General features: G+C 47.7%; 1 protein-coding gene across 3 annotated transcripts; it reads right to left on the reverse strand.

Moving 5' to 3' along the window:
• Positions 1 to 40625: 40625 nt before the first annotated feature.
• On the reverse strand, positions 40626 to 102231 carry LOC144145251 (uncharacterized). Of its 3 annotated transcripts, none has more exons than XM_077676790.1 (11): positions 102076 to 102231; positions 101417 to 101497; positions 100927 to 101051; positions 96528 to 96694; positions 95682 to 95735; positions 90114 to 90246; positions 84621 to 84736; positions 68116 to 68353; positions 62754 to 63226; positions 57996 to 58095; positions 40626 to 46947 (listed from the first exon to the last, which is right to left on the reverse strand). In XM_077676790.1, the coding sequence occupies exons 1-10, from the start codon at positions 102090 to 102092 to the stop codon at positions 58072 to 58074; spliced, it is 1428 nt and encodes a 475-aa protein (XP_077532916.1). In that variant the 5' UTR covers positions 102093 to 102231; the 3' UTR covers positions 40626 to 46947; positions 57996 to 58071. The 3 variants fall into 3 exon arrangements, with proteins under 3 accessions (XP_077532916.1, XP_077532914.1, XP_077532917.1); XM_077676788.1 differs by having other exon boundaries at positions 62754 to 63229; XM_077676791.1 differs by lacking the exons at positions 101417 to 101497; positions 102076 to 102231 and adding an exon at positions 100117 to 100197 and having other exon boundaries at positions 62754 to 63229; positions 100927 to 101053.
• Between the last annotated feature and the right edge of the window lie 41948 nt (positions 102232 to 144179).

Here is a 144179-nt window from a genome sequence, read left to right on the forward strand (position 1 = left end):
TCGGGCACTGTGCGTCGTCGTTGTCATCGTCTTCTCAGCGGACGTCTCGTCGTGTACGGGAGTCTCGTCAGGTCTGGGTCGGGTCGTCGGGATGAGGGCATGTTGTGAGTCACTGTCTTCCGCGAGTCGTTGCGTCGTTGGAGGGTTTTCATTTTTCCGCGATCGTGCAACTTTACCTCCAGAAGTTGCTGCTTTTAGTTTCCCCCGCGTGGGCTGGGGGACCTTCCACGTGAGAACTCAGCATTGCTACGGCGGTTCGGCGACTGGTATGGGTAGGGCGACGGCGAACGGTTGAAACGGGCTGGTCGACGGCTGGTGTTGGACAGGTACTCTTCGATCTCCGATGGGTGCTGACCAGTTCGGGGGCGGGGTGCGTCGACGGAGAACCCTAGCAAACCGAGCCTCCTGTAGGGGCAGCGACGGTAGACGTGGTCGGCCTCTCCGCAGTGGTAGCACAGCGGACGATTGTCGGACGTTCGCCACACGTCGGTCTTCCTTGGGGCAGGGGGTTGCGCCGCAGGTGGTCGGGCCGGCGAGAGGGGACGACGGTACGGAGCCTCGGGACGATAGGGTGCAGGTGGGCGAGGGCGATGTACAGCAGCCGCGTAGGTCATGGCTTGCGGCTCGCGAGGTGCTACTGGCGTCGTTGAAGTTCCCAGCGCTTGCTGCACTTCTTCTCTAATGACGTCGGTAAGAGAAGCGACTTGTGGTTGCGGCGTCGTCGGGAGCAGTTTCCGCAGCTCCTCCCTCACTATTTCGCGGATAGCCTCGCGTAGGCTATCAGCCGGAACCCGCATGTTGTCGATGTAGTTCGCACTGGCCGCGCCAACAAAGTTCCGGTCATACTGCTTAGCACGCATTTCGAGAGCCTTCTCAATCGTGCTGGCTTCGGTCACGAATTCAGCGATGGTTTTGGGCGGGTTGCGGACAAGTCCAGCAAACAGCTCCTCCTTCACACCGCGCATCAAGAAGCGTAACTTCTTTTCTTCCGTCATTTCAGGGTCCGCGCGGCGAAATAATTGCTTCATCTCCTCAACGAAGATCACGACCCCTTCGTTGGGGTGTTGTGTCCGAGTTTCAAACAAAAGCGCAGCTCGCTCTTTTCTCACAACAGTAGTGAATGTCTTCAGGAACTCCCTTTTGAAGTGAGTCCAGTCGGTCAAAGAACTCTCATGGTTCTCGAACCAAGTTCGAGCAGCATCTTCTAAGTAAAAGAAGACATGCCGGAAAGTTTCTTCGTCGTCCCACCTGTTGAAGATGCGGACGCGCTCCAGCTTCTCCAACCATTCTTCGGGGTCTTCAGCGGGGGCTCCCCGGAACGATGGCGGTTCCCGGGGCTGCTGCAGGACGATTGGCGATGTTGTTTCTTGCACCATGGTGTTGGTTGCAGCGTTCTTTTTCTTGGGCCCTTCTGGCATCAAACCGAACTCGGGTGGTAAATTTTGCAGGCGGGGGCTGGCTCTTGTTGGACTGGCTTGGCGGCTTCTCGAGGTTGTAGTGGGCACCCTTCATACCCAGCACCTCCACCAGATGTCACGAAGCCAAGGACGACGCAGTTGTCTTGCAGGAGAAACAAGTTTATTGGAGCGAACTTGTGCTCCCCTAACAACTTAAAAGAATACAGAGGCGGCGAAGCAGTGGTCAACAAAGTGACTTGCGTCAGCGAGCGTCGCAGAATCGAATGCCCCGGCGTCCGCACTGCAGGCTTTTTATCTTTAGGCGCGCGTGCTTCTCGAAACGTCGATTCGCATCGAGAACATAGTAGATCCAAGAAGATTATTCTGGGTTGTTCACGTTTAGATCTGAATGCACTCCCTATCACAACAGATAACACATGCAGTACAGAAAGAAAGAATGGAACACGCGCTTCCCTTGGCGCAGAGATAACACAGACCGGCGCAGCCGGGCGGTAAAAGCAAAACACAAATAAACAAACCCAATGTATGGTTCGCGGCAATATCATTTGGTCACCCAGCCAGCAGTCCTTCGAAGGGAATGAGGCGGCACACGCTGCTGCCCGTGCTATTACACACTGGGCCCGAGAAAACAACGACCGATCAACCTCAAAGCCGGCACCACTCCACACATAGACCGAAATCTTATCCCACTACAAACCCGACCACCGCCGCTTCCCACCACCTCATCCACAACTAATACACGACGAAGAAACTATTTTCCGGCGCCTACAAACCAATTCGAATCCCCATAGCACCTTAATAAACGTTTACTCTCTCTCTCTCTCTCTCTCTCTCTCTCTTACTAAACGCTGTGTACCCCACCCAATACACTGCCACCTGTAACTTCTGCCCTGTTGCTGGCACTCTGTACCACGTGGTATAGGAGGGCCAATGGACACCTGCTCTAACCCGAAATCCTAACCCTACCTATGACCAGTGGGTAAAGCAGCTGACCAGGTCCGAGCTCTCGGACCAGCGCCGACTGGTGGAACGGGCCCGGACGGCCAGCCAGCTCCAAGACATCTTGGAATGAGAATGCCTCTCACTGGGTGGAGGCCCTAAGAACTTTCTTCTGCTCAGCAGGATAGTAAATGTTTGTCTCTCAGAAGCACGGACGCCCTACTTTAGATGCTTTTGTATAGCGCCTTATCTTTTCGCCTTCCATTATCATAACCTCGTGCCAGTTCTCCGACAAACAAATGAACTTCCTGGATGCGTGTCCTTCTCAAAAATGTTTAAAATTCTACTTAACAAAAAAGAAACAATGGACGCGCAGCAGTAATTACTCCCATCAGGAGTAGCCACCTGTGCCGTTAGTGGGGCTGACCTCTTCAGCTTTCATGAAAGGTTTCCTCTCTCTCTCTCTCTCTCTCTCTCTCTCTCTCTCTCTCTCTCTCTCTCTCTCTCTCTCTCTCTCTCTCTCTCTCTCTCTCTCTCTCTCTCTCTCTCTCTCTCTCTCTTCTTACGAGCCACCACCCGAGACAGTGCCTCTAAGCAAGCACGGATAGTGCTCAGCAAACAGCGGAGAACCGAAAGCGACCGCCTTCTTTTTATAATAAAGAAAAATTAAACACCTTGCCTAACATAAACAATGTCCTGCAGAAACCATACTCGATTTTAACGATTAATTGCCGGCTTAGAAGGACCTTCCCAGAAGCGCCTAAAATAGCGTACAGGAGCTTAAAAAGTTATTTTAGTGCATGCCAAAGTTGGTTCCTCGCAACAGCCAACCTTATATAAGCATTTACCCCCCCCCCCCTTCGACCTCCCGGAAGACCAAACCATTTTTTTATTTATTTCCTATTCCTTACGTGCTCGTTGCAGAGCATTGAGTAAGGGAGTTACATTTCTATATGAAGATATAACCAGGGAGAAAAAGAAGAAATATACGAAAAAAAATATAACGGGTACTATAAGGCTACATAATGACCACGCAAATGTTAATAAAACTGTCTGTCTTACACGCTTCCATTGAACAATGGTTACCAACACACAGGGTTTATCACAGTTTAAAACAACAGAATAAAAACTCATTACAAAGAAAAAAAACATCGATAAACAATAAGAATATTAGCCCGTCAATGCATGATTATAAAATTCATAAGAAAAAAATATCATAGGTATAGATGCTATGCGGTCACAAAGATCGTTCCAGCACATGATTGCTCGAGGTAACACCGATGAATTGAAGGCTAACGTCTTGCTGATAATGCGCATGAAGCTTTAGTTATTATAAAGAAATTCCTATATAATAATGTAACAATAATGTCGTAATTACAATTGTAATTAATATATTACAACTATATATAATTCTTTGTAATTGGAAATAATTAAAACTATACACATATATTAAAGTTATGAAGGCGTCGTGACGTACGTACAGGAGCGTCAAGCGGCAGCTGGTATGGACTTATACTAAAGATGTATTTAAGGAAAAAACCTAACATCGCAACAGTGCGGAGGGCATCTAGTGGCTGAAGTGATAAATTCTAATTTGATTTGTGTAACGCTAAGATGACGGACATACTAGTCTATAGACGGTCTGTTTTGAATTGACTCCACGTGAGGACCATGCATAGTTTTGATGAGTGGACCAGATGGCTGTCGCGAATTCTAGCTGCGTACGAATGAAGGAATGATACGCATGTTTACGGACAAAACATATAAGGACGCATACAGACTAAGATGTCAACTGCACAGCCACTAATTGCGTCCTCAAGATTGTTTCAAGTCTGATGTGCACTTGCTCTGACATCGTATACGTATGCTAGACTGCCAATTTTGTCACACACAGTATAATGGAGAAACTGGGCAATTTATGAGCTCACGCCTTAATGGCACCAAAGTGAGTGAAAAAAGAGACACCAAAAAAGACACCAAAGTGAGTGAAAAAAAAAATTGTTTAATTTGCTCACCAGAATAAAGCTTGGGGTGCGTGCGCCGTTTTCTTAGTTTTTTTTTCCGACCGCGTTGCACGTAATTGTTTTACTTTTCGGCAGGAAAAGTGCGCTCGAACGTTCCACTTCACACGCGCTATCCCTCTCGTCGCTGACATTGGCTATTACGACGCTATAACGATAAAAAGAAATGCAAATTTAAATGCACAAATTTAGATCTCTTGCTTTTCGTGGGTTAAATAATGATTAAAGGACCTTTAGAAAGCGTGGTGGCGCTCTTTGGCCATGGGCACCCTTGCGCCAGTAAAATACAAATTCTACAAAGCGTGATGAGACACGACCTCTAAAACTGGACCATTTTTGCTCACCTCAGTCTGTCTGTCTGTCTGTCTGTCTGTCTGTCTGTCTGTCTGTCTGTCTGTCTCTCTGTCGATTCACCAATCCGGGCAGAAAACAGTTGAAAGAACGCTTCAGCACATAATATGCACAGGTAGAAACGCTCCAAACGACTAAAACTACTGCCTTAGCTCATACAGGTCCGCATAGATCAGGGCAAAGGAAACCTCAGCAAATTTGAGGCAAAATGTAAAGTACATAACTGAGAGTACCAGCGTTCTTTTAACTTAAAATACACGTTGGAAGTGGCTGTTACGATGGCCAATAAAAAAACGGCACGTAACAACGGTGTCGAAGAGAAGCGCGCTGTCCCAACTGGCGCGGGCAGTGCGAACGCGGGAAATTTGAATTAACTTGAACAAACCTTCATTGCATCAACCATGGGAGGTGCGAGAGGGGAGGGAAGAGCGTGGAGAGTGGGAGGTGAAGAGAGAAGAGCCGGGTGCGTGGCAGGGGTGGCAGAAGACTATACCGTCTTTCCACGACATTTGCAGCGAAACAAGCAGATGCGCGGACAATTGTTTTTGACGCACGCGCTATTGAAGGCGTCACAGTCAATGGCAATTGAGGAGCCGCTATCGACGCTTTGGACGCCGGCTTGTTCGCCCAATGGGACATTTATTGTTTTCGCATTAAAAGAGACTGTCTCGTGCCATTACGTAATTATGGCGCATACCCATGTGGATAACCCGTCAATAATCTTTTGGCCAATTGCATACACTGATACACCGATATAGAAGGTCGTCTTGCGTCAAGTGAGCAAAGCTTATACAGATCACTTGGTGTTTAAAATAGGATTACGACTGGTAAAGTTTGGACGAAAGCTTCGCGCACTATGCCAGCCATGCCGGCTTTATTATTAGCTTACATTCTCGCGACTTTGCTTTCAGGCTCTCCCTTGCTATCCAGCCAGGAGATTCATTCCAGCAATTCCTTTTTACGACTTTCTCCGTGAAAGGCAAACCATCTTTTTCGCCACTTTTACGTCAGCGACCACGATTCGAACCAGCTACCTCACGTGTAGCATCCCAATACATATGCCACTAGTATAGTACATATAACAGACTAGACTCATCTGTCCATGACGCAAGTCCCGGCAAGTCCCGGCCAAGCTCAGAACGCGCTGAACGCAAGCAGGCGCATCATTCTCGTTGCGGGGTTTCGGGTATACGGCCTTACCAGTGATGCGATATGAAATTACGCCCTGCAAGACGAAATTGCTTCAGAACGCGGGCCAAGTTAGCGTGACATTTACAGTGTTTCTTTGTACGAGCTACTGAAGGACAAACACGAGACTTACACAAGCCCAACCTGTCGCAATGCAGCCCTGGCGAGATACTCAGTTTCTCTGCGCTATGTGGCGCCGGCTTTGATGCACGTAACTGTGCCAGGGTTGCGCGTTATGGACGCGGCCCGGCTTCCCCTATATTGGCTCTCGGCGCGAAATCCATATGAGGCGACTTGAGGCGAGTACGCCGCGTCCGGGCGGCTTGGCGGCGAGGCTCAATTTCAGACTTGGTCGCCGGCCCGGATCCACTGACTGGACGCTCTCACTGCGCGTGCTCATCCCCTTACGTCCCGAGAGAAACGTCTGACTCCGCAATAAAGGAATGCTCGAGCGCGCGCTTGTTTTTCCAAGACAGAAACACTCGACACGGACTCGCGTGTTTTATGCGGCTCGCCTTCGGAACTCTCGTCTGGTCTCACTTCACATGTGTGTATAAGCATATATATATATATATATATATATATATATATATATATATATATATATATATATATATATATATAGTCTACAAACATAAAATTTCACACATAGTGCGCCAAAATAGGGTAAGTAAAGACAGAAACACACGAGCAAAACAATGAAAACATGAAACTTTATTGACGTTTCAGGAAGAGGACTTCCTTTCTTCAGAATACCAGTACTCTGAAGAAAGGAAGTTATCTTCCTGAAACGTCAGTAACGTTTTATGTTTTTATTGTTTTTCTTGTGTGTTTCTGTCTTTGCTTACCCTATATATATAGAAGGTGAGTCCCCCCTAAGGGGGTCTGACCTGTTAACATTCCAATGGGACTTACAACTTCATGACCCATGGCTTAAAAACCATCGTGCGCCAGTATGAAAAGTTTTACAAATAGATACGTGCACAACGGCCTAGTTTGCTTAATTTAGAAATGCATCACTTCTGTATTGAAATAAAGAAATAAAACGATCGCATGGTATACCGCTGGTGTCATCTAATGAAAAGTAGATAAACTAAAATGCCCTTCTTGTTTATTTTTTTATTTCATTAAAGATGTGATATATTTCTAAAAGAAACATACTAGGCCGTTAGGAACATTTTCATGTATTTGTAAAACTTTCCGGGTTAGTAGACGATAGTTTTTAAGCCCGTGGTTTATGAATTACTAAGCCCCGTAGGAATGTGAAAAGGTAAGTCCCCTTGGCCACGAGGTGCGCCGTAATGGAGGGCTCCTGATTAATTTTGACCACAGCTGGGGATCTTTAACGTGTGCCGAAATATCGAACACACGGGCGTTTTCGCTTTTCGCCTCCATCATAAAAGCGGTAGCCGCGGCCGGGAATCGAACCCGCGTCCTTGGGCTCAACACCACAACGTCATATATAGCCACTGGCGGCAATATAATAAAAAGAAGGGCCCATCTCCCCGCGAGGGGGACTCGAGTAAATGCGTCGCATATGGGGTGGGTGTATTGCGTTAACGTTTAGTGTTTGGGGAGTTGGTGGTAGTGAATGCGTTGTATCAGCAGCTTCTTGACGTAGTTTGAATGAGTCAATGATATAAGGCGCGTTCGTAGCCTTTCATTCTGTGTCGGTTTTGTGGCGCAGTGGGAAGAGCACCATGTACCTCGCGTTCCGCCCACAGGTAGTGAATGCGTTGTATCAGCAGCTTCTTGACGTAGTTTGAATGAGTCAAGGATATAAGGCGCGTTCGTAGCCTTCCATTCTGTGTCAGCTTTGTGGCGCAGTGGGTAGAGCACCATGTACCTTGCGTTCCGCCCGCAGGGTCGTGGAATCGAAACCAGGCGCCGGTAAGTATTATTTTTTTATATAGTGTAGGGAGAGGGGTGCGGACCTGTTGTTGAGAGCGAAGAGGGTAGCGTGATGCGGGAGAGGAGGAGTGGGGGAGAGGGCGCACCTGGAGCGGCTGTTGCGGACGCCGAGGCACGCCGACAACGCCGGGTGACATCGTGAGTTAAAGAAATGCTCTGCATTTAAAACAACATTATTAGGCCCTGCTGAGCGAGTATCACCGGGCAGCACTAGACCCTAACCGAAATAATTAGAGCCGTCGCAGAAAAAAGGACATATAAGAAGAAATGCACATGATGGACTCACAAGTGAAGTTTAATGACGTTTGTTCTGCCCCGCCAACAAAAAGTCAGCGCTTGCATAGCACCACAAACGTACGAGATGGGATTGACATTAAGTGCAAGCGCACAAATGTGCATTAGGTTGGGGCAGAGGCAGGTGCAAAGTGAAGTCTTCTAGGCGGGATGGCGGGGCAGGGTGCAGGATGATAGGGCTGATACGTGGAAGCATGTTCGACAGGAGAGGAAGGATAGCATATACTGTAGGCTTACTGGCAGCGCTTGAAGCACCTGGGGGAGGGCGATCACTTTTCCCCAACCCTGCATCCGCCGCTGGCTGTTGTGGTGGAAACTCTCCCACATGCCTTGACACCGACGATACACCGCGCGCACTTGCCATCTGCGGTTTGTCCTTTCTCTAACATTTTGCTCTTAATTCCAAGCAAGCGCCAACGTGGCTGACCTTTGCGTCTGCTTTTGTGGGCTCGGGGAGGCAATTTCAGAGCATGTGTGGTTACCGTACTTACCCGATTCTAACGCGCACGTTTTTTCCGGAAAGATAGGTCGAAAAATCGCATGCGCGTTAGAATCGGATACGAAACCGAAACTGCCGAAACAGCGGGAATTTTATCCCACCCATCGCCATCGCCACCTCAAGATGGCGCCAAAGCTTTTAGCAATGTTTTTCGGACGCAGGAAGCATAGGCGCCTAGGCTTTTCTACCGGCGTTCACACAAATCGTCAAATCGTTCCACTTGCGCGCTTGATAACAGCAGTGGCAGCAGCGGCTCTCACGCGTTCAAAACGAGCGGTCGGCTGAAGCGTGCGCCTATGGAGAAGCTCGCGGGATGGGCGTGCGAGGCGTGCCACGGGCCACGATCCCATCGACCATGGTTGAACGTTCGTTCAGAAGTGTGGCATCGCGAACGCGCTTGACGGCATCGAGAACGAGATGTTGTGGTCAGTGGAGAGCGACGAGGAGGGAGATGAGTGAGATTACTTAGGGAAATAAATCGCCCGTTTCTCTCGCATTCGTTTTTCTTGCTCACAAAGTTCCGTTCGCGTTACAATCGGAGGTGCAAGTTCTTTCGTTTTTTTTTTTGCCAGAAAAATGGGTGCGCGTTAGAATCCGGGGCGGGTTGGAATCGGGTAATTACAGTACATATAAAACTGGCTTAGCATTATTCGCAGATGGATGGATTGGTCCAGTCACCGACACATTTTTTTTTGGATGAGCAGCTGACATTCATTACGCACAATCTAAATTACCGGTTTAAAATAAATTGCCTGGACCGTTCCAAGAACACGCCTCGTTAAGCTGCTGTACCTGCGTCAATGTGGTATATAGCCCTTCACTTCAGTGCGTCTCATAGCCCGAATGGCCCTTTCCGACGTATATACATATCCAGCTTAAACTTTGAGAGTAGGCGTACATACATTCTTGATCACTGTGGCTATCCGCAGAAGAAGAAAGGTGTTTCGCTTCTTTTCTCTTACAAGACTTCAGTCGATCTGGGCTTTGTTCTTGCCTCCGGGAAAGCGATCGCGGAGAGTGGCATTTAAAAATAAAGAAAAAAACAAGTGTGACCGACCACATGAGAACGAGAGAAGAGGCCTACAAGAGAAAGCGGGAACGCGCGTGGCTTGAGAGAAGAGCACGAGCGTTCGCAGAAAGAGAGCGAGGGGGATTGGCGATCGGCGACTCTTCTGGGATGTGCCGTATGGCTGCCGGAAGATGTTTACAAGCAGTCGAGCAAAGAGAAAGGGGCGTCGGCTTCGCGAGGCCGGGGCGAAAAAGAAAAAGGGGAGGGGTTGCGCACTCCTCAGGTCTCGTTGAGCCGGGGCATTTCTCAATTAGGCCTGTTTAATTGGAGCTGGCGACGACGTTCCGAAGCGCAGATAGCGCGCGACTCGGCGGCGGGAGGGACGGGGCAGCGCTCTCTGCGTGGAACGAGTGGCCGCTCTAATTGAACGGCCCTCGTCCCTTGGGCCTGTCGGTGTCCGTCTTCATCAGCTGTTCTGCGGGACGCCTAATTAGCCCGCGATCAGCCCAGAGTGGCCAGCTGCGTTTTTCAAAGTGCGCCTCGCACATATATATCCCGATGTCCGTGGGGGCTCCCGGACCAACTATAGTGGCGCATGTTTTGTCCGCCGTTCGAAGTTTGAACTTTTTAAATGGGAAAACGGCATGCCGAACAAAACGCCCCTTCATCCATGCGTCGGTATAAGCAGCGGTGGGCTGTACGGAAACGTTTTTGTCATGTTCTGCGAAATATTTACTGGGCTGTGGTCATTACACATACGTACGTGCCATGTCGCCGAAAGCGCGACACACGATTCTAAAAAAACTGTGGTTGATTCCTCTGTCATAGGAATCGGTGAAACACGAAAGTGAAATGTGAAGCGAAATCTGCAGCTGAGCATGATTTGCGGGTCGGTGGCTGTCTTGTGGATGTGCTTGGCAAGTGACGTCCTGCTGGCGGGTCATTTCGGCAAAGGCGTACTGGCGTAATTTCCTTGACGGATACGACGTCAGTGAAATCTTCGTGGATCCCGGCATAAAACACTTTCGTGTTAAAAAAAAAAATTCGCCATCTCCACGAAGTGAATGATGATGAGAGGGGCGAAGCAAAAATGCTTATCGGTAAAACCGTGAAACATTCGCCCGCACATCATATAAAGACTCGACACGTCAAGCTTTCCACCGCTCCGTTGACAAGCCCGTCGACGACGTCGATGTTTGTGGTGGTTATGTAGGGGTTGTTTTGGACGATGAGATTTTCCATGGGTAAGTTGGCGAATTCGGTGTGTGACATTTTAGCCACCTTAGCCGTCGCCTTCTGCAGAGCGTCTTGTGTCGTGTACCCCCGGTACGTGTCTTGAGCTCGCAGGCGACGAACGACAACCTCTTCTTCTTCCTCTTCTCCTTGTTGGGTAGCAACGAACACGTTGAACGTTTTGTCCTCTTCGGCCAGTCTTTGGTTGGCCAATCCCTAGGGGGATCCTGCCACAATCATCATTAATGTGCCGTGCCGTATACAGCAGCAACGAGGGACGGGACAGGGCCCGAGCAAGAGGAGCTTCGCCCCTAATATAAAACCCGAAAACGAACAACCTGAAGTATAACTGCATTTTACTAGCGAAAAATAGACGCGGACGAAGAAGAATTTTTCGCTAGTAAAATGCAGTCAGATAACCAACTAGCCCAACTTTATGCCTTAACTGAAGTATAACGTACTCTTTGGTACTAAATGTTGCTTCCCTTCAAGAAGACCCTGTGTGCAGGGAAGCACCCTTTACAGGCCGCTTGCTTCGTTGTACTGGCGTCCCTTCCGTGACGGGTATGAGGTAAGTGAAATCTTCGTGAATCCCGGAATAAAACCCTTTCGTGTTAAAAATTGGGTGTTTTGACTTGTTTTCGGACTCCTCCTCTAGTAATTATCAACCTAACTCACGCGCAAAATTTTTACGCAGAAATTGTAATCGACTACATCCAAGCCTGCCACAAAAATATTCACCGATGTACAGATTGTTTGGAGGAAGGTGCGGAGAAAAGGGGTAGAATTTAATCGAGCAAACAGTGGACGTTGAGCTGTCACTCGTTGGGGTCGGTTCGCCTCAGTCCAGGTACCCTTGGGCTTTGGCTGCAGCCCTGGCACTGGTGACCAGAAAGATGTGGTCAGCGTGACAGGAGCTGGCCAGCAGGCCCTCCTATGGTCGGGGGAAGGGTTGGGATGGGGCGTGAGCGGTGGGGTGTTTTGACAGGCCCTCACTATGTGGTAGGTAGTACAAAGGGAGGGGCAGAAGGGATAGGTGAGGGGGTATTAGGTAAGAGAAACCGAGTGGAGGACGGGTGCGTTGTACTAGGTGTTCGCAAACGGCGCCCTATGATTGCTTCTTCCTAGGTTAGTTGACAGTGGGGTTGAGGCAAGGTAAGGCGAAGGTTGCGATAATGGTGGAAGGGGTCGTGGTAGCGTGATGGAACAGCGGGAAGTGGAGGAGCGGGGTCGTGGGTTCTGACCCTGAATGAAATGCCCGGTGTGGAAGGGCGTGGCTGAGGCGCGAACCGCCTTACTTTCCTCTAGAGGCGAGTTGCGAGGGGTTCAGGCGGAGAGTTTGAGGGGGTGCTGATTGATGTGAGCACCCGTAACGCTGATAGGGAGATACGTCCAGGTGGAATGTAACGGCAGCCTTGCTGGGCTAGTGGTAGCGGAGAGGGCAATGACAATTTCTAAGGCAGTGGTGGTTGATGTGGAGAGAGTCGTGGGGGAGGTGAGAAGTGTGCCGACCGAGTTAAAAACCGCCAGGGCATACGCATGGCGTGAGAGGTAAGGCGTGGCGTTGGTATAGCGAGAATTAGGGTGAAAGTGGAATTGGGATCGATGATGTTTGATCTTCTGCATCGGATGTCCACTTTCTCTCGTCCTGTGGGTTTCAAGACGATGTATGGGGTGGAATAGAAGATTCGACTGAATAAAAGTGCTGAATTAGTCGTATTGTATCATCTTCTTTAGGCCTTGCCGTTGATTTGTGATGCGCCTAATGATATGGTCAAGTTGAGTGACAGTGGCTTGTAGCCGGGGAAGGAACCAGAGCCATCTTGATAGAATTGGGCTCCGAATATACGAAGGGTGTGCACTCTAGGAATGTGCTTAGAATCGTTTGTTGGAGCAAGGTCGGGTTAAAGCTTCTCCATACTGCTCTCATCCGCCGCCCAGGTTAAGCATATAACGCCAACCGGCCTACCTTTCTCTTTTTCTCCGAGCTACAGAAGCGGATGTGCCGCCATGTTTTGTTGCAAGCATACCCTCCGCTGACTCAGCGACCGCGCTTTCGCGGCCCGCTGCTACACGCTATGGATAGAGCTGCGCTGTTATTTTGCTTCCCAAGCTACGTCTAAGCTTCTCCCATAGTGCTTTCGTCCGCCGCTCAGTGAACATGGTCCAGGGGCTACGTCCTTTCCTTGTTTTCTTCGAGCGGAAGCACCGTCATTACATTCTTGATGGTGAATGCTCAGCCGTCACCACTTGCTACGCAACCACGGCATCGTGGCGCGCCAGTACACGCATCGTTAATTGGCTGCGCGGAAAGTCGGCGTGGACCGCTAAAGAGCGTTTGAAAAGCGCGTGTACGTATTTACTGCCCGTGAGCGTTTTCACCGAAAGCCACAAAAAATGGAAGGTGAAGGCGGAAAGAACAGGTTTTCCGAATCCGGCGGAAACAGAACTAGGAGGCAGGTACCTATAGGTGGTATTCATTGAAAAGTTTAGCTGTCAATTTCTTCGCTTGGCAACACTGATATGGCCACGGACATGGCCGAAGCGCCACATACATGGAGCGGCTTGTGCTACTGCGGCCGCACGCCGAAGAAAAAAAAATAACACCGGCGTGCGTCGTCTGCTCCGTTTCAACCCGATTCTCAACGGTGGTGTCAACAGAGTTGTTCTTAATCGCACTCACATCGGAGTCGAGACATTACTTCGCGTTCGGCGGGCTAGAGCTTGGAATGTCCAACCCATATCTTGCGCTTAGCACGGACAAGTACCGCCATCCCGCGGAGCCCGACGTAACCAGTGACGGCGCACTCACATGGTTGCCGGCATGCGTGCCTCGCAATTGAATACGGGCTATAGTTTCCATATACCTATGCAGCATTGACACCTTCACTGCCCCAGAATTTACGCTACCGTCTTGACTATAGCCTTGACACTGTCACTGCCCCAATATTTCTACTGGTGTCTGGACTATATAGCCTTGGCACTTTAGCTTCCTTAAAATGACTTCCATCGGCTGGACTATATAGCCTTTGCATTTTGGATGGCCCGAAATTGTCGCCATTAGCTTGGCACGCTGGCACTTGGCACTCTGCTCCAAAACCTTGGCACTCTGCTCCGAAATCCCCACCATCAGCTGTACAATAGCCTTGGCACTCCGGCTGTCCCAAAATTTCCCCCATCGGCTGGACTATAGCCTTGGCACATTCACTGCCGCAATGTATAGCATTGGAACTTTTGATTTCCCAACATTTCCTCGGCCGACTGATTGCAGCCTCGGCACTTTCGCTGACGCAATATTTCTGTAATCGGTTGGAATATAGCGTTGGTGGTGTGGCTACCCAAAATTTCCACTATTATCTGAACTTGATTGATTGATTGATTGATTGATTGATTGATTGATTGATTGATTGATTGATTGATTGATTGATTGATTGATTGATTGTAGGGTTTAACGCACCGACGCAAGCAGGCGATAAGGCGCACCGTAGTAGAGGGCTCCGGATTAATTTAAACACGATTAAACACGAGGGCGTTTTTTTTTATTTTCGCCTCCATCAGAGAAGCGGCCGCCGCGGCCCGGAATCTAACCCGCGTCCTTAGTTCAACCCCGGTGAACTAAATTGTTCTGTGTCATAATTTCGAACAATTTGTACTTTGTGGATTATCCACATGAAGATAGATTCTTCATTAGCAAAGTGTAAGATCTTTATGCAGGCGCGATTCACCGCAAGATTCACCGCCACAGGTAATGTCCGAGTGGCCTACCGCGTCCTTCCATTTATCAGGGGAGCTGCAGTGAAAGCTTTTAGATGCGACTGCATCTCATTCACTCGCCTTGTCCCTGCATCCGGCGTCGGCGTTGTTGTCGGCGTCCGCCCCTCCCCCATTCTCCTCGCCACGCGAGCTGCGCTCTCCGCCGCTCACCCCTCTCCTCTCCGATGCCCCTCTCTCGCGAGGGGCATTGGATTGGATTCGAATGGATTGGCTTGGCTTGGCTTGGCTTGGATTGGATTGGATTTGGATTGGATTAAAGTGGATTGTGTTGGATTGTGTTGAGTCATAGCCGCGGCAGACGCACTGGCGCCGGCGCGTCCCCTCACCGTTATGCGCGCTATAAAACGCTGTGCCTGCGCCGCTCCGCTCCATCGTTCCAGCGCCGTTCCTCCGCTGTCCAACGCTGCAACGTGAACTCCCTATGCGTCGCATCTACACAGGGGTTCCCGCGAGGGGAGGTGGGAGTTTCTTTTTAATTCGAACTTTAATATTTTGAATTTTTGTATTATTCGAAATGTATGGTTTTGTCCGGCGGAGCCTCAATAGAATTCTGTGAATAAAAAAGCTCATTAATTCAAACCCGAGTAGGTTGCGCCGCACATAATTCGAACTACTCGGCGCCCTTCAGCGCTTTGACACCTGGCACGCGGTCGGAGAAACGCCACCTGTGCCTGCACACACCGCTGCGTTGAACGTAGAAAGCAAAATAGGGTAAAACCAATCTATATGGCGGACGTTCTGGAAGACGTATTCTTTGAGAACTACGTCGATGACAACTGAGCGGTGTGTTTGGTGCACTGACAATTGAGGGCGTCACATCTCAGGTCCGATGCGCAGAACCTATCGCTGCCAATGACGAGTCGGGAGACGAGGACGCAGGATAGCGCTGCCGTCCGCTCAAAAGACATGGCCGGATGGAATGCCGCCGGTCTCCCCTTCAGTTTCGAAAAGGTGAAGATGAGGCTTTTTGCTAAATTAGTTTGTTAGAGGAAAAAGTGATGCCTGCCGCTTTTACGGGCAAAAGGCAGGCCGCAGTCCCGGGCTTATTCAAGCTTCAAAGAGTTGGCATATGCCCTATAATGCTGCCCAAGTGCAGTGTACTGTTGTTATTGTTCCCTTTCATTAGTTCTAACTTCAATAAATCGAACTGAATAGCGACCTCTTGCGGTTCAAATTAACTAGCTTTTACTGCAGTAGAAGGGAATTGGTCTTCTGCCCAAGCTTCGCACATTTGGTGTTGGAGCCTGACCGTGGCCCTTTCACCGCAGCGCACAGGTAAGTAGTCGTTTGAGCACACTATCTTGGTTAAATTTGTTTGAGGATAGTTTCAATAAGACACGAGTTCCATCCGTTTCTCATAGGCACACGCCTCCGGTAGGGTAACATGTATTGACAGCAAGCGAGACTTCCTAATTGTGTATGTCTACACGGTTAACTGACTCATCATGACAAGTATAAAGTAACGCAACACGTGTTATATACCTATTAGTTTCATTTGTATAGGGGCTCACCCGAAGGCGAAAAACAAAAATGCCCGTGCGCATGAGATTTCGGCCCACGTTAAAGATCCCCAGGTGGTCAAAATTAATGCAGAGCCCTCCACTACGGCGCGCCTCATCGCCTGCGTTGCGTCGGCGCGTTGAACCCTTCAATCAATCAATCAATCAATCAGGGGCACACCCGAAAATCACCGGTCACTACCACTAGTTCGTGAAAATACTGAGTTGCAGATGTACACCAAGGGGAACTGACCAAAACTAAAAAACTGCTCAACAAAAAAATAAAATAAATCCATACACTGAAATTACGAATCCCCGTGAATGGGCAATGAACCAGGTAATCGATTGCAATCAAATAATAGCTGCAAACTTTACCTGCCATCTTAATCCAGAGTACTCTCATCTGCCGTCCCTCCAGCATATATCCACCGAGTTGCGCATGAGCAAACAGAGACATTGGTGAAGTATGGACAAAATGTCGAATCAAATACATAACTTTAGTGAAACCTTTACAATTAAACGTTAACCTGTCAATCAATTTATCAACGCACGAATCAAGCACTATGAAACAATTAATTATAATCCAACTGAATCGAAAGGTCGACCGACTACCACAATCAATAAATGAATTGATAAGTTTTAGTTACCCACTCATTAGTATTGAAACCTTCAACTCAGTCCGATATTCTGGTAAGGGTTGTTATCGTGCTTCAATTTCATTTACTGTCCTAGCTGCGGGCTTCCTTGACTTAGTTGCCCACTCCCCCTCTACAACAGGAGACTGACAACTCCATTTCCCCCCACCTTGCTCTGATAAAAATTTATTCCTTCTCCTCCGACGCGTCAGCTTAAACTTGCTACAAGGTCTGTGCCGCCACGCCGTGTTGTATTTACGAACTTCACCCTAGCTAGAAGGCTGGGGTTGGCCCGGGAGCTTTGAAATTCAGCTGGGCACGCAGCAGGATCGGTAAAACTCGCTGTCAGGTGTTCCGTCTCGCCAGTCAGCACTGAATAACTCATATCTCGGGCGTTTAGTCTGCCATGTGGTCGAGACATATCAGAGCAGCTTCTGTGGAAAGTCGTTTCGTCCCAGGCACTCAAAATTCTCAATCGAAGTTCACCCGACACCCCGGTAGAATTAATATGGACTCCTGCCCACATAGGTTTGGAAGCAAACGAGGCAGCAAACAGGGCAGCTCGAGAGCTTACCGTCTGAGCGGCACCTAGCCCCACCCCCTTCCACGAAGCCCTCTCGAGACAGTCTCCTGAGATACCAGAAGATCACGGCGCACGACCGCCTCTCGCGCCGCCAGCTACCACCAGCCAACCCGGCGCTATTGAGTGCTAAAGAAAGGATATGACTACTCGTGCAACAAACGCCCTGCCATGCAGATATATAATGCACGTGATCTACCCCACAGTTTTAACCCACCCCGAACCGCCCCGCATGCGGGAAAGCAGACACCTTAGAACACGCCATGTGGAAATGCCCCAACGAATCTTTCCCCAGACTGCGAGCACTGGGTTCATGCGCTAGGGAACTCGGACCTAACGACCCAACAGAGCGTCATGACGAGAGCAGCAAAGGTTACCGGCCAGCTAACGCTACACGTCACCACGGCACCCTAAGGAGAAATTTATTTGGATAATAAAGTTTATTCGCCTGTTTCTCTCTCGCTCGACTAAACACTTTATTCTCCCGGACGATGATCGTGCCGAGAAAGAGGCTTACGCCATCACTAGTTGTTATGAACAGGCGTACTTAAGGGGGGGGGGGTAGGGGGGGGGAGTTGTTGTTGTAAAATTTATTATGAATAGGACTGCACTAGGCCTGTTGCGGTGGGAGGGGGAAAAGGGAAGGGGGTTACGTGCGTCGCACTATGGAGGCTTCACACGCAAATGTCCACATTGAGAGTAGAATTCTCTTGTGGTCGTGTGTTGGCCGGATCCAGTCCTCGTATGTAGATGCGGATGACGGGCGATGTTTGTCACGTGCGTCCTTCAGTCCTTCACAGTCCCACACCAGGTGACGCATGTTGGCCGGCTGGGCGGCCAAGCACACACTACACTGGGGCGGCAAGAAAGGTGGCGGGTTCGGCTGCTTGGAGTACTTCTGTGCGTGGTTCCACCTTGCCACCACGTCCTCCGTGACGGCAAAGCCACTTCGTGCTTTCACCACGAACACTTCGGCGCCCCGGGGAAGACCATTAGGTAGAGGATCCTCAAGGGGTGGTACGTGGGTCAGGAGCTCTTTGGACCTTTCAAGCTTGTTCCTTCTTGGCTTCTTTTCAGGGCTATGACTCAGAGCTTTGAGAGGAGTGAGGGGGGGAGTAAATTGACTATGAGCGGTGCACTTCAATATGCGCCACACTAGCTTTCAAAAGCCGCATTCTACCTACCTATCAGGAGCAATTAGAAACCGGGAAATAACTTTGACCCTTTTATTCCATTGTAAAACCAGGCTTTCGCTAGTCTTTATTTTTCACGTTTTTATCACATTTTGAACCAAAAGTTTTGCGAACAGTTTACAGCAACTTTATATGCGCATGCCAACTTCATACCAAGAGCTAACTTTCAACATAATACAAACTAGTACATTACGGCAACGGAAGCTGCGCAAAAGACGTGAACCCAAGAAAAAATAGGGCATCCATAACTTTACAGGGCTAACACGGCAGACCTGAACCAAAGGCTACTGTAACCAATGTTCGTGCATCCGCAACCTCCCTCTGTGCGTCCGTAATCATCACGCCCCTTTACGCCAAGTCATAAGTTGCTAAGTTGGGTACATCAAGTACACTGCAAGTAGGTACCTTGAAAGTGACGTCGCCACAAGTGATTTCGTGCCTTCCGGCGACATTAACAGTGGTGAAGTCAGTGCTGTGCTGTGAAGGTGCACTGGGTGTGAAACTCGTGCATCCTGTGGCCGAAGGAAAATGGGGAGGAGCCGCGAAGGGATTCGTTACATTGATGATAGTTGGGTTTTATTGGCGCAAGGCCGACTATGGGCAAAGAGCGCCAAAAAGAAGTTACTGAATTGTGATGAGACCGTAAATACTAGAACATGTGACTAAAAGACAACAAAGTGATGCAAAACAAGACAATGGAGATGGCTGGTGTATAGGGCCAGGATGATTACACGTGATATGACAAGAGCTGCAGAAAGTTCACCTCAGCTAAAAACTTAAAAACACGCTGACTAGAAAACATTGGTTCGTCGGCTAAAAAATATGATGGGTGCAAAGGAATGTGTCGTCTGTATAATTCCGGGAAATGTTTGTGTCGTGTTGTGTCAAGTGCTCTGCATGTGATTAGTATGTGGACTACGGATAGGCCCTTTCCACACCTGCTACACGTGGGTCCCGAAGTTCCAGTGAGCAGGTGGGAGTGCGTCGCATGTGTGTGTCGCATTCGTTACATTGAATAAAAATTTATTAACTTGTGTTCGTCCGCAGCTTCCGCACAGAACTCGTGACAACGCTTGTCAGTGGCGAGAAACGTTTCATAAAGCGAGGAAAAGTTTTACTTTCAGTTTCGAGCAAACGTTGTGTAGAGGCGATGTTAAACTTGCCACCCGATTTCATAGAGGGGAAGGTGGGTTCTTTGTGTACATGCATGCGCACCGTTCTCAAGCCGGCGTAGCCAGCGAGCTCAGGCGCCATGGAAAAGGCAAGGGTATTCCATAAAAGTGCTTTAATCGCAGAAACTCAAGCAAAAGCATGAGTGAGGTCTGCTTGGGTGCGACGTCTTGCTGCGGCGGGAGGAAGGATTCCTGGAGTCTTCTTGTGCAGGAGGACAGTGCAGGATGAGACGCTGGCTGACTTGGTACGGGAAAAAGAAGCCCCGACTGCTCCAAAAAGTGCCCACGCACCGTTCTCCTCCGAAGGCAGCACCTGAAAAAGAAAGAAAAAAGTGAAAACCGGAATCTTATTTAAATTGGCCGCTAAAATGAGTATCATTAAGCCAAGTTTTATTTACTCGTAATTATTTAACAGTGAAGTTGTAAACGTTACGGAATTCCCGTCTGCAGTCAATTGATACATGGCCATTTACGGAGGAACTATGGCTACAGAAACGGCTGTAACTCTTGTTTTATAGGAGCGATCCAGAAACAAGTTACAATTAAGATTATCCGCTAAGACAGCTTCAACATTGCGCCGAGTTTCATCTACTCTTAGTTATTACGTTGGTCACAGCGAAGATGTAAATATTGTGGAATTTCCGTCTGCTATCAATACACATGCCGGGCTTCTGCGGGAGGGAAACTGGTATCCCCACATGAATCCCTAGAATAATACTGTAGCCATCCCAAATTTCATTCGGCTAATTAGACCATTTCATCAAATACAAATTGCAAAGGTGTTCTGTTTCGTCCACTCCTTGAACCGCTACATTCGAACTGCGCCCAGCTTTACCGGTCATGAGAGAGTTTTAGCTGGCGTTTCTGACGGTCCGCTCCGCTCCGATAGCAAGCGGGAGCGCCATTGCGCATGCGTGGCGCGCTAGCGCGCTGCCGGCGATACCGGAGCGGGGCCCCGCTCCGCTAACCGGGGCCTCTTTGCGGACCGTCGCGGCAGCGAACGCTACCGTGCGGAATTTTGACATTTTTAAAGTTGAAACACGAGCGACGAAGCCGCGAAAGCGCTTCCGAATAGGCAATGGTGCCACACACCTCAAAGATCTTTAGAACGGAAGCAAAAAATGTCGACCGAAGCGCGGGGCTGCTTCTACGCAGTGCCGAGAAAGATAGCCTTGGCTTGGCTCTTCCAAAGTTTATCGGCTTCTTTATTGTTATTTATAAAAATTATATAGCGACTACATTATACTCAAAAACGTTAAATGAGGCGAAGAAACACGGCATTTTGCTTTGTTTGGGCGACCAAATACAAATTCATATGTTCCCTTTAGGATGATGTTTCGGTTTACACGCGCACGCGAAACGACCAGTCACACGAATCATTCCCCGTCGAAGGAGATACGGTTATCGCTTAGCTAAAAGCCTTTCGGCTGCTGACGCTCCGGTTGTGCTGAGCGGGACGCCGTGAGCATAGCGGAGCGTCAAAAACGGTCAGCTAAAATTCTCTATTCTTTTACAGAGTGGGTGGTAACAATTTTTTTTTTTTTCGTACCCTTCAGCGTAGCAAGAGCTTGACAGCATATGTCTAATCTAACCACTGCGCAAAGCCACGCCCGAACGGCAGTCACGCCGATTGAAACTGGTGCCATTCCGCCGAAAAAGAGCTTTTCCAGCCACTACGGGAAAACAGCCTTGCATAAAGCGTTGGAAGAGTCCCTGACCAGCCGAGATGGTAGCAAAACACTGCTTGTTTTCTGCCGGGGATAAGGGGCGCAGCAGATAACGAGCCAGCCGGGTGAGCTGACGCCCACTCGCTCTGCTTCGTAATCAACAGTGCGCGCTGACGTGCACTTTTTACGTGCTTCGACGCCACTCGCATGCTCGGTCTTAATTTCGGGGCACCTGAACTCGCACCGCGTTTTGTGCCGAATACTTGTTTAGAGATGAAGCAAGGATGGGTGGAATACAAAGTTTTGGCGATACTTGAAATATGCTTCCTAGTGACAGCATACGTAACCTTCAGGCAACTACGATGGCATGGGCAGGCCTTACAGTAGGAATATGTACGCTGAAACGTCACTGCGCTCAAGCCGACGAAGTCGGCGAGCACAGGATTCAAGACAGCGACACCGAGTGTTGTGCAGTGAACAGTTTAATTACTGCGACAATGGGCGACACGAGTCCAGGTACAAAGATGTGAACACTGCAGGCAGCATCCGCTGGAGCCACAGACTTGGGTGCAGGGAACGGCCAAACGAGCTCCTACACGGGACCAGGTGAACAGGGAACGAAGCCCAGCAAGAGATGGTTCAATGCGCCGCACGGCCAGGTATACCTGCAAGATAAAAAAATATGTAAGAAACAACTCCCGCAGCAGCAAAGCAGTCAACTCACCGAGAACGGGTTCCTGGGACCACGCCAGGCGGGAACACAAGGGAAGCTGGAAGGCAACTCATTTGCACAGTAGACGAGAGAAAAACCGAAACTGCTTTATTTGGCTAGAAAACCTGTTACAAACAGCGGCCAGCTAAAGACAGGACAGATTTAAGACGTGTGCCTGCCTGACTAAACGCCCATAGTGAGTGTTTGCGTGAACGTGAACAGAAACGAGACAGTACGCAAAGGGAGGGGAACGCTCGGTAGGCTGCAGGCAGGCCAGCTGAAAAGAACCGAGGACAAAGAAAGCGAGCACTCGCCTTTGCCGCCGCTCTCGGGACAGCGTCGGAAGCGACGAACCGTTGAGCAGGGATCCGTGCTTCAGTGACGCTGGACGAGTTTGGCGAGAATTCCGAACGCCGTTAGCGTAGAGCACACGCCATGACATTGCCGTATAGTTTAATGCGAGAAAAAAGAAAGAAAACCTCTAGAATTTTACATGGCGCATGCCCAGTGCTCACGGCGTTCGGAAAGAGACATTGAGCGTCGCGGAAACCTAGCGAGGGCTTGCGAGCTATCCCTATCGAGGCCGCAACGCATAGGTCCCACATGGGCCACTACGTTGCCGTCCCGGAAACTAAAGGGCCTAGGGGCAGCAGCACAGAGTTCACGCGACCACTGCGCCGCTGCCGCGACAGCTGAAGCCTAACGCCCATCGCGAGGCTTTCACGACGACGATGTCCCACGAGTGGCGGACTAAGAAGCGGTGGGCTCACGAGCGAATGCCGCTCCGTTCGAGAGGAAGATGTCAAAACAGACCAATGTTATACCTAAGCCCGGCTCCTTAGTCCGCACACACTCGCCCCGCGGCTTTGCCACGGAACTCACCATTTTGACGAGTCGCCGAGGACGCGACGCCAGTGCTGCTCTGAATGGTTCCAAGCGCCACGAGATGGTTGTCAGGCTTCCCGAACCACGGCCGGGACCACAGTCCGGTATTCCGAAGTGACAGTCCGGTTTTCCCAAAGGCACAACACACGCACAGATACAACGCTGTACTCTGGTTGCGGAATCATGGAAGACGAGGAGGGCGACCGCCTACTATCATGGCCATCAGGGGCTAGAGGAGGAAGAAGGGAATAAACTCGGTCCGGCTCAGCCACGGCCTCGCGTCTGCGTGTCTGCGTCCCGTTCTATAACATTTCTGCTAAGAAACGCTCACCCTTTTCGGCAACCAACGCCTCCGCCCGTAGCAAGAAAGCATTACATCCGTCGCCACCCGGAGCAGACCCAGCAAGAAATGGCGCCGAGAGCGGAGATGTCGCGCGTTTTATCGGCACACGTGCTACCCTGGCACCACCAAACGTACGCAACTACGGGATGACCAGCACCCCCTCGTCATTCCTTTGCAGGTGTTCAATCCTTTGCAGCCCCCCTGGCCCCCCCTCGTCATTCCTTTGCAACAACAACAACAAAAAAAACGATGTGCCATGCCAACCATCTACGCATATCAGCAGGCAAAACAGGCTTGTTGCTAGAGAATGACTGAGAGTATTTAATGACGCAGCATCACGTATCTCTCGACTGCTGCACATTTCGGCGCGCAATTCGCGTTGCCCATCTTTTCAGTCTCCGACGGCGCTCCTCCCTCCTCTCTCTTTTACTATCCCCCTCCTCCCTTCCGTTCGGCCGGTTGAGGTGTCGGCGTAATGCCAGACAGTTATCGGCCTCTTTCTCCCCTTCCCCACACCCCCTACAATCACTTTCTTCTTCTTTCTTCTCAGGAATTGCGAAGACCGGCTGCCTGCTGAAAAAACGGAAAGAAACTGTCAAAACCAATTTTAGAGAACGAGTGCTTGGCGCACCTTACCGCAACGTGTTTGCTAATGTGATTACGGCAAGAATTTATTTTTTCTTTGCTCGGTGTTAAACGAAATGCGTGCTGCCACCACACGATTGAAGAACGTGCCTGAGCGGTTCTGGTGAACGGTTGAAGCGGAAAAGCACGGGATTTTGTTACGAACACGTTGCCGCACGGGAAAGAAGCCGCGTTTCGCTATCATCACTGCTCAAAAGCTCTTCTACTGCTTTATGCAAGGCTTCGTTTTCCCGCGTGGTCGGACAAGTTGATCTTCGGCGGAACGCCACCACTTTCAATCTGCCCGACAGCCGTAGTTCGCGCGTGGCTTTGCGCAGTGGTTAGATTTGACAATAACCCCCCCCCCCCCCCCCCCACACTGCTTTTCATGATAAGCACGTTTATTCGCTCTCTCCCTCTTTAAAATATGTTGTCAAGCTCTTGCTTCGGGGAAAGGAACGCAAGAAAAAAAATGGCAGCATCTCCACTCCGTGGATGATGGCGAGGGTGCAGAGTACGGGGACTCGAAATGGCATCTAAGTTGCGCCCCGAGTGACATCCGATTTGCGCCCCGACCGTCATTTGATTTGAGCCGTGAGTTGAACCTTGATTATTCCCTAAATAAAACTGCAACTCACGGCTCAAATCTATTTTCGCTTGAGATTTTCGCTTGATGGTGGTGTGGACGCGGACGGAAATTGGAGGTCCCAAGGTACTCCGCACCGTCACAGGCGAGGGAGTAAGCCGTCGATGGCTTTATTTATATCCTGCAAACTGATCAGCGCGTCCATGCTTGCTCTGTCATCATCACTTAACTTTGGCATTGACGGCAAGAAAGTTTCCTCGTAATCTTTACTACCTTGCTTTTTACTTCCCAGCAGTTCCTTATAATGCTCAAAAAATGCGCGCTCAATGACTCCCTAGAAACCAGAGTCCCTAGAAACCACATTATTGTATCGAATAGCTTTAATCTCATTCTTCTGCGCATAACCCTTTTCGTCACTCAGGGAACGTTTGGTTGGCGTTTCGCCCAACCAGAGTCGCTCTGCGCGTGCGCGCACTATGGCACCCCTGTACTTCTCGATGTCGATGACCTCCAGCTTATTTTTAACCTGTCTTATTTCTTTTGTTAAATTTTCAGGCTGTTGAGCCTCAACCCCTAGCAAGAAGTGCAACTGACCTTGTAATTGTTTTTCCTCCTGCTTTTCTTTATGACGCATCATGGACGGCCTTTCTATTGCGGAAAGTCGCCGGGGCCAGATAGAGTGGGAGCCGAGTTTTACAAGTTCTTCAAAGAAGACATAGCAGTAATTTTGTACGGGGTAATAATGGAAGCGTATGAATCCAAGAGAACACCGCCTTCGTTCCGGAAAAGCCATATTGTGTTAATTCCTAAAACTGATGATCCGGAAAAGCTGTTGGCGGTACAGTCGTATCGGCCAATCAGCTTAACGAATGTTGATTACAAAATTTTCATGAAGGTCTTGGCTAGCAGATTGCAAGGAGTCATAAAAACATTTGTTGGAACTCATCAAACATGTGGAATTCAGGGACGATCTATTTTTACCAATATTCATGTCGCAAGAAGTGTATTAGAGTGTTGCGACGCACTAGGGGGCCACGTGGCGATGATACAAATTGATTTGCAGAAGGCCTTTCACCGTGTTGCGCATAACATTCTTTTCTCAGTGTTAGAACACGTTAATGTAGGATCCGTCATCCTCGAAGGTGTAAAGATGTCGCACGCTCAGTGCTCAGCTAGTGTTATTGTAAACAAAAAAGTGGGAGAAAGTTTTAATATACTGTCGTCGGTGAGGCAAAGGTGCCCCTTGAGCCCCTTGTTGTTTGCGATTTATCTTGAGCCCTTTTGTTTAAAGATTCTTCAAAATGAGAATATATACGGATTCCGTTCGCACTGCAGTGAAGTTAAAATTTTGTCATATGCCGATGACATCGCTGTTTTATGTAGTGATAAGAAAAGTGTGAGTGAGGTGGTAAATGATCTAAAGCGATTTTGCGAGTGCAGTTAACTGGAACAAGTGCGTAGGATTTTGGCACGGTGACTGGCAAAGTAGGCCAGCGTTTTTCGAGAACATGCCTTGGACGACAACTCCGACCAGGTACCTGGGCATCCCGCTTGAAAACTATCAGGACGCTAGCGAGTACTGGGACAGAGAAACTGATAGAGTTAGAGAGAAATTAACACAATCGGGGGGAAGGGATCTGTCAATGTTTGCCCGTGCATCAGTATGTAATGTGTTTGCCGTTGCCAAGGTATGGTACGTCCTTCAGGCGATTTGTATGTCAAGAAGGAACATACAAAAGCTGCACAGAGTGTTCGCGGTGTTTTTGTGGGGCTCAAGTTGGGAGCGCATGAGTCGAACTAATTTGTTTCGCTCGGTTAAAAGTGGTGGATTGGGACTGGCACATTTGTTTATCCGACAAATAGTTTCCCGGTTTATGTTTCTGAGAGAGCAGAGAGATTGCTTTCTACGTACTGTGGTACAAGTCCGACTACGTGATGCTATTCCAGACTATGTAGTTTCAACTTTTGAAATCAGATGTGTACGCGTGCGTGGGTTCTTGCGCGAAGTCGTGGATGCTTTTAAGATTTTGAGGGTTAGGTTGTCCTCGGAGTATTTTAGTAGTGTACCACGGAAGAGTTTATACAAAGATATGATTGATGTGTGTCTAGCTGTACCGGTTTATCGTCAGTTGTATGGAGTAGGTTCAGGAAAAGATGTTCTAAAAAGAGTGAAACGAATGCCAGTACGTTCATCCGTTAAATCTTTTTTCTTCAAACTTCATAGCGGCACGCTACCGGTAAAACCCTGGCTGCAGGAAAAAGGACTATATGTGCACCCATGGACACTTAACTGTCGATTATGCCAAAAGCTGGAAACAATTGAGCACATCTTTCTGGACTGTTGGGACGCGGTGTTCCACTGGGACATCCTCCAACGAACCTTGAAAAAAGACTTACCATTAACGCCTTATGGCATTCGCTTTTTGCCCGTAAACAATGATGGAGGCGTGCCCTGTGATATGTTCATGGCACTTAGTATGAATTCTCTGTGGAAAACTCGAGTGAAAGTTCAAAATGCTGAAAAGGATGCTCGCACGGTGCGGGAGTACTTCATTGAAAGCGTTGTTTATATAAGAGAAGTGTATAGAGCCATGCCGGAAAAACCTGAGTGGCTACCCATTCTGGATGTTCTAGCGCAGTTTAAGATGTTTTAAACCACCCCCATCAGCCGACTGGTGGCTGGAGCTACTAATTTGTGTACTGTGCAGTGCGTTGTGTGTTGTCGCGAAGCAGGCAATAAAGAAAAAAATACGGTCATAGCCCAATGGGTAAGACGACTGAGAATAAGTCTGTCTGGTCTACCAGGCGCAGGCTCGAATCCTGCCGGTGCCTGTCCGATTTTTTGCGATTGTATGCTATGCGCACGGACACGGACGGACATTGTGCGGTCCTAAGGTACTCCGCACTTAATAATTCGGTGTCCTTCCAGTCTGTGAAGAAGGATGACCCGCGAAGTTGGGCGCAGTCCAAGAAATGGACGAAACAGAACACGTTTCTAATTTGCGATTGAGGATACTTTATAGTTAATTAGTTGAGTGAAACTTGCAAGACTCCAGTTTTATTCTACGGGAAAAACATAGGGCTGTCCGTTTTCCTCCCGTAGACACCCTTATTTTGACAGTAAACGGGAATTGGACAATATTTTTTCACTGTGAACTCAGAATTTAGAAAATGTAGATGAAACTCCGCGTAATGTTAGAGCCGCCGCAGTGGCTAATTGTCATTAACTTGCCTTGGGATAGTTTCGATTGAACAAAAGTTACAGCCGTTTTTTATAACCATGCTCCCTCCGTAGGCACCCGTGCACTGACAGCAGACGGGAGTTCTGTAACGTTTACAATATAACTATGGTAACTGTAAACTAGCTAATTAGAGAAGTACATGGACAGGACCTAGCGAAAGAGTCGTCTTAGCGGTGAATTTTGGAATGAATCTTGTTCCTTTTTCAGGTTCTACTTGCGGAAGAGTACAGTGCGTGGGGACATCCTGGAGCAGTCAGGGCTTTCTTTTTCCGTACCTGAGTCCACCAGCGTCCCAGGCTGCAGTGTTCTCCCGTACAAGACTCCAGCATCCCTTCCTCCCGCCACAGGAAGACGTCACATCAAAGCAGGCCTTACTCATAGCTTTGCCTCAATTTCCGGAATTAAATTTTTTTTTTTCTGGACACCTTCTGCCTCTTCTAGGACACCTGAGCTCACTGACTACGCCGGGTTGAGCACGGTGCACGACCGTGTAATGAAAGAACCTATCTTCCACACTGTGGAATTGGGATGTTAGTCGAACATCGTCTTACGCATTGCAACGTTTGTTCGAGACGGAGAGCGATACTTTTTCTCGCTTAATGAAGCCTTGCTCACCAGAGACAAACTATGTCATCTGCGTCATAAATATGGTGGGTAATTTGTGGATGAGCACCCGTTAATAAATTCTACGAATTTATTTTCGGTTCCTATTCGTTAGTTTTCGGCAAAAGGACCCACTGGCCTCGCACCGACTGCACCTTCACTGCACTACACTGGCTTCATTAGTGCTGATGTCGCCGGAAGTGACGTCATCACTTCCGGTTACGTCACATGAAAGGTATTTGCGGTAGACGTGACCTGCCCTACTTGGCAGCTCGCTGGAGTCACGTGGGGTGCAGGTGCATGACAATTACGGACGCTCGGACAGAGGTTGCGGATGCATCGACGTAGGTTCCACTAAAATTTGCAGGTCAGGGGATATTTGTGCCTTTGGTTTATGTCTGTTACCATATCTCTGTAATGTTACGGCTGTCTAATCTTCTTGTGTGCACGTCTTTTGCGCAGTTTTAGTTGTCGCAAGGTACCAACTAGCCAAGCTTTTATTATGTGGAAAGTCAGCTTTTGCTATGAAGTTTGTATACCCTTTATTGGTATGGTATAGTATATATAAAGTTGCTGTAAAGTGTTTTCAAGAATCTGTGTTGAAAACCTAATAAAAAGACGAAACGGAAAGACTAGCGGAAACCTGCACTTCCAGGTGAATGAAAAGGTGAAGTTATGTCAGTTTCTACTTGGTTAGTATGTATATGCAAGAAGAATGCTGCTACTGATAGCTAAAATGTGGGTGTGAATTCAACTTGGCCTCTCACATTTAGTTCATTCCGTGCCTCACGTACGCCAACTCATAACAAGCAGTGATCGCGTAATTCTCCGTCTCGGAAATCATTGTACGGGCGAGTAAAGTGTTATTCATCGGTTAAACGACTTTCGAATGAAGTGGCTCCGAGACACCCTGAACCCTCCGAGATACTGGACCAAACGCAAGAAACAAATCATTCGGTGCTAACTGGCAGGACAGTACACCTTCGAGGGAGCCTCCTCAAATCTGCTGCACGTTGAGCTGCTGCGTCCCCATTTGCCTTTCGAAGTTGCCGGGCCCCGCCTGCGCCGTCTGACACCGCTGTAGTGCGTAAATACAACACGACGTGGCGGCACCAAGGAGGTTGTAAGAAGTTTTATACAACCTCCTTGGGCGGCACAGACCTGGTAACAGTAGAATTCCTGTATATCGCGTAGCGCAAGAGTTGCGCGTCTGCTTGCCAGATGCCGCGGGTTCCAGTTCGACAGGAAAGCCCGCTTTTAGTGCTGCGCACAAGACCCCGTATTCAGTCAGTACTGCTCAACTGAGCATCGGCGGTTGCGGAAGCGGCGGCAGCGGCGGCGGCTCAGCTAAGCAGCCGACTATCGTGCGCCAGTTTTTGTACGCGCCGCCCCCTCATCGCCACTCCTCGCTCCTACGCGCGAGAAGGGCGGCTTTTCCGCACGACCTGGAACTCAAGATGGCGGATGGACGCGCAACTCTGCTCCCCTAGGAGAGTTATATACAGGAACTCTAGGTAACAGTAGGTGACAGCTTCGAGCAGAAGTAGGGGAGAGCGAGGAATAAATGTTAGTAGAGCAAATATGTCTATAAACGTTTGGTAGAGCAAGATACGAGGGTTGGTCCTTCACCTGCTGTGGAGAGAGGAGAGTAAACTTAGGAAAACGTAGTCAAGGTAGCCAGCAGATAGGGAAGTGAATGAAACTGGGGCACGATAACAACAATTACGCACGAATCCTGCGAAATTCAGCCTGCGTTGAAGCTCGCAGCACTAGTGAGCGGTTGATTGAAACTTATTGATTGGTCTATTGATTTTGTTAATCGGTTAAACACTTCACTCAATTAGATTAAAATATAGTTGATGGAGTGATCAATTCTTTGGTTGATCTGTTGATTGACTCGATAACGTCTGATTATAATTGTTTATTTGATTCGACATTTTGTGAACACTTAACCAATTCCTCTGTTTGCACAAGCGCTACTCTGTAAATATGTGTTTGAATGACGACAGGAGAGGATTGAGCGTCAGCTGGAGCTTGAGAGACTATTTGGTTGCAATGAATTGCGTGGTTTGTCGCTTAACTATTAATAAATTACCTCTTTAATGCCTGCGCTACATGGGAAGTTCCCATTGACAGTTGAACGCGTACTTACAAATGCCGCTAATAGAATGAGCCATTCGATAGACAATTGGTTCGAAAGGTTTGTGAAGGCCCCTAAAACGGACGTGTAGCGCAGGTACTATTCGACTGTTTATGTCAATTATGGATTGCAATATTTATTTGATAACCGAACCTTGGCCAGTTTTTCTGTGCGGGCCAAACTACTACTACTACTACTACTACTACTACTACTACTACTAGTCGGAGTACTACTACTACTACTACTACTACGAGAAAGGCAGGGTTAACTTAGTAGTCGTAAAGGCAGGATGGAAGGACCAGAGGGGAGGCGAATGGAGGAAGGAGAAGGGAATGGCTTATGTGGGAGGGGGCGTTACGTAGAAGAGGCGGTCGAAGCGCTATCGCCTTGCGGCTTAATTTCCAACAAAGTGAGGAGATATGCGACAACTTTTTTTCTCTCTCTCAGTGCTCATTTTGTTCAGTATCGCGTTTATAGTTTGCACAAGAGCTAGCTTATTTATATAGTGGCTCTAGTTTGCACTAGTAGCCCTAAATTTGGTACAGGCACCTGCTAGCATTTTCCCGCAGGCGGGCTTCGGCGCATCATCACTAAGTACGTGGAGCAGCCTGCTTTACAGTGCAGAGCATGCAAGCGCGAGAGAAAATTCCTGGAACCAAAGCAAACAACGAATGCGCGCGCAGAGAGGCCAGTGCATTGCGCTTAGTTGGGCATGGTTCAAGTCCCTCTTGCGCCCCTCTGGTCGAACGCTGCTTTGTAACCCGCGCAAGGACTTACGTCGAGGGCAAAATAACTGCACACAGCACCAGCGACAGCGCCACCACGAGCCTTCAGCCAGCTTCAACCTTTGGCTGGTATCCCTTTTCAGGTATCACTTGAAAAATGATCTGTTACCCCATTGCTTTTCAGCTAGCAGGCTGTCAGCTACATTGACCACAGCGCTCAGCCCAGGTGAAAATGTTTTTTCTAGCTGGATTATTGAACCAGAAATTTCTTCTAGCTAGAAATAGGCAGAATTTCTAGCTAGAAATTCAGTTTCTACGTCATTTCTAGCTAGATTGAGGTTTACTTCCAGCTAGCATTTGTCAGTTCAGTTAGAAGCAAAAAAACCCCACAAGCTGGAAATAATCGTCTCTAGCTAGACTAAAATTTTTCTAGTTAGAAGTTGTCGATTCCAGCTAGAACCTAATAATCTATTCCGAAATGAAGCTGGAACTTATTTCTTGCTAGAAATACTCTTTCCATTTTCACGGGGGAGTGTATGCCTACTGCCGCTATAAACTGAGCACACTGCATCAGTCGCTGCTGTCAGGGCACAATAGCTTGGCCAAAGCTAGGTACACATTCTGTACAACTTGCCACTGTAGTACAACTGCCAAGCCAAAGAATAGGTGCCAGCAGTGTGTCGGAAATACCAGAAACCTACTCAATGTAAACACAAGCACTTATCAAACCAAGGGTACCCGCCGCGGTGGCTCAGTGGCTAAGGCGTTGCGCTGCTGAGCACGAGGTCGCGGGCTCGATTCCCGACTGCGGCGGCCGCTCTTCTGATGGAGGCGAAAAGCAAAAACGCCCGTGTGTACGAGATTTCGGCGCACGATAAAGATCCCCAGGTGGTCAAAATTAATCCGGAGCCCTCCACTACGGCGCGCCTCATCGCCTGCGTTGCGTCGGCGCGTTAAAACCCACAATCAATCAAATCAATCAAACCAAGGGTCAAACAAATGCGAGAATAAAATGCTATCTTCAAGCAAAATTCAAGCACAAATGAGCCAGGAGATCTCCCCTTAGCAGTATACACATCCCAATCCTCGTTTTTTTTTTTTTTTTGTTCCTGCAAAACCCAAAACTGTTATCACTAAGGCACAAATAAAGTACCGGGAGAGGTGGTGTAGAATTTTGTTTTGTGCCTGCACGACCAAGACATTGCTTGGTGGAACATTATTAGGGTTGCCTAACATTAAGGCGAATAAATATGAGGGTGCACACTTACCTGCAAATGAGCATCGGCCAACACTTTTCCAGAAATTGTTCGTTTCAGAATGTTGCCAGCATGGAGAGCAGTTTCATTGTTAAAAGCATACACAGCCCTAATGCAGTTCACCCACCTTTCCAACGGGGATCGGCCCCAAAAGTTCCGAGAAAACCGCTTTTATCTTTATTTTTTTCATCCAGCCAGTGGTTCAACCATCCAGAGATATGTTTTTTTTTCTCCATTTGAGAGGACCGCCGATTCGTATGAGTCTTTTTCTTTTCTTTTGTAGAAGCTTGTACTTCTGCAAAGCCTTTAAAGTAAAAAAAACTAAGAACGAGATGCCAGGAGAACAATGTCTTTTTATTCATGTAGACAAAAAATATGGAGGTCAGTTATCGGACTTTCCCACATTCTTGCAACAGGGAACCAGCTGTTTACTTCAAAAAATACTTGCTTTATAAATATGCCTTCATATCAAAGTGCTAAGTGCATCACGTACAAGTGACTAGAACTGCAAACGGAATCAACTCTCGCACCACAACAAACACGGCACAAATGCAACGTCACACATTGTAGCAACAATCTTACGGCTGAAGTTCTTGGGCAGTGATATTCACCGGAGTGATATCCTGAGGGGACAGAGACTGCATGGAGAACAAACACAGACTGCACGTAGTACATGAAAAGGGAAACAGCTTTCATACATCGATAGGAAAACAATCCCAAAGGTGTACATATATATAGGTATACAATGTTCTAAAAGAATATTTTAATACTACAAGCAGGTTATCTTTCATTTCTGCAAGTTGCCAAAAATACAATCAACCTACTGGCTCTGTGCCAATTAAAAAACTCTCACAAATGCCATGCAATACCCACATAGCAATTTGTTTACCTTCTAGCAGACATTGTTTTACTCATCATTGAACATGTTTATTGCTAACCTAATGATTTCATCTGGTCTACAGCTAATCCGGACTCTCTTACGACTGCAGCTGCTTTACCTTGACTGTCTGAATCTACTGTACGCTGTATAGAACTCTCAGGCAAGTAACGTTCAGTATTAAAAATTGGTTTCAAAAACAAGACATCTAGAACACCCACTTCTATGTTCAGGCCCTGTCAATCAAGACACAGTTATGTGGATAGCCGTTAACAGGGCACTACAAACAGAAGAAGGATGCGAAAAAAAGTAACCAGGGGTTACTTTGATTGGACGTTTTAAGCAGATTATAAAATACGACCAGTATTTAGGCCACCCACGAAGACAACGTACAAGTTGCTTTATTCTAAACAGTAGGAAATTATAGCTTGCTACAGTTTAGTTTGACATAAAGTGGTGTTTCCATTACAGCAAAAACTGCATTTATAAAAGAAAGGACAAATTTGAAACTACACATTTTTTAACTCATGATGAACCAAATGAACTTGTGATGTACTAAGTTTGGGGGGAATGTGACAAGTAAAACTTAATGTTAAAAATTAATGTTACTTGCCACGCCCGCCGTGGATTAGACCAAGACAGGCAGTCCCTGCAATGACTACATGCAAATGAATGCAGTCTGGCAAGAAGCAGAAAATGGGCTATCACTGTTTAACCAACCACACCTAGTGAAGTGGTTCATATGAGCAGTAAATAGTGTGGCCTTAATTATGTGTATGTTATGAACAGCATCAGCCAATCTGTTCGACCAGCCAGTACTGCCAAAACTTGCCACGCCCGCTGTGGATTAGGCCAAGACAGGCAGTCCTTACAATGACTACATGCAAATGAATGCAGTCTGGCAGGAAGCAGAAAACGGGCTATCACTGTTTAACCAACCACACCTAGTGAAGTGGTTGATATGAGCAGTAAATAGTGTGGCCTTAATTATATGTATGTTATGAACAGCATCAGCCAATCTGTTCGACCAGCCAGTACTGCCAAAAATTAGTCTAGGGGCTTTCTCCCTATCTTCAACCTCCCTATTTGCCTGGCTTAACTTGACATATTTGTTACTTTGCCGTGGCTATCTTATGACCAAGGCAAAGTAGTGCACTGTCTTTATGGTCCTTTTAGTAAACGCATAACCTGCTTAATTTCGACATACTTATTATTCTGCCACAGCCATTTTATGATGGAAGCAAGGTGGTACGTTCTATTCACAGTTATTTGAATAAATGCATGAACCTGCTTAAAATTTTTATCTTACCATTGCAACAATGAGAAGTAAATCTGTTCCATGTCCAGTCCTTTTTAGCTTTTGGAAAAACATATTCAGCAGGACTTGACCCCAGTACAGACACTACCAATCTGTCACTCTAAACAAGAACCTTTCAAGATGCACAGGGGCATCTCCCGATTATGCTGATTCGACTAAGTTCACTTAAAAAAAGAAAGCACGAGCTCCTAGAAAGATTCCTGGCACTTGCACAGCCACAGTACTGTGCTCGAATTCCACAGCTTCAGAAACGGGGCATCTCCAAGCATCAAAAGCAACAAGGAATCGGGGAAGATCACCGAGGGAGACACTACAGTGAGTGGTGCTATCGGCAACTCTTAAGATCGTTGAACCCATGCAAGAAAGGTTACACACACACATTGCAAGCAAGGTTATACATACACAAGATAATTAAAACACTCATGAGTATCAATACAATTAGCTCCACCTAAGGGGATTTTCTTTCCTCCGCTAATGTTTCCTGGAACATTGAAATTCGAACCCAAGAAGCACTCAAGACAAAACTTTACTGTTTGCGGTCGGAATGGCTGATTAAGAAAAGAAGAAATGAAGAGAGAAACAGCGTCGATCACAGCCTACTCTTTTGGATGCTAAGACTTAAGTTGTACCTACGACCCTAGGTGCATTTCATTGCTTAGTAAACTCTTTAGTCGAGCAGACTACAAAAGAGCTACTATATTCTAGCACTGATACATGGGTAAGTTTTGTCAAAGCTGCAACTGTACAGCAGAAACTAATTTTACGAGGAAAATAAACTGCCAGTGCTCAGTGCCTCGAAGTAGGGAACGACAAATCATTTATGACAGCCCTTACCATAAGCAGCTTGTTACAGCGGAAACGACATTATTTGGTAATAATTTTGCACATACAGGTGACAAGGGCACTGCATGGACAAGGCTAGTACCTCCTCTAGGGCACTGGTTCTCTATATGGGGAGTACCCCAAGACAGGTTTCTTACAGCCTGCAGGCTCCTTACTTTCCAGCCAAGACAACCGCTTTCCCTGTTTTGTTTTTTTTTACTTCTATGAAGCCCCGGTCGCGAAGCAAGAAGTCGGCTTTGCTGTGTGTTCTGGCTTCTGTGCACAGCACGCACTGTTAAGTTTGTTTTTCCACAAGACGACTTATGTGCGAACTGTAATACGTGCGTGCGAGTTAACTTCCAGCCAAATGAAATTGGTTTCCCGTGACTGTTGCCAACATCCTATCACCCCATTTCCGCTGTCATCATTTTGCGCATTCACAGCAAATTCGCAGATTAAGAACCACTGCCCTAGAGGTAGCGTACGTTCTTACAGGACTGCACCACCGTGCTTGCGTCCAGTGCAACACCAGTGCACATTCTCTGTACCGCAATCCTAGCTCGTAAGTGCACCAGACGTTTGCACTGAATGTGACAATACACAGTTGTTACGAACTGTATGCTCTCGAACAATACTTTGCCTGGTAGCTAGCTACTCCGCCGACAACTTGAACACTTACTTAGGTCAACTTTTCTAGCATCATTCTAGTGATTACAATGTTCCGCTAAAATGACGGCACAGGAACAGAAATTTTCACCACGCAAGGGCACCATGCTGAGACTATAATCTTGAACGTGCAAACATTTACATTTTTGCTTACTATTATGAAACTAGATACTCTATCAGTAATCACCAAGTATGAAGGTGAACTTGCAATAATGCAGGAGCTATCAACGCGAGCATCCCCTAATTGAGAAAGAAATGCACAGGAATGCTAATGTAAATAACAGTAATTCACAAAATTTGAAAACTACTACCCGTAATGCTTGGCACTGACACAGATTTCTAACTTAAGAACAAATTTTCCCTTTGAATGCAACGTCTAGGTTAAAATGCTTCAGGAAATATACTACGATTTTGAGCTAGTCAAGCCACAGTACTGCTAGTACAACTGTGACTACAAGAGCATGGTTGGTTGCAGTTTTGTACTCTCCAGGACGCAAAACCAAAAGAAACTTCCACAAGTTTATGCAGAATCACCTTAAAGGGGCCATGCAGACAAATAAAAGTTTGTTTTATTCGAAAGATATCATGTTTTTGGTGCCCCCAGCGCTTGTCCAGAAGCAAACAATGCTTTATTCACTAAACAATTAATCAATTTAGGTTAAAATTTTGATCCTCCCACCAAATCGGATGTTTTCGCGACGTCCGTAATGATGTCATATGTGCTGGGAAGCCTTGTTTGACCGTATCTGTACCTGGCTTGTTTTTGTTAAGGTAGAAAATAATTGTTTCATGAAACATGGTGTTCGCTCGACAAATATGGTCACTTAAGACACCGTCGCTCACGCTAATCTGCCAGTGTCATCTGAGACAACCCCAAAGTGCCACAGTGCTGAGCAGCTAAAACAGCATTGTGTGCGCAGTACCAACAGTACGCATTGGTACTTCTAAGTTAACGTGTACTTTCGTAACTTCCACTGTTTACCCCACCATCCTTACTGCTATAAAAAGGATGTGCCCAAAATGTAAGCGCAAATAGCTTGTTTGGCAAGCTTATAAGCCCTGCTAATTTGCATTTGCTTTTGCTGGCCTCAGCCACAGAGCAAGAATACAATAGGAGTGGAAACTGAGCTTCCTGGGGCAGCCTGATAACGTCAGAAGCACTTGGCGAACGTCAAGTTTCCGGCATCTGGCGGCAAGCGAAGGAAGTGCGTGGTCATCGCCAGGGCCGGCGCGCGTTCTGTTCGCGCTTGCCCAGTCCAACCCGGCCACAGCATCGCGTCGGCATTTCGCCGGGCCGACGAAACATTCCGTGGCCGAAGCGAGAGTGTGTGCGCACTTCTGCGCTTCCGTTGGCTGAAGAGCCCGCCTTCACGATTTATTTTCTGTCAAATTTAAACTGGCCGGTACGAGCGAATAAAAGGGGCATTTTCTTTTAATGTGTAAGCGATTTTGCGCGAGCACCAAGCCCAAAATACAAACCTGTAAACGCAAAAAAATGTAAAACCTGTAAACGCACGGCCTTATCTCGCGTGCGATGCGCTCGAAGCGAGTTGAGTGCACCGGCCAATTTATGACGTGCGCACGCTGTGCGCGCGCGCTACGTCTGAGATAAACGTGCGTTCTGTCACTGCGTCACGCAGCAGCTCAAGCGCATAGCGATTCACGCCTTGAGGCGAATGCTGCAAACAACAGTATTGCTTTTAATACATTCAACCAGGTGCTGCTGTCAAATTGTTCGCCGCCGCAGCTGCGGAGCTCCGTAGGTCACCGTAGTTATCATTGTGACATTATCTGGTGCTCTATCGCACCGGCCGCAATGGGCGTTTCCTCTCCTATATATTCTTACTCCGTGGCCTCAGCCAATCACAGAGCTGTCACATATGACATCATAGGTTCTGTTTCGGAAAATGAGCTAGTGGGTCACATGGTCATTCCCTTTTTTCCTAATTATGTAGGTTCTTTGAACAAAGTTTGTGTTAAAAGTGGAGTTAGTATGATTCTAACGAGGCAATCTTTCGAATGACCAAACTTGTGTTTTGTCCACATGGCTCCTTTAATACATAACTGCAAAAACGCTCAACCTGCCAAGTCTTACAGTCTAAACATTATGCACTTTTGGTGACAGATGCATTAGTCGCATCTGCCCCTTAGCTGTAACAGGACGACATCGGCTGATGCCTGTTTAGGGCATTTGTCAACAACAGCAAGGCAGCGAAAAAACACTTGTGCACAAATCGACAGCCCGCTACAAAAGCATTTTTGCATCTGTTGCAAAGTTAGACACACTGTTTCAAATACCCCACATTCGATCTTATGGTTGTGGAAACTCCAAATCGTACGCTGCACAACACAGTTGCTGCTGCATGAGATATCAGTCAACAACTCAGCAAACTTCATGTTCAACCCATGCACTTTTCATTGCCAATATGGCATTGCCAAAATGGTTCAACAGCCCACCAGCCAGCTGGGCTGCATTTCCGACTGGGGGAATGTAAGGAAACACAGCACACAACTCTCTTGTCTGACAATAAATAGCAGTCACAACACGAATAAACCCTGCCTCTAGTCAAACAAACGTAAAGCTAGGACAACACCCGTAAAAGCTTCTTGCCGGGAATTCTTAGGCTCGAGGTATGCCCAGAAAGGCCTGGGTATGGGTCAACAGGTTACATTTTTTTCTTAAATGAACAGCACTCCCAAAGTGCTCCACACGGTGAGAAACAGAGCATTTCAAATCTGCAACGCCCCACATCACAACCAGGTTGCACCGGAACTCAACACTCCATGCTTCCATGGAATGCGGCGGAGACGGAGGTAATTGAAAATGCCAAAATGGGACGAGACATGCGGCAAGTGCAGTGAGAGGGGAGCAGCGCTGGGGAGGAAAGAGCGCTGGTGCAGGCACATGACAGCCATGACATGACCACAATTGAAACACGGCAAATGAGCTAGAGGAAACAGCAGAGTCTGTGGTTGGTGACACACCCCTCCCGCTGACTGCTGGCGGCACAAGCTGAAACAGGCGCAAAACTACAGAGGCGGCGCTCAGAATCAGGGTTGCAGAGAAGCTGCACGCACTTAGAAGCCATCTTGGCAAGTTGCTTGCAGCTTTTGCCAAGCGAGGCTAATAAGAAAGATGGCAAATCTGTGCACGTGGAACATTAGGGAGGAAATGGATGGCAAGGAGAAGCCAGCATTGGCCTCATTTCGTGTCTCTTAGGACAGCAAAATAAAAGTGAAGAAATTTTCCTGCTAGTAAGCACTCATTGTTTTCAATTCCCAAACCTTCTTGCCCTTGTGCTGCCACTATTTGAGACGCCCCCCCCCCCCCCCCACCTCCTCTCTCCCCCTCTCTCTCTCTGTTAAAGGTTTTGTGGGAAATTTCAACAATGACAAAAGGTGATAAAAGAATTTTTTTTTTACTATCCTCGACGTCCTATCTCCCACCATTCCACAATCTCCAACACACTCAAACCGCGAGGAAAAAAAAAACAGGAAAATTCAATTCCCCATGAAGAACAAATGCAGTTACTCCATGCAGTATTGTATGAATATCAAAGCAAATATTATGACATTCGATTTGGCTTCAAAACAAATAGCAACATACCTAACAAATATTTAAGAGACACTTAAACGAGAAATGCACAGCTTAGAACATATGCACAATGTATCTTTCACATGTATTGCACTTTGAGCTCTTGTATTCACAACCAAAATGTGCCGGCTTCATAGCGGTGACAGGCTTACCTGCAATACACAAGTGGTGAGCAGCTGGAGGGAATCAGGAAAAAAGCTTTTGAAGCTGCTGCCTTGGCTTTGGATAAACATTGCCCTCTCACTCTGATAAAGTGGTTGCACACATGTAGACCCCCAAAATATTCTCTAAATAAAAAAAAAAAACTACACAGTTTTCTTGACCAGACACAGCACTAAAGCCACAGTACTGTGGAAGCTTGTCTGTTGACTGAGCAACGTTCATCACCCACTTGTGCCTACCGAGATCTCAACGCTTTTTTGCAGGTTTACATTAGGCCTGCACACACCGATTTTGAACTTTGAAGCAAATAACAAACGAATAATGATTTTGTTCAAACAGCTTCAAATTGAAGTGGGTATTCTCGAATTTGAGTGAATACTTAGTTATCACCAATACGAAAACTGAAATTTACTATTTCTCACATGTGTATCACAAACTGGTAAACAAAAAATTTGGCAGATTTGAGAGCTCCGCAAAAACATTTCTATGGCATACAAAAGACTCAGCAACAGACATGAATAAATAGACTTTTCGCCTTTAGGTTAGCCCAGTGGTTCTCAAATGGGGGTCCGCGGACTCCGGGGGTCCGCGAGAGCATTTGAGGGGTCCGCGAAGCCTCGCTCAAAACTCCCCTCCTCCCCTCCCCTCCCCTCCCCTCCCCCCCCCCCCCCCCTTGCCCCCCTCTTGCCATTCTTTTCTCGATTTGGCTAACTAGCACTTTCTTGCAATGCAAAAAGGTGGCTTCGCCACATTACGCGTACGCTTAGTTTCTCCGCGTAGCACGTATTTTAACATCTGCTTTTTGCACAGCACGCCAGCTATGAGAAGAAAAGAAACAGACACATAAAAGGCAGACTTTTAGATTCAAGAGCAAATTATTCAGCATTATGACGTGCATTGTCATTAACGTCATGCAGAAAAGGCGGGAATCGGGTAAGTGTGTGGGCGACGTAAGCTGCAAGTACAAATTGTTTGACATCACGACACCGATCAACATATGCTCCATCGTGGGGTCCCCCGTAACTTTTGCAAGCCCCAAAGGGGCCCCCGGGGCAGTAACAGCTGAGAACCACTGGGTTAGCCGATAGCTAGGAGACAATTTTCATTTCTCAAGTACAACGATTGAGCAGAGGTATTACTAGGATTAGGATTCCTATAACAATTATATTCAATTGTATTATTTCTTTATTGCTACTCTTATCCCTACTCTATACATGTTATTATCATAATAACTATTCTGAACAAATATAATTATTACACTTTATTTGAGCCAGAAACAACAAACAAAAGAAGTCTTGCATCAGTATCATAAGCCTTCGTTTAATTTCTAGGAAAGCTGGGAACATAAGACATGCATGCGAGGCGCTAGGAATTGGATTAAGCTTTAAAGACCACAAGGAGCTCGCTGAAATCAGCAACCACCTAGAACCAGGCAGTACAACTCGCCTTTGTAACTTTTTACACATGGGCTCACAATGCATCAAGCCTAAATTTTGAATGTCTGCCTCAAAAACAGCCATACAAGAAAGCATGCTCTGCGAAAATTTAACGATGACATCTGCTAAGCGAGAGTTCATGCCTCATATTTCATTCCACCATTTCACACCTGACATTTCGGGCCCAGAAATTTCATGGAGGAGAAATATTGATGGCACTGTAGGCCTAAATTTGAAGACAAAATCCGATAAGGGCGTACAACGCCTCAGGACGTTTCATGCCTAACACAGTAAGAACACTGCATAATAAATGCCTGTCACCTTTGCTGTGCCATCAGTAATTCTGTGTCAGAAGAGAGCTTCTTCATAGCGTCACAATACAACCTCTAAGGAATTATTCCCCCTCCTAAATGACCTGAACACTAATATGGAAATGATGCAGTTTGTGTGTCTTCAGTGCAGAACCTCTCATATTATATAAGAGCTAGCAATTTTTTTTATGTCAAGTTTGTTCAAACAAGGTTTAACCGAGTGGCATCAAGTATCTACTTGTATTTTCGAACTTCGAAATACTCTGAAAATAACTAAAATTCCTTAACACTACTGTTAAATACCCCACTTGAATACCAACAGTTACCATCGTAGTGGACATACTAGCTGTGGCATTAAAGCAATCATCTCCGTACCAAGCAGCTATCACAGAGTCTGTCCAGTTTCCTTCGTTACATTTCTGGTACCGAAAACCACGAATGTTGGCTGACAACTGCAACACAGACCATCAACGATACTGCCAGCTTGAGGCTCACATGAACGTGATATTTTAACAACCAATCCCACCTTAGCTCCACTCTCAACCAGGTGCTACACTGCCTGCTACGACAGACTAACGAGACCAAACTGCCACAACCACATGCCACCTGACCATGCGACTTCATTTCCAGTGCACAACACTTGGAACCAGCCTCACTGTTCCCACCCAGCGAGCTTGCAAGCTGGACGCTCGGCGTACACTGCAGAAGCATGTCTGTTCTGAATTCAAGAGAAACCAAATATTGAAGTTACCACCTTGGCATGCTCCGAAAACTAGAAGCCTGTTTACAGTATCTGCTTCAAATGAGAAAGACACTCTTGGAAATGGACTCCGAAATTCCAGACCTAATTGAAGAGGTCGAGGAAGCAGGCTGCCACTCTAGCTGCTCTTCCTACACAAAGGCCTAGTGACCGGCCACACTCCATCAGGACCAAGCAACCTTCGGAAACCGGTTCCAGATCTTTTTCCGAACTGGCCGTAACTCTTGAAAAGCCGAGAAAGTTCCTATGCTCATTAATAACCAAAAGCACATCCATCGAAGCTGGAAAAACTGCCACATCATTGTTGACTACATTGACACTGCTGCCACAACAGAAGAGACTTAACACGAAACTACCCAAAGCACAAGAGCTCCTGCAGTGCCACTACCACCTTATTTGCGCCCACGTAAGCCTGCTAAAGGAGAGAGTGAAAACCTGCCACCAACCGTGGAGCTAGGGAAACACGAACGGCCCATGTCACATTAAAGGTAGCACAAGTTCTAAAAAAGCACGCATAGAGCTGCCACCCTATTGTTCTAGACTTCATGAAGAGTGAATCCTAGCCTGAAATTCTTGAAACCGTACCGCAAATGCATACGACTACCTGCCAGCATCCGGTGCATTCCCAGAAAGCCTACTTAGTAGCATAAGCCCAGAAACTGTAGCATGCTTAGAGCCCACCCATTGCTACTTCCGGACAGGAATTGTCCCGGAAAAGCCCCAATGGCCTGGAACACCCAGTGAATCCAATTTTGCAAACGCTATAATCGGAAATTTATCAAAAGAAACGCAGACCAGGAAACCAGAAACCCGCCGATACAGATGACACCCATCACTGCACACAACCCACTGCACAATAAGGTTTAGGACTTGGAGGAAATCTCGGACGACGATATTCTCATTTCCGAGAGCCGTGCACTATTGGCGCAGAACATGAAAACCTGCAGTCTAGCTATCTGGATGGCAGTAAAAATGCACTGTTCTTTGTGTCATTCTAATGACATTCGGGCTTACTAAAGATGCAGCACAGACAGAAGCAGCAATGTGAGCGGAAAATATGACAGCTTATTTTGAGTCCGTATGCAAAGATGTCCACTCCCCTTCCGCTACGCTATTACTCATTTCGAACCGAAACAGAATACGTACCACACTTGCTTTCATATTCAAAGCTTGAAATATTCGCACATCCCCACATATTGGGCATCAAATTCCCTTAACAGAGCCCACCTTTCAGAATTTTGTGGGCGCGGCGACATTCACACCGCAGATTTAAGGAAACAATTTATGCCTGAGAGTACTCGGTCACAAATTCTCCAAAAGGAGGGAGCTGCAAAAGAGCTGTAGAACTACCACCCCCGTGAAGGAATTGGTTCGAGTGCATGTAAGTGAGGGTTTATAAGTCAGGCTTCTTTTTCTCGCTTTGCATTGCCCCATGCTCCGGGTTTCCTTCCTAGAACCTACACAAACATTCATGAAAGTGCCACTTACATTTTTTGTTTTGCCGGAATAGATACCCGCTGATTACGGCGATACTACTGGGATGCTCGCAGTTGAATTCCCCAAATGAGAGAAAAGTTGGAGCCACATAAAATGTGATATACAGTGGAGACCATTTATAACGTAACCGCTTATAGTGCAGGACCGGATATAACGCGGGTTTTTGTGACTACCGGTTTGCCTCCCATAGAACTCAATGCATAAGCATACCGCTTAAGATGCGGTTGGCCGAAGCACAATACCGTTTATAGTGCGGTTTTTCGGCGGGTCTGCTGATCGACCGGTGCAGCTGGGGCATCATTTTAGGGTAGCAAAAGAAAAAAAAAAAAAAAAGATGAAATCGGCCATCTGATGCAGCGCGCACCCCTTGCTCTCCTCTAACTTCGACACAGAAGAAAAAAATAGACACCCTTTAGTTCGCGCGTACGTGATAACCACAGCTGTCCTTGCTTGATGCACCTCGGAAGATAGCGACCGACTCCCCGTCCGCGCGTGGCAAGTTGTTTCTATTAATCGTGAACCGCATGGCCCGTTTTCGCACATGTTGCGCGTACGTTTTTTTCATGCTCGCGTCTACGATTCCAAGCTCGCGGTGGCTTCTTCGCGTGGCAGTGGGAGGAGCCTGACGACTTGCACCAATGGAAAGACGCGCACCTAATGGCGAGAGATTCGAAGCGCTCCGAGCCGGCTAGCCGCGCCAGAGGTGTTTAGGCTAAAGTCCCTCAATCAGATGAAGGCTTACCACCACGGTATTTTTTGATGGGCACTTTCACATGTGCGGTCACATTATCAGCTCTTTTCTTGCATGGGCATCTTCGCTTGTGCCTCGTGCGGCATTTCAACGAGCGATTAGAAGTGGTCGCTGGAGCTGCCTGCACCGCTTCGCGGCCAGTGCTGACGCCATGTTGCCGCCTCTTACCGCGCCGCACACATAACGCCAGTTGTATCCGCGCCGACGTCGCCGCGCCTGCGGCGTGCACTGCATGTTTCCGCGAGAAATCGCTCCATGTGGTTCACGCTTTAGAACGTTGTGCAGATAAGCCACCGCTCTTTCCGAACAAGCAAGCCACGCGAAGATTTCCACCACCATTAGTTGCGCTGATAAGCAGCCGCCTTCGGCATCGTGAACACAAGGTGGGGTAAAAAAAAAAAAATCCCGCTGGTCTTTCTTATCATGTCCTGCGGCATCTTCATAGACGCAGAAAACGCAGCCATGGTCTTTCAAAACACAAACACAACGGAAGTTAAAGCCGCACTCGCCTTTTGTAAGACCGCGCTTTTGCAATGTGTGAGACCCTGCAGCAGCCACTGATGTTAAAAATAATACGAAATAAGGATCCTGCCTTCGTTTTTAGGTGCTGTGCGTTTGGGTGATAAAAAATTTAGGATGACTTGAGAGGTAGGTGACAATTTGGCGGAATTCGCGCACGTTTTGGTTATAGTGCGGTACCGCTTATAGTGCGGATTTTTGCGGCTCCCGCGACATACATTATAAGCGGTCTACACTGTATTAGAAGAATCAGAATGAGAAGGCCATCATAAGAACCGAGACGTTTGCTTTCCCAGCAACAAAATTGGAACTGCAGACAAAAAGCTTCTCACAGAGCAGCTTTAAGAAGGACTTGGGATCAATAAAGCTTAAAGCACCAGGTTAACTCCTTACTGTTTCCTTTATGCCATAAAAAATATTTTACAAAGATTATCCTTCACTTTCTTGTACTTAAAGGGACCATGAAGCCAAATACAAGTTTGGTTCATTAGAAAGCCTGCTTTGTCCTGATAACAATAATACCAATTTCATCGCAAACTTCGAAAAAATAGCGGAGATATTAAACGAAACGTGTGGAGCTGTGGCGACTCGCTAGCCAGTTTCCGGCAACTTTTCTATGACGTCACAGAATCTTGTTTGAGCGATTGACGGCGGCCGAACTAATCAATCGCCAGGACACATGACTGGACGATTGTAGTTGGCCGCTAGTTCCGTTTGATCGAATCAATTGAATGCTAAGTGCACTTAACACACTGAAAATTATGTTTTCAGTGCTGGCCCATATGACGTCACTCGCGCCGATAACATGTCACGGTGGTGCGAAATTTGAAAGTTCTCAAGTATTTCTTGCGTTTTTATCGGTTAAAAAACGTCTTTCGTGGCCAGAATGGAGCTGAGTGAGGTACTGAAGCCGGGCTCTTTAAAGTCATACAAAGTTGTATTTTGTCTTCATGGACCTTGCCTGAGAACTTGCAAGGTTTGTTTTCGTATTGGCGATCACAAAATATTTACTCTGCTTCAAAAATACTCGCTTCAATTCGTGACTACTTGAGCAAGACCATTATTTGCTTTGTATTCCCTTTGAAAGTAAAGATTGTATTCACATGCATCTGGTTTCTGCTTTTCGGACAGGTAAGACACTGGTCAACCGCAAGAGTTTCCTTTTTTTTGACCCCTGATCAGTGCAAAAGTGACTAGCCTGGGTGGCTGGCATTGTGCAGGAAGAACATACCTAGTTATCCGGAGTGAAAATGTCGCACATTCTACCTGACTAGTTACGTCAGAAAAAAAATGCAGGGCAGTATGCACACACCGAGCCGCTCACACGGACCACTTGGTTCCTTTTTGTTTTACCAAAAGAAGACAAAACAAAAATGCACAAATGTATTTTGGCCAGTGTCAATGGAACATTATTGGCCAGTGGCAATTTACGTCTCGAACATATGGCAGTGGAACAGCCTGTTATCCATTAGTTTACCTTTTTGCTTCTAACATAAAAAGCAGCATTGATGAGCTGTTTTAAATAACCAGTCGTACCAAGTTCGTACCAACTATTTCTCCCCGATTAATAAAAGCAAATATGATGGAGCTCCGCAACCTTGCTCGGAGTGGAACACTATATCCTGTTGGTTAGTTGGTTGGTTGGTTGGCAGGTGAGGTATTCACAGCAATGCTGCTCCTACAGACCACGCATGGGACAGGGCAGCACGGTAGGGTGGCAACGGGGAAGTCCGCCTGGAAGAAAGTTTACAAGGAGCTTTTTACTCATGCTTTTTACCTGTTGTGAGATTGGGATTAATATGATGAACTTCCATGATTGATTTATGTTCAGATTACATTTACATACATCTTTTCGCAGCACCATTCCTGGTTACGCTGTACATCACTGGTTTAAAAAAAGCTAGAGGCACCTCGATACAATGCAAAGCCAGCAGCATGCTATAATGTATGCAAATATGTAAGCTAGTGTAACACAAAGAAAGCCTTCATTTCCATGAAAAGAGAGCAATTTTGAATGCAGGAAGCAATAAAGAAAGGCAGCCTATTTTGAAACACTGAAAACTTGCCACCTAGATCTTAAAAGCAATATGCTCAAAAGTTGCCAAAAACGCACTTTTTTTTATTGTTCTTTTGAGAAACACATTCATACCAGCCCTGCAAATTCCCCATTCATGATGTCACATGCTTAAGTGTGGTGACCGGGGTTTTCCACTTCACCGCCCTGCTTTCTTTAGACCACCCACTGCAGCCGGAAGGGTGGCCCGCTCAACTTTAAAACTACTGTCTTTGCATCAACCCTGCCGGAAAGTCACCCTCGTTTGGACTCCTGGCCATGATGATGATGATGATGATGATTTTGGGTTTAATGGCGCAAGGCCGACAAAGGCAAAGAGCGCCATGACAATGATGAAAGAGATGAGAAAGATTTGTAAAGGAGGCACTAGTTTAAAAAACTTTACTCAGGGGGTTGGTGTATAGGGCCATAATTAAAGCATAGTGAGTATACTAAGATAAATGGTATATAGGGTCATATTAAAACAGTGAGTGCAAGCACCTAAGGTGTAAAGTCTCAGGTTCCACCACTGTTTTAAAACACATAATGAACACAGGCGAGGTTATGGTCTATATGATATGTATTTTAAAAAGTCTACATCTGCTAGGTAACTAAAAACTTTTTTGTATGGGAACATTGGATGGTCTGATAAAAATAGTGAAGGGTGCAAGGGAATGTTATATGTGTAAGCTTCATTAAAATGACGTTTCCTTTCAATGATGCACATGTCACACTCAATAAGCATATGAAGGACAGAAAGCTGACCCCCACATCGATGGCACTGTGGCTTGTTTGCGTCTGTTAAAAGGTATGAGATACTATAAGCCGAGTACAGAGCTCTTAGAACAGCATTAAAAGTTGGGTTTTTACTAGCCTTCAGAGATGAAAGCTTTGTAACAACACTCAGTGAGTCTAAGTATATAACTGAGCTCTTAATTTTGTTTTGGAGAATGTGGTTCAAAGCTAGCAGGATACCATATGCCTCTGCAGTAAATATACTAGTGTTCGTGTTCATTGTTTTGGACAAAGTGAATATGGGGCCAATTGCAGCACAAGACACCGCTGCAGAAGTCTTCGAGGCATCTGTGTAGAATTCAGCTGCCTTGTATTTGTCCCTGAGTGACAGAAAGTGCTGAGTAATAACAAAGTTTGGCACATTTTTCTTTTGCAGTTCTCTGAAAGACATGTCACACTGAATTGGGCAAATGTCCCACGGAGCAACCAACTCATGAATGGAGGTGCAGTAAACTTCAGCAAGAGGAACTTGTAGGTCCTTTGAGAGGCGTGACACTGCCAAAGGGAAGGGTGGTGCTATGGATGGTCGATTTTCAAAAAGTTTATTATTAGTGTTATTTTTCATAATTACGTTCAAAGGGTGTTCCTTCATAGAAGTAATCTTTGCAGCATACATCAGAGCTGTGTAAGTGCGCTGGTACTCCAAGCACCACTGATTAGATTCAACATGAAGGGATGGAATGGGGCTTGTTCGATATGCACCTGTTGCCAAGCGAAGCCCCAAGTTGTATACTGGGTCCAACATTTTCAGTGCTGTTGTGGTTGCAGACTGGTATACAATGCATCCATAGTCAATTCTTGACCTTACTAGGCTATTTAGAAGTGAAAGCAGACACTTTGTGTCCGTTCCCCATGACTGATGCGATAGTACCTTTAAAATGTTCATCGTTTTCAGGCATTTCATTTTTAGTAATTTAATATGCGGTATAAATGTGAGTTTGTGGTCAAGTAAAATACCCAGAAACTTGTGTTCATTTTTTACTGGTATGGTCTGACCTTGTAATGTAATACAAGGAGGGGGATGGACACCACGCCACCTGGAAAATACCACAACAGCACTTTTATCAGCATTAAACATAAACCCGTTCTTGTCAGCCCATGTAACCAGTCTGTTGACACTTAATTGGATTTGGCGTTCACATATAGATAAATTATAGGACTTAAAACTAACTTGAATGTCATCAACATAAGTGGAGTATGAGACAGTTCGTGGGAGAACATTTTTTAGTGAACTCATTTTAACAAGAAAAAGTGCGCAGCTCAGCACTCCCCCCTGGGGTACACCATTTTCTTGAACAAAGGTTCTAGACAGCACATTACCCACACGAACACGAAATGTGCGATCAGAGAGATAGTCCTTAATAATGTTGAGCATATTACCAGTAAGGCCAAATGACTGCAAATCTAGCAATATACCGTATCGCCATGTTCTATCATACGCCTTCTCCATGTCAAAGAACACAGAGAAGCAGTGTTGCTTATGGATGAAGGCATCTTTCACATATGATTCAAATGCAACCAGGCTATCTGTAGTTGACCTTCCAGACCTGAAGCCTGTCTGATTTTTGTCTAACAGACCATTAAACTCGAGAAAGTACAATAGTCGCCGATTTACCATTTTTTCGAGCAGCTTACATAAACAACTCGTCAAGGCGATGGGTCTGTAACTCGCAGCAAGACAGGATTCTTTTCCTTCTTTGAGAAGCGGTACAACGATAGCCTCTTTCCATGTTCTTGGAAAACGACCTGTTTGCCATATTTTGTTAAATAGAGAGAGTATTGCATGCAGGGTTTCACTGTGTAGGTGTCTGATCATGTCATAGCTGATTCGGTCAGCTCCAGGGGCTGACTTACCACATGTCGAGAGTGCACTCATCAATTCAAGCATGGTAAATGGAGCATTATATCCCTCATTCGAGCGTTGGTTCACACGAAGGGGCTGACGCTCTGCTGCCTTCTTATGCTGTAAAAATGTTTGTGTATAATGTGAAGAACTGAATACATGTTCAAAGTGTTTCCCAAGAGCATCTGCTTGATCTTTTACCGAGTTACCCACACTACTTACTAGGGGAATAGGATGACTCTTGTATCCTTTTAGCTTCTTTATTCTAGTCCAGACTTTCCTAGAATCCGTATAAGAATTTATAGATGATATAAACCTGGTCCAACTTTCGTTTTTTGCCATACGTCGCGTACGCTTCCCTTTAGCTTTTGCCTGCTTAAACTTGAGAAAGTTGTCGGCCGTGGGATAGCGGTGTAAAAGTGCCCACGCCTTGTTCTGTTCAGACCGTGCACGCGCGCAGTCCTGATTCCACCATGGTCTGGGTTTTGGGAGAGTTTTAAAAGTAGTCTCTGGAATGCTTTTCCGAGCAGAGTCAAGAATGTGGGCTGTAATCAGTGAACTTGCTGCTTCAACATCTAAATGGCATATTGTTGTAGGGGGTAGCCTGGAAAGTTCTTTGTATGTTTTCCAGTCAGCTGCTTGTAATTTAAATGTTCGAAGTGGTTCTGTGCCTTGAGAGTCATTGTTTACAGCAGTTAGTTTTGCAGGAAAATGATCACTGCCATACGGGTTGTTAAGGGGGGAGGTGGGGATCGGAGCAAACTTTTCTTTTTTTTGACATAGAGTAATGAAATTTGGTAGGTGCATTGAAAAACACTCCAAATGGTGAAATTTGAAATTTCAGGATGATACCTTCAGTAGTTTTTGTGTTACAGAGGTGTACATGTTGCCCGCTCGTGGAAAGCCTAGCAAGGTATTGACATATAGTAGGAAGTTCAGAATACTTTTCAATTGTAGTCAAAAGAACACTACAGGGTATGACATTCTTCGAATTTTTTTTACACCCATCATTTTTTTTTACAGAGAACATTATTTTCACCTGTACCCAGTAGTATACAGCTGACTCAGCCGTAAATGTCCCATAAAAAAATAGCTAGGCCCTAAAATGAAAATCCGAGAATGTCATACCCTGCAGAACTCTTCAAGGATCGAAATAAAACAGACAGTGTCAAAATCCGCCTAGTGGTTGCTATGTTATCCTTTCCACGAGCAACGAAGAACTCGTAGAACGCACTTTTGAGAAAACGGCTCTTAAAGTTTACGAAGACTTCACGATTTTTCAAACTGCACCAGCAGCATAGTCCTTGCTGTCCTTGCTTGGGGACAACCTCAAAGACCTTTGCCCTTTGATTTGGTGCATCTGGGAGGCCTTCCTGGCCAATTGAAAGTTTTCATGTGCAGGCCTTCAGATGGCAGAAGCACCAGTTTTACACCTAGTGTACCACAAAGTTCACTATGGGCTACTAGGGTACCTATACTTTACTTGATGTATGCCTAATGCATAGCTGTCTCCAGAATGAAGAGTAAAGCATGGTTTCGTTTTATATGAATGTGCCAGCAGACTTTCAACAGATTTCTGGGTGTCATAACCTTGCTGAAGCTACAGCTTAGTACATGAAGATGTTCAGTGTCAAAAAGTTATATCTGGGCATCACAAGCATAAGATAAGCTATTTGAAAGCAGAATATAGTTCTTTTACACAATTACAACATTGATTATTATTAGCATACCATGCTCTTCACCTTCAGGCAAATCAATCATTGCAAAATAGGCAACAGAATTGCAAACATTGCAAAAATAGAAAACCCAATCAAAATATCGAAGTGTAAAACTCTGCAGCCTTACGGCGTCTTTTCTAATTTATTTAACACTGAAAATATAATTTTGTAATCCCAGACTTCGTTGTACGAACTAGTTTAGAGCCACGGCAAAAGTTTCTCAAATAAGCTGGGTTCATTGCACCCCCCCCCCCCCCCCCCTCTTACAATCAATCCCCTACGCGCACGTTCCCCACAATCGTAATTTAGGTAACCTTGCTATGGTTGGCCACTTCACTTTTCCCATTAAATTTCACTTCGCGTACATCAATTGTTATTACTCGCGTGCAATAACAACCGATCCCGCTATCGGCCGCTGCCCGAACACGTCGTGCCAATGCAGCGCGCGCCGCAATTTCTGGCGTGTCGGTCATTCCATTCTCGAAGCTCGCGAGCTCGTTGTGAAACACAGCAATAACTCAGCGTTTTATAACATCGCAATGCGTGCAAAAGTTCGCTTCACGAACCGCAATTGTAGGCGCACGGACCGCGCTTCCCACTCAAGGACATACCACGGCGACGTCGCGGGCACGTTTTCGATGCATCTTTCGAGCCGCGCACTTCCCTATCTGGCGCACGATCTCAAGCATTATCGCCGCAATAACAGTAATGTCACTGTTCAGTACCGCAACAGATAAAACGAGTAAACTGCAACCGAGTCGACCGGGAAACTTTGAAAACATCGGCGGAGCGCAGTCAGCGTAAAATGCGCAGCAGCGCGGCGGCCATGTTTTTGCTGTCATGGCGACGCCCAATCAGGAGAGCCGTATCAAAAAAGGCGGCCGGACAGCCAATCGCGTGTTACAATCTACCGGTTTCTTCGTTTCACTACCTTTCTCTTTATGCCGTTTGTGCGTTTGAGTCAGCGATGACAGAAGGAGCGACCGGAAAACGAAAGTTAGAGTCGGCCGATCTAACGTGACCAAGATGGCGGCGCCCGGTGGCGTCGTTCGGAGATAAAATTGCCGTGTTTTCGTCATTTTGAGGAAATATTTTGCCACCTCAGCCGATATAAATATTTTTCTTTGGCACTTCGTGATCATTTGCGGCAGGCAAACTTTGTGAACGCATAGAATATAAAACGTGCAATCCGAAAATGTGACTTCCGAAAAAACGATTTTTGGTCACTTTTCACAATCTGATCCCCGCGTCCCCCCTTAAATACACTCCATTCAAGCATAGGCAGTAAGATTGCAGAGCCAATTGTAAGGTCTATTGCTGAGTATGTGTGGTGTGTGGAGTTGTAATATGTGGGGCGTTTCTTATTAAGGATGCAACATCCGGATGTCGTGACAAACCTTTCAATGAGCCGCCCTCGAGCATCGGCTCGCACAGATCCCCAGATGGGGTTGTGAGCATCAAAATCACCGGTTATGATGTAAGGTTCAGGTAGTTCATTGATTAGGTTTTCAAATTCGATGTTGGAAAGGCGATAGTCGGGTGAAATGTAGAGAGAGCAAACTGTCACTAGTTTGCCAAAAACTATGGCTCTGACAGCTACAGCTTCGAGTGACGTCTGTAGCTGGAGGTATTGACAAGCCACAGATTTTTGGAATACTATTGCCACACCACCAGACGGCTGGATGCAATTTTGTCTGTCCTTATGGTAAACAATGTACTGTGTTAGGAAGTTTGTCTGTGACGGGCGCAGGTGTGTTTCTTGGAGACACAGTATTTGTGGTTTGTGATTGGTGAGAATGTCATAAATATCGTCTAGATTTCTTAACAACCCCCTACAATTCCAGTACATAACACTTTCAGCAGCCATGAAAATGAGCAAAAGAGAAAAAAGGATCATGTTCTGGATCATGTTTTTTCCCCTCTTTTTAGCAGGCCGTGTTTCGGGGCCCTTCTGAGCAGGTTCACTTAGGTTTTGGGGTCATTTCCAGGGGCAGCGACTTTACTGGCCTTTGGTTTGGTCGGTTTGCCACGACCTGTGGCACCGCGGCGCTCCTGTGATGCCTCAGGAGCAGACGTACTTGGAGAGACATCCATGGCCTCAACCGCGGTTTCTGAAGTTGAAAGATTGTCAGAACCAGACTTTGTGCTAGAGGCCGTAGCCGCAGCTTGTAACACTTGTTGGGCACAGCTGGAACAGCAGTAGCCACAGGAGCAGTCTTCTGCTGTTGCACAGGTGCCCGAGACGAGGCCAGGTCAACATCGCTGACCTGGACAGGAGTCGTGCTGGCGGCCTTTCGCCCAGCACTAGGTCGGAGTACAGCAGCAGAAGCCACGGTAGCGACTTTCTGCTGCTGAGTGGGGGGCTGCGACGGGACCAGGTCAGCCTCGCTGTACTGGGTGCCCGCATCTACCAGACGACGCCCCACCCCCCGGCGAGCTGCGTCTGCGTAACTTTTGCCCGATAGCAAGGCATGCTTAAGGCGTGCTTGTGGGAACGTTAGGTTCTCAGTGACTTTCAGTTGGATTATTTCTTTTTCTTTTTTGAATGATGGACATGCACGTGAGAAGGCAGAGTGTGGTCCACTGCAGTTTGGGCATTTCACTTGTTGCTTGTTACAATCGTCACTGGTGTGGTCAGTGCTTGCGCAGTGAGCACAGATGGATCGGCCACGGCACGACAGAGTTCCATGGCCATACTTCTGGCACTTGAAACACCTTCGTGGATTAGGTATGTATGGACGCACTGGACAGGAAATAAATGCAGCGTGGACCGATTCAGGAAGTGTTGGACGGTTGAAAGTCAAAACAATGTGCTTAGTTCGGATTTTCTCACCTGCGCGACGTATAGTTATCCTCCGCACAGCTGTTACGCCTTGGTCTTTGAGCCCTTCGAGGAGATCGTCTTCATTCTCATGAAGTAGTTCTCGTTCAGAGATGACGCCTTGGGTTGTGTTTAGGCTACGATGTGGCGTGACCGTCACTTTTAGTTGAGCCAGGGTGTCCTGTTTCAGGAGGTTTTCACTTTGGTTTTTTCTTTGTACTTCTACCAAAAGGTCACCTGAGGCAAGTTTTTTTGCATGGTAGTCCTTCCCAACGATGTTCTCGAGGCATTTTGCAATGAGGAACACCGATTTTTTTGCTAGGGGTGCATTTTCTTCTTCAGAGTGTACCACAAGGTATTTGTTAAAGGTTTCGACAGGTGGAGCTGCTCTGATGCTAAGTACTACGGTGCGGCCCCTTTTCAGGGACCGATCAGTTTTTTTTGGGATGGAAAAAGAAGCCATAAATACATGGTGTACATTCGGTAGCAAGGCTGGCCGCCCACCACCGAGCCCAACAAGGGAAAGTGACTTAACACGCTAGCCGTACCTTGCCACTATAATCCTATGCTCGGGATCGAGGGTGACGTCTTTGCACAGGATTAACCCTCGCCACCTGGAAAAACTTAGAAATAAGGAAGAAATGAGATGACAGGACAGTGTTAGGAAAGGAAATAGGAAAGAGAAAGAGCTGAGAGGAGGACAGGAAAAGGCGACTGGCTGATTCCCCCCGGGCGGGTCAGACCGGGGGCACCGTCTGCGAGAAGCGGGGGCCGAAGTGGCGTGTTGCCGCTGCTGGGGGGCCGTAAAGGTCCAAAACAACCCCAACTTTGGCTCAGCCACCAGGTTCCCCTTTTCCCCGGACACGGCAAAGCCACGCACAGCCGGGACGTGGGTGGGTCCAACCCACACGTGCTCGGGTCCGTGGTGTTGCAAGACACCAAGTGCCTACAGCAGTAGGCACCCCTGCGGAGCTCGGGACCGTGGTGGCGCTACTCACCAAAACACCTTGAGTACACAAGGTGCCCCCTGCGGGGAGGACTCCTGGCCATTCCTCACTGACGGGCAATAACTTTGCTCACCAGCAAGCCTGCGCCCTGTCCCTCCAGGCTACTGAGGATACCGAACCGTCCGTCCCTCTACTGACTTTTCAAGACATCACTCAATATTACCGGTTCGAACGACAGCACTTCCCTCCTCCGCATCCTAAACTCTCAAAAGAAGACGAATCCCTACTTCGCCGACTGCAGAGCAATACCTTCCCTCAACCAGTCCGCCTCCATCGCATGTTTCCCACGCAATTCCCGGCCACATGCAAGTTCTGCTTACAACCCGGTACTCTTCCCCACATCATATTAGAGTGCAAGCACAACCCCAACCTCCCCCCTCTTCCATCCCCCCTTCCCACCCCTGAGCTGTGGGAGAACCTGGTGACCAGCAGCGATCTGGACGTCCAGACACGTTTGGCCTCCAGAGCGAAGGCTGCCGGCTCATCGCATGGCTTCCTGGAATAAGGAACCACTCCCACTTCACCGGCTCAATAAAATGTTTCTCTCACTCTCTCCGACTAAACCATTTTAACTCTTTCGGGACCGCCGGAAAAAGTGATGAAAAAGGGAGGTCGCGGTACAAATTTTTTATTACATAAAGCAAAGGCACCATCCTGCCTTAGCATATACCAAAATGCAGCTAATTATATGGTCTTTGACATACAATACCAAGTTTTACTTCAACGCTGACGATAGAACCATGAAAAAATCTGATAGTAAGAACTTTGTAAAAAAACTACAGAAAAAGATAGAAAAAAGCGTAAATATAAAAATATTAAAAATAATACAATTATTTCAGGATATACAAAATCTAACACAATGCTTTGTTTCTTCATCGCAAAAGTTTGATGCGGCTAGGAGTAACTGGTTTTTTGTTTTGTGTGTGATCTCTTTGGCACTAAGGCCATGGCTACGTCGTCGCCCAGGTACACGCCGGGCTCTCGTCTCAGCAAAAACTTCATCCGTTTCTGCACTGGTGGCAGGAGATCACCACCATAGGTAGTTAACACCCTAGCAAACAAATATAAACCAGCCAGAACATATTTCGAGCGCACATATTTACTCCAGAGCCAATTGAAACCGAAACCAACACCCACCTTTGAGCGCGATTTGATGTTCCAGGCTGATCGACACCCGAATCCTCACTCGAGCTGAAATCCAATCTCTAAAGCCACATTCCGACTCCTCACTGCCTCTCTCATCGTTAAAATCCACAGTAGAAGGCGAAGATATGCGAGACGAGACGAGGCGGATTTCTTATCGCGCTCGCGCGAGTATGACGCCATGTTTGTTTACATTCGAAACCACTGCCCGTCAGAATAAAATATCTGATACGTTGCCGCCTGGCGATAAAAAAAGAAACTTCACAAAAGAGAAAACTCCAGTTTTCAAACTATCTCCTAGATGTCGCTAGGTGTTCCATCGAGCGAAAATTTGTATTCTGCAGGCTCGCGAAACCATCGATCATATGTGATCGATGGCCTATGGAGCGGTCCCAAAAGAGTTAAACACAGCCACTGTGCGAGAGCAACGTCAGCTGGCCAAACTTCCTGCGAAAAGGAGTCTGAACAAGAGGCATTTAAATCTCAAAAATTGCCAGCTGCACGCGAGTATCGGAGTCAATGCTTGTGTTTATCACTTTCTTTTATTTTAAGAGCTTCCACTTTTCACCATGCCGCAGCACTGCAATACCCGGTATTCTACCAGAGGCGTTCAATTTGTGCAACAAAAACTTATAATTCTTCAATTCAACGTCTTATCCCCCGTCCCCCCTTTTCCTTGTTCTCCAAATGCCCACCCTCAAAACTTTCTGGGGGGTTCTCCCCAGAAATTTTTGAGGGTAGACATTTGGATGGCTCTGGTGTATTTTGAGGATGGATTTTGAGGTGGCCCTGGTGGCGAGCTATACAGGGCAGCGTACCTGTTTTTCTTGCTTTCACAATATTTTTCATTATTGAATAACTGCTGCTGCAGAATTTGTACTCTCCTCAATGTGATTTACCGGTAAAGGTAAACTTCTCTTCATAGTTCAGTGTCTCATTAATGACGAGAATCATAACACAAAAAATAGCAAAGATGGCAATGGGGTGGAGTGCATGTCCTTACAATTGGCCGTCAATTTTTCACTTCCAAGCCAACAATCAGCTATAACTATTTTTTCCTAAATGCCTACATAATGCCATCCACAAAGCGATGAGAAGCAAAACAAGAAAGATCTTAATTTGAGGTTGGATACCTATATTGTGCTTTCACCCTGACAATACCAATGGGGAGATATTGAAAAGGTTTCAATCTTGGGGTGTCTCGTAAAAAGTGCCTGCCCGTTGGTTAGCATCAATACAGGGCGCTATTGTTACACTTATCAAGACCCCACAACATGTTTCAACCAAGCCAGCTGGCTTGAAACTGTGGTCATCAAAACCCCATTTCTCGCCTAGGCCTTGCCTGCATTCAGGTCCTGTGTCTGCCCTACAGTGGTGAAAAAGAAGTCACGTATAGACCAACCATTGGAGCAGGGGCCAGGCATGCATGGGTGTTCGCCTGCAGCTCCTCTCTGGCGCCTGTGCTGAAGGGCGGGCTCTCAGAGCGCTGTCATTGGGGTGTCCTGCAGAAGGTCAATGAGGGCATACCAACTAGATGAGCGCAAGTCACAAACACACAAGAAGCACAAGAAGCAGTTTTTTAGACCAAACCAATTTCATCTGTTCACACCATTGTGCTACGTATTTGTCAATTCACTATTCAGGGCTAACACGAAATGTAATTTGTTGGCAAAAGACGCAGTTTTTTTTTTTTACCAAACCAAATTTCATCAGTACACATAAACGTGGTTCAGCATGACACAACTATGCCAAAAGCACTACGTCAAGAATTCGGCAATGTATTTGGTTAGGGACCAGAAAGCCAGAGTTACAGCAAGCAGGCAGCATTTCCTGCGCCTTCTCAAAAAAATTCAACTTAGCCACTTACACAAAACTGGGTTATAAGGCGCACCGATTACAGCCTACGCATTCAAACAGTGTCGGGTACTTCAAGGGTGCCATTTTGTTTTTTGCCTTCATGCGTCACACAGCTGTCATACCCAAGAATATGATGCCTGAGAGGGATGCCCAATACCTTAACCACCGTGCTATCAGAGAGGACAGCTGAGCTGTCAAGCTCCCCTGTGGCATATTTTGCACTGAGACCTGCCGTCCCCTCCTTTCAACCGTTACTACCATAAATCACTACCCCTTAGCCGACAATCTATAGCAGCAGTAACAGTTTAGCAAAGATTTAGCAGCATATGAAGCTTTGTGCTGTAAGAAAAGCACTGCCCAGAGTTCTGCACCTTAGACGATCCACTCAGAACATCCTCATCACTGCAGCCTTAAAGGGACACTGAAGTGACTTGTAAACATTGCACGATTACTAGCGCAAATTGTAGTCCGGAGTCCATAGGCCATGTTTCAACCACTCTGAGTGTGTTTACATGAATTTATTTAGTTGAAAAATCAATTTGAAAATGCTGTCCTCCCCTCTTCTGTGACATTTTCATGTGACGTCAGGAAAAAATGACTTGGCTTGACTGCACAGCTCGCCAACCTTCCGACAGAGTCAGTCGGCCCAGCGTTTAGTCTGCCGGCCGCCGACGGGTCGTCGCAATTCGCTCGCTCAGTTGAAACTAAGCCATGACACTGTGAATGGAAGAATGTGTGTTTTTTTAGTTTGTTAGTTTGTACGCTATATCAAGCTCCAAGTCCAGGTCGCTCCACACAAGCGCTGCACAAGCACACATACAATGCTTCGCTGACTGGTGTGCTAGTAGCAAAATCTAAGGCCACTTGAAGTCAATATAGGTACTAAGGAAATAAAATAAACTGAAACTTTTACCGTACAGCGTAAAACTAGGGAGCAGGAAGCACGTTTTTGCGCTTAGTGAACAAGCACAGCGGTCAGCAGCACGACTACGCATCTGCGAGCGCTTTTCCGCCTAAGAAATGCAATTGCTAGATGCGAGATAGTGTGGAAATTTGGGGGATGCTTACTGCATGAGCACCATACAACAAATAGTCACCTAAGCTGCTTGAAATGCTAAAACTAAATAAAAGTGTACACTGGCTATACATTATATACCTCATATTTCCAGTCCTACCAGCGCTGGCCTGTGGCCGAGTGGCCTGGAGTGCTAGGCGTGTTATTTTGCAAGTTGCAAGTTCGAATCCTCGAGGATACATTTTTTTTTTTTTGTAAACTGATTTTTTTCGTTTTCGGCCTATGTTTTCATACTGAGTTCATCATTTTTGGGCCATAACGTTCACTGCTCCACAAACGAGTTTGTTGAACGTGCGCAGACGGACACTAACGCGCTAGCGAGTTCTCATTGGAATGCTGTTGCCATAAGCACCGACTGCTTGCGGGCAGTGGGCACAGGCCAGAATCAGCAGGTCCTTGGCCTGGTGCGAACACGCTTTTTACGATACAGGCATGAGCAAGACAAGCTCCAAATAGGGGAGAAAAGCGCATGGTATTTGAGCATCTGCGGTGCCGCAGAGAGCGTTCATCCACTGCGTAGGCCTCAGCTAGTGATTGCTACGATTCCAAGCCGTCCTGGGATGCTTACCTTAGGCATTTTACAGCCGACAACATGGCAGAAGCGCGGTATGACGATTATTGAGAATGCCCATCCAACGATAACGTCGAATGTCAAGCATGTTTTACAGAAGCAAAACCAAAACTTGTTTGAATGCTAATCTTGGGCATCGTCCAATCATGGTGCACCTCCTCCCGACGTCACAGCGCTTAGTTGGTGCAGCCGCCGCAGACCGCGTATGGTAGTTTTTGTTCTTTCGGGCTTTATAAAATGATTACTGACTTATCAACCGGATAAATGATGAAAAGTGTGTTAATTTGAGCCAGTCTACACAGTGCAAGCAAAAACAAGAGCTTGAAAAATTCACTTCAGTGTCCCTTTAAAGGGACACTGAAGTGATATGTAAACATTGCGGGATTACTAGTGCAAATTGTAGTCCGGAGTCCCCAGGCCATGTTTCGACCACTCTGGGCGCGTTTACGCGATTTTATTTAGTAGAAAAATTAATTCGAAAATGCTGTCCTCCTCTCTTTACGCTCGCCCATTTTCTGTGGCGTTTTCGTGTGACGTCGGGAGGAGCCGAGCTCGCAATTGGCTGCGCTACTGCACGGCTCCCCGGCCTTCAGCCAGAGTCAGTCGGCCCAGCGTTTTGTCTGCCGGCCGCCGACGGGTCGTCGCAATTCGTTCGCTCAGTTGAAACGAAGCCAGGACACGTTTGTGAATGGAAGAATGTGTTTTTCTTTACTTGGTTAGTTTGTAAACTGTATCTAGCTTCAAGTCAAGGTCGCTTCACACAAGCGCTGCACAAGCGCACATGCGACGCTTCGCTGACTGGTATGCCAGTAGGAAAATATAAGGCCTCTTGAAGGCGGGAGAAGAGTCAGCGAAATCAATATAGGTACTAAGGAAATAAAATCAACTGATATTTTTACCGTACAGCGTAAAACTAGGGTGCGGGAAGCACTTTTTTGCGCTGGGCGAACAAGCACAGCGGCCAGCAGCATGACTACGCATCTGCGAACACTTTTCCGTCTAAGAAATGCAATTGCTAGACGTGAGATATTGTGGAAACTTGGGGGATGCTTACTGCACGAGCGCAAAACAACAAATAGTCACCTAAGATACTTGGAATGCTAAAACTAAATAAAAGTGTAAACTGGTTATACATTATATACCTCATATATTTCCAAGGTCAACAGCGCTCGCCTGTGGCCGAGTGCTTTGGAGCGCTAGGTATATCATCGTAAGTGTTTTGCAAATCAGAAGTTCGAATCCCCGCGTGTACGTGTTTTTTTTTTATATAAGTTAACTTTTTCGTTTTCCGCCGATGTTTTCTATACTGAGTTCAACTTTTTTTTTGGGCCGCAACGTTGATTGCTCCACGAACTAGTTCACAGAACGCGCGCAGGCCGGCACTGGCGCGCTAGCGAGTTCTCGTTGGCGTGCTGTTGCCATAAGCACCGACTGCTTGCGGGCAGTGGGCACAGGCCAGAATCAACAGACCCTTGGCCTGGTGCGAACACGCTTTTTATGATAGAGGCATGACTGAGGCAAGCTCCAAATATGGGGGAAAAGCGCATGGCATTTGAGCGTCTGCGGGGACGCGGAGGGCGTTCATGCACTGCGTAGGCCTCGGCTAGTGAATGCTACGATTCCAAGCCGCCCTGGGAGGCTTATCTTATGCATTTTACAGCCGACAACATGGCAGAAGCGCGGTACGATGATTACTGAGATATTGCGAATGGCCATCCAACAACGCCATCGGTTGTGTTTTACAGAACCGAAACCGAAACCGAAACTTGTTTGATTGCTAACCTTGGGTATCGTCCAAACACGGTGCCCCCTCCTCCCAACGTCACAGCCTTAGTTGGTGCGGCCGCCGCAAACCGCGCATGGTAGTTTTTCTTCTTTCGCGCTTTGTAAAATAATTACCGATTTGTCAACCAGACAAACGATGAAAAATGTGCTAATTTGAGCCAGTCTACGCAGTGAAAGCAAAAACGGGAGCTTGACAAATTCACTTCAGTGTCCCTTTAAGGGGCCACATGGGTCTTTGGGACCAAAAAATTGCACAAAAAAGCATTTTTTTAGGTATCCCTTTTCTCCTGATTTGCACAGTTTTTCTTCCAAAAATTCCGTACGTGGAACAGTACTAGGTACTAATAAAAGCTATAGAGACCCGATTTCAACAAGAAAATATTTATTTTTACATACTTCCCCACTTTTTCGTCAAGAGTGGTATCGCACGGATACAAAATTCTCGAGAGGTACATCCCAGCATGTAGTGCAGCTAGGAAGATCATTTCTTTTGCGCTGTGAAGCTGAATGTTTAAACAATGCGATGTGGGAAGCCGATTTTGCATTTTGTGTTCCAGTAGTTGTTCAATTAGCGTTATTTTGAACTGGTTAGCAGTAGTAGTTCAAACCTAGAAGTAAGAATTGATGTAAACGTGTATGTGATTGCAAAACAAAAAAAACTGCTTCTCATGTTTCATTCTCCGCAACTTCAGGTATCTATTCATGCCTTGCTGGTAATCTTTTGCTGAATAGTTTTTTCCTATTGTTCTCAAGAACAATCAAGGAAAATTTTTAATTAACTCGGAAACCAGTTACCTCACATCAACTGCACAGCAATGTCAGCACTTCCGATCCACTCTATACACCACTTCGGCGTAGTACTTGCCACCCACCTGGTCGGGTTTCTCCGAGATCCCCTGCCCCAGTGGCTCCACTTCCAGGGCCTCATCCAGGGTGCTCATCTCGAGGGTGGGCTGTCCCCCGGCCTCGGGAAACAGGAACACACTGGCCGACCGGCTGCTCAGCGAGCGGCTGGCAGCAGAGCTACCTAGCGAGCCGGCCGACCGGCAGCCAGATCCGTAGCCACTCTCGGGGCTGTCCCCGTGCTCCACTCCGCTGAAGCGCTCGGAATTGCTAAAAAGGACCACGTGGCTGGGGAGGCGGGGGACGGCTGAGCTGTTGTTGGCACGCCTCGAGACTGGAGGCACGCCGTCGTCGGCTCGCACTGGCGGCCGAGGTGGCTCTGGGGGTGGGGGCCCCCTCGGAGGCTCACGCAGAGTCAGTCGCTCGGGAGACTCGTCTGGGTGTGGAGAGAGGGCATCCAGAAGCAGACCCCAGGACAGGCTGGACGCAAAGGCTTCCAGGTCTGCTGTAAGCCCAAAGACAGAACGGCACTCAGCTGTGCTGAAAAAAAAAATTACTTTCCCATGATGCAACAGAGAACGAAGAACAACAATGGTAAGCTTGGCATGACGGAATGGCGACAAATTCAAGGACGGTGCAAAGAATGCAGAAAAAAAAAATTCAGGCAGACACTTAAGACTGCACGTGTGGGATGAAGAAAGCATTAGATTTTACTCCAACCTCTGCAATTCGTTAAGTCTGTGCGATTCATTATGTCCGCTATGATTTATGATGTAAGAACAGCACACGATAGACAAGGATGGAAGAAGAAAGGACAACGTCCTAGTGCACTGCAATTTTATCCCCCTTTGTACGCCTCCAGTGATGCAATTGTGCCCTTTCATTACCACCATCATGGTCCTTTTCCCTATGCATTCTTTTCATCTACTCTTCTGTTTTGGTCGTTGCTTCTCCCTCAGAGTATCGGCACGTTCTCACCGAGTGGGCTTGTCTCCTTCTTCTCATTTGTTCCAGTCTTCTTTGCCTTTCTTAGCCCTACATATTCACCAGTACTATTAGCATAAAACTTCTTTGCCACTTCTGTAGTTAGAGGGCTAAAATTACTGATGCAGGCCTCGCTGCCAGTCTCCAACACAAATTTTTAAGCCCACCTTTCGTAGAGGTCCACCTTTCGTTTGCTGATGCCAAGGCTTGGCTTTGATGCAAGGGACGTGTGTAGAATCATATTCTCTAGAACCCAAGTTGAAATCCCAGGGTTTCCCCATCCTAACGGTGTACAGTCAAATTAACTTGACAAAAAATTGCTCATAAACTTGCTAAAATTCTTCATTTTACAGCTAATTTTGTTGAAGCATGCCATACTTTTCCTGCCCTCATAAAGCCCGTTAAAGGGAAGGTGAAGCGGTTTTAGAATTAAAAGAAAAGTTGACTAGCAGCAAGTACACATTGAATAGTTCCCGTGTACGAAATATTTTCGCAATACATGCAATAGAAGCGGTGCAATGAGCAAACAAAAGTGGCCCGATGCCCCGCCCCCATCTCGCCGCGCGATGCCGGAACACCGAAGAGCGCGGGCGAAAACCGGCTCAAAAACGTCATACCTGGACTTCCGGCCGGATCGGCCTCCTCGGCCATGCTCTTTTCGCCGTGTTTCCTTGTGAATGATACTTGTTGTTGTGGTTGTTAGCACTCATTTGTACAATTTTCGTGTTCAAAAAGTATGCACGATACGCCAAACGAGGCGTATTCCTAAGCAAAATAATGCCACGCCGGGATGCTTGATAACATACGGAAGCGACAGCCGAGGTGGCTGTGCTTGATGATAGAGAATAGACTACACTACGTTAAATACTTTGTAAACCTCTCCAATGCGTTTTTTTTTTTTTTGATGCGATGGACATGAATGTTCACATTAGGTTCTAGATTTAGGAAGGATGGGGAATACTGCTGTACTTTGGCTGGGGATGTTTCGTCCCATTCCAGAAACCAAGTCACATTTGTTCAGGAAATACTTGTTTCGTTAAACGCGTCGGTTTTCTTTCCCTATGGGCTCAGGACAGTGTTCAAAAAAACAATTTTTTGGCGAAACTAAAACAAGGGGCCAATCCTGATATAAGTTCTCTCCCGGCTAAGAGGTAAACAGTATTCCTACAAAGTAAAAGAACCAAGACAACCAGATTACTTATTTTGCAAGTATACATGTCACGATAAGGTGATGTTTGTTTGGAATTAAAAAAAAAAAACACCGCTCCGAACCACCACCGTGCCATAATTTGTGTTGACTGCGGGGGCCTAATTTTTTGCCCAAGATTCTGTGTGGCTGCATATTATAACCTGGCAAGCACTTGTCACTGAACCTCAAGTGTGCTCCAGTGATAGTCGGTGATATATATAATGATGATACTAAAAAAATTAGGAGCGAAGAGTAAATATATGGCCTCTGTCCGACTAGCGCGGTAAATGCTTAAATCTAGAAATGCTGAAACTGGCCAACGATTCATTATCACAAACGTTTGGTGATTGTTACCTAAAGTAACGTAACTACAACGTAACTGCCTTGTCCGACTGGTCTGTTAATTATAACGAGGTGGCCGTAATATTGTAGCAGAATGCGCAACGCACAAGCGAAAATCAAGCCCTACTGCAGCCAATAATGCTGAGCAGGCACTAGTATGCTGCAGTGTTTTCAGAATAAATGCATGTGAAGCAGTAAGACGGCACTCATCGAAGTGCAGCTAGCAATCGCGGAAGCGCCGTAGTGCCGCTGCCGAAATGGCGCGCGCGTGTGGGTCTGTGTACGGGGATGAGTAACGGAGCTGGGCTGGGCGACAACAAATAAAGGAAATGCGGAAGCAGAGTCTGCTTGTTGGTTTATACGTGTACCGGCAAGATGTGTCTCGCATATATGTTTACAGCGCATGAACGCTATTTTTCCGCGCAGTGCACATACGTGCTTTTCGCTGGTAGATCGTTTATAAAACGCCCATTAATCTTCGGCATAAATGGTTTTGTGTATAATAAGAAACAGTTAAGGCAGTACCTAATATTAACATAAGGTATAAAATCCCCCTATGCTGGTTGCCTAATTCAAAAATATTTTGATGGAACCCACTAGTCGACGTCACAGTCACTGCTTTGGGGTTCTCTGTCGTGTAAAGCAAATTTAAGCTCCAAGATAATTGAACCAACAGCACGGGAAATTATAGAACAAACTTCCAGTCATGTGCGAAAATTAAACTGCAAGCTAAATTGCCGCAAAGGCAACCATGCGATCGTTCGCAATGCTTCCGACAACCCGCGCGGCCGAAGGGTGTCCTCCTTTGACGTCATGACGGGCGCAACCAATCAGGGGCGTCAAAAGACGAAAAGCGCGCGTCTTTCAAACGGGGCCGCGCTTTTTGCAAGATAAATGCCACTTGGACTCATGTACGATAAATTTCAATGTGATATTCGGAATCAGCGCGCAAGAAACTATATAACTGTTAATCTAACTCAAATTTTTTGGAAAGCGCTTCAGCTTCCCTTTAAGTCCAAAACAGCGCAGTCAGTCACCAGACTGTCACTGCTTCAACTTTTTGCCTTTTTTTGAAAACCTCTGTTGCCACACATACAGCACCTGCAATGGCAGAAGGGAAGGAGATAGAGAGAGAGTGTACCATATTTACTCGAATCTAGAGAGAGAGAGAGAGAGAAATCGACTTTATTGGATCAAAAATCCTACGGAGGCTGCAGGCGGACCCCGCAGGATCGCCCACAGCCCGACTATTCTAGGCCTGTCGTCAAGGCGCGGTGTCCCCCCGACCTCCACTCGGGCCGGTCGGACCGCAGGCGGTCCCGAGGGCTCGCATCCCTCGGTCCCGCGCGGCATCAGCCCGCCCTCGGGATTGCCAGGCGAGAGCCGCCTCGACCCGCTGGACTACCTGCAACTGCACTTCATAGTCTCTGATGCGCACCTTTTTTCGGGAAAAATAGGTCGCAAAATCACATGTGCGTTACAATTGAGTACGACTCGAAACTGCAGCGCCGTATCACCATCGACGTTTCAAGATGGCTGCTTTACTACTGAACGTGTAGCCAGAGCTTCGTAGTCGGCGCATGTTTGCCTTTGTTGTCTGCATAGTCTTTTTTTCGCGTGTCTCTGTTCTTTTTGCCATGGAATTTCCCACTGCGAAGACACAGCTGGTTCACCACGGTGCAGCGTTTAATTAAGAAGAAAGTAATTTTGTGCGCGGAAAGCGATGGAAATCGGGCCACATCACATGTGTTCAATGTTCCGGACACTTGCGTGTGGGACTGGTGCAAACAGAAAAAGAAAATTTTCGCAAGCAAGAGTGTGTGTGTGTTCATGGAGACTGCTTCCATTAAACTGCCAAGCATGAACAGAAACCTGGCAATGATGATGACTAAGCAATAAATGGCGATCAGGGCAAGAACAGAAATAATCAAGAAGTGTACCCGTTGGGGCCCACACTGTGTATGATAATGGTGACGTTGGGAAAGCGCACCTGCTAGTGCTCACACTTTTCCCCTTTCGCTGAAGGCCTGGTCACAGACAGTAACAGTTGGCGACAAGAGAAGTTTTTCAAGTGCCATATGCACACAATTTCTGTTCACAACATCAGCGGCTTGTTGAAATATCCACTGGTGATGCTAAGTTTGCTCAATGGCAAGGTAGCAGACGCATACTTGCATCCCTGCTGGCTTTGTGGCTGCTTGCTGGATTGTTACCTCTGCATCCTGACACCAGTTGAAGTACTCTCAAACAGCCACTTGCTCACTTTTTGACATCCTTGCTTGAAGGTTTGTTCAGTTAGGAGATTCACTTTCACATTTCTAGCACTCCACAACTATTGCAGTGAAATGTCACGTGCCACTTTTTTAGGGGCTCGGGCTGTTGGCTTCTCGCTTCTCGTGTCATCGTCGTAACCGTCGTCTCATGTAGTCACGGTACTAAAACATCGGGACACTCATTTATGCCTCGCGCTAGAACGTAACGCACACTAAAAAAAAACCAGGACACTCGTTTGCGCCTCGCGCTAGAACACTTCGTGCTTCAAAGACAAGAGACTTTTACAACGAAGCTGTGTACCTCTACCTCCAACGGTTTCATCTCCGTTGGCAAAAACGCCAAGGTGCCACGAATACACTTATACACTGCATGCTTCGCCCCTCCCCAGGTTTCAAGTTAGTGGAGATGGTCCCGGATTTTTTTTAATGTCAGTGACACTTTCCTCAACACAAGGAACTGCAAACTTACACACAGTCAATCGGCCAGAGGAAAGTCCATTCCACCGCTAGACAAAACAAACAATGTCACAATAGCTGCCCTGAGTAGTCATTCGGAGTGTGGGCAAACGAGTGAGCGGTGAACTTCTCCTCCCCTGGACTCACCCAGTCCCTGGAGGGGCGCCGTGGTGGTGGCAACATGGTGTGGGGGTGACGAGACAGTTTGGGTGGCCCGGGAAGCCCTGGTGATGGGGGACGTCTCGACGCCGATGGTGACCGGATGGCGGGAGCAGACCCCTGACGAAGAGGAGGAGGATCCCGAATCTCGCTGCTGCCGCCGCTGACGTCGCCCCTGCTCCTTTTCCGTCTTTTTCAGCTTCTCCTTCAGGTAGGCCACCTCGTGCTGCAGTGTGGAGGAAACACAACGGGTGAGAAACAGCCACGCAAGTCGGGTGCAGAGCCGTTCGTTAAGATCTTCCACTAGAAGTTCATCCCTCCCTATCTAAACTCCATATCAGACATACCGGCTATGCTGAACGATTGAATCGAATTGAATAAACTTCATTATGTTTGTTCGTTTCTCGTGGCGGGCTTGTTTGGCGCTGTTTCTGGTGGTGGGGCCCTTAGTTCAGGGTGCTGCTGGCTTGTTGATCGATTGATTATGGGGTTTCACGCGCCGATACAAAGCAGGCGATGAGGCGTGCAATAGTGGAGGGCTCCGGATTAATTTTGATGACCTGGGGATATTTAACATGTGCCAAAATCACAAACACATGGGTGTTTTTGCTTTTCGCCTCCATCAGAAATGTGGCCGCCACAGCCGGGAATCGAACCCGCGTCCTTGTGCTCAGCAGCATGTCTTAGCCACTGAGCCACCGCAGCGGGTTGCTGCTGTCTTGTATTGCCTGCTTGACATAACGTATCAGAGCACATTGTTCCTACTAATCCTTGCTGGTCAGCACCTACTCCCACCATGCTGCACTGGGATGTTGTAGTATCTGTAACGTTAGCGGTGATTTGGTTCATTCGCACATGACATGATCTGGTGTAGGCGTGTTTCCACACCATAAACATACAGTCTACGCCTATTACAACGGACCCTCTTAATCCAGAAAACAATGTCCGCTGTAGCCAAAGTGCGCAGTACCAAACCAGCGGGAAGGGGAAAGGGGGCATATATGAGTGCAAAGTGGGTAGTTTGACCGGCACTTGGAAAAGGCCTAGCATATGCAGTCAAGTGTGTAGAGACACATGATAAGCTCAGAAAATAAAGCAAGAATATAGCTAGGAGCAATTATTAACCAGCTTTGGCCATTATTAACCAATTATTGGCCATCAGAATTAGCTAAGGTTTTTTAAATCCCTTCGTGACGAGGCAGGTTTACCCGAAATTGTTTGCCAAGCAAATCGGATCACTGCCTGACGTTACCCCAAGGCGGCTTCCACATTTTTCAAGAGTTTAGTCTGGTCATTGAAACAGCTGATACGAAATCATCTGATGGAAAGCTGTGAAGTCGAAAGTTTGCCCAGACTGTGCACGGCCACTGGCAGATTGCATTCAATAGATAGGAACCAACCCCACTACTTCAGGCATTTCTTAACGTTTTCACCAAACGGAATGGGAAAAAGACCGAACTTTACTGAACCCGAGTTCTTTATTACATACAAAAACTGTGACGAGGGAAGACTCGAATCCGGGTACACCACTTCACATATTCAATAACGCTGTTGTTTAATCTCACCAAAGTCGCGTTTATCGGCAGTGGCCTTGTTCTTGACGGCCAAGCAGATCGTCTGCTTAGATAGGCCTGTACTTCTGGCAATGTCGGCCTGTTTTACGCAATGTTCGACAGCATTAATTAATATATAATAATTATGCTTAGTTTATCCGACAGTGAAATCATGAAATCAGCTACCCTGCCGCTCACGTCGCTAGTCGCACACACACACACAAAAAAAAGCCACTGGCACTGGTTTGGCTGCGCCAACCATAGAGTTTCATACTAATATACACTAGAGGGAAACCTGGCGCCACTTTCTAGGGGAGCCGCGCTTCAGCGAGCGTGCCGTCATGTACCGGGCAGGCACGTTCCACTTGTCCTTGGCATGGCTCCTGAACAGGCTGAAAATTTGCCTCTGGCTGCAAAAAAGCGACAATATTACCCTAAAAGATTATTGAAATTTGTTTCGTTATTACAAAATTGAACTTCCAGAAAGATTTACCTGTCAGTAATTATTTAGACGCCTTATGCACGATGCAGAAGAAAAAAATGTTACCTTCCTGGCTTCGAGACAAAAGAGAAGCCGTACGGCTAGCTAAGCCAAGTAGGCGAGGAACGTCGCTACCTGCAAAGGCGCCACCCACGGCGGCCCGCGATCGCTGCGCCAGATTTCCCTATAGTATATATTAGTATGAAACTCTATGGCGCCAACGACCCGGCTGCTAACAATGTTGCCAGACATAACAGTTTTCTTGCCAAACTAAACAAAGAAAAGGCATATTGGGTGCCGGCCCCGCAGTAGTCCGCTTTAAACATTCAGTCGAAATAATTTTCGCCTAAAATTTAGTCTGTTGTAGCCAATAGTCTGCTCTAGCCGGGTCCGTAATGAGCGGAGTGGACTCCATTTAAACAGCATGGGAACAAACAAAACCAACAGAAATGGTCTGTTGTAACCAGAAGTCCGCTGTTGCCGGATACCACTGTATTGAGTGCAAACTGTATGTGCTTATACCTGGTTGGGTACATTTTACTGGGGAAATACAAATTGGAGTATACATTCCATAAAGCCCTGAAGGTTGACGAGGGGTTATTCTGCTGCGTAAGTTTCTTGTGAGTCCCATCTATGCCGCTAGCATACACAATCTCAAGAGGGCACTTATTTTAGAATATGATGTGTGACTGCTTCCGAGAAATTTCAACGAGGCCTGCCTTGTTACCCGGAGAATGACCAACACCGCACACACATAAAGGAGCGAAATCACCAGTGGGATCAAGGTTGTGCTCAAGAAAGACCGACGTAGAGAAAGAGTGAGGGGCGGATGTACAATCCGCCTCCTCACTAAGAAGAGCTGAGATGTGGGCGAGTCTGTAAACTGCAAACATAGTTTCTGCACTGCAACAAAAACATGGTTTATGTTTCGATGCAGACATGGTTTATGTACCGCTTGTCCTGTCCCATTCTTCAGTAATGTGTTTGTCGTCACACTACATAAACCACGTCTCCCCTTCCACAAGCCTCCCACAAATGGTGATCTCACGATTCACGCCTTGTGGCTCAGTCAGCCGCACACTCCATGGCGGATTGGAATCCCACAGTTTCATCTCGCCACTTCAGAGGATGGCCAGAGGCCCTGAAGGACTGTAATGGCCAGCACCAGCCGCTGTTTTCCCTCTAGTCTTCTACCATAACCCATGCTCCCTTCCTCATTCTTTATGTTGTCACCCCCACAAGACGAGCCCAGCACAGGGCTCAGTGGCCATCGTGCAGGCCCCGAGTTGCACGGCCTCCTGTACAACATCTGGTTCACTGAGCTAAAGGGTCAGTTTCCCCTTGACAATGTGTCAAACCAGTGCAGCGCTACCCCCTCGCAAAGATGAGGCCCCGATGAACTATTTCCCGATCTCCGCTTTCGTACACACGGCGTGATGATGACGCAACTCGTTCACGGTCACTACCCCGGAGTAAGATAAAGAGGAGCGCCGACTGTGGCCCAGAAAAAATCATTTGCGAGGGACGATAATGTCTCCGTGCCACCGAGCGCCCAGCTTTCGCTTTGCTCTCCCTCTTTCGTGCCCCTCTCATTCTTGTGCCTTTGTACGTTGCTCTCCCCTTGCTCGCTTTCTGCAGCCGCTTGTTTCCCTTCGCCGCGACACCTGTCTTCTAACGTGTCAAACTGTGCGTGCATCTGAGACGCGCGAGGAATCTAAATCACGGTGCGCGGCCGCAATGAGCGGCAGGGTAATCACACACCGCCACATATGTGACAACTGCTTATTTTCTAACAGGGAACGCTAGTCTGGAATAATCAAGGCGGACTGAAGAATATCGATATAACCCAGGATATCTAAGATGAAATTGTACGATGACAATTTCAGAATAACCACACAAGAAATGAGCCAGAGTAATGTCGCACACTGCAACACGCAGATAACATTCGAAATTCTTTGCTCGCGTAATGACACTGACAGCACCTTTCCATATTCATGGCTATCCTGATTCGGCGTACGGTAAAGCGGTAAAGTGCAAAAATCGCTCTTTCTTGGTTGCCCGCTACCCAGCCGCGCGCTTAACTATTTATGCTTCTTCTGCACACACGCAGCGTTTACGTCCGCAGTCGACATGGGCATGCGGCAATGATGCATACAGTTCTACACAAGAGATTTACGGCTGCCGCCTGGCCATGAATATGGAAAGGTGCTGTCAGCGTCATTACGCGAGCAAAGAATTTCGAAAGTTATCTGTGCTTCAACCCGCGTCATAACTTACGGCGCGATGTTCACTGTGTCATGTAATCTTGTCGATGCCGCCAGCGCATACCGCCAAATGCATTGCTGAGCAACGTGCTCTGATGATCTGGTTTGTGAAAATAAATTTGTTCTAGAATAAAGAGCGAAGCCGGATAATGACCTATACTGCGTCATAAGAAGTGCTTGCGTGTTTCTAAAATTATATTTAATTTAAAATAATTTAAATTAATAAAATTAAAGTTGTACCATGTGCTGAATCTGCACCTGTCTTATTATCTTATCTTATAATGGCGCCATCGATGGAAGTGTGCCCCCTGCATGTCGTACTTGTCATAATTAACAGCTGCACAACCAGTTGTGGGGTCGCAAGTACTCAGAAATTAGAGAGGGAGGGGGAGAAGGCAAGTGGTGTGTCGAAAAAGTGTGGAACATATTGGTACTAAGCAAAGTTGTGATACAGAAACATTTCTCGAAGCGTCCCCCACGTGCCCCTGGCGTGGTTGTTTTGGCACTACTCACAACTATCCTGAATTAATGAAAGAAGCAGCTGTTCATGCAATTCAAATCGTTAAGTTGATTTGAAACTCAGTGTTGTCTTCAAAAGCACCTAGCCCCAATCATAATTTTTCAAGGAACACTCCGCGTTTTACGTGCGCTCTGCACCAAGGAGCAAGCTGCTTTTGACTGTGTGAATGTAGTTCTCTAAAGCGCCGTGCGCTATACAGTAGTGTAGTATGCAGTACTAGCAGTACGCATAATGCAATGCGTGCTGTCGTATGCAGTCCCAAAGGAGAAGAAAAAATGCTCGGGGCTACACCCCCGCGTGATACGAGCAGAGATACTGAAAAAATTCGGCATGTGAGCTCACTGTTTAGCATTCATTCCAATTTTTAGCCAGCAAGTTTCGTTTACAAGTGGCGAGAAGGTGGAGGGCACTTTTAGATTCGCTATTCGTTAGAACTAGTTGGCTTCTGTAATACATGTAGCACACAACAGAATTCCCATTCACATATTTACGGAACGCAGTGTTATTCGTGGCCCGAAGTGCGAAAAAGGAAGCGTTTCTCTGGCGGCCAGATGTCTGAAAATGGTCGCTAGATTTCGTATTCCCGTTCTGCAAATAAATCCTAAACGTATCTTCGCCGTACGACAGCTTAATTCCGTCGGGTACCGGTTACCCAGGAGGTGCAGTCGAACCAGTTAATCAGGCCCGCAAGGGACGTGAAGCTGCGCTAAACGAACCGCCTCCGAAGCAGACGACAAATTCAGCCAGATGCGCCTCGCCGTCGCGCCCCGTGAACTGAGCAGCTCCGGAGCACGTGGATCGCTGCGCCGTTCGTAGCGCCATCTACATTGTGCTCCACGAGTGAGGGACATTAAAGGGGCCCTGAAAGGCATTTTGAGCACACTAAATGAACTAGCGCAATCGCTAGATTGGGTCGCCAACGTCACCTGTGCCAAGTATTACTCTTTTACGCGCAGCGGAAAGCTCACACGTTTGTTGCAAAGTTTGTCGCTTTTTTCTCACCCTTTCCTTCGTGTTTTTGGACGCCGCCATCTTCACATGTCTACATCATCGATTCCCAGATGTTCGTCATGAGCTAGACATCCTGCTATTGGGCGGCTTTTTCACGCACTTCCGGCAAAGAGATGAGTCGTCTGCTCAGCGTCGGCTCGCCGGCTGATCTGCCAGCGGAGTGCCGGAGTGCTTTGACATTTTACGACAAACGAAACAAGTGTAAACAAACGCTTAACCGTTTGTATTGAATGCAACACGGCCATAACACGACGTGGATTTTATCTTACGTGAGTACGTACCATAAAGAAAGTCCCGTGGCACTTCTTTGGTGCAATCGCAGAGAACGCCCTGAGCCGAATGCCCGGGTTTGACGCGTACATTTTATTCAACTTCAAAACAATCCAGAGATGCGTTTCGAACGAACGCAACGTCACAACATGCGTTGCAAGTCTGAACCGCGATTGACAGACGATGAGTTGCCTCCTCCTGCCCGTCATAAATTCGGCACTCACCTCACACCCGGTTTGCGGGGACGAGCAGCAAGTCACAACTCTGGCGCGCAAGCGAGAAGGCTTTTAGCCAGGCACACTGCACATACCCCATGCGAGGTTGAGTGGTACGTCGTTCGAGAAAGATAATCCAGACCATGGGAAGCACTATCCACCCGCAGAAGTACAATGTCGCATTTCATCGCGAAACGAACGCGTCCACAACACACAGGAGGCGATGCACACACACACACACACAGCTTCGGTCGCTGCATTGGCTTAGCTGCAAGCTTCGTTCGGACAATCAGCGATGCTACGACGATACAGAGCTGCGTGAGGACGACGTGCTAACCACTTCACGTATTTAAAAACACAGAGGCAAAGAACTAGGTTCATCGGAAGCAAAAAATCTTTCTTCCATTATAGTGCCTGAAATATACTGGCTAGTGTGCCGAGGGCGGGCTCCAGGCGGGCGCCGGGAGCGATGTACGCGGCCGTCTGCCGCTTGGGGCGCTGCCGTGCGGGAGTGTGCGCGTTCATCCGGCCCGAGCAGATCGCGCGGTTACCTCCGAGCTGCGTAGCAGACGGCAGCGGCAGAACTTTCCATTCTCGCTTGCGACGAAAGCGAGCGAAAGCGACGGGAATTCTGTCGCGCAACCAAAATTTGTCCCGACCATTCGACAAAAACGATCGTCGCGCGACAAAGCGACGGAATTCCTGCCGCTCTCACTCGCTTTCGTCGCAAGTGCGAACGGGCCTTTATGCGCAATCTCCGCCCCACATAAAACACGCTCTTGCTTGTCGCCTGAGCATATATACGGTTGATATCTGACTACGTTACACTGTGCTTGCCAGTGTATTTAAACGATGTCACTAGGTTTGAAACGTACGCGCTCGGCGTGCAGCTTTGTAAACGCAAGCGGTTTCACATACGCACGCTATTTTGCTGCTAATAGAGTTTTAGTACAGCGTTTGTGGCCTTTGCATACGCTAAACGCTAAATTTTTGCGTCCCGCTACGTGACACCGCGATGGGAGTTTTAGTAGAGCGTCTCATCAGTTTTGCGTAGCGACACACTACTGCATACGGCGCCATCTGTCAAATGTTTTCCGAAATGTCTCGCCGGCTGATCTGCTAGCGGAGTGCCGGAGTGTTTGGACATTTTACGTCTATCCAAACAAGTGCAAACAAACGCTTTCCCGTCAGTGTTGAATGCAACACATGGGTGCAGCTTGTCAGAACACGGGTTCTCGCTGATCGAGTGCAGCGTTGGTTTGCTCTTCGCCTTCACGTTCATCGCCGCTGATAAAGCGATCCGATCCGGCGCGTTTTGTGCACGGGTTCTGTGTCGGTTGAAAATGTCTTTTTTCACATGCCGCCGGTAGTAGGAATTACAACCACCGCAAAATAACACCCAGCACCAGCGGGGCCACATCTGAGACCGCGCTTTTTGGATAAACAGTGCGCGGTGCACCAAAGGGAACGAGCGCACGATTCTCCCCACGCGGCTGCGAGTTCGCCGCCGATACCAACTGCAGCTACGTACACCGCGAAAGGGCAAGGCCAGGCCGCACACATGCGGCCAGGTCATTCGTTCGCTTTTCCAACCTGTGTCCATGGTGTCTACAGAGATGAAAAAGCCGAAAGAGCTGGCCCGTAGCAGACGGCAGTCTGTGGGAGCGCAATAGCGGAAGTACGTCACCGCTGAGGAGCGGAGCATCATGGGAGGGGAGGCCAACAGCGAAGAAACAGTTGAAAGGAGGAGGAAATACGGCGCGACGATAATTCGCGGTTTTTGATTTACGATTTCTCAGCTAATACTCATCGCTTTAACAAAATTCTTGCAGGAGGAGATTGCTAATACATTGCTTTGTTTGGTTACATGTACATCCATGCATCGGCGGAAGGCATTTCAGGACCCCTTTAAGGGCCCATCGGAGACAGCGAAGTCGGCACACCTGTTTATCTTGCTCCGTGGTCACTACCATACAAGTACGGTAGTGGCGGCATATTCATTAATTAAGCAGTCGCTGTCATACCAAGCGCAGCTACATGTTGAAAAATTTGCAGCTCACTGTGAAAATACAGCATTTGTGGGAACGTACTGCTGTCTACTTGGCAGAACCTCCACTCCTTAAGGTATTTCCTGTCACTTTGCTAGTTTTAACAAGTCGCAGCCCACGTGAAACACCAGTCAGAGCTCTGACAAGCTTGCTTTGCACGAGTGAAGCGACTTTCCAAGAGTGAAGTCTTGTATCTAGCGACTGGAATGATAATTACTTGGCTGTAATGCTCCAATTAATGCGCACTAATGTTCTGATTCTTCTGATTTGAGACAAAAATATAATAATGCATGCTATAATAAAAGCATGGACAATAAATCCCTGGGCTCATAGGCAAGTCATTACTCCTCGCTAGATAGCAGCACATATAGAAAACAGAACAAGTGTATCGTAATTTTTACTGTAATTTTTTTCCTAATCACAATCTTTATCATAATATTATAACAGTTTACTGCAACGGACAGTGCACCTCCTCAAAGGTACGTAGGGGGAAAAAAACAAACCACGTTCAAACAAATCTTTATGGAAAAAGTACAACTATGGCAGAGTTAATTTTGTGGACAGGGATATGCAATGCTTCAAATAGCTACATTTAACTAGACTTCAGACAAATAAAAAATAAACGTTCGTGATATTACAACACCATCAAGTCATGAGAAACAACCCAGAGAAGGCCAGAGACAGCCTTAATGGTCCCTTTTACACCTTAGCTGTTAAAAGTTTAACTTTGTGCTACACCAAACTGGACTCTGGATGAATTACAAAACTATTAAGAGAAACTGAGAGATAAAGAAATCAAGAGAAGAAAAACGAAGATGAAGCAAAAGATTATTTGATTCCTTGCATGACTGAACCAAAGAGAAACTGAGAGATAAAGAAATCAAGAGAAGAAAAACGAAGAGGAAGGAAAAGATTATTTGATTCCTCGCATGACTGAACCAAAGAGAAACTGAGAGATAAAGAAATCAAGAGAAGAAAAACAAAGAGGAAGCAAAAGATTATTTGATGCATTGCATGACTGAACCCGACTAGACTACAGAGAGATTAAAGGTAAATGTTGACGGTCACAGAACACAAGAAAAAAATACCCTAGCCCATTCTATTAAACAAGTAATGCACAGTTTCTTTCTATCCAGTGATGATCCGTGCGAGGAATTTTCCCTTTTTCAGGGAATTTTCGGCTGTAATTATCGCCAAAAGGGAATCTTAAATGGAATCAGTGAATTTTAAGAGTTGCAGAGTAAAAAGGAAACGTACTGCCAGTAAACCAGACCTCGCATCGTTTATTGCTTTGTTTTCTTTTAAGAAGTTTTCTTAACGCTTCGTCGGATTCATGTTCACATATCTTCAGTCATGTTCCCACAGCCACAAGCATACAAGGCTGCTTCCAATTCAGTTCAGAAAATAGGAGGGAGCATAGAGTAAAGAATAATCCAGGAGAAAGCGCTAGTAAATAGTGAAGCGGCAACGGCTAAAGGGCTATGCCTGTTCGCATGTATTCCTGAGCAATATACAAAAGAAGTATTTTGGGTGCGCCCTTGTTCACGTGCTCCCTACAAGAGAAGGCAGCAGCAGTCCCGGCGCTGAGCTTAAATTATCTCAATTACCCAACAATGTCTCGTTATTTTCGATACCGGCAGTTGTAGCTTAGAGCTTTGGCATGCGAAGTAAGCACGCTGGTTGGTACAAAACGAGAAATGCATAGTCAAATACTGCTGAGGCTACGTGAAAAACACATAGGTGGCACTGGCTAATCTCCAAAACGGAACACACATCTACGTAAACATCTATGAATACCAAAAAGAGAATGCAGGAAAATTTGCAGGGAATTCTTCAAAAACCGGTGGGGAAAAAATGCTAGAAATATGTAATTTCTAAACCTAGAAATGGGAATTTTTCTCGCCAATACGGGACATCACTGTTTGTATCTACGAAAAAAATACCCTGCAACTACTTCGTGTTGATCCAAATATCCCCCCCCCCCCCACTCTGCAAATAAAATAAAGCAGTGCTGCACGACAAGACACACCTACTGAGACTTGCAGACAGCAAACATAATCTCCCTTGCCACTAGTGCCAGCGATACGCCTGTTATCTACTCCCATTTGACATGACACGCCCGGGGCATCTAACCTTTGGAATGGCAAGCGCACTCGCAATAAGATAAAATGACAAAGGTCCACCTGAACAGTTAAACTTTCGTTTTTGCTCCTGACAAAAAGCAGGAAGACTGCAATGACTGCTGTTGATGGCGCATGCATCCCAGCGCAGCGTGCAGTGTGGTGAAGCTGCATTTAGGGTCAAAGTTTGTGCGCACTGCATGCTCCCCCCCAAGTTCACTAGTACCAAGTCCCGTGAAACCACACCGCCACTTGAGCACCAGGAAATTGTGACGAGTGACTCGGAGTGTCAGTCCTTCAGGAAGTCTGCTGGAGCGCACCACGTTGTAAATGACAGCTCAATGAATGAGTCTCTACTGCTCCCCGCGCAATACGAGACTAGCATTGCACGTCATCTCACAGCTGCCTCACATTTTGCAGCACCACTTAGGAGCAGTTTCAGCCCAATACATACTGCCTTTTGGAGCAGGATGGTGCACGAAAATAGGATTGGTGCAGTGCGGCGCAAACGGCACAGCGCTTCCACCCGCCACTGACGAACTATGCTTCAGATGTTCGCATCAAGTGTTCAGCTGAAAGTGTTCTCACTCCCACACCATGGTGCTGTACTCAGATTATGACGTAGCGTATCCCAAAATTTATTCAGGTAGTACTTTCAGTGGCATTCATTCACCACCAGCACCCTCTCCATCAAATGCTGCTATGCCAAGAAAGGTATGCTACTCAGAACACACTTATTTTTAAGAAAAACAAACGAACGATGGGGACAGCACGAGGGCAAACTAACAACTGATTTATTAGAAGTGAAAAAATTTTTGCTTGGGCATCAAAACATTTATAAATGGTTACAAAGTTCAACTGGAAAGGTGGGGAGGGGGAAATGAAAGTGCATTTTTTGATAAAAACGGGTGCTAAACAACGTAATCTGTTCAATGGCTCTTTATCCTTGCTTATATAACTGAGCTACAGCGTAATCTGCGCTTGATGCGTTAGTTTACCACACCTTCGTGCTATGAACTGGTCTTTATGAAATCTATTTCAGGCGGGGCAAGCACGACTGAGCACGAGCTCCCGCATTCGGTCTGCTGTATTGATATGTGGCCCCGCCTGAAGTACTAGATGTATAACCAGATTACAAGTTTATTTCGTTTCAGCATTTCAAGCAGCTTAGATGACTATTTGTTGTATAGCGCTCCTGCAGTAAGCGTCCCCCAAATTTCCACAATATCTCACGTCTAGCTATTGCATTTCTTAGACGGAAAAGCATTCGCAGATGTGAGGTAGTGCTGCTGACCGCTGTGCTTGTTCACCCAGCGCAAAAAAAGCGCTTCTTGCATCTGTTGCGACCGGGCGGGGGCACCCGATCCGAGCTCCGTGGCCTCCGACATACGAGTGGTAGCGTGTATGATGCGAGCAGCCAGCCGCTGTTGCAGCCGTGAAGAAGTCCAGAAGCTGTAGGCTAACGTAACTGTTTACTTCATAGTGAGAGGTGAGCCGAAGCCAAAGAACAATGCCCCGACGGGCGAGGTTACAATACAGGACTCGAGCAGAGCGACAACATCGATTCGCTGCTCTAACAGGAATGGTTTACAACGCTTGGGAGCTCTATTTATACCCAAAAGCAACAACGGTCAAACGCAACAGGCTGGAACACGCACAAACGTCACAGACACACGCAACACTCTTTCCAGAGTTCGTAAGCCGTTCATAGCCTCGGGCACGTTGAGTCGGAGAGAGGGGAGAGAGGAGGACTCCGTTGCGATCGACGGGGCCTCGGTGTCCTTGAAGAGCGTGGAGACGAGCCACGCCGCCAGCCGCCGAAGTTTTGCCGAGAGCAAAGCGTCTGACGCGGCTTTGTCGCAACTTGCCACCGACATGATTGCGCCTGTTTGCGAAGGCGCACGAGTGGCTTCGCCGCACAGCCGAGGAGTGATGCGGGGAAGTACTGCGGCGCTGGCCCATTCGTAACAGCTTCTCCGCCGGGGGTCCGAGATCCCGATGGATAAGGGTCTGCAACCGTTGTCCGGAGGGATGCTGTCGAAGTGAAGTGTTCGGCAGACGCTCGACTCCAGGCCTTGGCTGTACGACACCGTGCTGGAGCTTCACCGGGGCGGGTCACTGGACGAGTAGTGGCTCCCCAAGAACATCTCTGGCTTGGTCAGGCAAGCAACAGAACAACACAGGAAGACACAACCGCATCGCCGGCAAGTGCGAAGACAAATCAACACTGAAGATCTACCAGGCTTTTAGTTGCGATAAAATACGCTAATAACTAACTACTCTAGTTATATTTTTGCCCAGCAGTACTTTAGACAAGTGAACAAACCTGAAAGGTGACATTTCGCGTGATTGGAAATGTCACACACCAAAGAAACGTAATCGTAAAGGGCGAAACCTGTTCCAGGAAAAACAATGAAATTGAGAAAGTCAGGCGTCTACAAGCTACTTCTCGCGCTGAGAGCTGCGATTCGAGCTCTCATCATTGCTCCGAGTTTTCCCCTTCTTGTATCGCACTTTAGGTGCACCCGTTCTCTGAACGCTGCTGCGACCGCGTGAAAGGACACCGGTCGTCTTGTTCGACAAAGGTCGAGCGCGCGGAGGAGCGAACGAGATTTTCCAGCGCTCGAACGTAAGGCGCGCACTCCTTCCTGGAGGCGGCGTTCCCTTGGCGCGATGCGAGCTCATGGCCTTGCCCCTCGGCGTGCTCGCATTAAAACATGCGCCACAAGTACGCGCGGAAGTTTTCCCTCTATCCTTCTTGCTCGCCTTTTCGCAAACGCGTTCGGCAAGCAAACGCCGGAACGCGTTTGCGTTCTCTTCTCTAGGCTGGTCGGTTCCCGACTTCGGCTCAGCCACAGGCGCCACCGAAATCTCAACTAGCTTAGCCCATATTGGCCTATCGTCGGGAACATCAGCTGGGAGTAACAAGGGCACGACGTGCTCTTTAGACACCTCGTAACGTCCAACAGATCCTATCTCGGCGTCCCTCGCCTTTTCCGCAACACCCTCAGTAAGCGAACACCGAAGGGTGTTTTCGTTCTGTTCTGCGGCTGTCAAGGCTACACTAGATCCAAGCTGCCCTGTCTCAAAAGACGGCTCAGCCGCCCGCGACACCTGAATCTCTACGAGCTCGGCTGGCTGTTGCTCGAGGTCAGCTACCTGAGCTGGTGGCAGGACGGAATCGGCTTGCTCAGTGGCGAGATCGTCATGACTCCCAGCTGAGCTGTGCAAACCGCTCACTGCTTCGACTGCAGGCTTTGCCACCACGTCGCTCGTTTCTGCACTACCGTACGAAAGAACAACCTCCGTTTCGGCGGACTCGTGTTGCCTTTCGGTAGCCTCATCGTTTACGCATTCCTGCGAAACGTCGCTATCTCGCGAAATGTTCACGTTCACGTCGGCAGCCGTTCCCAAGGCCTGCCGCAAATTTGGACCGTCCGAACACTCCGCCGAGATCTCCAAAACAAGCGTCGCCGACACATTATCGTACTCAGTGGACACGCACTGCCCTCTGCCGCCTCTGCTGACAGTCTGACTCTGAGCTAATGCGCCTTCGTTATCTCTCTCAGCAACCTTGTCGCGCTGCTCGGCTGCAACCGTCACCTCTGACTCGCGCTCCCGAGCGTCTGCTACTGGCAGCGCTGACATGGTGGTGCTTTCCTCAACAACGAGGTCTTTTTCGAGCAACAATTCTAACTCTGGGTTTCTCAACTTCGCTTCTTCCCGCAAGAGTTGAATCGTGTGCTCTAGTTCCTTACTCTCCCGTTGGAGTCTCTCTCGCTCGAGCCTCCTCCTTTCCCATCGGATTTGCTTGAGCTCGAGGTCGTACCATCGCATCTTTTCCTCGTGCTGTCGCTCTTTTTCCTCGCGTTCCTGCTGTCGTATCTGCCTCTCGAGCTCCTCTACTCGCTCTCTTTCCTCGCGTTCCTGCTCTCCTTTCTGCCTCTCGAGCGCCTGTTCTCGCTTTTTCTCCTCGCGTTCCTCACGCTGGCGCTCAGCCTCTGCAGCCTGACGTTTAGCCTCTGCCTCGGTGGCCTGACGTTTCGCGGTCTCCCTGCCATTGATCAGCTCAATGCATTCCGACAGCTCCTCGTCATCAGCCCCGACAGCGAGTATAGCCTGTATCAGCTCTGGCTTTCTCAGCGCGTCCGTAACATCCAAGCGCAACTCTTTTGCAAGCTCCAACAACTGCGGTTTTTTCAACGCTTTCAAATTCATGGCCGGTCCAGAGTACTGCTTTCCCACTGCTCCAAAAATGTTTTGCGCGAATAACCCACGCGACAAAAACACACGCCCTACCAGCTATCCTCAGAAGCCTGGTAAAACTCAGTGAAGAAAAGTCCCGCACTCACCCTTGAGCGCCGTGAATTCTGCGAAGTCCGAAGCCGCCTTGACGTCCGTGGTGTTGGGTCTCGCACCGCTGGCTTCAGGTGTTACGAAGTTGCCATCCCACCGCTGCCAACCAGTTGTTGCGACCGTGAAGGCCCACTGCAGCCGGGAAGATGTCCAGAGCTGATAGGCGAACGTAACTGTTTACTTCATAGCGAGAGGTGAGCCGAAGCCAAAGAACAATGCCCCGACGGGCGAGGTTACAATACAGGACTCGAGCAGAGCGACAACATCGATTCGCTGCTCTAACAGGAATGGTTTACAACGCTTGGGCAGCTCTATTTATACCCAAAAGCGACAACGGTCAAACGCAACAGGCTGGAACACGCACAAACGTCACAGACACACGCAACACTCTTTCCAGAGTTCGTAAGCCGTTCATAGCCTCGGGCACGTTGAGTCCGAGAGAGGGGAGAGAGGAGGACTCCGTTGCGATCGACGGGGCCTCGGTGTCCTTGAAGAGCGTGGAGACGAGCCACGCCGCCAGCCGCCGAAGTTTTGCCGAGAGCAAAGCGTCTGACGCGGCTTTGTCGCAACTTGCCACCGACATGATTGCGCCTGTTTGCGAAGGCGCACGAGTGGCTTCGCCGCACAGCCGAGGAGTGATGCGGGGAAGTACTGCGGCGTTGGCCCATTCGTAACACATCCTAGTTTTGTGCTTTACGGTAAAAGTTTCAGTTGATTTTATTTCCTTAGTACCTGTATTAACTTGGCTGACTCTTTTCCCGCCTTCAATTGGCCTTAGGTCTTCCTACTAGCGTACCAGTCAGTGAAGCGCCGCATTTGCGCTTGTGCAGCGCTTGTGTGGAGCGACCTGGACCTTGAGCTTGATACAGTGTACAAACTAACAAAGGAACGACAGGCATATTTTTCCATTCACAAACCTGTCATGGCTTAGTTTCAACTGAGCGAACGAATTGCGATGACCCATCGGTGGCTGGCAGACTAAACGCTGGGCCGACTGACTCTGTCGGAAGGTCGCCGAGCCGTGCAGTAGCGCAGTCAAGCCAAGTAATTTTTTCCTGACGTCACACGAAAATGCCACAGAAGAGAGGAGGACAGCCTTTTCAAATTGATTTTTCAACTAAATAAATTCGCGTAAACGCACCCAGAGTGGTCAAAACATGGCCTAGAGACTCCGGACTACAATTTGGACTAGTAATCCCACAATGTTTACAAATCCCTTCAGTGTCCCTTTAAGAAGAAAAAAAAAAGTGCGAATAACGAGGACACAGCACTCATGTTTTGTTTCTTCTACTCGTCCCCATTATTTGCACTGTGTTCTTTCCTACAATTCCTTATCAGCTTTTTTTCTTTCTGTTGTAGTAACACTCCTCCCTGCCTTATCGCTAGTTTAAGTGACAGTTAAAACCTGCCCCAGCAGTATGCAGTACATTTTGGGCCCTTCCAGTAACTCAAACTTCAGATGGGATAAGTGGATTTTCACGGCCTCCAATTATTAGCTCAACCTCGCAAGTCCGGGGGGGCAACTGCAACAGTTCAACATTTTCTGGCCTCAGCAACCATACGGTAGGGACAAGGTCAAGGCTCAAGGTTGTCTACTGCTCCCACCAACCAACACGGCGGCAGGGGCAGGGCAGAGGGGGCGAGGAGAGGCCTACCTCAAGGTCTTCCACCCTGAGGATGAGCAGCTCGCCCTTGTTTTGGGCCAGCGTGCGCTCCCGCTCCTGCTCCCCGAGCACCTGGTTCAGACGGTTGCGTTCCACGTCCACCAGGCCTGCACGCAGCAGCCAATGAGGGGACGCACTGATCAGGGAACGCACACCATGCGGCGCACATACTGCACTCGATCCATCATCAAATGGGATCACCGCAGAACGCTCCTTACTCGGGCAAGTGTTTGCCTTTGTGTGCAAGATTCCAGGCTTCAACAGACCCTTCCAGGGATGGCCTAACTCAACTGCACCGGGTCCGTTTTATTTTCTTTCTCTTTTTAGCATACCACATTGAAAGATCTTTAGTGACCACAAGGTCAGACATAGCTCGAAGACTCTACATCACACACACACACGCACACAAAAAGGTCCATTATGTTGAAGAACAAGATCAGAAAACATGGTGCTGCAGGAGAATGAAAAGTGTACAATGTGTCATCTTCACGCACATATCCATACCTACAAGTCCAATTTCTAGCACTGACGGAACCTTCCTAAAACTGCCTCCTAAGTATTAGAACTTGCTAGATTTGCTGGGCAGCAGTATAGCACTATAGTGCCTATCCAATGTGCAGAAAGAGTTGATGCTGGCTTTTCTAGTTCACTGGCTCTGTATTTTTTTAAGCATTGCCAGACAACCACTAAGCTTTTGTCAGCAGTCATCAGGCACCAAACAAGGCTTTCATTTTGTGAAGTGTGTGTATGTTTTTCAAGCCCCCTTACCCCTTGCCCTGCAATACCTTCCTGTCTCCTTTGGCATGCTACATTCTGGAGGCAGGTAATTTGTTAGCCCACCAAGCCATTTTTTAAAGTGCAGAGCACTTTGGAAGCTCGCCTTGTTGTCGTAGCTCGCTGTAATGCTCGATGACAAGCAACTGCCGGAATCAGGCAGTGCAGTGAGATAACTAACCCAAGTAGAGCCCGGCGTGCCATCGTAGGGCGTCCTGGAGAGGCTTCGAAAACCAAGCGGTTTAAAAATAGTCATAACCGTTCGAAACTTGCAAACCGCTGGCATTGACATACATCTCCCTGTTGTTTAACGTAAATAAAACTGCAGGTACATATGAGGCAAAATATACGTGATTAACCACCCATGCTCGTGTTCATTTAGTTCGGAACGCTCTTTGGGTTGGTTTTTACGATAGTAAGCGAAAAAAAAGTGGCAGTGTGATGCTGGCACGTGCGAGAGGAAAAGCAAGCACAAGGAGAACAAAACAACCGCTGGCGCTGTTTCAGGCAGAGGGTGCGCAGGCACTGCGAAGGCAGGAAATTAGAATTTCATTGGGTGGCAGCAGTGAGTGGATAACAGTGCTACAGCCCATTATGGCGAACGAGTGTTCTGCACTTCTGACAGCCTTCACGTTGAGTGGAACGGCTTTTCTTTTGGGGGGGGGGGGGAAGCATGCGAACATCCCGTTACTACCCACAGAAGTTGCACACCACTTCCATGGCCAGCATATACCTATAGAAGCAAAAGCTTTGCCAGTTTGCTAGCCGCAAGGTTCGAGTGCACTGTCCACATGCTGTTGCCTGTCTTGCTCAGTGGTCTGAACAAAGATGCTGGGTGACATATCACACACAGAGAGCAGCTCAGGGCATCTACACCACTATCCTCTATAGATACATGTACATCTGCAGCAATTTTCGCCCTTTCACTCTCCCTGCCTACCCCTGCTCCCCACAAGCAGAAACTAACCCACTGAAATTGTAAACAGGAAGGGAAGTATGCACACAATATGGGGGCTTTAGCACTAACGTGAGCAAGTGTATGCCCTGATATCAGGCGATGGCTTCTTTAAGGCTGAAGACCTACGTAAGTAGCAAATTGATGAACTCAAGTGATGCAGGAGTGAAGATGTCAGCGATTTTGGCATCTTTGAGTGGTAAAACGCTCACCACTGAAAGGCCTTTTCTCGTTTGCACTGGCGGGGCAGCGCATCAGCACAGTAGAGGGCAGTTTTTGTTTAAACTGGCCCAACTTTTTTCACACTCAGCTCAAAGCTCAGTTGGTGCTTCACTGTAATAAAAATATGCATCCGGACGACCTACAAAACGGCGGAAACAATATGCTTGTTTTTCCTGCAAAAACCAAATAGTTGTTTAAAAAGTAAGCTCACTACTTCCCAAAAATAACTGCAATTGTAATGCAATTATTTTAAAGGCCAGTAATCTGTAATGCAATGTAATTACTTTTTAATAATTATGAGGAACTCAATTACAAGTGTAACTTATTCCCTTTTCGAATGTAATTACATCACCCATGCCGAAATCTCCTATCTGTTGGCATTCTGTTTCTCATATTTTGCCTTTGTATCGGCAGTAGTTTAGTCTTGATGTCTGGGAATCAAACCCACAAGCCGGCATGTCGCAGCATAGAGGCCTCCACAGGCTGCTGTTTTATTGCTCAGGGGTTGCGCCTGACGCTGGCAGCAGGCGGGCAGCCCGGCGTGATACAGGGCTACGACAGGCTGTTAGAGCTCAGCCCACTACGACAGGCTAACAGCCTAACCTGGCCCAGATCGCATTTTCACGCTGTTTATAGTGACCCACTAAAAGTTCCACCCTTAATTTTTTTGTGCCACTCATTGACCTTTGAATTTCCTTCATTTATGTTCTGCTGGAAAAATGTACTGTACTTTTGATCATAACCCCACTGTATCCCCCCCTATGTAATGCCCATTCGGGCCTTTAGTTTATGTAAATAAATAAATAAAAATAAAAAAAAGTAGTCATACCTTTACAATGAAAAAATGCTTCCACTAGAAAAGTTGCCCTCGTAAGACAGACGCACACATACAACAAGCTCACCATCTGTTGCCCTAGTTTTGCACCATCTGTTTTGCAGTGCTTTGCTTGAATCGCTGCACTCTTACAATGCCATGTGACAGCAGCATCCCACCTGGCCGTCATCAAGGCTGAAACTTCCTTTGTGGTAGAATTTACAAGACGGCTCTGAACATCCTGCTGCAAAAACCACCCGAAAAAAAAAAAAAAAAGAAGATTGTTTGGACACCAACCCACTCAACCCTCCAGGGCAACATGATCGCCCACGACATCGTTTGACATCTATTCCGCCAGGCGACACGAGGGCCTTGGTTAGAGACTGCGCATCCTTTGGTTATGTATCAAGAGATAATGGAGTAAGTACCAAAGAATGATCTATCCTCCCACTCATGAATCTCTAACCAAAGGGCAGGAGCACTGCCTTCGGCTCCTCCAAACAAATACCTTTCCTCATCTGACCCAACTCTACTTGCTTCATCCAACGCAGTACTTCCCGCTGAGCAAATTTTGTGCTGCCCTGGACACCCTGTACCACATGGTACGGGAGTGTTAAACCCCAAAATTCAAAGAATCGTGCACTCTTCCCGTGAGCAGTGGGAGAAGGAGCTGTCCAGCTCCGGTCTCGATTCCGAGCTTAGGCTGGTAGAAAGGGCCGTGGCGGCAGGGATCTCCCATGGGGTCCTGGACTTAGGACCCCACACCACATTACAATGCTCTTAATAAGGTTTATTCTCTATCTCCCTCAAGGGCAGATACCACAAACCAAGCACCTCATTTCTTTCTTGGAGCCCTGTGCTGTGCGCTGCAAGAATCTTGGGCTCAAGTTGGGCTCGGCCAACCCGAGAAAATAGACCTGCCAACCCAAACCTGACCGAAGATCTGCCAGGCTGCCCGAGCCCAAGCCTTTGGCTACACCCCCTTAAAGGGACACTGAAGTGAATTTGTCAAGCTCCCGTTTTTGCTTGCACTGCGTAGACTGGCTCAAATTAGCACACTTTTCATCGTTTATCCGGTTGACAAATCGGTAATTATTTTACAAAGCGCGAAAGAAGAAAAACTACCATGCGCGGTTTGCGGCGGCCGCACCAACTGAGGCTGTGACGTTGAGAGGAGGGGCGCCGTGATTGGACGATGCCCAAGGTTAGCAATCACACAAGTTTCGGTTTCGGTTTCGGTTCTGTAAAACATAACCAATGGCGTTTTTGGATGGGCATTCTCAATATCTCAGTAATCATCGTACCGCGCTTCTGCCACATTGTCGGCTGTAAAATGCACAAGATAAGCCTCCCAGGACGGCTTGTAGTCGCAGCATTCACTAGCCGAGACCTACGCAGTGTATGAACGCCCTCCGCGTACCCGCAGACGCCCAAATGTCATGCGCTTTTCCCCCATATTTCAAGCTTGCCTCCCTCATGCCTGTATCGTAAAAAGCGTGTTCGCACCAGGCCAAGGGTCTGTTCATTCTGGCCTGTGCCCACTGCCTGCATGCAGTCGGTGCTTATGGCAACAGCATGCCAACGAGAACTCACTAGCGCGCCAGTGCCAGCCTGCGCGCGTTTTGTGAACTAGTTCGTGTAGCCATGAACGTTGCGGCCCAAAAAAAGGTGAACTCAATATAGAAAACATCGGCGGAAAACAAAAAAGTTAACTTACAAAAAAAAAAAAGCTCGTACCCGCGGGGATTCGAACTCGTGACTTGCAAAACATTTGCGGTGACATACCTGGCGCCCCAGACCCCTGAGCCACGAAGCGGGACGCGAAAGCCTTGCTAATATAGGGTATATATTGTACAACTGGTTTATACTTTTATTTAGTTTTGGCATTTCAAGCAGCTTAGGTGACTATTTGTTGTACTGCGATCGTGCAGTAAGCGTCGCCCGAGTTTCCACAGTAGCTCACGTCTAGCAATTGCATTTCGTAGACGGAAAAGCGTTCGCAGATGCGTAGTCGTGCTGCTGACCGCTGTGCTTGTTCGCCCAGCGCAAAAAAGTGCTTTCCGCGCCCTAGTTTTACGCTGTACGGTAAAAATATCAGTTGATTTTATTTCCTTAGTACCTATATTGACTTCGCTGACTCTTCTCCCGCCTTCAAGAGGCCTTATATTATCCTACTGGCGTACCAGTCAGCGAAGCGTCGCATGTGCGCTTGTGCAGCGCTTGTGTGAAGCGACCTTGACTTGGAGCTAGATACAGTGTACAAACAAACCAAGTAAAGAAAGGCACATTCTTCCATTCACAAACGTGTCCTGGCTTCGTTTCAACGAAGTGAACGAATTGCGACCAAGCAATTTTTTTTTAACCTCCTTGATTGCGACGACCCGCCGGCGGCCGGCGGACGAAACGCTGGGCCGACTGACTCTGTCGGCCGGGGAGCCGTGCAGTAGCGCAGCCGTGGCGCAGCCAATTGCCAGCTCATCCCTCCTGACGTCACACGCAAACGCCACAGAAAATGGGCGAGCGTAAAGAGAGGAGGACAGCATTTTCGAATTAATTAGTTTTTCTACTAAATAAAATCGCGTAAATGCGCCTAGAGTGCTCGAAACACGGCCTGGGGACTCCGGACTACAATTTGCGCTAGTAATCCCGCAATGTTTACTAATCACTTCAGTGTCTCTTTAATCCTATGCATGGCCGACGATGGTGACGGCACACTCACTGTCAAGCACGCGCTGTATCCTCCAGGCTCGTAGCAAAATGACCAGAGCCCCTGCCTGCCGGCCCTTGTCAGGCGACACCTCCGAGGCTACGTCCAGACCGAAGGCGGTGGCCACTATCACTGCATCCAGCACCTGCATGCATACAATGGGTCAGGGCCTGTCGTCCCACTTGGTGCACAGGCACCAGTGACTTGCAGCTCCACGGTGCAATATGAGGTTGTTTTTCTCCTTCCTAATAAGAACTACTACTTTCGTCTCGTGCAATGAAGAAGTTGGGAGCAGTCAAACCGCCGCGGCTGCTGACATTGTGGGCACTGCAACAGATAGGGTTAATTGAAGTGCAGGCCCCTGGAAGCGCCTTAGACAGCTTACAGCATGGAAGCCAGGATATCTGACAAACAAAGCCATCTATCACTACACCACACCCATGCCTATTGCTTGTCTGGGCCCCTGCCTCTCACACCCCGGCTTTTATACACACCAGTACACATCGGAGAAGGACAGTGTGAGTTTCCGAGCAACCTCTGTGATTTTCTCTTCTTGGGAACGGGGTTTATGTATGAATGCCAAACTCATAAAGCACTATACCTTGCACCCCAAGCTTCCGAGGTTTACCGATCAAAAGAAAAATTATTCATAAAATATACTCAAATGATGTTCTTGATTTTATATCTGGTTGCATAGTTATGGGCCCTGCCATTTGCCCACAATAAAGCAGTCTACTCACCTCATTTCTATCGATAACGACTCAGAGACAGCTGTACAGATCGGAGATTGCAATGTCATTCCCTTATAGACTATGATGCATGTATTTAATGACATCCCACAGCGAATCGCAAGGGCTTCCACTAATACTTATAGAACACTGCACTAAATTGACATTGATGAAGATGAAGGACAGTGGAACATAAGATGCATACATACAAAAGCGCAAGACAGATGTACACATGCAAGATGCACACATGCTTTCGTATGTGTGCATCTTATGTTTTGCCGTCGTTCGTCTTCGTCAATGTCATATTAGCGCAGTGTTCTATAAGTGTAATGTACCAACAAGCCCAGAAGCAAGCTCTCATTGGCTTCCACTACCTGCATCTAGTCACAGGGGTTGCTTAGGCTATGTTAATATGATAACTACCTTGGACATGTTTTCAGTGCTGATTCAAACCACAAGAAAGAAATCAAATGTAGAATTATTATGAGCTGGGACGCATTCAGTGACCACACTCCAGTAGTCAACAGTAGGGCAACTTCTGTCACTAAACAGGATGGTACTATTATGTAGAAAGCCGCTCCTTCAGCCTAGATAAAGAAATATAGACATTAGGACCTCGATAAACTGACACACAAGTGGAATACAGCTGGGTTTGTAATAAGGCAATGAAGAAAAAATACCGTATTTGCACATATATAACGCAAATTTTTTTCCCGCAATTTGTGCCTCCAAAACGGACCTCACATTATATTCGGGCTCGAACATAGCGCGAGTTTTTTTTCTTGCCTTTCTTCAAATACCTTAGTCCTTGGCACGTGCCTCATACTATTATATGCCTGGAATGTGAGCCGCGAACCCGATGCTCTACCCTCGAATTTTTGTTTCTGAGAGCTCGCTGACCTCGGCGTAAACTTTGGTGCTGGCTTCTCCCGAGAATGCCATTGGCTACTTTGGTAGTGGTCACATGACCAGGCGGTCTGGTCCAGAGGCGAGAGGTAACGCACACGTGGCGCAGCACTGGCTCCTCATTGTGCTTTGTTTTGTTTGTACTTGCTTCTGCCTTCTGAGCTGCTGCAATGAACAGGCGAAATCAGTACACCGCCGCATTTAATTAAGAAACGGGCAATCCTGCTGACCAAAGAGCAGGAAAATTCAAGTGCAGCGCAGCATCTCGGATTAAGCAAGGCAACCATTCGAGGCTGGAGGAAGTGTCGTGATCACATCTTTTAAGCCGCACTGACCTGGAAAGCGTTCCATGAACCCAAGAATGGCTGCTACCATAAACTTGAGAATGACCTGGCAGAATTCACCCTCGAACGTCGAGACCAGCTTTTGCCAGTAAACTCTGAGCTAGTGCAACTCAAAGCCAGAGAGCTTGCACGTGAGACCGGTGAACCTCGTGACAACTTTGCATTACTTCGCGTTGTAATCGCAATACAGTAAAACCTCGTTACAAGAGATACTGCTACAAGAGACACTTGGTTATAAGAGACATTTGAATGAAAGCGGTTCGGTTGGTTTTTCTATGTTCGCCATGTTAGCAACATCGCATACAAGAGACCTTGGTTACAAGAGACACGTTTTTTGGTTCCCTTGAGTGTCTCTTATAATGAGGTTTTACTGTATATATTTTTTTCATTTTCAGAAAGACCAAAAGTGCCTCTCACGCATTATATTTGAGGTCGTGTTTGTTATGTGCAAATACGGTACTCTTAATTCGAACTCAAAATTTCCGACAACGCAGTGCAGACAAAACCGAGAAAAGACTTGAAAACACAACTAGTTTGTCAAGTGCAGCGCCATTGCCCTATGTATCACTCTCCACTTTCCAATGCTGGTGGTTTCCAGTTTTCTTGCACACTCTGCACACTGCACCCACATGTTGGCTTGCAGTCGCGGTGTTTGTGCTCAGGTAGGCTTGAACCTTGAAGCCTTGTTTAAGTGTTGAATGCAACATTTTGTGAACGCTTTCACATATAAGGCTTTGAATGGTTTCTGCAGAGCTTGTCGAGTATGGTTGGCATGATTAAAAAAAAAAATATTGCAACAGCTAAAACATGCAAACATAAAGTAGTTTTCACTAACCAATAAATTGGCATTTTAAATGTATTATACTACATGGAAAATAAGTAAAGGACTAACAGTGTTTTTTTTTTAATTTCAGTAGCATTTGGAGGAAAAAAACAGCCAATGCTTACTTTTGCGCATACGGTTCGTGCCCATAATGTACTGTTCTCCTTTTCACCCAGGTTTGGAATCGCGCAATGCTGAACCGATTCTCTCTCTACACTTGTACTCTAAACTCCCAACAAACAAAACACATTTTCCCGGTGCCTTGAGGTTCCAGTTTAATGAGAAAAGGTGGATGAATTACTTGAGATGGCTCATGATCCCTAAAGGTTTCAGCTTGAATGTATAAAATGCTCAGTTGTCAGTGCTAGTCCAAACCATGAGAAAGAAATCTGGTGTAGAATCGGTACGGGCTAAGGTGCATTCAGCAGCCACTCTCAATTAAGTAACAACCAGTATGCTACCTCCGTCACTAAAAAGAATGGCACATGGAAACTTACTAAATATGTCGGAAGGAAACCTAGGCCAGCCCAATGAGCCACAGAAATAGGAATGATTGCAGTACAACTAATGGAGAGGGAAACGGGCGTCTTGGATTAGGGCACGAACTTGTGTGGGAGGCATCATAGCTCAAAGAAGTGCAGTTTGGCTGGCAAACCATCAGGGTTGCGGAATGGCTACCAAGAGACTGAACTAGAAGTAGGGGAAGGCAGATAACTCGATGGAGGGATGAGACACGGAAATGCTGGGGAAAAGGACGTATTTGGACAGGGCAGAACGTGAGCAGATGAAAGTCTGTCTTGCTGTGGACATAAAAAGGCTGATGATGAAGACTTAAGTCTCACACAAGGTCTATTTGCCTTCTGAGCAAGAACCCTGCCACAAAGAACCCTGCCACAAAGTTTATTTTGACGTCAAGCTGGCAGGCTATCCTCCGGGGTGGCCTTAGCCGAGGCCCACTTTGCTCACCCACCCCTCAGTGTCACTGATTTCAGCTAATAAGTGCAGAGGTGTTCTTCCCGAATGTTCCCTGTTTTGTCCAATGTGCATGTTGTGACTGCCACAGAACACCACGTATATCACAGAGGAAACTGAAGCGGTCATGAACTGCAAGGCAGCATTAAAGTGGTGCCACCTATGTTACAGTATCTGAATTCCATGCCGTAAACCACCTATAGAAACTGCGAAAGAGCCACTGTGCCTGTAATACCCCTGTCACACGGCAAATCTAATGTCATTCAAATTGAATGACATTAGCTGTAAATGACATTCGGCTTGGCCGTGCGGGTCTACACCGCGGAACAAATGTCATTTGATTGTGATAGCGGTGACGATTAGCGAGCTCGCAAAACCGCAAAATTACATTTCAAGCTCATCTAGAATGTTTTCACACGTAATATTTTTTTTTTTTTTAGACGTAACAGAGGAATATTTTTAAAATAAAAACAAGAAAACCACCGATTTAGGTGACATCAGTAGACATCACAAGCTGAAACAAGTCTACGAAAAATCTGGATTAGGGTAGCGCGCGCACTGGGGACGAGATTTTCTTTTTTGTTAGTACCATATTTACCCGATTCTAACGTGCCCCCGATTCTAACGCGCACCCGATTTTCCTGGAAAAAAAAACGGAAAACTTGCACCGCCGATTCTAACACGCACGGGACTTTGTGACCCAGACAAACGAATGCGAGAGAAACGGGCGATTTATTTCCCGAAGTAATCTCATTCATCTCACTCCTCGTCGCTGTCCGTTGACCACAACATCTCGTCCTCGGTGCCTTCAAGCGCATTTGGGATGCCACACCTCTGAACGAACGTTCAACCATGGTCGATGGGATCGTGGCCCACGCCTCGCACGCCCGTTCCGAGAGCTTCTCCAGAGGTGCACGCTTCAGCCAACCGCTCGTTTTGAACATGTGGGAGCCGCTGCTGCCATTGCTGTTATCAAGCGCGCAAGTCAAACGATTTGACGATTTTTGTGAACGCCGATAGAAAAGCCTAGACGCCTAGGCTTGCTGCGTCTGGAATATCGTTGCTAAAAGCTTTGGCGCCATCTTGAGATGGCGATGGCAATGGGTGGGACGAAATTTCCGATGTTTCGGCAGTTTCGGTTTTGTATCCGATTCTAACGCGCATGTAATTTTTCAGCCTATTTTATCGGAAAAAAAGTGCGCGTTAGAATCGGGTAAATACGGTACTTGCTGGTCTTTCTTTACTAGAACAACAATACAAAAAAGAAAATACAAGTTTACTGACAGTTTTAGAAACAGTATTCTTTGGTTTGTTACTGAATTTTCCTGTCTAGGGACGCGCTACTGCTGTCGAGGCTACTCATTTGGCCACTAACTGAGGTCCGGGACCTCAGTTAGCCGCTAAATTTCATTCGCCTCAAATGTCATTCGGTATTCTCGTGTAGCGCCGAACTAATGACATTTAGAGTGAATGACATTTGCTGTAAATGTCATTAGATCTGCCGTGTGATACGGGTATAAACCTGCGTTGCTCCACCACGCACCCCAATTCCCCCACTGTGATCCTAAGGTCTTACATAAAGTTCCTAGTGTCACGACTCCAGCTCTTCATCTACAAAGAGCACTGGAATTTCTGATGCCCTTCAAAATAAGGGTGCGTTATGAGGAGCACCATAATGTAAATGTACAGGCCGGGCGGGCCCATGCGGGGTCTGAACAAAATGGAGATACCATAACTGATAGTGAAAAGGGTAAGGCTGCAACCACTGCACAGTTCTCAGTTTCCAGGCACAACACAAGATGCTCACCTCAGACCCATGAGTGAAGAACCTAGACCTCCCAGAAGCTGCTCTCAGAAAAACCTGCAGTGCAAAATAAACACATTACAAACAGCCATTAGCACTTTTCAAGTGGTATGAAAACCACAGATACAGCTGCATTTCACAGAAACAATGAGGACATTAATAACACACCATTGTCAAATAATCAAGAAGGGTCCCTGCACACAGCTCAATTACCAGGCCCAAGACTTATCACTTGCTGTCGGGCAGAAGTTTAGCATGCTCATCACATTTAGATAGTTTGCCATTGTAAGATTGGATACAATAGTTGCATACTTTTTTTCCCCTAAATGATCATGAGTCACTCACAATTCACTAGGTATTATTGCTTCCCTCAATGTTGTTACTGCATACAATCGTAATTTTTAGTTCACTCCAAACACAAGGTCTGAGTATGTATGAGCAAAACAGCAAAGAAGTGGTTTAGTCAGAAAAATTTTGCAATGCGACACATAATGCAGAGCTGCTAGAATCTGGCAGCACAGACGCAAAGTCCTCACGCCTTCTCAATTTATCTTGAATGCTGCCATTAATGATGCCATCCCTAAGCCCGTGGACAGTAAGCTATGAAGTTTAGCCCACTTATAACAGCAGCAGTTATAATGTACACTTGATTACTATGAAGGCCACACCACGAGTAAAACTGTACCAGGATATTAATAGCAAGGGAAGTCCACTTACACCAAACTTCACCTACGACAAGCAAATGCTGTGTGACCTTTAAACTTTGCCGTATGTGGGCTTGCCTGTCAAAAACCGCTGCATTTAGCATCTACGAAAGTTTTCTCTCGAGCTTAGAGGCCTTGTGCTTACCTCGAGCATGAAGAGGCTCAGTGTTGCTAAGGTCAACGACCCAAGCAGAGCCACAAAGGCCTTCAGCTTGGCAACAGTCAGGTAGGCACCATGGGGCGCACTGCCGCCGTCACCAACAGCGCTCAGGTTGAGCGAGCAATTGTGCAGCATCAACTGCAGCTCCGTGTCTGGAAAGCAAAAAGAAGGGACACACAAAAAAAGCCCAAAACCTCTTTCTAGACAGTTTAAATGGCAGTGCAGCAGTCTTATTTCATGAGCTTGGTTGCTCAAATGCGTAAAAGAAGCCCAGATCAGAAGACGAATTCATGAGTTAATTAACTGAATGTGAACAGCATGGGAGTTCGCTTCTAACAAGAGATAGGTGGGCTTGACAAGACATGATGGCAAGCACATTGACAATTCTAATTAAAAATCTAAATAAATGGTAGCACAGACAGCTCACACAATAAACTAAATGACTGAAGTGCTCTGGCTGCAACGTAACGCGCTTCTTTGTATTTCAGACAAATGCCGACACTTACAGTTGAAGCTGTGCAAGGTTGAAAAATAAGGTTCACAAAAAGCTGGCAATTTTCATTTCATTTTTCATTTATTTGTTCCTTAAGGGCCCGAAGGCATTACATAAGGGCCAATAAAAGCAATAAAAGTAATTGAAGGGCCAATAAAAGCAAATTTTTCAGCTCTAGCTCGAAACTTATATTGAGCAGTATATATTACGCAACATCAATGACTGCGTGAAATACTAGCATAGTTTGTCAAGTCAGTAAGCTTTTTGCTTTTAATTTACATGACAAACCAAGTGATGGCCAGACACCACAGGCATGTGCAACATCCCCCCTTTCTGATCCTGTCTTTGTTGCTAACTTGTAGCAGGTGATAGCTTTGCTGTCTGAGCAATTACTTTTGCGCATAGGTAAGATTATGAAAACAGCAGTCCATTCTGCATCCCTTCTGGCAGTTCAACTTGGCAGTCATGGCCTGTGGAAAGTCGCTTCTCCCAAAAATTCTACTCATGATAGCAAGGTAAACTGAGTTCAGAAGCTCTCAATACTGAGCATGGACACTTTTGTTAGCCTAACAATACATTTAAGAGCATTATTTAGGTTGACAAGCCCTTTCAAATCAACCAGCTCCTTTCGATTGTCCCTCTACACCAGAAGTCAGCAACTTATGGCTTGCGGGGCACTTTATGCGGCCCTCAGCATGACGTCAGAACTCCCTCCCTTTGTCACTTCCTAACTGAAGGCCAACATGGCAGTTTTGACCTTAAATGAGGTTAAACAGGGACAGAGAACGATTGCTTCCAGTTTGCATTGTCCCCCATCTTCACACTCAGCCAGCTAACGTCACCAATTCCTTTCTTTGCACAGGCCCAAAAAGAAAGATCAAACAAAAAAGAAAAAACTTCAAAATAAACATGATAGTTATGCCATGTTTGTACCGTTTTTGCCAATTTACTGGATTTTTTCTCTTTGCAAAGCCTCCCTCCACCCACCGAATTTGCTGTGTGAACCCCGCTGTGTCGGCTGCTTGGACTCGGTCCTTCGCCTCAAACGGTAGCCGACCTCAGCACTACACGGTTTGGTCCATCCACAATCCTACAAGCTGCGAAAATGCTACATTGTCATGGAGCAAAACCCTCCAGGATGTGCCTCAGTGTCACAGCAGGAGTCAAGCGGAAAGTAAATGTTATGTTATATAAAGATAGCACCCAACGCCATCTCCCTGGCTCTTGGACACTCGCCGCTAGCCAAAGATTTAAAGTCTGCCTTGACTTCACTAACCAAAAATTTGCTGGCTTCACAGATTTATAACAAGTATCGTTTGGTTTTCATGACCTACTTCCAAGCTTTTACTAACTGCGCATGATTATTTGGCTAAACAGTATCAATGCATTTTCAACCTGAGCCATTTTTTCCCTAACCCCCTAGCGGAGTTACTTTGAGCAGAAGACATCGCAAGTAGGGCCGGTGAGCAGTGCAATTTTGACCCTGCTCTTCATCGACTTTATCAGGAGAGGCGACTAAATGACCCAACTTTAACGTTAGCGACAACCAAGATTGTGCATACCTTCAGTTATGGTTGTGAAAAAATGCTCGCATTATGACCATGATGAATGAGTGATTTTTCCTCGGATCACAGTGAAAGGTCATTAATTCACAACTCATGAATTCGAAATTTTGAACGATTCAAAGTGGTCCACGTAGTTCAGTCCACCCACTGCACATGGGAGACTATGCGAAAACAATTCGTTATTTGTGTAAAAAGTTGGCTAATCCTAACGTAACTCAAACCACATGCTTCGAAGCGCCATAGTAGAAAAGCCGTACTGGGAACTTCGACAGCTGCACGACACATGGCATGATCGCTGCTTGCTTTGAGCTTGTGTTTGCAAGCTGAGTGAAGTGTTCATGAGGAATATACACGAATACGAGTCAGTAAAGGAGAAAATTGCAGCAATTTTGTGTGAAATGGACAAAGGAAAGGCCAGCAAATTTAAATCACAGAGACGTACGGTATCCTACGGAGAACATTGTCAATGTACACCTGCAACAGGTAGACTATCCAGGGTGCACGCGAAGCTGAAGATTTTTACCAGTGATTAAAAAGGACTACGATCAGCTAGGCACCCTGAACTTGAGACCAACCACTCTGGTAATGTGGAGTATGGATTAAAAATACGACAAATGAAAACGTCCCACAGAGTGGACTCACTACTATGGCAAAGGCGACAAATTTCGCCAAGCACTTGTACGTCCAAGGATTCGTTGCCTCCAAGGGCTGGCTTCAGCAAGAAACATAGCCTTGCCTTCCAGGAGCTGTCCATCAATGTGACGGAAGTTAGTTGTATGCATTTTAGTGGCGCCAGGGTGTCTGCAGCCAAAGAATGCCAGGCAGGCAAAGTAAGCAGACAGGGAAATGTGCGTTGTGAAGTGGTGCTCTGCAGCAGTGCTTACACTCTTAGCAATTGGAAACACACATAAGGCTTCAATGCCTGTGTGCCTTATAGCCTGCAATATAGCCATGGAACAAGAATGTATATAGGGGGCAAAAGACCCACAGCAGCGAGGGCAGGCGAGCACCCAAACAATGTCACAATGAAAACCAAAACCAATGCAGATTACAAAGCTTCACAGCTGCGACGGCGAACCAAATGATAGCGGCCAATTCATTTTGTTGTTGCGCAGCAAAATGCCAATTGACGCAGCTCTGGAGTTTCTTCTCCAGCAACATATGCCACTACTAACTTAACCTGTGCCAAGTACTACTGACGTTATCTGGCCACTGTAATAAGCAAAATTTCCCCTTCTGTTTTGTTGGTACTCCATGAATACAGCTAACTGCAGGCATCCAAGTCACAAATTTAAGAGTTTTCTCAACCTTATTTACAAATGTGTGTCTGTATACTGGCCACATGCTTAAGATTTCATCCACCTTTTGGAACAACAAAATCAGGACAAAAATAAAAAGTATAAGTAAAAAAAGAATAAAAAACAATAATTCAAAAGTGACTACAGTTAAAACATATTGCAACCAACCAAGGTGAAGATATGCAAACACGGAAACACAAAATAAAATGAAAACAAACCCATGGAAGCAGCAAAGTGGCCCACAAAGCAAACGCCACAAGCTCTGCGCTGTGCCGATCAAACTGGTCGTTCCATGTCAACTGCAACATAAAAGTTCAACATACACTTACGTGTACATCACCGGTTTTCACTATGTATGTGAAATTAAACAGTCCCGAACTACAACTAAAGGCAACTCTAACTACTCCAAAAGCAACTCCGGTAAACCTGGTGAGTTCAGGAGACGTCACGTTGTCAGGCAGATAAATTGATTCTCACCAAAAAACACTGTAGAGATACACCTCATGGCACAACATACTTTAGAGAAGAGAAACAAACCTCCCGAGCTTTTTGTGTGATATCTCAACAAAAAGAGGTGGAGCTATGCTAAATAATCCTTTCAATCAGGCAAGAGTATTAAATAGTGCTTACCGTACTTGTGCTGTTACAGCATCTCCGTTAAGTTCTTTAAAAGGCCATCAGAAGGATCCTTGCCTGTATTGGTTTGTCATATTACCATTCAGAAGACATAAAAAAGGAGTTCGACTTATGAGTTTCACAAGTCGAAGTCGCACCTGGGAGGTGCGCCGCAGGGACAGGCTACGGATTCAGATCTCCGGGAGTTTTTAATTTGCTCTGATATCTCAGCGCACAGCCAATTCATTTCTCATCTCCATTAGAAAACATACCACCATGGCTAGCATACCAACATAACCCACGATTCCATGCTCAGCAGCACAACGGCTTATCCAGTGAGCCACCATGGCAGGTATTTTTGGTAGGTTACATCCCATTTCTTTGTTACTCATGCTGGGGCCTAGTGTACATACTCTGTGCAAACTGGAGGTCGGTGAGAAGCTCCAGGAGGATTGCAAGCGCAGTGACGACGGACAGCACAATGATGGAAACATTGCACAGGCGGCCATTCAAGGTGATCCACAGACGTTCACAGCCACTGCACAGCATGAAACAAGTGCAGGCATTAAAGCCGACCCTTGAAGCAAACAAATGTCTTTTTAAAAAACTCACACAACATGACCATGCTTTATTTAAACCTGTTAAGAGGCCTCAATCTCATGCTATGTCAGCCATGCGTCCAACTAAAATGGCAGGATTAACTGATATACAGCTACAGGAGCACAAACTTCACGTCCTGCTTTTACAAAAGCTGCTCACTGTAAAAGGACTCCCGAACATGCTTTACTGACTCCTACTGCGAAAGTGCTACACTATTAATTACAAGAAAATTAAAAATTTAGAGGTTGTGTAACTTGTAGGAATAAGATTAGAATCACAGAGTGTAAAACACAGTTTACGTACCTTTGGGTGCTTTCACTTTGACTGCTAGAAGCTTCAAAATCCCAAAACAGAGGTTCAGAGTTCCTCATTAATTCTTCTTTGCTAGAACGTAAAATCAAAACAGAGAGGGAGAGAAAGAGAGAGAGAAAGATTATTGCCAAACCTTCACGAAAACAGCCATGTCTAAAGATCAAAATTCAATATGGGTGTGGGCACGGCGCGTAGGCGATGGCTCCGCGGGCGTAAACAGAATAAAATCATAAATTAATTGTATCTAGGGAGTTTGGGCGGCTCGTGTTGTACCCTACACGATTGACGCTTTTTGTGCTTCCGGGAGTAATCTCAAAAGTGGCTACATGCGATCCAAATGAAGAAATGTCACAATCGCCTCGGGTCGCTCCGCCGGCTCCGACGCCCACGCACTGTCTGATGGCTCACATATGCGGCGCGTCAACCCCATTTAAGGAATAAATTCGTCTAAGACGTACCTTACATAACTAAAGGCGCGGTACGTTAGTGAGGTAACATTTTAACATCGACAAAAGCGATCATTACAGCATTCAGAAGGTTTGTAATGCAGTGGAAAGTGACGCAAGCGTTGGGAGTCGCAAGGCGGAAAACAATCCTGCTGTCACCAAAGTCTAGACGAGAAGACGACCGTGACAAGGCTGGGCACATACCTGATCGAAGGCGCCATTCAGGCGGCCTCTGAAACAGCGTCTGCTGCATATATCCGAGCCCCAGCACGTGCAATCATCGCCAGAAGTTCGTGATTCCGTTCGCTTCAGTTACTTGAGCGGTCAACTTCAAAGCGCACCACCGCCATGCCCGTCCCACGCACGCGCAAATAGGCCGGCCAACACTGGAGTCGCGTCGTTGCGGCGTTGCCATAACAACATTGAGCGTCACTGTATTGAGGTTCCGGTTTCGTTTTCAGAGCTTGGCGTCTTGCGAAGTGTAGTATATCAAATTTCGTATTCACCTCACCAAACGTTCAATATTATCTGGTTTGTTTTGCCTCCAGATTTTAGGGACGAAGCACCTTAGGGGCTCGGGCTATCGGCGTCTTCTGTCAGCGCCGTCGTGTCATGTCACCAAGGTAAATCAAGTTGTCAAACGATAGTAAAAAAAAAAGTGTAATGGATAAAGCCGGTTCAAAATAAACTAAAGTAATTTAAAATAGAGGAATAATCAGGATTTAATTGCATTAATGACAGAAATTTGTTAAATTTAGCATGTATGTATGTATTTATTGTTCATTGTAAAAGGAAGATCCACCAACAGGCGTTAATTGTGTCGCCCAGGGGGCAGACACCGGAACGCCTGCTGGTGTAGAGGGGGGGGGGGGGGGTGATAGGGAGGAAAGAATACATAGGAATAGGAGGATAGGAATTAGCATTACAGAGAAACACTGCAGATATAGACAACACGTGAAACTACAGAGGACAATGTTTAACACACATGTATAAGGGGACACACACACACACGCACACAGAGAAGCTGCTTCAGCAGCAGCACTCCACTACAATCTGGGCAGTTAGGCGGAATTGCAGTGGAGTGCACTGTGCAGCCCCGAGGCCCCCAGGTATGTACCCAGGGCCTCGAGCACTTGGTCCCGCTCCGTAGCACTGCCCGGGGGCCAAAGCAGCTCCTAAAGTGGCCGCACTCCTTGAAGCATGACCAGCAGCTCTGCCCTCCCTGCCGCAAACTTGGGGCACTCATAGAGTACGTGCGGCAGGGACTGCACGGGCGCCCGGCAGTGAGTGCAGGCGCGGCTGGCCACCCGCACCAGTCGGTGCTTCCTCTCCGCCGCCCACGCGTACCTCCAGAGTAGCACATATTCGCAGTGCGGAATTGGTCAACCAAATAATTCGCGTTCCGCCATCGTCGTCGTTAGACGGACGGGTGCATGGTTTTTCATTGTGGGATCATCTGGTCGCTCACCCGCGCCCACCTCTATAAGTGTCTTGCCAGGCTTGCCTCCTGTATATGTTCTTCCTTCGTGGTCTGACGTTATTTGTATACTGCGTCAATTAAAACTGTTCTCATCCTTGCACTTCGAAAAAAAAAAAAAAAACTAGCAGTGGCTTAGCTCGGCTATGCCAGGGTAGCGTGAGCTAGGGTTCAGCTGGTTATTCTTAGCTTTCCTGGTTGTCTAGGATTAGCTTGATTGTCATGCTTAGTGCTGCTTCAGTGACACATGCACGGTACACGCATTATGTGACACATGTATATTTATCAAGCGGCTCCGGCGCAACGTCACCAATCGCCCCAGAGCTAAGCTGGTTCTACAGGCGCACACGGGCGTTGCTGCGACGCACGAGCCATCGGTTCCACACCCGGCCACCACGAGTGTACCGGGCCGCCACGAGCGGAACGGAGGTCGCGAAGACGCTGGGCGCGTGGGGTGTGTGAGAGACGCCGGGCAGCGAGCAACGTTCTGTGCACCGTGTGACGTCACTGGTCCTCGCTCATGCACAGCATGGCTCTGCAGGAGCCACGCGAAACTGCTCAACCTCGGCCAGTGTAGTCACACTACAAAAGCACAGCGTTAGATACAAAACGAAAAAAAGAAAAGAAAAAAGAAATCCGATCATTTGTAACGGCTGCACCTTAGTAAGCATCAGCTTGATACGAGAAAGTATCGGTAGAAATTGCAGAGCTCCCTCTAACTTCGTGAAGGCGTCAGCATAAATTGCAGGGAGCAGCACCTGATTTTGGCGGTGCGTGCACTGTGTGCTACCGGAGCCGGTAGCAAACGGCTCCGGTAGCACCACGGATGGAGAGCCTGGCCAACTGTAAAGGGTGCTCCTCCGCAAGCGTAGCCTTACTGGGGGAAAGCATCAGTAGAAAAGGCAGGGGACATCTCTTCCTGCGGCGGCGCATTCGGGGCGCATGCGCCCTGATACCAGCGCGACGAACATGCGGCGACGGACACCGGCTTACGCGTGTCGCGCTAACAGATAAGTACTCCCCGCATTTAAAAGCTATCACAGCTGTCAGTGTAATGTATATAATGCATGCCCGAAAATAGAGATCAAATGGCATTAGCATGTGCCATGAACATCGTATTTTTCATGTATGCGCAATATACATACATGATGCTTCACTTATCTTGTACTAAAGACTACTATTAAATGTGTCCAATTTTCTAGCAACCAAGAAATTGACAATAATTCAGGGTGCCATAGGCGATCTCACTATATATTTAGATGATGTCAGTAGTTAAATGGGGAACATAAATCTAATCACCTCTTAATAAGAAAACAGTCGATAATTCTCAGTCACAGTGTTGAAGGGCGTCTAAAATATGACGAATACCGAAGCTACTTCGAGAACGAGAGAGGAATAATGTCTTTAATGGAATGCCAAAAAAAAAAATGTAAATGTGGCAGAAATTTCGGCCAGTGCACGCGCGAGCTGCGGAGAATGCAGGCTACGTGAGCAGGCCTAGGAGGGAAAGTCCATTTTGAGATTGTGCTGAGGCTCGCTCCAGCAGTCACCCATTTGAACACAACCTGTTCATTCGAAGGGTTCTAAAGTATTCTACTGTCGCCAAAAACCTTGCCCAACCTGTTGCATTCAGTGTTTCTTTTGGTGTTCTACAACTTTGCAACTGAAAAATTTGGGCTGGGCTCATTCGCTGAAAAGCTAATTATTGTATCTTCACTGGGTAACCAGTCAAAATGTAACACTTCGTGAAACGGTCGATGTCACGCTGAATTATTATAGTTTGCTTTGTCAGTTGCAAAATCAACTATTCGAGGAGGAGGAGGAGGAATAAACATTTAATTGAGCAGTCAATGTTTTCGGGTTGACCGCCAGGTGGGATACCTCCTTAGTCCAGGAAACACGGGGTCATGGCGGCCTGTCTCGCCCGGTCTACCAGATGTAGGCTGGGCGAGACAGGCCGCCAACATTCGCCAACTATTCGAACATGTTTTTATTTCGTTTAGGTTTAATTTCGTTTGATAAACCTTTATTAAACCGACCTACACAACTTCAAGCCGAAACTAACTTATCAAGCCGCCATGCTCACGTCCTGAGGTCAACGAGAACGCATCTCTTCAATTTTTTTTTTTTTGACAATCATCCCTCCGGAGCAACGACTTCACCTCGACGAACCAGCAATAACAAATCTCATCACTCGCACGATGGTCATGTCTAGCTAGAGACGATGTCACAGGCTTCTCTCAGCTAAGCAATCTGACGAAGTTGATATCTATACAGTCATAACAAAGAATGACCAGCTCACTATACTCACCGTGGTGTTCCCCAAGGAGGCGTCCTGAGCCCTATACTGTTCAACCTTACCCTAATTAGCCTAATTTCTCGCCTTCCAAGGTGGGTTCACGTGTCGATATACGCCGACGATATATGTGTTTGGGCAGATGGCGTGACTCGTCGTCATGTGCGCGCCCGACTGCAAAATGCCGCAGACTTGACGACCTCATATCTACACAGACAAGGGTTGGAAATATCCAGCAGCAAATGCGCCGTGCTTCCGTTTACACGAAAGCCTATGTATGCATACCCTTTGTATATCAATGGTGAAAGGGTGTCTTATGTGAGAAATCACAAGTTTCTCGGCATAGTTGTCGACAGAGGCCTTTCTTGGAGCGCTCATGTTAACGTTCTAAAGAAGAGGCTCTCTGCAGTGGTGCATGTGCTCAAACTCATCGATGGCAAGACGTGGGGAACACCACTGGAGTCGATGTTACAGCTCTACAACGCGCTGTTCTTGGGCTGTCTGCGATACAGTGCCCCTGTCATTTCTGGAGCGTGCCGCACAACTACTCGGTCACTTCAGGGTATACAAGCTCAGGCCCTGCGAACCTGTCTTGGCCTACCGCGATGTACGTCCACAGCAGCAACCATTTCGCTGGCTCGAAATCACCCTTTGGCAACCTTTGTGGACGTTGAAATACTCAGGACACATATCAGGCACCTCGCCCGTCTACCTGATCATCACCTCGCGGGAATACCAGCGACCCGTCCCCGGGCGTCGTTCGCAAGGGTAGTAGCTGCCCACAACACCAGCATTCCATCGAACTACACGCCGGCGATGAGACCGCTCGTTCCGCTGTGGTGTGTGATGCAGCCCCGAGTGTGCCTAGATATCCCAGGAGTGACAAAAAAACGCGATCTTCCAATTCCGGCCCTGCAACAGCTCGCTTTGACGTACATGCACGAGACACAGTGACCGAACCCATGTATACACTGATGGCTCGGTAACATCGTCGGGTTCTGCCGGAGCTGTTGTTATACCACGACTGTCACTGTGCAGCAAATTCAAGATAGCCAATCTTACAACATCCACGGCTACAGAACTTACGGCCATCCGTAGCGCTCTTCACACCATCGAGCAAAGTTCGTGCCGCAGATGGGCTATCTTCTGTGATTCGAAGCCTGCACTTCAGTCACTCCAGTCAGCGCTGTGCCGGGGACCTCACGAACAGCTCCTGACAGAAATAAGAATGGTGTACGACCGTGCTGCCCAGTCGGGTCATGATGTCACCCTACAGTGGCTTCCTAGCCACTGCGGCATTGTCGGCAACGAAAGTGCGGACGCTGCCGCCCGGCTGGCGCATCAAACAGCGACAACTGTACTCATCCCGTTGTCTAGGACGGACGCAGCTAGGGCCCTCCGCATTCTTGCCCGGGAAACAGCTATCTCCCAATGGTCTCCAGAAGATTTCACATGTGCACGCATTGGTGCCTTTGACCCGCACCTGCAACGTCCCCTTCCACTAGGCCTCCCACGGTCTGACGCAACTCTTCTTTGCCGTCTCTGGCTGGGGGTGGCATTCACAAATGCTTACTCGTACTTAATAGGAATGGCAACAAGGGCGGAGTGTGAAACGTGCGGCACATCGGAGACGATACGCCACGTTTTATGCGAGTGCCCACGCTACTCGCCTGCAAGGAAGAAGCTGTCATCAGCACTGAGGAACTCAGACTCTCGGCGGCCATTTTCGGAGGAGAAGATTCTGTGCCACTGGCCATCTCAGTCATCCGCTCAGAAGGCGACTAAGGAACTATTACGTTTTCTACGGGCGACGAACTTGAACACTAGGCTATAGACTGAGAGCCTCCAGTGTCAATCACTGTCAGTGCCTCAGTGCTGGGCATATGTGTCTGGTCCAACTTTTCCTCTCTTTTTTCTCTCTCTTTTTTGCCCATTTCCCCTTTCCCACGTGCAGGATAGCAAACTAGGCTCTAGCCAGTTTAACTTTCCTGCCTTTCTTCTACGTTCTTCCTTCCTTCCTTTATATCTATACAGGTGACAGTCTGACACCACCGAATGTTGGAGCTTCCAGGGATTCCCCAAATTTTCGATCCACTATTGAATCCGGACACTTCCATAATCCTTCCATTACACCCACAGAAGCAGTACTCCTTGCTATCACTCGCGGTCTTGGCAACCTTATGTATGAGTACCACTTTTCTTTCCTCATCACACCACCGGTTCCAGCGTTATAATCACGTCGAAGGAAGTGTTCACGAGGCTTATCATATGAACACAGTATTACATTGACTCCTGGGACGTAAGGACTCGATCTTGCCCTTTGATAATTCCCATCGGACAACTCACCCTATTCTTCGTCAATCTTGACAGGAATGAGGTCGGGCGAATAAGAGTAACTTGCAGAAAAATGGAGTGGGAGAGACCGGGAGAGGAGATGACTCAAGCAGGTTACAGGTAGGTAAACGGCGTAGTTTAAAACCCTTGCAGGCATTATGATAGCAGATGAAAAAAAGAGCCCAGGCAGCCTACAAGGATACAGATTAAAATAAAGCACTTCTCATATTGTAGGTAAGGGGGCTGATTGAAGCCCTCGTAGGCCCTACGTTAGCAGTGCAAAAAAAAAAACAAAAAAAAAACAAGGTCATGACAGCTCACAAGAATGCCGACAAAAATAGAGCTCTTCTCCTTAGAAGAGAAGAGAACTTTCGTGACATCTTCCATCCCACCTTCCATAAATCTGTTAGGTGTACTGTTGGTCACGATTTTTACCATTCTTCATCCTTCTGTCAGACTCCATGTCAAGCTTTTCGTTGCAGGTTTTGCAATTTACCAGCTAAACACGTGGTCACGCTTTTTGTTGCCCTTTGCACCCTCTACGTCACTTTTCTCGCATTACTCCCCATAGCATCTCTTATCTCTTCTCCTGTAACACTCGTCGTGGCTCTCCCAATCGCCTTCCTTACCATTATCTCATACGCCTGCTTCGTTGCCTGTCTCGCCAAACAATGCCGGTAGCTCTGAACTCAAGTTCATTTGCAGTCGTTATTCAATCAGGAAGGCAACAAAACTGAGTTGCATTTACACTCAGGTGTAATTTGGAACTGCCAGAGAATACGAACTATGCTTTTAGCCCACAGCGGCTTTGGTAATGACGTTGGCTGATGACGTTGCCTTGCTAAGTAACTCGGGGGACGAATTGCAAAGCATGCTTTCCGCTCTGGGCGAACAGAGTAGAACCGTGGGCCTGAAAATTAATATGCAGAAAACTAAAGTAATGATCAATAACCTCGGGACAGCACAGCAGTTTGAGATAGATGGCGAGGCAGTGGAAGTGGTAAGCGAATATATATACTTAGGCCAAGTTGTGACCCCAGATCCCAACCATGAGGCAGAGATAACTAGAAGGATCAGAATGGGGTGGGGTGCATATGGCAGACATTATCAGATAATGAATAGCAGCCTACCATTGTCGTTGAAGAAGAAAGTGTATGACAGCTGCATCTTACCGGTACTCACCTACGGGGCAGAAACTTGGAGGCTCACTAAGAGGGTTCAACTTAAATTGAGAACGACTCAGCGGGCAATGCAGCGGAAAATGATAGGTGTAACATTAAGGGACAAGAAGAGAGCGGAGTGGGTCAGGGAGCAAACTGGTGTTAAAGACATATTAGTAGAAATTAAGAAGAAGAAATGGACTTGGGCAGGGCATGTAATGCGAAGGCAAGATAACCGCTGGTCATTAAGGGTAACAGAGTGGATCCCTAGAGAAGGCAAGCGTTGCAGGGGGCGGCAGAAAGTTAGATGGGCAGATGAGATCAAGAAGTTTGCGGGGATAAATTGGTCACAGTTGGCACAGGACCGAGGTACTTGGAGAATAATGGGAGAGGCCTTTGCCCTGCAGTGGGCGTAGACAGGCTGGTGATGATGATGATGATGATGGCTTTGGTAATATATACGCAGCGTTCCACAGCAGCATGGATGACGAGGGAGTGGCAAACGCAGCTTGAAGCACGCTAACGAACTTGCGCCAAGTGTAAAGGGCGTTGTGTACCGTCTATAAGGGCTTTCACTCTTTCCTTCGCGTCTGGCAGCACTGCGAAAGCTATATTTATCGCTAGCACGGAGCCGCACTGCGTGATTTGCTCGTCGCACCCGATTCACCTTCCATTTATTCCTTGTCTTTGTGGCTTTTTTTAAGTTGCTATCGAAAAGCGTTCAGTGCTGCAATTCAATAAAATGAAATTGAACATGGCCTTAGTGATGTAATTGGAGCCCTCGAAGATCGTCAAGACTGGGCAAGAGGGAATTTTTTTTTGAGCGAGTTTCCAAGTTATCTGATGGGCATAGAGCAGTGATTTTTGGCTGGGGTACTTCGCGACACCCTACCCCAATTTCTACGTACTGGGTGTGTTAGGTGACTTACATTCTGCAAGCATTTAAGATTTCAAAGAAAGTTGAAAAAAGTGTTGCAGCGCCCCTTAAGTGTGCCATTCGGGTGCGGAGGGCAAATTGGAGTCAACAGGACTCACTGATTTTTACCCCGACCAGAAATGACGTTAAAATAATTACCCTCTTTTATCATATTCATCTCGAAGAGATAAAGACATTAAACATTTTATTTCTACATTTAGTCCCACGCTGCTCGGCTATACGACCGCCTACACCCGGTCACAACCGCTCGTGATCCTCCGCAAACCCGTTAAAAACGCTCATATAAACTAGCGGTACTGCCTACAGGCGTTCGTCCATTTCTTTTCCTTTTCTTTCCCGCGTGCGCTTTCTGATCGCTCGCGTTCCTCTGCCCACAACTCACGCCAATCTTAGTTTCGGTTTCTTTCAGATAGCTCCGAGTCCTCGGAGCAAAGCTCTGGCAGAAAAAAAGAAAAAAAAAAAAAAAAGCGAAGCTACTGATGCCGGCTGAAGAAGCGGTGGGGGGAGACGGGTGGAACCGCTGGTGAGCGACGCTGCGTGTCTGGCGGGTTGTGCTGTGCTGCGGCACTCGGTGTGCACTTGTCGCGGCGGCCGCCCGGCGGCGGCGGCGGCCAAAAGGGTTGCCCACCGCACGAGCCCCCGTGCTCGCCATGTTTTATTCATGCGCCCAGGGAGCCGGCAGGGAGGCCGCTTTCCCCCGCGAGCCCAAAAACAACCCGTGCAGCCGAGGATCCCTTTTACTGCTGCTACCGGCTGGTGGCTGCAGCTTTTTACGAATGACCGGAGGCCGATTCGGCGCCTCCGGCTTTAATGGCCACCTTTCTCTTTCGCCGTCTCTTCTTTCTTTTTTTTCCTCTCCCTGTGTGCGTAGGTATTCGGTGACGCTGGCCCGTCTCCCACGAACGAATTCCCCTCGCATAAGCTCCGAACGGGTCGCTGTGCGTGTCTGGTGTCCCTAATCAGATCACGGCCGCTCCGGCCTTCCCTGCGGCTGGCACCTGCCCCGCTGGCATAGCGGAGAAGAAGCTTGCCCGACAGGACAGGGAGAGGCTGCCGGGAGGAGCCGCTGCCACGCTGACCGTCGCTTCCCACAGGGAGAAAGCAAAACATGCTGTCTGCTGGCTGGCCCCCCGAGTTTGGTTTGTATACTGTAACCTCAATGAACTGACTCGAAGAAAGGCCTTCCTGTGCGTTCTTCTCAGCGATATGGCTGCGCAATGCTGAAATTGTAAGCCTTCCCAGAGTGTTCGGTAAGGAAAGAATTACTTCATTTGGTGGCGAATAGAGTGACGCCTCATCCTATACCTCGCCAAGGGAAGAGCCGGATTCAGCTGGTCCGGGGAGAACACAGCGCTGTTTAATGAAATGGCCCTGCCTCTGATGCCGAACGGCGCCATCCCCTTCACATTAAAACTTCGTGTAATGCATCTAGCTTTACGAGGACATGATGCTCAAAAGTACGCGCAGGCATTCCAGCATTTTTATTTAAAAAAGAAGCAGTAAAAGTGTTAAATGTTGTATTGAGGAAATAAGAGTCGTACTAAGAGCGTCTAAAAGTTTCAAGAGCGGCTATTGTTTACAGCTAAGGACTGCGACATAAAGCGTTCATTGGTAGTACACGTGAGTACGGCATTGAGTATTCTTGAGTGGTTCGAAGCAGTTCAGCATAACGTCACAACCTTCGCGTCGACTGATGAATAAATGGTGCCATGGGCTCCCCAGGGGAAAGGGGAACTGCTTGTTCCTTCCTACATGCATCGGTGGGCGAAGCTGTTAATAACCTTTGCTGCGCGTATAAAACAGGTGGGGAGGCTAATTGATTGTTCGTATTGTGTATTTGAGATTACGCGTGTTTTATTTTTGGATCATACTTTGGTTTTACCAAGGCCATAGTTTCGTTCTGCCTCCCGTTTAGTTTTTTCTTTAGCGTTAAAGTGGTAGTATCAACTCATCCTACCCAATCCCCGTTTCGTTTGGAATCCCTGGCAACTGCACTGCAGCCTATCCAATGCATGTTCTGAATGGTTGACTCGCTGTATAACCGTCGTGGCTGTAAGTACTTTTGCTGTGTCCTTTCTACTCAGGGAAGCGGCCTTATCCATTGATGATCTACTACTGGAGCAGGTCAGTTCAGGACGATAGGCAACAAACTAAAGCTTCATATACCTGTGGCACTACATAACAAACTGTCGAAATGGCGCAAACTCTGGGGCCGGCTTACGAAAATAGCTGTCGGTCATAACAGTGTGATTGTGATCCGCACGAATGAAGCTATCTGGTCTCTTATGACCAAGCATTGCATAGTGCTTTGTCATAAGAGTTTGTATCGTAAGACCAGCCGGAAGCATTTGCAAGTGCCGGCAGCCGCACAGGCGATTTCCTTTTGACCTTTGCGGAAGCAAAGCCTTATAGAAACGAGAAAAAAAAACTGTGGTGGGAACCTGTTAGCTTATAAACAAGCAAAAAAGTCTCTGTTGCGTTCCTGTCTAGATGCTCTCCGAACGGCAATTTAATTTCGCAGCCTCGCTGCTTGGCCCCATGATGAAACTCTCCCCGGACGACGAGCCGGAAAAAGTGGGCCTTCCGACGGCGTCATCTTTCGGAGACCCAATCTATCCGCGGCTTGCACGGGGATATGACAAGTCGAGCGCCCTGTCGGGGAGTGCGCGTGAGTGTGTGCCGAATGGCACAGCCAGGAATGGCGCTGATTTATCGCGCCCCATACGTTTCCGCCGAACGAACGAGTAAAACAAAAACGGACGCGGGAGCGAGCAAAAATTTTCCCCTAAATAAAAAGAAAAAAGGCGAGCAACAAACAGAGAGGGAAGGAGAAAGTGGCGATCAGCCTCCGACGCCCGGGAGTCTCAGGTGCGCTGGGAATAGAGATCAATTTTGGGCGGGTTCGAATCACTTAAAGATGCCAGAGGGATAGATGGGTTGGTTGCTGGCCTTAGCGCGCCGCGCACGCCGACAAATTTGTCTCCTCCCGGACTGCTTTCCATTTCTCGCGGATAGCCGCGTGTACGCACTTTTGTTCGCCGGCACGTTTCCGGTCGGGGAGGGGCCGCTTCCAGCTTTCTTTCTTTTATCATTGTTGAAAGTCGCGACGCGGTCTCATTTCGAGTCGGCTTGCTAGCGCCTGTGATCGGCGTTGGCGAGCGCTGCTACCGCTGCAGGGGTTGTTACCACTTGCGGCGCCAAGCCTCACACACATAGCGCCGTGACGTCCCTGCTTCGTTCCTTTGCTTCTCAGGGGGCCATTTGTAAAGTGTCCCCTCGGCCCGCAGACTGAGCTCTTCGCTTTTCTAATTTCTTGGTTTCCTTTTTTTTCTGTCCTGCCCTTGTCTCGCTTTTCCTCTGTCAATTCTGCCCGTGCCATCCCATCCGCGGGGCTCAAACCTTGGGCCGTGATGGGATCTGCTCAAAATTTATGCCTTTTTACGGAAACGCCGAGCGGCACCCGCGGCCCCTAGACCCCGTCGCTTTTTAACAACGGATCCCCTCGAATTTTTGGCATTCTCGCTTTTCGCTAATTTTTCTTGTTCCTTTCTCTCTCTTTTTTTTTTCTTTCGTCTCTCTTTCCTGAGCCTCCTCGCTCGATTCTGAGCAGCCGTATCCTTAGGCGTTATGGTGACGATGGCCGATTCATTCAACCTTCTCTTTGCACGTTGTTCACGCTGTCCAATGCCCTCAGCTCTTGTAGATATCGTAACGTAAAATTACATATATTTGGGCACGCTTTGGCGCTTTTGGAGACTCAGGTGTGGTGAGAAACTGGACGATACAACAGGAATCTTGCGTTGAAGAAGTTTGAGGGAGGAACTGGTTCGTGGATGAAGCCAGAATCTGTGTTTATTGTGGGAATGTCTTCAAGCTCTTCACCCAAACCTTAAGCCCGTTTCGCCTCCATACGTAATTCTTGGGCAGGTTGGGCTTCCCCCACCGCACAGTGCTCACGGCTGGCAGTCCAAATGAAAGCATTGCGCTCTTTCGAAAAATCTCGACCATTTTACATGACACTACAACAAGATTATCCTTTTGAGCACAAACACTGACATTACAGCTTGTAGAGAAGTTCCTAAATAAGCATTTTCTCTCTCTCTCTCTCTCTCTCTCTCTCTCTCTCTCTCTCTCTCTCTCTCTCTCTTGTTGCGAACAAACTTAAAATCTACGATTATGAAGGGGGATTTATTTATGATGATGATGATTGCGACGGCAAGGAGGATGGGGAAAGGAAAACATGGATGTGATGCTGGTGCCCTTCCATAAACGTCACTTCCCAACAAGAAGTCGATGCCACACGGCGACAGAGCGGTGTCTTCGTGTGCATTTTTTCCTCTTCTCGTTACCAAAGGAGTAACGGTTCAGTACGTAGTTCGGTACAATGCACCACAGTTGAGCATCAGTCAGCAGGTAGTTTTGCTTGTACAGAACAGAGGGAGGACGAACACTTTCCACTGCCTTTTCGCCAACTGTACAAGTGAAACAGGGAAATTGATTTTGGGTTGCATTGTTTCGTTTCGGTGGTTATTTTTAGCTGCTGTTATAAACAATGACGCCCCCCCCCCCCCTTTATTACTGCATAGAGCTCGGCCAACCAGTACGGCGCAGCGTTCATAAACGGAACGTACAGGCAATATTCAGGGCTTTCAATTTTCAAAGAGCTTTAAGTTTTTCTCAGACTCGCAGTCTCCTTTATGGATGACCAGCCTCTTGACTGCAATGCCAACTAAGTCACGAGTTCACTCATCCACAAGGAATACTCCATGGTATTTCAAAACGCCATTGTAAGAATATACAAAAATAAAACCAACTCCTCAGCTACTGGGAACAGAGGTGCACGCTAAGCTTGTCTAACCTCGTGAAACCGCAAACCGATTCCTTGAGAAATCCCCGTCGAAAGAAATGCCCAACCGTTGACCAACCACAACCCAACCATCGACCTATCCCAACTCAGCCCTTTTTTCTGCAGGTGGTGCGCCGAGGAAGAGGGCTTTGGTACGTGTCTGCCTATGTGCTCGTTCTATTGGCGCCACCTGCGGTCTCCGTCGCGAGGTATGCGATGGTGGCCTGACGGCGGATGTTTCAAATTTCCATTTGTTTTTTCGTCAATGAGGCCATTTTTGAAGCATATGTTATTTTCTCTGTCTATTATCTCCGTCCCAAATCGCGAGAGACGCCGCTAGCCGGTTATTGTTTGTTTTATTCTAATAGTTTGCCACTTTTGTTTATCCATTTTCTAAGTCCTAGCTGGTCTTTTCGACACCGACAACAACACCGATGGCGGCACGAGTCGGCCAATACAAGCTTCGCTTGAATAGAAGACAGTCGGAATATCGTGGGAGTACGATAACCGGAAAATAATGCAGACATTTATAATCCACAGAGCTAATCAAGTAGCTCCATGTTGTTCCTCAAAGCACATCCCCAACCCGCTTCTGTCGCTCCCGTGAGCAAAATAGTTTTTTTTACGTCTTTATTTCTGCATTGTACAGGTTTGCGACAGAAATGGGGGAATTTATGGTGGAGGGGGAGGGGGGGGGGGGCGCTGTCCACGTCTTCGAGGTGGGGTGGTCTTGTGAATGCGTTGCTTTGATGGGTATCGTCAACCAACCACGACAATGTTTAAGTCAAATGGCAGCGCAGTTCCTGGTGTGTAGTGCGACCGGAGGTACATAATCAACACCGCCCTGATGAAACAGCCTCCACATAGTTCGTTACACTACGGCAGCTGACAGTTCTCATTTTCTAGGTCACTTGTGTGAAAAGGCGACTCCAAAGAACGGCAGAGATAATTCACTCAGTTACAAAAAAAAAGAAAAAAAAAAAGGCGAGGATGGGTGGGAGGACATGATGCGCAGGCTTTCAACCTATCTACAGGGCGTCCCCCGGAGACGCTCGCTTGGACACGACGCCGACCCCCGACGCCGTTTGTTCCCTGTACTGCTGCCAACAGCCGCGATACGGCGGAAGAAGTGTCGGGCGCTCGAGTGGCTCTTCCCTCCTACTGCCACGCTGCCTCCCCTGCTTTTTTATGTCCAGCCGCTGAGCGCTGTTAACGGCCCTCTCGCTCGTTTAAAGAATCATTTGTATGCGCCGGGGAGGCCAGTTTTTACGGTTTAATAGGGGATCCCAGCACAATACTGTCCGCCAACACGGATTTTCTCGCGAACACACAAGCGGCCGCCACAAGAGGATTTCATTGGGCACTAACCTTAAGCGTCGCTTTTCCAGCCGTCGCGCAGTCGCTCTGTTGCCGTTCCACGCGGTGAGCATGCAGACAACCGCGCACGAGAAGCACCGCTTGTTCTTTTGTTTTCTTCTCCTGAACCTCCTCTTGGAAGAGCGCGACAGGTGCTTCAAATGCCCTCGAAGCGTGGGCGAATCGCGATAAATGTTCGACCTTAGCGCCCGTTCGTTCGACGAGCGGCGCTGGGTGTTTTTTTAATGCGTAACGTCGCGCCCCGCTCTTCGAGCGTGCTTAACGAGTGGAGGATGAAAACCTCGTTTCTGTTCCCCTTTTCTTGCTGCCGCGTTTTGTATTCCCCCTTGTACGAGCGGCATAATGTGTCCATCGCTAACCCGTGTAATCCGATTCATAACGCACCGCCGGCGACGCTGAACGTCGACGTGCAGACGTCGCTGGCGTCGTGACGTCGTCGTTAGTAGCGTTGTACGTTTCGACAGAAGCGCTGTTGGAACGTGTGCAGCATTTACGAATCGTTCAGTTGCTGCATTAGAATTAAGCGCCAAAGTTGCTGCTTCGGGGGCGTAGTATTAGTCACGGCGTCCCAATTTACTTATACGAGTGTATTTATTGTGGGGTCAAGCGACGAACTTCGCTTTTTTTGTTTAAAGTGCCTGTACTATGCCGTTATAGGTTATGAAATCGAGAGTTCTGACGGCATCCGTCTGGTGAGGAGGCACCATAAAGCACAAAAACCTTGGACGCTGACCTCGAGGTATTGGTACAAGTTTCTGGTTTTTATTTTTGACGGTACAGACCATACTATTTTATACAACCAACCCCTATTTTATACAACCAAACTGGCTGGGTGGTTTAGGAACGGGAATTGGAATCGGCATGAATAGCAGCGTCAATAACCGTATTATTCGATGCGTGTCTGCGAACACGGTATCTCGCTTCGACAAAGAATAAAGCTAAAATATTTTTGCTCTCAGCGTCCTACTCATTCCAAGAAAAAAAAAAGAGTGACAGAAAGCGTGAAATTTTTCAACTTTGTTACGCTGGATTTGCAACGGGCCACTTGCGGTGAAAAAATGTGTATTTTAACAGCGAAGCTGTTTAGCAAATCATAATTTTTCGTGTCCGCAGTTAAAAATTCCAACAAATTGCCGTGCGCGCGGCATAGGTTCTAGCCACCTTAGCGCGGCTTGCGGCGACCACCCGGCAGTTAAAAAAAAAAACAAGCAAATGCCGAGCGCTTGTGTGTGCGTGCCTCGCGACGACCACCCAGCGTCGCCTAGGCACGGTTGTCAAGCTAGGCATACCCACTTAAACATTTGTCCAAGATTGCGGAAACCTCCCGGCAGTTTAAAAAAAAAAACAAGAAAATGTTGAACGCTCGTGTGTTCGTGCCTCGCGGCGACTGCCCAGTGTTTCGGGTGCACGTTTGTCAAGCCAAGCATACCCACTTAAAAAGCTTAGCCAAGCTCTCTCCCCCCCCAAAAGAAAAAAAACTCTAGCGTTCGCCGTATTCGTGGCAACCCTTGCTCAGTACGAGAAAGACACATCATATTGTACGCCCTTCCAATGTGATGTCCAATCACGATCACCCCCCCCCCCCCCCGAAATTAATGAAGCTCACACTTATAACCACAATTATGGGGTGAAGGTCGTTTCGGAAGCGAAGAATAATTAAGCAAATCGGCAGCAATCGTGGACTTAAACCTTCGTGACGGTCGTGAAGGCTGCGTACATTTTCGCTAACTTCAAGTGTTACGCGTTAGTGTGAGCTTCCTTCAATTTTTTTTACGACGTCAGCCCTCTCCAGAGTGATTGGTAAGAGAGAAAGGAGCACGTGATGCGTCACAGATTCCTACGGAAGTGTGTATATTTTTAACATTTTATTTTTACGTTAGATAATGTGCTATGAATTTATCAATTTAACGCAAATTATCACGACTTTCTGAGAAGAATTTGAAGCATTAAATCTATTTGTTTAAACAGTGGAAATCCACTATTCTGTTTCAGGCATACGACGCGCCTGTACATTTCGAGAAGTGGTTGGCGAACCATAGCATGTTTTTCTGCAATACATTTTTTTTTAATACGAACGCCTACCTGAGCACCAAGGCTGATGGATGGCTCTTGTCAGCTCCTGTATCAAAATTTGTCAGTAATGATTATTTTTAGCACAAACGTTAATGTATCGCAACATGTCAATGCCCGAGAAATGCACCGGGTGACATGCATTAAACCACTGTCCTCTTCAAGAAAAAAAAAATACACCACATTGTTAGAAGTCTAACTTGGGCCCACGGGGAAAATATCGAGATGAACGCTATACGGACCCCTACTGAGCTGCAAACGGAAGTGCATCCTGAGTGGAAAGCCCAGTGCCTCCTAGCAAGTCAAAAGCTTCAATCAAAAGCGCAGTATGGGTTTGCTCAAGCATGTTTCCGGCGTGCACGCAAAACGTTGACACTTCCGGCCACTTCTCTCCCCGCCGTCAAACGTCACACATGACACCGGAGTGAAGATATTTGGAAAGCACAACGACACTGGCCAACATTTGGTTCGCAGATTCGGCGCACCCCAGACGTCGAAACCTGCAGCACGGTGAACAATAGCTAGGAGATTCAGCTGTAAAAGAAGGACTCGTGAGATATTTTGGCAAAACTTTTCCCCGTCGAACTGGGGACAAAGAGCGACAGAAGAACAGAAACCGAAACAACGCGTGCGGAGAGATGGGGCAAAATAGATTCTCCTCAAACCATGCAGCCACCGCTTCGAATAGGAGTTCGCGAGGGCCATCAAAGACGAAGGTCGTTTGACGTTTGCGTGGTCAAGCATATTGGTGTCGGCGGCTAACGGCATTATCGGTGGCAGTGATTGGGGGGTCCCTCCCCACCGACCCACGCAGAGCACGGAAGCAGTCACTAGAGGGTGTCAGTGCCCCAGCGAAAACAGGAGACGGGCTATTCGCGATGCCTCCACAGTGAAATCTCCCTGAAAAGGGAAAAGCGCGGGGCTGCACAGAGGGAACTACGGGAGCCTTATGAGCGCTGGATTTGGCTCCAAACGGAGGGGAAGGGGGGAGGAGAGGGGTGATAAGCTTTTGGGGGCGTTTCGGCCAGATTTGCAGGAAAAGCGGCCCTATTCGGGCCCATTAAAAATGAAGATGGCTTCTGCGGAGCGAGCGATACCACGGGGCACGCATTCGAGGGGGTGAACGCGAGCCGAGGATTAGGGCCTGTTGATTGATTATTGTTGATCAATTCGGCCCCGGGAAAGGATTGTATTCGCGCCTGAGGCGCGCTTGCGCGATGCGGCGTGCAAACAAGGCGTTCGGGAGACCCGCTTGGTACCCCCGTACCGCTTTTTTTTTTTCTCGTTTTCGTTGCAGGGTGGGAAAAAATATGGAGAGCAGGGGACGCGCTTTGGATATCCAGGTCCCCGCACTTGGAAGACGGTGGTGCGACTCGCATTTGTTTATGCTTATACGAGGAAGAAATCAGTAAGCGCTTAAATCAACGCCCGTGAAAAAAGTGTTCCCCGCTTTTCAATCAGTTACCCTTAGACGAGCAAGGCGTGGGTGTAGACGCTGCTCGGATAATCTGTCAGCGTAAGGCGGGCAGTAAAAAAAAGTTTTTCTCCTCTGTCCCGACAGCACCGACGCTCGTGTTGGGCCTTGCCTGCTCGAGGACGCTATAAGTCAAAGGGCGTCAAAGAGCCGCGTTTCCCCTTAATGCTGAATTTTTGCCAGACACGTGTATTTTCTTTCAGAATTTCCAGCTTGTCAGCTTCTTGTTCCCATGCGCGTTATTTTTCGTCGCAGCGTCTGCAACGCTTAGGTCTTCACCACGCTGTCTTTACTGCATTCTTAGAGTCAACGCTCTTCCTCTTCGCGTAATAGTTGGTGTTGCACGGATTTAAGTTAGCGATATTTTATATATGACACGGCACCGTAAGCCACTGACAGATATGCATGTACAGTGCACGTCTATCAATACAAAGTCTACGGGGACCGCAAGAAACTTTAATTAACCGAACCTCCAGTTAAACAAAAGGCACAATAGCATCATTGTTATCAGTCCGCAACAGGTCTGCCTTCTTGATTCCGTTCACTATCTCGACTTTTGTCGCCAAGTCGAGCGTACTACACTTGCTGCCATGATAGGTGAGACTTATTTCTTAAAAGCGAAGCCTGAAGCGTCCACCACACAAGCTGCTCACACGACGCTGCGTGCAAAAAAAAAAAAAAGAAGGTGAGAACCTCACAGGAGAGAAGTCCATACGCTGGCGCGAGTCTTAACTGCTCTGCCGCTTGACTTTAGCAAAAAGAAAATCTTGCCTAATGCCAGTACGGAGGTAATAAGTAACATAGTGACAAAATGGGAAGAGACTGCAGTCGACTCTCGATAATTTGAAGTTGTTTAATTGGAATTTTCGGCTAATTAAAAGTGATGTGATATTGAATTTTGTCGAGAAAGGACGGTGACCTCGATTCTTTTTACTCGAAATAACTTCCAATTAACCGGTGTAATGGGGTATGACTTCAAATTATCGACAAATATTTTTCACTGCATTGCATATAAAATTGTCGAGACCAGCACATCACTTCCAGTTAACCGAAAATTCCAATTAAGCGACTTCGAATTATCGAAAGTCGACTGTAGTCTCTTCCTATGTTGTCGCTATGTGCTTATTACTTCCTTTCCTGGCATTAAGCAAAAACTTTTGTTTAACAAAGACAATGTTTTGCACCCGCCCTCGCATCTTTAAGCTCAATCACTCACCTTCCATCGAATTCAGTCCATGTGACGACCTTTTGGCATTTTCTTCTTCTAGTGCAGATTTCAAGGCCAACCGCTTAATTTGCTAGTTCAGGGGAGGTGAGGTTGTTTCACTATGCTCTGGTAATCTTGGCGGCAGTTGGGGTAGTGATAGCGATGGTGTGGTAGTAGCGGTATGTTTCACGCGGCTACTAGGCCCAGCACAAGTTTCGTGGGGCATTTTTCATTGCTCCAGCATTCGTACAGCCCTTTCGCGAAATCCTGGCGTCGTTGTACGTTGTCCATTGTTGCTAGGTGTTTGAAGCCGCGGTGAAGGTGCCCAGGAGTAGAGAGTGGTGAGAAGGGCGGAGGGACTGGAAAGGGAAGAGCGGACGAAGAGAATTCAGTTCGTCAACACAAAAGGTGTCACACAACCGGAATCACACTGCTAGCGCAGATGCCACCGCGCGAGCCGAAATTATTGCCCATCAATTTCTTTTAGATGTGAAGAATCTCATGCTCGGGGCTGTGTCCCTCCCTCCCTCGTTGTCGTTGTCCGCCGTCCACACTCTACTGAGCATGCGCCTCTCTTCAGCCCCGTCAGCGCTTGGGCTGACGTTAGCGCAGTCCACTATAAAACGGAATAGTTCGGCGGCGCCCGTTTTCGATCCCACGACTCTCTGGCCGCAATGGGAGGTAAGTCTTTGTCAAAATTTTGTGGGCCACGGCGACCGTGGCCGGAGCAGGCGCGCAGCCGAGTAGGGGCGCTGCGCTTGCCACTGCCGGCTGGTTACGCGGCTAAAGAGAGTGAGGGGAACTTTCTCGCTTCCTTTCGTAGCGCGATAAGTGCAGCGAGGCCGGTTTCTCAGAGCAGGCGCACTTCGCTTTAGCGCAGGCACTTGGCGCTGCTCTTGTCGCACCAGACACACTGCAAAAGCAAGAGCAAAAGTTCCCCTCGCTCTCTTTAGCCGCGCAACCAGCCGAAAGCGGCAAGCGCAGCGCCCTGCTCGGCCGCGCGCCTGCTCCGGCCACGGTCGCCGTGGCCCACAAAATTTTGACAAAGACTGTACGTGGCGCTCTTCCCACTGCGCTACAAACTGAGACGGGAGCATGTGCTACGAACGCGCCTTATGTCCTTCACTCATTCAAACTACGTCGATAAGCTACTGATACAACGAAGGCACGCGAAGCTGAGCGTCAACGGAAACGACGAACTGAAAATTAATGGGAACTTCAGTCGACCCCATGGCTGCTTCGCATACTACTCAGGGTTCCCCTATGGGAAGATGGTGTAATTTTTTGTTCTCCTCTCTTGCGTCACCACAAGCTCCCAAATTGTCGGTCCTCCAAGTAAGCTAACTAAGCGCCGCGCATAAAATGCCAGAAATATGGGCTTCTCAAATGTCTGCCCATTGCTGTACACTGTATGGATCATGTTTAATGCTGCATATTCTCAAAACTGGGTTAAGATAAAAGAAAACAATTTGCTGACTTTTTTTTTCTGCGTTGCCGTAATGAACTCGCACGCAGACGCGCAAACACGCACAAAGCGAGGCGCGCATACAGAATACGGGACCACAAGCTCCGCACGCGTGTACAGCAGAAAACGAGGCTAAAGCACCACGGCGGCGGCCGAGTCTGATGGGCGCTCGGGGGAACATTGTTTCTTTCCAGGGCCAGGACCAAGAAGCGCAGGTTCGACAAATTACGCCAGCGGCGCGGTTCGACTGCAGCGGCCAATCAATAAGGAAGCGCCGGTGATCGGAGACGCGCTGGGCAGGCGCCACTGACGTATAACCGGCGCGGGACGGCGCATATTTCACGTCCGGGGGGAGACGAGACGCTGGCGGCTGCAGGACGCGCTGCGGCGGCCGCGCGTGCGAAAGCGCGCATCTGCTCGCGTCCGCCGCGGCGGCGGCCGCAAATGATGGGCCCTGCGGCCGCCGCCGGCGCTCATGGCTGACGCGGTGAGCGCCACACACTAGGTCGCTGGCCGAACGAGCGTGCTCCTGACGCTGCTGCTGCTGATGCTGCATCATCCTCTCCTTGACAGCGCGCCGTGATCAGCAGAGCGAGCACGCAAAACAAGCAGGCGTCGTCCGCCGGAGCGCTGCACGGCAGCTGACAGCATCCAGGGACGCGTGGGATGCGACGCTGGGGATGAGGGACGCAGAAATTGCTCCCCGATGGGAAAAGAACGCTGCGTGTGGCAGCAAACTTTGTCGACGAGCACGCGATGAAGGGCGAGTTGTTCGGCGCTTCTGAAACCGCCACTCACTCGCTCGCTCACTCGTTCACTCCCGCTCTTTAAACTATAATTTATTACCAAGCTCACCAATACACACTCACTTGTTCACTCCGTAATCCATACTCACTCGCTCGTTTATTCACTCACCTGATTACTTACGTCTTTATACACTCGCTCATTCATTCGCTCACACTGGCGGTCGCCGATTAAAGACACCGCTGGAAGCATGACTATGTGAATGCAGCAACGCCTCTAGTTTTGCTTGATTTTACCACTTTACTGCTAATAGGGAGTGGACACACTGATAACTCTTAGTCAATATTTCCTCACTTATGCCACGGCTGCCGTCGAGTAGCATGGATTTTTGAAGTTCTGTATTTCTCACCTTCTGTATTTCTCACCTGTCAGTGACCACAATGTATTTCTGGGCCGTATTGGGGTTGAGCGAGTTACCAAAGAGTTAAACGAAAAGAATGCCGGGCCATCTCCACTAACGTGAAACCTGGGGAGGGGCGAAGCATGCAATGTGCACCGGTGTTTACCACAGCAAAATCGCTGCTAATGGGCAATGAGAGACAGAAGACGATTTTGTTTCAAATACAGTAGACTCTCGATAAACGGAACTTCAAGGGACCGAAAAAATTAGTTCCATTTAACAGGAGTTCTGTTTATTAAGAGAGATGGGCAAAAGTGCAAAGTTATGTGCGTACACACTCTTAGTACCATTTAATGGAGCTCAGGGCACTAGAAGGTGAACGAAGCAGATAGTTTCTCAGAAAGCAAAAAGCTACAGGAGGTTTATGCGCAGCATTCTCAAATTTTATTCGGCAACAATGAGTCAATGTGCACTAAAAAAATGCGCCATTTTGTTTGTTTGTTTGAGTCCTTGCAACTGCATCTTCAGGATCGTTTTTCCATGGCACTTAAGCTTCGGACTACGTTTCAGATCCTCGTTCCTTCTGAAAAAATTCTCTTAGACACTGCACAGCTAACTGCACTCCTTGAAGTGAGGTATGTTCTACGTTATCTTTTCAGATTAGTCTTCCGGCTAATCGTCCTCGTCCACCTCTTCATCGCAGACGCTTCCTTTGAAGCCCGATCTGCAAAGTTTCGAAGGCCTCCCGTAGCTTGCCCTTGCCGTGCGGATTCCTCGTTAAGCTGCTTTTCGGGACACCGTGCTTCGTCGCATGCGCCGTCTTCATGTAAGAGCCGCTTTCGAAGTCGAGAATGACGTCCACCTGGTTTTCTAACCTAAGCGCATGGTGTGCACGCTTCTGTGCCGCCATTGAAACAACGCAGGCTAGAGGCCTCAACTTCGTGGATGCTTACGAGCCACCGAATTTAGAAGAAGGCACCGTGGTAATGGAGGGCGAGTAGCACCATGATAGCACGAAAGAGGAGGCAGGAGCTGAGCCCTGCGACCTCGGTGACTTGATTCCAGACCGAACGACGAGAACACGAACTGCGATGTTGCATTCGTCGCTCTTACACGGCTGACTACTAACGTGACGAGGTTTACGAGGTCAACGAGACTAAATAAAAAAATTAAAAAAACTGCCGGAACCGCAAAAGCTGATGCTCACGGCAATAGGTATGACAAGAAGTCCCATTTTCGGTTCCGTTTACACGGTGACGCGGAAATTTTACTTCCGATTACCGAGAGTTTTTTTTTTTTTACGTTATCTGAATCCAAAACCAACCAACTTACAGGCTACTGTTCCATTTAAGCGGCAATTCTGTTTAAGCGATTTCAGTTTATCGAGATTGTACAGTATGTACATTATTATATACAATCAGAAATCGCGTAGCTAATCCCAGTAAATATGCATAATGTATTTCTTGGGTTCTTCACCCTCGTCATAACGCTCCTGCTGTTGATGAGACTCCTGCGCTTCCAAGTCGTAGATCATGACGAATGCAGGCAGAGGCATACAGCTTTGCTGTAAAAGTCCCATGTCTTTGAAGCACGAAGCGTTCTAGCACGAGGCGTTGGAGAACGAGTGTCCTGGTGTTTTAGTACTGTGACTACCCGAGACGACGACAGGAGACGCCGACACCCCGAGCCCCAAAGGGGCTTCGCCCCTAAAGGGTCGTATTTTGTCTTGATGGACCCTTTAAAACAATAGTGCGACTATGCAAGGTTTCCTTGCGTGAAATCATGTTGGCACGCATTAACTACCACCAATTTTGATATGTGCGTTTTCTCCTTGCTATGGCCTGTAAAGCGTGCTTCACCGTTCAAGCGCTGTCACTGCGGGTGAGCCCACTTTTTGAAAGCAGCACTGTAGTATCTGGTAAAACGTTTCATGTTTACGGGCAGAATGGTGAAAGAATATGAAAAAATCTTATTGAGCTTAGGCGGAATAGTGAGGAGGATGAGGGATGTGAAGATGTGGTTGGAGGGTGTTGCGGAAGGGAGGACGAAGCTGGAAAGCTGCAGTGAAGGTGTGTGGAAGGGTAGGTTGGGGGAAAAAGACGTGTGACGTGGGCTTTCGCAACGCTTCCGCGTTGAAAAAGCCGTATCATCATTATCATCATCACCGGCATATCTACGGCCACTGCAGGGCAAAGGCCTCTCCCATTAATCTCCAACTACCCCGGTCCTGCGCTAACTGCGACCAATTTATCCCTGCAAACTCCGTGATCTCATCTGCCGATATAACTTTCTGCCGCCCCCTGCTACGCTTGCATTTTCTAGGGATACACTCGGTAAGCCTAATAAGCCTCACCAAACTCAAAAAGTGACCATTGTCGTCGTCGGTGTCAGCACGAATGGTTCCAAAAGTTGCGTGGCCTATGCGGCGGGAACTGGGCTTTGGAGGAGCGGGCCAGCCGTGCACTAGAGATAAGTAATGATTACTAAAGTAAACAATGATTGATTAGTGATTAATAGTAATAATTACTAATGGGGAGTAAGGGGATTTAGACCGAAGTGAATTAAGATGGATTGAGGTGGATTAAGATTAAAATAAAATGTTGACATAATTGATTCATGATTGATGGCAATGATAGGTAAGGTGGCATTAAGATGAATTAAGAAGAATAAGATCGTTTAACGTGGATTAAGGTGAATTAAGGTAGATACTGAGGTAGACTGAGATGGCTTAAGGTGGAATAGGATGCGCTAGGGTGGAGTACAGTATATAAGGTGGGATTAAAGCAGTAATTAGGTAGAATAATGTGAACTAAGGTGCATGAAGATTGATTACAATGAATTAGGGGCACTAAAATAGCGTGGCTACTGTGCCGACGGGTGAACGTGTATATAAAGGTAGGAGTCACAATAGTGCGCCACGCCTGCGTCTTGGAAGCGCGTAAGTACCCTAAGTGTTCTTAGAAATATTCAGTTCGGCAGCACAAATCTGTCGAAACAATATAATTTAACTGCTCTCGCATACCTTACCCCAACAATCAGAATAATCACCCCAGGATCTCTACGAGATGCCGCCTTCGGCTTAGTACGCAAGCGCAGTAATTCCTATGTAGAAGCATTCTTCATTATACCTGCATCACCACTGAGGGCACAGGGGTAGCTTGCTTGATAGGGCAACTAAAAGTAAAGTCACTCCTGAAATCCCACCTCGAACAAAACAATAATAACCTCAGTTACGTAGGAAATCATTCCCTAAAGGATAGGTGGCATGCAATCCGTGCAATGGAGATGCACGAGGAACGCGAGCAGTCAAGTTACTCGTAAGAGGAACGACCCAGGAAAAGGTGCTGCATGTGCAGACCAGAGCACAGAGAAAAGAAATGTCGGGGTATCGGCAGAACGGAATTAAAAGGTGTTCCTTCTGCTTCGAGGACGATAGGATGCAAAACCACCGATAACGTCTGACAACCACTACGGCTTTCGGTGTGTACAGCCAACACCTTCTAGGTGTTAACAGAGCTCGCACAGTGTCTTCTTATGGGGCTGCAACATACTGAATCGGAGAAACAGTGCGTGCATTGCTTTCTACAAAATAAAAACGAAATAAAGCAGTATTGTAGCAATTTTGATATGAAGGGGAAAGCCCGTGGTACAAGTGGGTTATTGGGAGATAAGGAACTTGGATGAGCATCTGTACAAGCAAAATAATATTGTCACGAAGCCAAAGATGATGCAGTTCTCTTGAATGAAAGCAAAGTTTATTGGAGCGAACTTGTGCTCCCGTAACAACTCAAAGAATACACAGGTGGCGATGCAGCAGTCAACAAAGTGACGTGCGCAGGCGAGTTTCGGCGATTCGTAAGCCGCGGCGTCTGCTCTGCGGGCATTTATCTTTTGGCGAGGGTGTTTCTCGAACCATCAAGTTACAGCGAGAACACTGTAGATCAAAGAAGACTATTCTAGGCTAGTGACGTTAGGGCGAAACATTCTCCCTATCAAATGAGGTAACTCCTGAGGAATAAGAAAGAAAGAATGGAATACGCGCTGCGCTTGGGACGCAGATAACACAGCCCGGCGCCGCCGGGCGGTAAAAACAAAACATAAATAATCCAATGCATCGTTCGCGGCAATATGAGCTGCTACTGAGGGAGTTGTTCTTGGGCATTGTGAAGTAGCCTTTTTTAGATGTGACCGCATCTCATTCACTCGCCTTGTCCCTGCATCCGGCGTCGTCGGCGTTGTCGTAGGCGTCCGCCCCTCCCCCATTCCCCTCGCCGCGCGAGCTGCGCTCTCCACCGCTCACCCCCTCTCCTCTCCGATAGCGAACAGTCTCTCGTGAGGGGCATTGGATTGGGTTCCATTGGATTGGCTTAGCTTGGCTTGGCTTGGCTTGGCTTGGATTGGACTGGATTGGATTTGGATTGGATTGGATTAAAGTGGATTGTGTTGGATTGTGTTGCGTCATAGCCGTGGCAGACGCACTGGCGCCGGCGCGTCCCCTCACCGTTATGCCCGCTATAAAACGCGGTGCCTGCGCCGCTCCGCTCCATCGTTCCAGCGCCGTTCCTCCGCTGTCCAACGCTGCAACGTGAACCCCCTATGCGTCGCATCTACACAGGGGTCACGCGAGGGGAGGTGGGAGTTTTCTCTCGTGGTTCAGTTTTCGATCATGGTGCAGGCCTGAATCATGGTTCAGCCTTGGAGGACGTAGTAAGGGACAAAGTGCAGACCAAGCATTTACTGTTCCCGTGCTAGGCCGCTTTTAAGGGAATGAATGCTATTTTAACTGTGTCCGGATCAAGTTCGTGGGGTCTATTTGGGAATATTTTCCGGGGTCGATAGAGGGTGCGGCAAAATCCTAAGTGTCGTAAGTAGAACAAGTCCGGGTGAGATGGAGGAGTGTGGTGTGACACGCGTGCAGGTATTGCAATGCGGACAACGTGGAGGGATGGTGCGTGTGAAGCGTTTGTGCAATGTTTCTGGTGTTGGGACGGCGTCGGCGAATCGAATATTGATAGTAATTCTGCACTGAGCTACGACACTGAACATTCAATCTTGTTAAAATGTCTACCGTGCTCATGCTGCATGCGCGCGCTCAACGCATCGTAAAGTGATATAGTAATAAAGTTGCTGGTAAGTCATTGTAAGTTGTAAAAGTTGGAAAAAGTCGGAAACGTTCTTTTCGGGCAGTTAGCAATGTGACTAATTGTGAGCAAAGACGACAACAAACATTATTTCTCAATATTCATATGGAGATATTTTATTAACTCTAAAAGAACATTCTTACCAGGAATAAATATACAGGTGGTTTAGAGAACAATTTAGATATTTAGACCTGGCGCTATCAAGGTTAGGACATGGTTCAGCCAGCTATTTGTAAACTGCAGCTATTTTATTATGCTGTGCGGAAGCGCGCGCATAACTCGACTGCGCCTGGGCTGCGTGTCTACTTTTAACAGCGGAGCTGTTGTTACTGGCCGTAAGTTCGGAGTTCGTGCGCGTCCAAAACTCCCCGAGAAAAGGCCGAGCGCTCGTGCACGCGTACCTCGAGCGAACGTTCATCAAGCTATGAATATCCACTTAGGGTGACTGGCAAATATTGGCAATAATAATAATAATAAAAAAAAACTCCAGAATTTGCCGCGTGCCTCGAGCGCACGTTCCTTAAGCCAATAATACCTACTGAGGGAGGTTTGTCAACGTTGGCCACAAAAACACTCCAGCGCTCGCCGTATCGTGGCAAAACTTGCTCAGAACGAGAAGACGCGTCATAGTGTACGCCTTTCATTCATTCGTCTCCTTGTCGTTGTGCGCATGCGCTCTGTACCGTAGAAGAGCCGCGACTTGACTGTCGCAGCTGCTGTAGGTGATCGTCGACTCCGCATCGCCCGGCCGCGGATATATAGTTCGCACGGCGGAGGGGGGAAGAGGCCGCTCTGCTTCGAGAGGCTCGGCGTGCAAATCATCCGCTTGAGACGATAAATCGTGCTTGCAGAGTGGCGTAGGGAAACGTTGACCGAAACGACGAGCTCACTCTGGCAGTGCTCAACATAAGAACATTGAAATGTCATGACGCCGATGTCAACAACGACACCACAACGATACTAAAACTCAACTTTGTGTCCGTCAGTGATCAGTGCGTCTTGCGCGTGAGTGCAAGCTTCCTTGAATTTTTGCTTGTATGCTCACTCCTCCACTCATGCATTTACGCTTTGATTCACTCACTCATTTCCCTTGTTCCTTTCCTCCATTTTTCGCTCACACACCCACTCACTCTCTTGCTCACTCGCTCATCCACCCACCCACTCATTCACACACATACTTACTCACTCATCTACTCACTCACTCACTCACTCACTCACTCACTCACTCACTCACTCACTCACTCACTCACTCACTCACTCACTCACTCACTCACTCACTCACTCACTCACTCACTCACTCACTCACTCACTCACTCACTCACTCACTCACTCACTCACTCACTCACTCACTCACTCACTCACTCACTCACTCACTCACTCACTCACTCACTCACTCACTCACTCACTCACTCACTCACTCACTCACTCACTCACTCACTCACTCACTCACTCACTCACTCGTGCCTGCCCTCCGAAGCCCCCGCTGTGAAAAACTTGAAACCAAGCGTGGGCCCACACTTTCATGGAGTCCGTGAGGCTGCCTAGCCGGCTGTCTGTCCCTCGGCTGCTGCGACCCCTGAAGCTTCGTGCCCCGAGCTCGCATATGCGCCCGGCTATCCGCCGCCACTGCGGCCGATGATGGAGAGCGCGGCCGCTTTGCTTCTCGAGGGCTCCCCGGAGACCGAGCCATTCTTCATGGCGGCCAAATCTCTTGATTAAGGCCGCCGTTGTCTTTGGGACGCCTTTTTTGCTCCTTTTTTCCCCCCACACCGCTCCCCTTTCTTTCCGCCGTGCCTAATGAAACGGAGCGAGCGGCCTAAATAGACTTCCCATTTATGGCGCGCCTCGTGGCAGACGGGAAGAGGAAGATGAGGGAGAGGCCGTGATGGCGAAGGAGTGAGGGAAAGGGAGAAAAGGGAAGCGCTGGGAGATCCGTGGCGTGGGCCCATTGCGACGGCCTGGGACGGAGCAGACATACATATACTAAAGGAAAGAAAACTCCGCACGCGTCGATAAAGGAGCAGGGCCAAGAGAACTTGGCCACGGTGGGTTTAATCACGAGATTTATCATGGAATCGACCGGACAGGCGCTGAGGAACGTAGCCGTGGTCTACGCCGTCGCGTGCACGAATGGGACACGGTGATGCGCTCTACGTACAGTATGGCTGGCCGTTGAAAACCAGCTAGCACCCGTGTGCACCTAGTCACTTTAAAAAAAACTGTACACGGAATGGCGTAATATTTGGGGAGCTTTTCATCAAAGACACGTTTCATTTTGGTTTGCCGAGGCACGGTGAGTAAAAGCAGCACGATGTACGGCAAAAAACGCGATCGATAAATTACCTTCGAGTAGCGATGGATGTGGCAATGGCAGGTTGCCGACGGGATACTTCGTATAACAGGAATGGCATACTGCTGGACGATTACTATTATTGCTTATTGTATTAATACTTTGAGCTTTTTTCAAGTTCATAGGGGTGGGCATGAAAATATTGGTTGTCTTGTACAAGCGTACAAGATAATCAATATCGCGCACAAAAGCAAAAGCTTCAATGCGTACAAGGGGAAATAAAATTGGGAGATTGGGAAAGTATTATCATGGCATCATCTAGAGGGCACAATCATCAGTGCGCTCGCCAGCGTTGCGGGTACATCCACACCTTTAGTTCTCTTCGCGATAATAATTTCTCTAGAACGCGCTAAGCTATGTAGCTTTGCGTGCTTAGTTGTACTTAGCTAAATGTTTCTGGTGGTTCTGACGCCGTATCTCAAGCCATGCTTTAATAATTTGCCCGGTGTCAGGACAATGCACTCAAAATTTTGTGAATACAATCTTACTTTTGTTTTTTCACTTTTATAAAAAAAAGTTTTCCGGATAAAAATCATACCCAGGTAACCTAAGACGAGAGCCTCCATTTCAACTCGGCCCGAATTTCGCAATTTTTGTTTTTAAGTATAGCTGAGCTCAAGGGTAACTGCGCGATGAGTGCATTGGCACACTAACTGTAGGTCGATGTGCATTCCAAAATATTTTTAAAACTTTTTTTGTCTGTTTAGCGCAAGCTCCACCTTAGCCAATATTCCTAATTTAACGAAACTGCAATTACAACCGGGAGAACTTTTCTGTACCCTCCCTTTACGTTTGTATATGTGAACGCCGGGTGGGGTTTGATTCAGCAAACATTTAATTTTGGGAAATTTCACATGTGCAAACATTCGTTTAGTATGTATACGTTCTTACGTAATACTTTTAATATAAGCTGCTTGCTCTAAGACGCGCGAATTCCGCTTGCTGATTCGAAATTAGGAATACATATTTCAAGATAGCTAGCTGCCCAGCCAAATACAAAGCAGAAGATTCGAACGGAATTAAGTCGCAAACAAATTAGGGGCATATGGAAGGAAAAACGAGTCATAGAAATCATCACTCGTCATGCGCCTTGCAGTTACGGTCGCACTGACACTCGTCAGGACGCGACATTGACTCTCGCAGCCATATTAAACCTCAGCAAACATTTTACAAGCACAACAAACAGGGGTGAGAGGGGAAGAGGGAAAGGAACCCGATCCACAGAATCAGTTGTGGCTTTAACTGAGCATTAGAAAAGAAGGTCGAGTATATTTTTATTGCTGTTTAGCACCAGCTTCTTAGCAACTCCAACGCACTCCTAACATCTGACCGCTCCCCAAGTGTTCGAATTGCTTCCCTCCATGAGCACACCACACTCATTTGCGTCATTCGATTTGATTAGCCAATAAACCGATCATCAAGCCGGTTTTTGTGTGCCCGGGTTCACAATGTGCCAAACTTTCACACACATTCGTTAACAGTACAGGTGCCCCCGGGCAAGTATTTATTCTGCACCAAGGCAAACTACGAGTGCTCCGACTAGAAGACCTGGCCCGCTCAGCTTTCACGCCAGCAGACAGCGGGGATGGCCTCTCGCAGGGGTCGTCTCGCCGCTCTCCCGCGCGGCAGGGGCGCCAAAGAATGAGACAAGGACGGCCCGAGTAATTAGAGCTGGCGTTGGCGCTGCACCTCGCCGCATCCCGCGCGCACCGCTCCGTGTAGTACAGCCCTCGTGGGAGTCACCGACGCCGCCGCAGGAAGCGCTGTCAACGGACGCCCCGCCGCTCCGAGTACAGCCGGGGTCGATTCGGGGCTAATTGAACGGCGCCAGAAGACGGTCGAGCAGCCTGCGCGCAGGTCTTTCTCCCCGAAGGCGCCCCGCGAAACAAGCCGAGAGCGGCCAAGTTTATGCTAATTGGACACCGACCAGGACGCTCGACTCTTGCCGAAGAGAAATTCAGACGCGCACCGAAGGAGCAGAGACTGCGCGGAGGCAACGGACGTGGCCATTTGTCGCCCGCAGACAGCTTGATGTCCTTTCTGATGTTTCTCTTTGCAGTAGCGGCGTCTCGTAGTACAGGAGGTGGGAGTAAGTAAATGAGGCCGTGTGTTGCAACATACGCTCTCGGTCTTGGATGCCTTATTTGCTTTTTTCGAACTACTGGCATGCCTATAGCGCGCGTATAGAGGCTGCGGTCTTTCGACCCGAATCAGTTAGTCGGTAATACGTTCGGAGCCGTGAGCAAGTTTACATGTACTGGTCACCCCTAGGAGGCACATATGGCAGTGGAATCCAAGATAGAAAAGGAAGATTTGCAGACTTTTGTTCGAACCATTCGAACCAATAACGCGAAAATACACATATCTGCTACATTTGCGACATTGCAAGAATGCTGCGACGTTGTAGCTAAAATTTTCCCGAACAATGAAACACAAATGACAAATAGGGACAGGTTGGTAAGGGATTACAGTATTCTACCACTGTGGTTGTACCTGTAGTAACGTCACGTGCATGCAGTGTCTGTAGAGCGGCGGTACACTGTGCTGTCTGAGAAAATATGCAGCGACGCAGTGAAGTAAATTTTCTTCACAGCACCGTTTACGTAGGCGGGCTTCTGTTTTTCTTACTCTGACATCTACCTCGGAACCGCACGTAAATAGTATGACAATGATATGGAAGAGACGTCTCCATCGTAGTGACAGCCACCGTCCCACTATCCCGCGTTCACAACCACCGTTAGCCAAGTGTCGTATTAGGGGCGAACCCCCTTTGGAGCTGGGGCTGTTGGCATCTCCTGTAGTCGTCGTCGTCGTAATCGTAGTTTCATTTAGTTACGGTATTAAAACACCAGGCAACTCGTTTACGCCTCTCGCTAGAGCCTACGCGCACTAAAAAAAAAAAAAAAACACCGGGACACCCGTTTACGCCTCGCGCTGGAGCGCTCAGTAACGCGTACTAAAAAACCACTGGCACACTTGTTTACCCCTCGCGCTTGAGAGCTTCGTGCTTCAAAGGCAAGAGACTTTTACAGCAAAGCTGTACACGTCTACTCCCAACAGTTTCATCTCCATTGGCGAAAACGTCAAGGCGCTAAGAATACTCTTGTACACTGCATGCTTCGCCCCTCCCCAGGTTTCACGTTAGTGAAGATGGCCCAGGATTTTTCTGACCGAGTCAACACGGGGTGACATAAGAAGTTGGGTGAAAAATTTTGGATGGGAGACGGGTGGAAACTTTCTGCTCGTCCAGGCATACGAGCCTTAGGTATTGCGTCACCACTAGGCGGCACACTCGGCGGCCTTCCGCGGCGCCTGTTTCTACTCTTCCCTCTCCCTCCCCGACACAGGTGGTCCCGCATTTGGGTAACCCTTACTCGTGGCGCTCATGAAAGACCCGACGTGATGGCCCCCATTCATAATTACCGCACCGATCAGTCAGAACTTATGATTTTTTGCGTCTCAGCACTTCAGACGCCGTATTTTCCGCTCCGTGAGCTCCCTAACACTGTCACATCGGAGAGCAACAGTTTCTATTACATCGGCCGAGACTGAACTCTTTAGGCGAACGAACAATTGGGACCGAAACTCCCCAACAAGGAATTGCCATATATTGCGTAGTATTCATAGCTGAATCGCCTTGCTCGCAAAGTTTTTATGTTGTTCTTTTCTCTCGCGTTGCTTCTCTCTAGCTGAACGTGACCGTCCGGATTTGACTGGATCTGTGCGATTTGAACTCCAGCCAAACCCTGTTGTTAATACGCTCGCGTTCCGGCAATGCCAGAGAGCTTGTCTTTGTTTATGTATTGTTTTGTTGCGTTTGGCGAGGCTCGCGTCAGCGCGAGGCAGAGTCGTTATTTTTTATCACCGACTCACAGCAAGCCTGTCGAAGGTACCTTCTAAGAATTCCCCTACCTGCCCGCAAGCTTCGACAAGCCCTAGCTTAACCGTAACCGCCGGTGCAAGCCTTCGTCGTCGTAGACCTCGAACGAGAGTATTCGGTCGCGAAACGCGCTGTCTGCGCAAGGACAGCCCCAGCAGCAGAGCTCGTAGCCGATGTGGGCGAGCGGCAGCAACGGCAGCCATCCTTTAATTATAAGTTCGCAACTTATCCGCGTACGCTGGCCGGGTCCTTCCTATGTAAACAAGGCTTATCCGGGCGCTTGTTCCGGTTCCGGGCAAAGGACGTATTTGCCCGTCCTTTGCCCGGGCAAAGGACGGGCAAAGGGAGCGCATAAACTTGCGACTTCGCTGCGTAGGCTGGCCGGGACCTTCCTACCAGTATAAGGTGGGGGATAAGTCGGCCACCTTATTGGCGCGCTTGTTTCGGTTTCCGGCAAACGACTTAAGCGCATAAGTCGTAGTTGAGAACTTATTCTCCAACTTTTCACGTTCGGGCAAACGGGCCCAGGTCCCGCCTCCTTCCCCGGGAATGAAGCAGCCCACGCTGCGGCCCGGGCTCTCCCGACAAGGCCAGACGACTTGGCCAGCACGACAAACACGCTACACCCATTACCAGCCACCTACTCCGGTATCCTATCGCCCTCCCGACGCACCCGCCGACATTACCCTTCTCCACACCTTACACTCACCAACGAAGAATCTCGCATCTGGAGACGTCTCCAAACAAATACATTCAACAACCGCGCAATCCTGTCTCACATCTCCCCCAGCTGCTTCACCTACGACTACCCTGATGGCCACACTTCTGCCACAACTCCCCACCTCGTATTCTTCTGCCCACACCGCCCCTCCCCACTCCCCTCGCCTGCTCCCGAGCAGTGGGAATGCGCGCTGACCAGCTCGGACCTGCAGGACCAGCAAAACCTGATTCAGCGGGCAACCAAGCAGCGAAAGCACGCAGCCACCCGGGCTGAGGCGGCCACCCATCTGCTCTGAATGTCAGCGAATAAACGTTTACTCCCCCTCTTCTTCTGTTTTATATCACCTTTATTCAACGTTGTTTTCTTAACGAGGGTTTATTTTTTTCCCAAACTCTCATCCAATGAGAACGTTAACTGAAAAAAAAAAGTCCGATCTCCGTTTGCGTGCTTGTGTTTCGCCCTGAATCATGCCGAGGCTACTTGTGGGCTAAGCTGAGCAATATTCGCATGTATGGATATGCACTTCATCTTGACGCTCGCTGTTATGGAAAGCACATAAGTGGGGCTATGGCTTTTTTGCTGCAGGAAAAAAAAAAGAGCAGCAGAAAAGCGCGGATGAAAATTATATTCCTCGAAAGCTCCGGGTTACTAGCCAAACAATGCTACTCATTAAAAACGCTGTGGTCGACAACCAAGTTAAATTGTTTTTGGCAAAATTGCAGTCCAGGTATTTTGGACGTAAGACTGTGAGAAATGGGATGAGAGTGCAAGTGGCGTCGAGGATTACAAGAAAAAGAAGCGTGATTACTGGGAAGGATTCACTGCTCCTCGATGCGCCTGCCCGCGCCTCTCTCTCTCTATTCTGTTCAGAGACGTCTGCTACAGCGCGAGCAGTGCTTAACATGTAGTTATTAACTAGCCGCACCAGAAACAAAGAAATCTTAAGTGGACGATTTTTACATTTTGTACACTTTATGGAAAACAAATGCAGCGCTGTTGTGAGTACACACACACACACACACACACACACACACACACACACACACATACGCACACGCACGCACGCACACACGCACGCGCACATGCACGCACATACACACGCACGCACACACATACACACACAGACACGCACACACACGCACACTAACACACGCACACACCCACACTAACACACGCACACACCCACACTCACTCACTCACTCACTCACTCACTCACTCACTCACTCACTCACTCACTCACTCACTCACTCACTCACTCACTCACTCACTCACTCACTCACTCGCGCGCACGCACGCACGCACGCACGCACGCGCCTGCGTCGTTTAATATAAAAATTTGATTGAATATTTTTCTGATGAGCAAATGGGTGTTGCGGCCTATTTAATTGATTTGTCTGGGGACAGCGGCCAAATGACTATAGTCTCATTCGAGATTTGAAAATTGGCAAAAGCTGGGAAGGTTTAACGCACCGAAGCAACACCTGTTCCACGAGGCGTGCCATAGCCTGTGAAGGACTCCGGATTAATTTTGACCACCTGAGGATCTTTAACGTGCGCCGAAATCTCGACAAACAGCCGTTCTCGCTTATCGGCTCATTCACTGGCGGCTCTTGCATGAGGGTACGACAGGCACTCGTCAGTGTAGATGCCACAGATCGCATGAGCTCGAATAGATGATCGGGCAGACACTATCAGGCGGTTACCTTTTGAGTAATCAACGTGTGCCTCTGCTGCAACACGTAAATGCGCGCTAGCTGTTGACAGATTCCTCATTGTTCCAGGAGCGGTCATACGATTGCGTGAACATGAACCGTAACGCACATACGAGCCCACTAATCTTTCTTCCACCGTTGCAGGGAAGCAGGGGACGTCCGTAAGACCATTAGCGATTTCGCTGTATACCCGAAGCGAAGTTAACAGAGGCAGCAACTTTGTGCGGCCTTCTATAGTGGAAGCAGGCTTCACGCCTGATTGGAAGCGGGCCACCCTTTCCATCGCTTCCTTTTCCCTTTGAGGGGGCTTCGAAAATTGCGCTCGTCTTTCGATGCCTTAAATCAATCTCCTTTAACGAAAGCAAAATAGAAACGTCTTGGCGGTTCAGATTCGCGATAATTAATTTGCTCTGCTCGCGTGTTTCGGCGAGATCAGGCAAGGGCCTCTTAAAAGTTAGCCAGGTTGTAACGAGCGCTGTTCTGCCTATACGCTTCGACCCTCTGAACTTTTGAACATGCTGCAAGTGTAATTAGGCAGATACCATTTTTCCCTTCTTCTCTTTTGCCCTAACAGTTGCCGTTAGATTTACTCACTTCTAAACTTTGTATTTTTGGCTTTTTGAGCTAAAAGCAAACCTTCTATTTTGCTCATGTATATATATGCGACAAACACAAGGCTAAAATGGAAGACTGGGCGTGTTGGTACATGCTAAAAGAAACAAACAGTGCAAAAACTATTCTTTTTTGTGTTTTGTCGTTTTCGCGCTGTTTATTCTTTTTTAAGACAAGGCTCGTATGACTGTCTTGTCTGCCGAAAGAGGTTTGGAGCTGGATGCGGCTCGGCTACTGGCGGACCAGGATGTGTTCTTTACCGGTCAGTTATAATAATGCGCCATTTTACGACTACAGCGGCGATAGGTGACCGGCAAAAAGCGCAAAGGCTCATGGGTACATTGTTTTCCCCCGCTGAGCGCCGCCACTTCCGGTTCGGGAGCTCTCCTGATCTCCCGTACGCCGCCGGCTTTCACGCGGGTGTGTGCTTGTTGTTTATCTGTTTCCACCAGGAAAACAATAAACGCTCATACATCGGTAATTCATTAAACAACAACGATTGACCCTACTAGGTGTTTAGTTGTTTATCTGACAGGTAAGCACCCCGTGACAAATAAACAACACGCACACACGCGCCTGAAAGCCGTCGGCGTACGGGAGGACAGGAGATATCTCGAACCGGAAGTGGCGGGAGCAGACGACGTACCCGTGAGCATTGGCGCTTTTTACCGGTTACCCACCGTAAGCGACGTACCGCAAAATGGTGACACGCAAGGCTTCCAGTAACACGACAAAGGGAACACGGCCGCGAAATGTGTCGCGCTTGCTTTTTTAGACACCTGATCGGACGTCCCCGTCGAGTAGATTGCCAAAGTAGCCCATGACGCCCTAGACCTATGAAGGCACGTGTATGACAACACCATGGATATGCGTCTGGCCGTGCCAGCCAATTATGCGAGCGCCTGACAGAAGCCAGCCCCATCCCCGCGGTGGTCCCTCAGCTACATGGTCCTCATCTGCCTGGACCCGCTGCCGCGTGTGCGATGCCAGGGGCGCCTTAGTATCAGCGCGGTACGCCAACACCCTTCAGGCGTTTACAAGGCCCGAGCCCTGTTGTTCCTACACTTGAGGCTTTCTCGTCAAGTAATTGACTACGTTTAGAGGCCCTACTTAGGCGGTGCTTTGATAGCCTCAAAGATAAGCCAGCTGCCGGTCTCGTTATGCGTGATAGCAACAGGCGGAGGCTTTCTCGTTGCCTAGGCGGTGTTGGGATAGCGCGACGCTGGCGGCTTTTAGCGATATTGGGCGCCTGGCGCCAGCGCGACGAGTGCCAGTTCCCGAGTGCAAGGTGGTGGCGCGGTGCGATTCGCAGGTGCCGCTAGGAGCTCATTACCGCGCCGACCGGACCTGAAACGCGTGCGGCAACATTCACGTGCCGGGAGAAGAGGAAGATGAAGTGGCAAGCGGGTACGAAACACTGCTCCTCGTCTCCCACGTTCCAGGATGGCCGACCCATTGTCGGGAAGTGGTTCAGTTTCACGTTCGCAGAAGACACGCCTGGCCTCGGATGTGCATGTATTCGGCGGCTTCTGGCTAGGCCCTTGTGTCTCCAATTGGGAGCGCGAAATACCAACACTTTGCAGGATTGCGGGCTGTTATGACTCCTTCGCCCTGCAGTTTCATGTGGTTTCGTGAACCAATGGTTCCCGGTGCAAAACTTCTCATGAATCGTTAGTTGATGTAATACATCTCCAGGGAGAAAGCGGAACATAAAGCCTTTTTGAACGCGTGCTTGTTACTTTAATTTAGTTACGCGGTACTTTTCGCATAATGCGCAACAAACAAGGTAGTAAAGTAAAATCAGCGCTGTGGATCTCTAGGCTAGAATAACAAATTATCACAACCTACGGCCGGAATACGCTGAAAAATAGGTTTGTTGGTGAATGTGTAACTTTGGCTGAAATACACCCATAACACTAATCTTCTCATCTTAAATTTTTTTCATGCGAAGAATACCTTGACGAACACCAATCGATATTTTTTGTTGACTTTCCAGTGTCGCCCTCTTTCTTTGAAGCCGCTTGCCGCTTTCGTTGCGAAAACATTTGTGCTCTAACGAGCTGCGTGTACAAGCTAAGTGTATGAGCAAGACCTTCCCAAACTGATAGTCCATGGTGGCAGGGCTCGTACACGTAAACATTGTTCATCTAAAAGGAAATCTTGGCCATATTTATGTAAGAATATAATTAGGTAAATTAACATTACGGCGGTCGTATAATTTAAAAATCCCTCTGGATTAGTTTTTGCAAAAATAATTTTTAGAAACCCGGGTTACCAAACGGTGTCGCCGAGAGGTGAGATGAAAGTTTAACAAAAACGAAAGAGGAAGAAAATTACTCCGCCCAGCGTTGTGCGCCAATTACAACAACACAAACGTAAACAAAAATACGCTATCTGGCGCTGTCGGCTCGAGAGGTGCCAGCAACTGCATTCGGCCGGTTGAAACTACACATATATGGTCAACTCCACATATTCACCGTTAAATTTAACTGAGCAAAAAAGAAGGAAAGGGGGAAACTACCATATGCACTGGCGCAACCCGCACGATCGCTGCTGCTTACGTATAGCCCATACTACAAAACCTAGCCCCTTCAGAGATTTATGCACACCGTTCAGAAATTTATGTACTCTTGTCCTTCTTTCGAAGATACGCGTTTACTAACGGGTACATTCGTGAAATTGTATCGTGTATAAGGCCGGGTTCAGACGGTTGTCGCAACTGTCGTAATATCTTTAAATAATGACGTCATTTGACGTCTCAGCCAACCGAACTGCGTGAAACTCCGTTTTTTTTTTTACATCCATAGCGCACGACATGGCTGTTACGTCGGTAGTCTGAACATAGCAGCTGCGTGTAAAGTGTGTTCAGTTGTTGCTAAGTTCATGAGTAAGACTTCGGAGTCTTTGATGTAGACCAACCTCCATCTTCCGGCTCTTCCTTCGTCGTCTCGCAGGCGGCCCATACTCAATTATTCCCCTGTTTACAGACTACCTCGACACCCAACCCGTACGGCCAGGAAACGCTCGTGACCACAGTGTCGTTGGCGCCTTCGACGACCGGCCTCCCTTCCCGTCCCAGCGGTCTCGTAAACGTCGAGGGCCACGGTGACGCGAGACGATCGAGGCACGTAGGGTCATCCTAGCTTTGCTGTGTTTGTACAGGAAGAAGGGTGGGGGTAGGGTGACGATCGATGGGTCAACGCTGCAGAGCCCCCGTGCTGCATGTCGTTCGAGGAGGAGGACGGACGTGTCCCCAAAGAGGTGCTCAGCGCCCCTCGATGGGCGCTGATTGGCCCTGTCAAGTTCATTTGCGGCCGCGTTGTCCGAGTCCTCGTCGGCTCCACTACCCCCGCACTGCAGCACTGGACAAGTCCCACGGGGCCACCGGACACGGCGGTGGCGGTCCGCGCCACGTCACGCGCTTGCGGTCAAGCCGCCCGGCCAGGACCCGCCGACGCGGCGCACTGGTCACTCTGACCGGTCGACGAGAAAACAAAGAACGAGCAACGAACGGGGACGCCTCGGCAGCGTCGCTTCGGCGGGGGTCCGTTGACCGCGGTCTATAGTCTTTCACTTGCGACGAAAGACAGGTTTTATTTTGGTATTATGCTCGTTCGGAATGACGATGAAAGCTCCGTTGGGGTTTGAGCCGCGCTTTATGCCCTCTCGATTTTATTGGGATTGCTCTTTTGTTTTCGCCTTCGTTAAAAAGCTGTTGCTGCTACTCTTGGAGAAGCTTTTTCCGGACGCTTTTCTTTCCTGCAAGAGCGGAAGCTTGGGCTAGTTGCTAATACCCGCAAATGCTTTTGTTTCTCTTTTCGATAAATTCAAACAGCGTTGATTTAGCCTGTCTTGATGAGGCATGTATCAGAGACGAACGTAAGGAAGCAAGCCTATTTTTCGTAATTATCGAAGCCCCCTAACGACATGTGGTGACATTAGGACATTCAGTTACGAGCGTATACAGTGCGGTGTTTTTCTCGCAGTAGCGCCCTTGTTGACAGCCCGGCGTAAATTTCTTCCTGGAACAAGAGACACGGAAGCCGACCGGAGTAGGCTCATTTGTTGACTCTGCTTGTGCCTTTTATTTTTCGATAAATGTCTCTTACTTGACGATGGCTGTGTCACTGATGATTTTTTTTTCGAGGGAAATAAACTGGTAGAACCAGTGCGTGTTTTTAGCAATGCGAATGACATCGCCTAAGCGATGCGGCGTATACGTTTTTTTAGAACATCGTCAGTACTTCAATTGGAGGTTGACTTGTCGAGATTATAGTGCTTTGAAAGTTCACAGTACAAAATAAAAGTGCATTCCTCGAAAGGAGAAAATATTTCGATTTGATTGATTGTAGGGTTTAAAGCGCCGACGCAACGCAGGCGATGAGGCGCGCCGTAGTGGAGAGCTCCGGATTAAATTTGACCACTTTGGGATCTTTATCGTGCGCCGAAATCTCGTACACACGGGCGTTTTTGCTTTTCGCCTCCATCAGAAAAGCGGCAGCCGCGGCCGGGAATCGAACCCGCGACCTCGTGCTCAGCAGCGCAACGCCTTAGCCACTGAGCCACCGCGGCGGGTGAGAAAATATTTCGCATCCCTGGAACAACGTCGGCCTCACTATAGTCATCCTCAACCACGCGCAAGGCGAATATCTTTTTCCTTGAACCAGAACAATCAGTCCTGATATAACAGCTGTACCATTCATCAGAAGCAAGAACTGTCGCCTCTTTTTACCTCCATCGGCCCCCTTGAACCCCCCCCCCTCCCCCCCCAGAGTCATCATCATTATCATCGTCACAACACCATATCTTGTGTTGCACAGCTAACCGAATTCGTAGATGACATCGCCTTATCATTCGTACAAGGCATTCAATTACACGCTGTATTTTTGGACTTTAAAAAAGCCTTTGATGTCGTTTCCCACAGTCTTTTGCTGCATAAGTTGTCATTTCTTGGTATTCCTACAACCCTCATAGACTGGATTAAGGATTATCTAAGCGGCCGTAAACAATGTGTTGTGATAAATGGGGTGTCTTCATCACCAGCTAATGTACTGCCCGGGGTGCCACAGGGGTCGGTTCTGGGGCCGCTTCTGTGTTTATTTTTATCAATGATTTTCCACTTGGTTTGAAATACACAGTGATACTTTATGCAAATGATTGTGTTTTGCCTTGCCCAGTCAGGTGTGTTGATGACACCACAGTACTGCAGTCTGACCCCGATAAGATTGTGTCTTGGTGGGCTCAGTGGCAAACGAGTTTAAACCTAACGAAATGTTTTCATGTGCAATTACTAAAAAAAAGGTAGTATCCAGGTCTTATTACTTAAATTCCTGCGCAGTACAAAAAGTAGATCAAGTTAAGTATCTTGGGGTAACATTCACGGCAACACTAAATTTGTCCAGTCACGTAAACTTAATCACAGTCAAGGCTTCGCGCTTAATTAACTTTTTCCAAAGAAATTTCAACGACGTGCCGCAAGCACTCAAGGAAACTCTGTATACTACAAATGTGGGCCTAATTCTAGAGTACAGTTGTGTTTCTTGGGACCTTTCACTAATGTACTTAAAGAAAAGTTGGAGAGGGTGCAAGAGCTGCCAGGTTTGTAACAGGTAATTATGATTTTAGAATAAGGAGTTCTGAAATTCTTCAGGCCTTGGGATGGAAACCCCTATGGGGACGACGGAAAGTTCAAAGACCTAAATTTATTTATAATATATACCATGGTAATACTGGAATAAATAAAGAACGGTATTTAAAGACGTCTAGTTACAGGTCCGAACGGAAAGATCACGCATATAAAATTAGAGAATATACCTGTCGATTGAATGTGTTTAAATACTCTTTCTTTCCAACCTCTATTAGTGACTGGAACGCGCTAAAAATACCAATATTCTCCGATTCTAATTTCCTATCAGCCATTGAAACAAGGTTTTGAGTTGATGAAATAACCCTTGTATTTAAGGTTTGCTTTGTACTTCATTTGGTTGTTTATTTTGGATATGTATAATTACTGCTTTCGTTGTACTACTGTGTTTCTTTTACTTTTTTTTACTATTGTTACAATGCTGTGCTGTAAGTGCTTAGCGTCAGGCATGATTTTAGTTT

The sequence above is a fragment of the Haemaphysalis longicornis genome, unplaced genomic scaffold (genome assembly GCF_048455015.1).
Source record: "Haemaphysalis longicornis isolate Haplotype H1 unplaced genomic scaffold, Haemaphysalis longicornis Haplotype H1 scaffold_7, whole genome shotgun sequence".
Taxonomy (NCBI): domain Eukaryota; kingdom Metazoa; phylum Arthropoda; class Arachnida; order Ixodida; family Ixodidae; genus Haemaphysalis; species Haemaphysalis longicornis.

Bases quoted from the DNA above. Each gene is read 5' to 3' on its own strand.
- LOC144145251 (XM_077676788.1), bottom strand. The intron at 68,354-84,620 runs GTAGGCCTCTCC...TCCACACTGCAG, and splicing joins TCAGGGTGGAAGACCTTGAG to CACGAGGTGGCCTACCTGAA. The intron at 58,096-62,753 runs GTGGGTGGCAAG...GACCTTCTGCAG, and splicing joins TCTCGGAGAAACCCGACCAG to GACACCCCAATGACAGCGCT.